General features: G+C 36.3%; 2 protein-coding genes across 3 annotated transcripts; both read left to right on the top strand.

Annotated features, from left to right (window-relative positions):
- The first annotated feature begins 29,062 nt into the window (after positions 1-29,062).
- On the top strand, positions 29,063-31,201 carry LOC142339253 (ATP-binding cassette sub-family F member 2-like). The gene has a single exon (XM_075389125.1). It carries the CDS (start codon positions 29,125-29,127, stop codon positions 31,135-31,137), a length of 2,013 nt encoding a protein of 670 aa, XP_075245240.1. The 5' UTR covers positions 29,063-29,124; the 3' UTR covers positions 31,138-31,201.
- A 140-nt stretch (positions 31,202-31,341) lies between these two features.
- On the top strand, positions 31,342-96,565 carry LOC142339252 (uncharacterized). Of its 2 annotated transcripts, none has more exons than XM_075389123.1 (14): positions 31,342-31,533; positions 39,331-39,492; positions 50,763-51,719; positions 52,232-52,585; positions 53,430-53,554; positions 54,166-54,499; positions 61,485-61,769; positions 69,147-69,559; positions 74,979-75,257; positions 75,538-75,786; positions 77,949-78,147; positions 78,614-78,871; positions 85,214-90,299; positions 94,492-96,565. In XM_075389123.1, exons 1-13 carry the CDS (start codon positions 31,449-31,451, stop codon positions 85,396-85,398), a joined length of 3,885 nt encoding a protein of 1,294 aa, XP_075245238.1. In that variant the 5' UTR covers positions 31,342-31,448; the 3' UTR covers positions 85,399-90,299; positions 94,492-96,565. The 2 variants fall into 2 exon arrangements, with proteins under 2 accessions (XP_075245238.1, XP_075245239.1); XM_075389124.1 differs by lacking the exon at positions 31,342-31,533 and adding an exon at positions 36,730-37,394.
- The last annotated feature ends 47,614 nt before the right edge of the window (positions 96,566-144,179 follow it).

The following is a 144,179-nucleotide window of genomic DNA, read 5'->3' as shown; positions in this document are numbered from 1 at the left end:
CAGTGACGCCGCTAAAGACATCAAGTTCTTTTGAGGTTGTACTATTTATTCGCATTGTTTGTTTCCGAAGTGACAGATAGCTTCGAGGCAGACTTAGGCAGTTTCCTCCAATGCCAAGCGCCGATAGTTTCTCTAAAAGTAGATCGTGAGAGACTTTGTTGAATGCCTTCTGGAAATCGATATAAAAGGTCGTGAGGTAGGAAGACTTTTTGGGAAAAAAATGTCAATTGAAATGGTCTGCAGACATTCTGTCAAATCTATCAGAAGCAAAATTTGATGGATAAAGTTGTTGTAAATTCTTGAATCTGATGACGAAAATTCATCAAGTGTTTTGTACGGATTGCTTTCAGCCATCTAGATAATCAAAAAGGGGAGGCGTAGAACATTTGGTAAGTAAAACCTGTTCTTTTTTTCGGAAAAGATCACTTTTTTCAAAGAAAAGAAATTCTAAGTTTTGTAACATTTTTGTACAATCGGTTTGTAACATTTTCAGACGAAGAAGGAGTAAGACTTAGAGCAGCCAAACCAATGATTGTTTTTGAATATGACAAATCAGTTTTCTTTAAAGAATCTGGTAGGATAAATCTTGAAAAAGAGAGAAATTATTGGTCACTTTTGCACTGTTCAGTAGCATTTAATTCCTCCTGTTACATGATTATGATAGCGTATCAAGATTCCCCAAAATTATGAGAGAGTTCAAAAACTGGAATTTTAAAAAGAAAAAAGTTATTCTCAAGAAAAGAGTTATTCTCAAAAAAATCAAAAAACAATAAATTTTTTTTCTCAATTTCCAAACCTAACAGCAACAATCAACAATTGAAATCAGCCAATAAAAAACATTGTAAAAGTGTTTTAACAGGTCTATCTACAATTTGTTTTCGCTAACACAATTGTAAAAAATCGTGGACCTTATTCGTAAACTTTAAAGCTATTTTTTAAAAGAGTCTTATGAATCTTTGAAATCGCAGAACAAAATTTATTTTTAGTCGGGTTTGAATTTAAAATTACATAACGCTCGCTCTGATTACAATTGTAGTAACTTAATTGAAGGTTTCGATTTTGATTTAAGTTACCTCAACAAGTCGTAAACTTAAATTCAATTATCATAAAAATCACATCAACTGGCCGCAACTAGTAGATTGAAACTTTTATTAGCATCAATGACATCCAAAAAACTCCCATGAAATAACAGAGGAAAATGCATGCTTTTTTTCAATGAAAACAATTTTTAATATACGTATTTATTTTCAATTCAAAAGACCTATTGGGGAAAAAACGTCAATTGAAATGGTCTGCAGACATTCTGGCAAATCTATCAGAAGCAGGATTTGATGGATAAAGTTGTTGTAAATTCTGGAATCTGATGACGAAAATTCATCAAGTGTTTTGAACGGATTGCTTTGAGCCAACTATATAATCAAAAAGGGGAGGCGTAGAACATTTGGTAAGTAAAACCTGTTCTTTTTTTTCGGAAACGATCACTTTTTTCAAACAAAAGAAATTCAAAGTTTTGTTGAATAAGGTCATTTGCACAATGATCCAATAAACACAGAAAAATTTTTTAATGTTTTTTTGTCAAGATACATGCAATCCAAGCCAAACCGATTGAATTTTTTCTCTCTCAGTTAATGCCGTTTGTGATCACAGTTCTTTTTCAATATTCTGTTACGCTATTTGGAAACTGTGATTAAAGTTCTGTTACATTATTTGAAATTTTGTTACATAAATAATTTCCTCATATTTCAGGATTAGGATAGTGGGGCAATGACTTTCTAATATTATGGGAGAGACTTCAGAAATTAGAAAAAAAAGGATTTTTCTTCAAAAATCCAAATCAAAACAATTTGTTCATTTCTCAATTTACAAAACTAACAGCAAAAAAGAACAAATGAAATTAATAATAGGAAAGGAAATATTGGAACTTGGAAAATTGGAGCAACGTCGCAGCTGACAGAGTTGCATATACACGAAAAAATTCACCGTGAAAATCACAAAGCAAAAATCTGTTTTAAAAATTTTCAAAGAAGAAAGGAGTAAGACTTAGAGCAGAAAAACCAATATTTTTTTGAATATGAAAAGATCAAATTTTTAAAAATCTGGTAGGATTAATTTTGAGAACGATAGTAATTAATGATCAATTTTGCAGTGATAAATAGCATTGAGTTCCTCTTATTTCATGATCATGATGGCGTCAAATACTCTGCAATATTATGAGAGTTCAAAAACTGGATTTTTAAAAACCGAAATTAGATTTTTTTCAAAAACAATATTTTTTTCACAATTTACAAACCTAGCAGCAACAACCAACAAAATAAACAATCATTGAAAAAAAAAATTGGAACTTAAAAAAATTGGAGCAACACCGCAACTGACAGAGCTGCACATCCACGGGAGATTTTACCGTGAAAACAACCAATCTCAAATCTGTTCGAAAAATTAAATTTTCATAAAAGAAAGGAGTAAGTGTTAACGCAGACAAACCAATGATTGTTTTTAAATATGAAAAGGCTATTTTTTTTAATCTGTTTGAATCTATCTTAAAAATGAAAACGAATAATGGTCATTTTAGCAGCTTAAGTAGCATTCAGTTCCTCTTATTTCATGATCATGATGGCGGACCATGATTCCGCAAAATCCTTAATTGCACTGAAACGTCTTTTTTTTAATCAAAAACGGAGGCGTCGAAATTTTGGTACATAAAACCTGTTCTATAATTTTCAGACATGATCACTTTTTTGCACAGAAGAAATTTGAAGTTTTCTTGATAAAAATCATTTTGACAATAAACCAATAAACACAGAAAAAAAATTCTTGTTAATTTACATACAGTCCAAGCCAAAGTGATCAAGTTTTTCTCTCAGTTAATGCTGTTTGTGATCAAAGTTCTCTTTACATTATTTGGAGGATTCAATAGAAAAAATTTTGGGTATTCTAAAATCAGTACTTTTCTACTTTGGTGCTTTTTGTTTATCAAACGTACAGAATAATTTTTGTGTGAATAAAATTTTTTAACGTACAAAATAGTTTTTGTGCGAATAAAATTTTGTTGCTATTTTAAAATCATTATACTTTACAACTGTGGCATTACCAGACCGCCAAATTGTGTAAATTTAAACAAGAAGATCCTGTGAAAATTCTCTGCTTTCATGGAGTTTTTTAGCTCATTTTAAACAATGCGAAGAATACACGATCATTTTGGTAAAAAAAAATTGTAATGACGTGAAGAGAAAGGTTTAAAAAGTTGTAATGACGTGAACAGAAGGGTTTAAAATTTTTTTTACCAAGAATTTCCGTTACAATTTTGTGAACAGATTCATCGAAATAAGTGATTTTGAAGTAATTATCAGATCACGTCAACCAGAATTAATATTATTTCTTGACGATAAACACAAAATAACTCTATCCATTTTGATAACTCTTGAATATCATAGCCGGTAGTGTCTTTTTTCACTGCCTCAGCAGAAACAGATTTCTTCTATTTTGCAATCCTTTTGCCCAGTTTCTGTGAAGTGGAGCACAGACAGTCCCATTTTTAACAAAATGAGAGCGATTAATTTTTTTTAAGAAGCGCCATCAAAGAAGATACCTTGCCTTGACTTAGCCACCGACTGTGCCATGACCAGACCGCCAATTTTGTAAACTTTATTTTCCAGAGGGTCACTGTTTTGATACAGCTGAATAAACATCAAGGAATTCTATGCTCTCTTGGACTTTTTTCTCAATTTGAACGGTGTGAAAATTATTCATTTTTATCTGTCTTATCTCAGCACTAATGTGTTAAGCATTCACTTTTTTTCTGCGGAGAAATTATTTGTAGAGCGTGGAACAAAAATATTCTAAAAGCATACGGTTTTGACGCTGTCTTTCTGCAATAATTTTGTGAACAGACTCATTCAACAAAATGATTATGAAGTTACTCTCAGATCACGTCAACCATTAACAAAGATTCCCAAAAACCACAGCGCTTAGTTTTCTTGGAGGCAGAGCACAGACTATTGCACATTTTTAAAACTTAGCGAGATTGACAACCCTCTCAAAACAAACGCCTATCCCCGAATTAACCAATGATGAAGGCATACAGTTTTTAAAAACAAAGGCACAAAAATAAAATTTTTACTTTTTTTTACATAATGTAACAGAAATAAATAGCTATTTCCTGAGAATATCATCAAGCAGAAATTTAAGCAAATTTTTTTTACTTCCATTTGAACAAGGATGATGGATTCAACTGTACTAAAATCTGGAAATTGAAATCAAAAGCTCTTCATTGAATTTTTTTTCAACGAACTTGCATTAAATTATTCATAACAAATATTAAATATTTCATATTGGTTATGCTCTAAACAATGACACGACAGTCGAACCCTTGCAAGTGCAGTGTATGCAAACGGAACATCAAAGACAATGATAAATCGGCAATATCGTGCGAGAAGTGTGAGCTTTGGTTCCATGGTCCATGTGTATCTCTATCAGTTGACGATGTGGACTGTCTTGGGGCAAGGAAAAACTGCAAATGGATTTGTGATACCTGTGATAAAGATCAGCTCTTCCCATACGAAGCTAGGTTGACAAACACCTTAGATGAGAATAAAATTGCTGAAAAAATTGCTGTTGCTTTGTCTGCTCAAATCAGTACTGAAAAACCAAAAATTATTGAGCTAGCTTTGCCTAATCATATCAAGGACAATTTCGAAAAAGTTTTCAGCAAAACTTTGCCATCTTTTCGTGATGCTGTTGTAACGAATACAAAAAAAACGGCTAATGAGCCAATGCAGTTCTGCCTGAAAATGCAAATTCTTATAACAAACTTATAGAGTCTGACATAAAGCTTCTTGAAGAGGTTATCAGTTTTATAAAAATTCAGAAGGAAATATTGTACAAGCAAGACGCCTTGGAAAGTTCAAGAACCCTGCCAACAAGGAAAGACGCCTTTATAGACCAATTATGATTACAACAAACAGTCCAAATTTCAAGGAAAATTGTATTTGCACGCAGCCATTATCTAAAAGATTTTCGCATTTCAGTGTATATCAAAAAGATTTTGACATAATGCGATCGAGAATTGGAAAAGAAAATTCTGTCAAAGAGATTTCAGATGATCAGTGAAGGCAAAATTAAAAAGATGTTCGAATCAGAAATTTACATCTTTTTTTTTCAGGGTACCCTGGTGAACTTGAATGAATCGGTAAATTGACTAACAACGAATGCTAATTGTCTCCTTGTAAATTGCCAATCTATCAATTGTCTTGAAAAACGTTTAAAATTGCTGAAAGTAGAGCAGGTGGAAAAAATTTTCTCACTATTCCTTACAGAAATTTGGCTCGAGAACCAGATCACAGATTCTGAAATGTTTCCTGGTGGGTCAAACACTGTTATTTCACGCTCTGACAGAAAAAAAAGGTGGACATGGCGGAGTTTTAATAGCAGCATCATATGCTATATCGCATCTAGTATTTGATTTATCAGAAGACAGTTACCCCTTTTCGACTGCGTGTGCATTTGTCCAAATAGAAAAAGCTGTGTTCTTTATTGTTGTGTACAGACCGCCATCGTCTTCAAAATTCTTCTTTGGCAATCATATTTTGATGGAGTCAATATCATTTTATATCAACAATTTTAATACATTCTGCCTCAACCGTGGTTTGAATTCGAATTTAGAGCTCTATTTTGTAGGTGATTTTAACATGCCCAAGGTAGCTTTGGCATGTCTGTCCTCGTCTAGTTCTTCAGAAATGTTTTATTGGATTTTTTCACGGGCTTAGGTCTAAATCAAAAAATTAATGAGGCTACGCACATCCGTGGTAACTGCCTAGATCTCACTTCCCTGGAGTCAATTCCATTCCATCTCCCAAGGGAGCCTTTCTCAGATCACTTTCCCATAATTTTCCAAGTTCCACTCATCAATAATTACAGAAGTATACGAAGTTCTAGTTACTCGAAATCATCTTTCAGTTTTCAAGCATTTAAAAAAGAGCTTTTTTCGCTGTACGAACTTCTAATTTTCCAAATTAAAGCCCCTGATTTCTTTTCAATATGGTACTATGAGCTGAAAAAATTGTTCTTCGTTTCGATAGCTAGGAAACGCCGAAATCGGGTGTCAGTTTCATTTTTTTACTCTTCGCAAACCATGCATTTATTAAATAAAAGCAAGACGATCAAGAGAAGGCTGGAAAAAGTTTGGATACTATGAGACTCATTGAAAATGGGGAAAATCATAAAGAGCTTTCAGAGTCAATGGAACTTGACACGAGTCTTCTTATTGAGAAATGTAATTTGACGAGCAGGAATGACTGTTTCAAGCTACTCAGGACTCTCAAAGAGACTAGCGTTTTTCCGCCTGTGATGAATTAGAACGGTTTCACTTTTTCAACTGACGATAAAAAGGCAAATGCATTCATTGATTTTTTCAGCTCTGTCTATAGTTGTAAAAATCACGAGAATGTTCCAACAGCTTTGGATTCGAGTATTAAATTACAAGATGTTACGTTCGGAGTTTTGGAAATTGAAAACATAATGAGCAAATGTGATGACAGTTCTTCCATGGGTTCAGATCAAGTACCATTTCTCTTACTTCGTTATGGCTGTCAAATTTTAGCCCCAGCAGTTATGGCATTAATTCAAGTTATTCAAAGGTCCTCGTATTGGCCTAAAGAATGGAAAACGTCATATATCACACCACTACGCAAAAATGGTTCAACATGTGACGTTAAAAACCAATGTCCGATCAGCTTGCTTCCAAAGATTTCTATTGTTTTTGAAAAAATGTTGTTTAATTTTTTGTATCCACTAGTTAGGCCACTAATCACAAACGCTCAGCACGGTTTTATAAAGAGACGCAGCACAACTACTCAACTTATCTCATATTTTGATGTTCTTTACAACAATCTTGACAAAAATTTCCCTTGTGCTAGCGTCTATTTTGATATCAGAAAGGCTTTTGATTCCCGTCCGTATCATAGATTACTAACAAAATTGGCAGCATTTGGGTTTGACGAAGCTCTTCTTCAACTTTTTTTCAGATTATCTCAAAAATCGACACCAAAATGTCCGTATAGGATCTTGTTAATCTCTGCCCTACGTTGTAACCTGTGGTGTCCCTCAAGGAAGTGTCCTTGGACTACTTCTGTTTATCTTGTACATGAACGATCTTGTTGACTATGTGCAAAACTCCCAAGTTTACTTGTATGCCGACAACCTAAAGCTGCTATGCGTTGATTGTTTCGACGGTCTGCAATGTCACATCAATGGTACTTATGAATGGTCAATCAAAAATCAACTGGAATTTCATCCAGAAAAGTGTAAAAGCGATGAACTTTAAATGCAGCCAGTCTCCCTTATTTCAAGGAGAAGAGGAAATTGTTTTCACTAGAGAGATTATGGATTTGAGAATGCTAGTTACTGAAGATCTCTGTTGGACAACACATGTTGAGACGAAACTTGCAAAATGTAATAAAATTTTTAATTTTCTGAAACGAAGAATAACGTTTCAAGTTTCGATTCTCCGCAAGAACGTTTTGCAAAACGATGATTTTATCTGTCTTACTTTACTGCTCCCAAGCTTGGTGTGTTATAACTGGTATTTTGAAAGCGTTAGAAAAGTTTCAGCGCAAAGTGTTGCGCTCGGTTATTAGGTCTAAGATTCACAACTGCTCCCGAGGATCGGTCAAAACATTTTTTGAACAACCTTTGAACAAAAAGTTCAAAACTGACAATTGTTTTCTTAGTCGAACTATCCACGCCGCCAAATACTTAATTTCTATCAAGGTCATTGACTTTACGTCGTCTTTCGATATTTATTGTAAGAATTTAGATAATTTTCTCATATACAAAACACTTTCTTTTAACTACTATCGGCCATGTACATATTTTCTTAAATGTCGCTTTGTGGACTGCAGATCTTAAATTTGCTACTTTGCTTTGTTAATTTGTACTGTCATGTCTTTTTTTACTATGTATTCCTCTTGTTGGAATTTAAGTCTTTTACTACTACTACTACTGCAGCCAACTTGAATTTGGGTAGGGCGTCCCCGGATTCTAAAAATCGTCTGCAGCCGGCGAATTTTGATTATTACGTTCAAATATATACATGTGTTGATGAATTCAATGTCAAATTAGCTAATGGCGGAAATGGCCCTAAAAACCCATCAATACTTGAGGAGTTATTGTTACTTGAAATTTAATTTCATTTTTTGTTCAAAGCTGTTTTTTTTGGTCTTCCACTATATAAAACCCTGTTTTTATTACATAGGGAGTCAGAAATTGAACTCTAGTTTTCGGAACAATTTTTTTTATCCCTCTAGGTGCAATATTTGTTCAGATATTGATCTATAGGAGTAGGAATTTTTTCGCGGCCAAACAGTAAGGGAACATTAAAACGTAATTTCTCCACGAAAAATAACTTTTTTCAAAATTTTCTTTTTGTTTCTGTCCTGTATGACTAAGATGTCGACTTTTTGTTCTTATGAAGTTGCTTCAAATGATTCTCAGAAACGACTCAAAATTAGGTTCATTATTTCGGGTTGACCTCATCGAGTGCGCGATGAAGTCACAAGAATCAAAGAAAGGCAAAAGTTGAAAAATGATCGAACAAACCTGAAATTTGGTATGTGGGCATATTTTAGTACTACAACAACGATCCCAAAATCAGAAGTTCCAACATTGCCTAGAAAGCGAGAAAAATCGTGTCAAAAAATTAGCTCCGAAATATGGGTACCGGCTAAAATCTATCTCTTGGCCGCTTTGGCATAATTTTTTACTCAATGTTTTTTTCCTGATATTGTTTAATGTTCGGGGTCTCCAAAGACATTGTCTACGGGGGAACCAAAACGGCCATATTTTAGAACAAATATAAATCTTTTTTGCGGGCTTTGAAAACATTGAAAGAAAACAAGATTGTTGTGAAAAAAGGCAAAAACGCGGCCATTCCAAAATGTTGCATCCCAGTTTATTAAAAATTATCAAAATGAACTCTCAATACAATAAAGAACAGATCTCAATATTTTTTGTTTGCATATTTGTTCAAAAAAAACCGATTTAGTGTCTAGAACAATTCCAAATAGTAAGTTTTTGCTCATTTTTCAAGTGCGTATGGTTGGTTGTGTTTCACTTTCTACGCAATCTTCACACTTGTTAAAAGTTTCTATGGTTGTTTTCTAGACTTTTCTCTTGATAACTTTCGCATAAAAATTCATTTTACGAGTCATTTAGGTCTTCCGAAATTCTCTTGTCGAAAACTTGAAAATGGGTAAGAAAAAATATATCCAACTCAAATGAAGTGTCATCAGAGTTGCAATCAAGTATGAATCGTTTAAAAACGTCCAAATGGTAGAAAAATTAATAGGAACCAAGGGAGTTTGAACAGCTGGTTGCCACCGCGTAAAAAAATTCACAATTACGATTTTTATAGTCAATAATTTGAGGTAAAATTTAGAGTGCGTTGAAAAAATAGAACCGAACCGACCGAAAGTCGGCTTAATTTTTCATCCTAAAACATGTTTGTCCACCAGTTTCAAAGTTTTTTTTCAACAGTTAGGTAATTTTTTGACTAAAGATTAAGTTTAAATTACCAAAGTTTTGCCAACAGTGCGTTTCTGTGCTTTTTTTTGCAACTCTAATAAGGGCGGACTATTCGAACGCTAACATGGCCAGAAAAGCCTATGTTCCAAAATGTTGCCAAATAAACTACAATCATAAAATATTTTAATTCTGGAACATCGTTCAAGTATTAGAAGATAATTGGCCACAAAAAAAGCGATTGACAACAATGAAACGGTTAATTTAAAAAAAATCTAATGGAAGCATATTGTCAAAGAAAGAAAAAGTGTCTTTTTCCAATATATGTTTGGCTCCTATAACAACTGTTTGGTGTGTTTTTGATTTTAATTAGTCTACTTTTGGAAGTCATGCAGTAATAACTTCTTAATTTTAACATAAAAGGTGAAAAAAACTTAACACTTTCGCAAACTTTTATTTTTAAGCCAAAAAAAGCCACCATATTCTCGTTAAAGACAAAACTTAAAGTTTTGAAACGAGCATGGCTCCCATTAGCACCGAAAAGAAGTCTCTGCAAAAGATCTGATATACTGGGAAACAAAAATTATAGGTGTTCAGTGCAGAGTTTTCAGATGACAAGGAAACTTGAATATGGGTAAGAAAAAATTTATCCAACTCAAATGAGATGTCATCAGAGTTGCAATCAAGTATGAATCGTTTAAAAACGTCCAAATGGTAGAAAAATTAACAGGAACCAAAGGAATTTGAACAGCTGGTTGCCACCGCGTAAAAAAATTCTCAATTACGATTTTTATAGTGAATAATTTGAGGTAAAATTTAGAGTGCGTTAAAAATATAGAACGGAACCGTCCGAAAGTCGGCTTAATTTTTCACCCTAAAACATGTTTTCCCACCAGTTTCAAAGTTATTTTTCAACAGTTAGGTAATTTTTTGACTATAGATTAAGTTTAAATTACCAAAGTTTTGAAAACAGTGCGTTTCTGTGCTTTTTTTTTGCAACTCTAATAAGGGCGGACTATTCGAACGCTAACATGGCCAGATAAGCCTATGCTCCAAAATGTTGCCAAATAAACTACAATCATAAAATATTTTACTTCTGGAACATCGTTCAAGTATTAGAGGATAATTGGCCACAAAAAAAAGCGATTGACAACAATGAAACGGTTAATTTAAAAAAAAATCTAATGGAAGCATATTGTCAAAGAAAGAAAAAGTGTCTTTTTCCAATAATTGTTTGGCTCCTATAACAACTGTTTGGTGTGTTTTTGATTTTAATTAGTCTACTTTTGGAAGTCATGCAGTAATAACATCTTAATTTTAACATAAAAGGTGAAAAAAAACTTAACACTTTCGCAAACTTTTATTTTTGAGCCAAAAAAATGCCACCATTTTCTCGTTAAAGACAAAACTTAAAGTCTTGAAACGAGCATGGCTCCCATTAGCACCGGAAAGAAGTCTCTGCAAAAGAAGTGATATACTGGGAAACAAAAATTATAGGTGTTCAGTGCAGAGTTTTCAGATGACAAGGAAACTTGAATATGGGTAAGAAAAAATTTATCCAAATCAAATGAGATGTCATCAGAGTTGCAATCAAGTATGAATCGTTTAAAAACGTCCAAATGGTAGAAAAATTAACAGGAACCAAGGGAGTTTGAACAGCTGGTTGCCACCGCGTAAAAAATTCTCAATTACGATTTTTATAGTCAATAATTTGAGGTAAAATTTAGAGTGCGTTAAAAATATAGAACGGAACCGTCCGAAAGTCGGCTTAATTTTTCACCCTAAAACATGTTTTTCCACCAGTTTCAAAGTTTTTTTCAACAGTTAGGTAATTGTTTGACTATAGATTAAGTTTAAATTACCAAAGTTTTGAAAACAGTGCGTTTCTGTGCTTTTTTTGCAACTCTAATAAGGGCGGACTATTCGAACGCTAACATGGCCAGAAAAGCCTATGTTCCAAAATGTTGCCAAATAAACTACAATCATAAAATATTTTACTTCTGGAACATCCTTCAAGTATTAGAGGATAATTGGCCACAAAAAAAATGCGATTGACAACAATGAAACGGTTAATTTAAAAAAAATCTAATGGAAGCATATTGTCAAAGAAAGAAAAAGTGTCTTTTTCCAATATATGTTTGGCTCCTATAACAACTGTTTGGTGTGTTTTTGATTTTAATTAGTCTACTTTTGGAAGTCATGCAGTAATAACATCTTAATTTTAACATAAAATGTAAAAAAAACTTAACACTTTCGCAAACTTTTATTTTTAAGCCAAAAAAAGCCACCATATTCTCGTTAAAGACAAAACTTAAAGTCTTGAAACGAGCGTGGCTCCCATTAGCACCGAAAAGAAGTCTCTGCAAAAGATCTGATATACTGGGAAACAAAAATTATAGGTGTTCAGTACAGAGTTTTCAGATGACAAGGAAACTTGAATATGGGTAGAGAAAAATTTCTCGAACTCATATGAAATCTATACTACGTGTCAGCAGAGTTCTGATGAAGTATGACGCCTCTGAACAAATTCAATTAACAGGAAAATCACAGAAATTGGACAGAGAGTTTTGTGCACGTCAAAAATTGCGCATTTTCATGTTTCGTAGATATATATTTGGATAAAAAAAAGAATTTTGACCCAAGAAAGGAGTTTTAAGACGTAGACCTGTCTTAAGATTTTTGAACCTTCGAAACCTATATTGCCTAATACAGTCTGTATGTTAATACAATATCGTCTGCAGAACAGGGTCTCTCAATTGGAGTTCATTTGTAATGAGGATTAAAGTTACTAAGTAAAAAAAATGTATGAAACAAATTTTTTTCTCAATCTTTCCAATCTCAAATTTAACTTTGAAAGATACCTCTGCTTTTCCTAGTCTGTATAGAAAAAGAACTTCGTTGGTTACACAGCGGCTTTATCCGTTAACGATTTGGACCACCAAAAGTAAAAAAAAACAACTTCTTGATGTCAAAAGACTAAATTTAACTTAAGGAAATCAAACAAATTTCCAGTTTTTGACACCACACTAAGTGCAAGACTGGCAAAAGTCAGGTCGAAAATGACGATCATAAACGCGCATTGTCTGTGGGGCCAAAAAAAATAGGGGGGGGGCACTTCGAGCCTGAAGCTTAGGCTCAGGCTCGAAGTGCCCCCCTCACCCCCCCCCAACCCAAGAAAAGAGTTTTAAGACGTAGACTCGTCTTAAGATTTTTGAACCTTCGAAACTTATATTGCCTAATACAGTCTGTATATTAATACAATATTGTCTGCAAAACGGGGTCTCTCAATTGGAGTTCATTTTTAATGTCGATTACAGTTTCTAAGTAAAAAAAATGTATGAAACAATTTTTTTTCTCAATTTTTTCCATTCTCAAATTTAACTTTGATAGATACGTCTGCATTTCCTAGTGTGTATACAAAAGGGACATCGTTGGTCACACAGCGGCTCCATCCGTTAACAATTTGGACCACCGAAAGTAAAAAACACAACTTCTTAGTGTCAAGAAGCTAAAATTAACTTAAGGAAATCAAACAAACTTCCAGTTTTTGACACAACACCAAGTACAAGACTGGCAAAAATCAGGTCAAAAATGACGATCATAAACGCGCATTGTCTGTGGGGCCAAAACAAATTGGGGGGGCACTTCGAGCCTGAAGCTTAGGCTCAGGCTCGAAGTGCCCCCCCCCCCCTCACCCCCCCCCCAACCCAAGAAAAGAGTTTTAAGACGCAGGCTTGTCTTAAGATTTTTGAACCTTCGAAACTTATTTTGCCTAATACAGTCTGTATATTAATACAATATTGTCTGCAGAACGGGGTTTCTCAATTGGAGTTCATTTGTAATGAGGATTACAGTTTCTAAGTAAAAAAAATGTATGAAACAATTTTTTTTCTCAATTTTTTCCATTCTCAAATTTAACTTTGATAGATACGTCTGCATTTCCTAGTGTGCATACAAAAGGGACTTCCTTGGTCACACAGTGGCTCCATCCGTTAACAATTTGGACCGCCGAAAGCAAAAAAAACAACTTCTTAGTGTCAAGAAGCTAAATTTAACTTAAGGAAATCAAACAAACTTCCAGTTTTTGACACAACACCAAGTGCAAGACTGGCAAAAATCAGGTCAAAAATGACGATCATAAACGCGCATTGTCTGTGGGGCCAAAAAAAAATTGGGGGGGGGCACTTCGAGCCTGAAGCTTAGGCTCAGGCTCGAAGTGCCCCCCCCCCCCCTCACCCCCCCCAACCCAAGAAAAGAGTTTTAAGACGTAGGCTTGTCTTAAGATTTTTGAAACTTCGAAACTTATTTTGCCTAATACAGTCTGTATATTAATACAATATTGTCTGCAGAACGAGTTTTCTCAATTGGAGTTCATTTGTAATGAGGATTACAGTTTCTGAGTAAAAAAAAATGTATGAAACAATTTTTTTTCTCAATTTTTTCCATTCTCAAATTTAACTTTGATAGATACGTCTGCATTTCCTAGTGTGCATACAAAAGGGACTTCCTTGGTCACACAGTGGCTCCATCCGTTAACAATTTGGACCGCCAAAAGCAAAAAAAACAACTTCTTAGTGTCAAGAAGCTAAATTTAACTTAAGGAAATCAAACAAACTTCCAGTTTTTGACACAACACCAAGTACAAGACTGGCAAAAGTCAGGTCAAAAATGACGATCATAAACGCGCATTGTCTGTGGGGCCAAAAAAAATAGGGGGGCACTTCGAGCCTGAAGCTTAGGCTCAGGCTCGAAGTGCCCCCCTCACCCCCCCCCCCCAACCCAAGAAAAGAGTTTTAAGACGTAGACTTGTCATAAGATTTTTGAACCTTCGAAACTTATATTGCCTAATATAGTCTGTATATTAATACAATATTGTCTGCAGAACGGAATTTCTCAATTGGAGTTCATTTGTAATGAGGACTTTACTATAGATAAAAATTAGAACAATGGAAACCCCTTTTATCATCCCAATTCAGTAAACTGCAAATTAAATCCCAATTTTGTTTAAAACAGTGTAAATACGAGGAACAAACAGATGGAAGGTTGCCCATGGGAGTGTTGATTCAGAGGCGAATGCAGACAATTTGACGATTCAGATCTGGATTCAGAGAGCTCAATTTCTCGCAAACTACTGAACAAAAATATGAATCTGTCTTGAAACCACAATGAGAAAAGATGTAGTCCAAAATAAAATTGCAAACTGATAACGCGCCAAAAACTGAGAAATTTTGTCCTCTACGCCAAAGGAGCAGATTTTCGTTACTTGTCAACTGTTTGCAAAAATTCGATATCAAAACGCAAGAAAACATCCATAAAAGTATATATAGCCATAAAGATGAATAAACAACAAGTAAAACGAGCTACAGAACGGTAAATAAAACCGTTTTTCCAGACGGATAAAAAGTTTAAAGAACGAAAAAATGGATTTTTTGCAGAAAAAAGTGTCTGGAATTCAGCACTTCTTGGCTAAGTTCTCTGATTACAACAGGCTAAATTAAGAAACTGTATCCAACACAGTTTTCAATGTTAAAAAATCTTATGAATGAGTTTTAAAAACCTGGGTAACAGCTAAAAAAGTAAACCTAAGAACGAAGGGCTCAAATCATGACTTTACTAGCGATTATTCAACCACAGTTTTAAATTAATGCAACAAGGTTTTGTACTAGATTCGTTGTCTAATAATTTAAACTTTATGCATTCTTTTATCACTGTTGGGTGCGGTTAAAACCTCATTGGAAAATTTTTAGACCAGTTTTCATCTCGATCAATTCTCTTATAGCAAAAAAAGTGCAAAATTTTCCAAAATAGTATTTGCTGTCTTACAATTTCACACCAATAAAATCTTGCAGGATGTCAACTGGTTTTGATGCAGTTCAATTTAGAAACCCTTACCCCGCCTATTGGAGCTACCAGTATGCGAAAAATTTAGTTCTTATTGAGATCCTGCAGCTAATTTCTGATCCGTTACACTTAATGATTCAACAGGTTTTTATCAATTCTCTTGATTATTAAAGCGTGTGTTCATTTTTTTTATTCCTGCAAGCAATTTTTGCTCTGTCACTGCCGTTTTGAGGTTTTTGGTAATAAAATGGGGTACATGGCACTCTTTGACCATATTCAAGTTTTTGTTTTTCTAGTCAGTTGAATTCAAATGAAAATGGGTGTCCGGCCAAACTTTAATTTGGTCCTCAAATTGGAACTTGAATATGGTCAAGTTCAACTCTAATCTGGGTACGGGTTCACAGCTTGAATTTGGTCACTTGAATATGGGTAAAGGGAAAAACGGGGCCAAACTTGAATATAGGTGAATTTTGGTCCATATTCAAGTTTGGCTACTACTACTACTACTACTACTACTACTACTACTACTACTACTACTACTACTACTACTACTACTAAGACAGTGGTTGCTCTGATAAGAATCTGGTAGCCAGGTGAAAGATTTTAAGATAAAATAACTTTACAAATCAAAATTTAAAAAACGATCCAATTTTGGCACTTTATCAAAATCAAATGTTTGAAAATTACCAACACGGTCATCTAGAACAATTGTAACTAATTTTGAATATGTTTGGACTGTAGTTAATAAACAAAATTTTTTTAAAATGTATCGATGCTCTTTTGGAATTAGACAACCTGGAAAGAGTGGCATTGTTAAATCGTGTATGCACTCGAGACGGTCCTTCTTTTCACAACACAAACTAAATCTGAAAGCATTTCAGAAAATATTGTCTCTGCTTGCCTAAAATTTTCATACACTTTTGAAGTCATTTTTGAATGACTTGATTGGTATTTGCTTTTATCTGATTGAATCAGCCGCTATTTGATTGCGCTATTAAAACGGATAACTTTTATTGAATCTGATTTGAATTCACAAGGAATATTATTAAATTAAGTAACAGATGGCTCAGCTGTATAAAAATTTAATGCCATGAATGAGTTGAGAGGTTCGAACCCTTATTTGGAGTTTCTTTTTGTCTGAATTCCAGTGATTGCGGTAAGAAAAAATTCACAGCTAAAAACCACAAGTCTTATAAAAATTCACCGCTAAAAACCGCAAATCCTAGAAAAATTCAACGCTTTCACCACATTCATTGCAAAAAGACGCGGCCGCTCTGTTGTGAATATTTTTTTCACCGCTTTTCACAGCAATTCTTACTTTATTGCTTTATCCGCTTTATTTTTTCGACCCCGGAAACAAATTTTACCACTTCCTGCAAGCGTAAAGGTTTTAAAGCCTTATTCAACGAAGTAATCATTTTAATTTTTGCGTGAAAATTGCCAACACGGTTATCTAGAACAATTGTAACTAATATTGACTACATTTTGACTGTACCTAAAGTACAAAATTGTTTTTAAAAAATATCGATGCTTTTTTGGAAACAACATTGATAGAGTGGCATTGTCGAATCATGTATGCACAAGAATCGACAAGGTCTATGTTTTCACAACACAAACTAAATCTAAATGCATTTCAGAAAACATTCTCTCTGCTTGCCTCAAATTTTCTTACACTTTGAACGACATGACTGGCATATATTTTTATCTGATCGAACTGATCGCTATTTGATTGCGCATTAAAGCATATTTAGTTAAAAACAAATAACCGAATCACGGAACAAAATAATTCTGAATCAATTTGGCCAGGATTTGAAATTAGCAATGCTTTATCGTCAAAACAGTTTTACAATTCATAATTTTTTTGTCGCAGTGAATTTTTGTCGCGGTGATTTTTTTTGTCGCAGTTTGTCGCAGATTTTTTTTTGTCGCAGTGAATATCAGAAACGAATTTAAGCAACTTTGTTTCCTCACAAAATTGTTCAAACTTGATCAATCAAAAGCACGCAGAAAGAATAACTCAGCAGAAAGTGATCTGAAACTGTTGAAAAAGAAGCAAGAGAAAATTGTCGATGTCAGTTTTTAACCATTTGTTAGCAAGAATGATGAATGGGCTTTTATGAGGCAAAATTTATACCGACCCATTTGAGAAAACAAATTATTTCAGTCATATTTCTATTCTTGCTAAATGGTAGGGGTGCTCGCCCTTTCAAAAATATGATAAAACAGTATTTCGGTTTTCAACGTGTTATCATCTTTTTAAATAGAAAGAAGGAAATTGATTTTATTCGAATTTGATTTTAATTTAGATAATGCTTGTTCCGATAAACATCTCTGTTACCTTAAATGAAGATTTCATATTGAGTCACAAAAAAAATATTTTTTGATTTCATTTTGGTTTTTTATGGTCATCAAAATGTTGATTCAAAGGTACCAACCCGGTTGTTCAGAGCGTGTTTAAAGGCTTTATAAAGCATCCTTCACATAGTCAGCAATTAAGTGTCATTGCCTTGCCCTACGGTTATTTCAGCTGAACCCGTGTCGAGGTCTCAATGATAACAATTGCTAAAAAATGAACGATTTGCGGTGAATGCGGTAAAAAGATGTTTGATTTTCGATTTTTAGCGTTGAATGCGGTTAATACGTTGAAAAAAAAGAATTCAACGCAAAGAATCGCAAATCTTACAAAAATTCACCGCTAAAAATTACTGCAAATTTTTCTGCGGCGAACTTTTATAATTTCGCGGATTTTAGCGGTGAAATTTTTATTTTCACCACTTCCTGTTGGTAGCAGTGATTTTTTTTCACCGCTTAAGCAAATCTTACAAAAATTCAACGCATTTGTTTTCAATAGCGTTTAGTGAATCTGATTTAAATTCACAAGGAATATTATTGAAGAAAGTGACAGATCGGGCAGTGATATAAGAATTTGTTGACATGAAGGAGGTGAGAGGTTCGAACCCGTGTAATTGAATTTCTTTTTGTAAGATATCCGGTGATTAAGGTAAGAAAACATTCACAGCTTAAAATCGTCAACTCTACCCGAGGATTTCAACTGGAGAAACCATGATCACATTTCTAGGAAATTAAAAATGAAATATCTTTAAAATTACAGCAATTAGCAGCAATTTTTTACTGCATGAATAAGAATTAGGACTTTTTGTTTCGTGATGATTTTTTCCATTTTCCGGCGAGTGGAACAGAACCGGTCTCCAACAAGGGAAAATTAGGGAAATTGAAGCATACATCGAGCAAATACATCCACGAAACTCCTGGCAGTGAATTAACAAATGAAAATGCATGCAATTTTTCAAAAATACAATAACTATTTTGGGAACTCTTTATTGTGTCGGATCATAACTTTGGTACTTTATTGGTACTTTATATTTATCAAGCTGTTGGGTCAAATTTACCGACATGGTTTCTGTAAAAGAAAACCGGAATTAAAAATGATATTAATTGAGGATATACTTAATGTACAACAAGAAGGCTCAGTAATGTGCGATTGCACATAAAGTTCTGACCACGCTCATCCACAATTTTGGCATAATTGTCTACCAAATCAAGAACAGATAGAAAAACCCAAATTTTCAAGTATTTTTCGAAAAAAATTGGTGTATGAACAAAAAGATAGACTCCAAAGCAAATAACTCAACAGAGTAAAAAATCAGGTATTAGATGGATGAGATATGACAATATCAAGAAAGCGAGTCAAAAACAAACAACAACAGCAAACAAAAACTACATCAAAAACTTTGTCCGTTTTAAAAAAACAAAACTTTATAACAAAGTCAAAACAGCGTTAGATGAAAGTGAAACTAAACGACTTAATTTTTATTTTACTAGAAAGAATATCAAACCTGTCCATAGTAAAGCTTGATAACAATTAGACAATAGAGAACACATAGAGTAAAGTTAAGCTTATTTAAAAAGTGTGTAAACTTCAAAATGAGGAAAACCATTAGAAATAAACTAAAATATCCCATAGGTTTTAGAATTGCCAATAATTTTATAGACGGGATCTCATAGTAGGACTTGTCGGTATTCATTTTTTTAAGCGTTTACAAAAAGAACAATAAATTGACAAAAAAAGTAAGAATTGCCAGAAAACAAATTCAAAGTTGTAAAGCCGCGTTTTAGCCCTCAAAATTTGTTTGATAGTGCCCTCTTTGCAAACCGATAAAACATTATGTGAACTCTTATTAATGAGACTTGGCAACAAACAGGCAAAAAAGAAAAAAGGGCAAAAATAAGAAATAATTTGAATTTTTTTCGAAAAAAAAGTATTTCAATGTCATGAAACCCAATGGTTACAAAGTGAAAAACTGAATAAGTTCGTATTATTCTTCTCTTTGCTGTTTCTTTTGCAGCTGGTTATATCATTTTTTTGTGGTTTCATTTGCGGCTGGTTAATTGTATGCTTGACAATATTCCCTACCCAATTCCTAGGATATTCATTACGTTCCCAAATTTCATTATTTTTTGTCAATGCTTCATGGAACGCTTTCCAATTGCTGGTAGCTCGGAACAGGCGGTGTATTGCTCCCTGTATTATGTTGAAGGGTTGCACATCTACCATAGTTCAGAACTGTTCCTGTATCTGATGGATTTTGACACCATGTGCAAAAAATTGTCTCCTCCAGTTGTACGTTAATTGACATGTCTAGAAACGGCAAACTCTTTTTTGTCATCCGTTTCTTCGAAAGTAAATTGAAGATTTGGATAGAGTATTTTGACCGCATCTAACAGACCTTTTGTATCGCCTCTAACTGTTCTCAAAAAATTGTATGCAAGTCTTATCATTTTCACGGCAGAATGAGCACATCCAAAACTGATTTTCCATGCTATCATGTTCTGTGTTACTGATTTGCTGACATTTCGCGTGGAACCATCTATTGCAAATTTCACACTCAACAACCTTGGAGCGTTCTGTCACACGCTGTTCGCAATTGCGACAAATGCTAAATTATGTGCTGGTTTTACATTTAGGTGTCTGTTATTTCCTATGTGGCTCCCACGATTTCATCCAAAGGTTAGCCAAAATCACTGCCAAGGACGCACCCAATGCCAATCCGTCTTTCTGACAGAAGCAACTTTCATCGCATTTGAAATGGACGTTTGTGACGGCTAATTCGATCAGACGTTTCATTGTTGTTTTAGGTATGTCTGGTTTAATGTCCCTAGCATAAAACGATCGCAGGGCAATGTTAATGGCTTTCTTCACGTGAACGTTGATGTATAAACTTTTTATATCTAATAATAGAATTTGTTCGTCTTTTGAAGTTCTATTTGCTCCAGAGTCTTTCGTGCGTCATTGGTGTTAGTTTCTATGTTTGCATCTTCAATCTTTTGAAAAGTGTTAGGTACTTGTTAAGTTTATGGTAACAACTTCCCGGGATGGAGAGAACATGTCTAAGAAGCGTGTCTTTTTTGTGTACTTTAGCTAATCCATACAACATTGCCGGTTGTGCTCCAGTGGAATTTAAAGCTTCATAAACGTTAACCGGTATCTTCCCTTTTTTCCTCACATTCTAAAATTTCCTTGCTTAGTTCTTTTTCAGTTTTCATTACTATATTTTCGCAACTCTTTTCATTTTTTTGTGAACTGTTCCCAATCTAATACTTTGTCCAGTTTTTCTGCGTACGTGCTCTTTTTCATAACACAAAACCATACATCCTTATCAACTGGAACAGCAATCAGGGCGCTGTCACGCAGACTTTATTGCACTTTTGCTAATGATCTATCTAAAGGTGTTTCTTTATGTTTTTTGAGTACCATTTTGCTGCCGCTTCAATTTTGAACAGTTTTTTACCTGGTACATTTGCAGATTCCACGCAGATTCCTTATCAAACTGTCTATGTCCGCCAAGAGATGCAACTGTTTAAACTTGTCCCTTATTGGATGCTTTGGACCAAAAACGAGCAAGTCCTTGACAAATCCCGTCAAAATGATATTATCTAGAATCACTACGATCTTCTCATTAGATGATCTTAGTGGCTTGTCTTGTTTTTCTTAAAGTTTGGCATGCTTTCCCTGCAGTCTTTGTTCAGAACTAACTACATGCACAAAATGTTTTTGCCCTGGTCACCTTTTTCTAAAGTCTGGTTCACTATTTTTGGAGACCATTCCTCTGGATACTGATTTTTGGTCCACCAAGTGTTGTTCTTTTCCAGAGCTTGATGGAAGGCCAACCAATTAGAGGTTGACTTAAAAACCCTGTGAACCGTCCCTTGAATTACAATTTTCTTATTCTGAAGTGGAGCACAGCTGCGAAAATTCATTAAGGTTCCAAAGTCAGTCGGTTTTTGAAACCAATGACAAGTGATATTGCTTCTGCTGCTCACGTTTATGCTAATGTCAAGAAAAACAAAACCCCCTCCCATGTTAACTTTTTCTAAGGTAAATTGCAGGTTGTTGTTTAATGAATTTGCAAATTTTTAGTACTTGTCTGGGTCACCACGAACCGTGCAGATAAAATCATTCACATACCTATAAACAATTTTATTCTCCCCCTACGAATATTCATTTTATCCTTAAACAATTTGTGAAACAGTTTTAACACGACGATGAATGTAAATTTTAAAAACATTTGTTTAAAATATCTGAAGCAATTTTAATTTGACAAATTGGTTTTTTTTAATATACTAACTACATGGTTGCGAACTGTCTCAAACTGTTTATGTCCGCCAATAAATGCAACTGTTTAAACTTGTCCCTTATTGGATGCTTTGGACCAAAAAAGAGCAAGACTTTGACGAATCCCGTCACAATGATATTATCTAGAATCACTACAATCTTCTCATTAGATGATCTTAGTGGCTTGTCTTGCTTTTCTTAAAGTTTGGCATGCTTTCCCTGCAGTCTTTGTTCAGAACTAACCACATGCACAAAATGTTTTTGCCCTAGTCACCTTTTTCTAAAGTCTGGTTCACTATTTTTGGAGACCATTCCTCTGGATACTGATTTTTGGTCCACCAAGTTTTGTTCTTTTCCAGAGCTTGATGGAAGGCCAACCAATTAGAGGTTGACTTAAAAACCCTGTGAACCGTCCCTTGAATTACAATTTTTTTATTCTGAAGCGGAGCACAGCTGCCAAAATTCATTAAGGTTCCAAAGTCAGTCGGTTTTTGAAACCAATGACAAGTGATATTGTTTCTGCTGCTCACGTTTATGCTAGTGTCAAGAAAAACAAAACCCCCTCCCATGTTAACTTTTTCTAAGGTAAATTGCAGGTTGTTGTTTAATGAATTTGCAAATTTTTAGTACTTGTCTGGGTCACCACGAACCGTGCAGATAAAATCATTCACATACCTATAAACAATTTTATTCTCCCCCTACGAATATTCATTCTATCCTTAAACAATTTGTGAAACAGTTTTAACACGACGATGAACATAAATTTTGAAAACATTTGTTTAAAATATCTGAAGCAATTTTAATTTGAAAAATTGGTTTTTTTTAATATACTAACTACATGGTTGCGAACTGTCTCAAACTGTTTATGTCCGCCAATAAATGCAACTGTTTAAACTTGTCCCTTATTGGATGCTTTGGACCAAAAACGAGCAAGACTTTGACGAATCCCGTCAAAATGATATTATCTAGAATTACTACAATCTTCTCATTAGATGATCTTAGTGGCTCGTCTTGCCTTTCCTAAAGTTTGGTATGTTTTCCCTGCAGTCTTTGTTCAGAACTAACTATATGCACAAAATGTTTTTGCCCTATGTATCGGTATCTAATCAAAATTATGATTTGAACTAAAATTTTAGCGTTAGTTCCCGGCCTCTATAGTCATAGCGTGTTTTTAGTGCCGGCTTCAGCTTGCTGATGTATATAGTTTCGATAGTCATTAGCTTTTTTACTGTCCAACAGGCGTCCAGAATTTTCCATTTGATCCACCTGTGAATCCTTCTTTTGTTGTTCTGTTATCCTTGTGTGTCATGCCGTCTTGTTTGCCCAGTATAGATGGATCCACATTCATTACATTTTATCTCATTTAACACGTGGGATTTCAGGTCTCTATCGAAAGATGATTTCAGTGTGGGGAGGCATGACCTTAATTTCCGCGTTATAAAAACCAATTTTCTTCAATTTTCTTCAATTTGCTTGCAAAGTTTTGAGTAATGTAGAAAAATTGTTGGCTTATCATGAGATCTAGTCTTGCTATTAAGATGCCCTTTTGGTGTTTTTCTCAATTGGTCTTTACAGCAAATTATGACTTTTTCGGAAGTCTGGTTCACTATTTTTGAAGACCATTCCTCTGGATACTGATTTTTGGTCCAGCAAGTTTTGTTCATTTCCAGAGCTTGATGGAAGGCCAATCAAATAGAGGTTGCCTTAAAAACCCTGTGAACCGTCCCTTGAATTACAATTTTCTTTTGCTGAAGGGGAGCACAGCTGCGAAAATTCATTAAGGTTCCAAAGTCAGTCGGTTTTTGAAACCAATGACAAGTGATATTGCTTCTGCTGCTCACATTTATGTTAATGTCATGAAGAACAAAACCCCTTCCATTTTAACTTTTTCTAAGGTAAATTGCAGGTTGTTGTTTAATGAATTTGCAAATTTTTAGTACTTGTCTGGGTCACCACGAACCGTGCAGATAAAATCATTCACATACCTATAAACAATTTTTTTCCTCATACGAATATTCATTTTATCCTTAAACAATTTGTGAAACAGTTTTAACACGACGATGAACGTAAATTTTGAAAACGTTTGTTTAAAATTCTGAAGCAATTTTAATTTGACAAATTGGTTTTTTTTATATACTAACTACATGGTTGCGAACTGTCTCAAACTGTCTATGTCCGCCAACAAATGCAACTGTTTAAACTTGTCCCTTATTGGATGCTTTGGACCAAAAACGAGCAAGACCTTGACGAATCCCGTCAAAATGATATTATCTAGAATCACTACAATCTTCTCATTAGATGATCTTAGTGGCTTGTCTTGCTTTTCCTAAAGTTTGGCATGCTTTCCCTGCAGTCTTTGTTCAGAACCAACTACATGCACAGAATGTTTTTGCCCTGGTTACCTTTTTCTAAAGTCTGGTTCACTATTTTTGGATACAGATTTTTGGTCCACCAAATTTTGTTCTTTTCCAGAGCTTGATGGAAGGCCAACCAATTAGAGGTTGACTTAAAACCCTGTGAACCGTCCCTTGAATTACAATTTTCTTATGCAGAAGCAGTGCACAGCTGCGAAAATTCATTAATATTCCAAAGTCAGTCGGTTTTTGAAACCAATGACAAGTGATATTGCTTTTGCTGCTCACATTTATGTAAATGTCAAGAAAAACAAAACCCCCATCCATTTTCATTTTTTCTAAGGTAAATTACAGGTTGTTGTTTAAGGAATTTGCAAATTTTTAGTACTCGTCTGGGTCACCACGAACAGTGCAGATAAAGTCATTCACATACCTATAAACAATTTCATCTCCTCATACCGTTCCACTGTCTGTTGATTGCTGCATTAAGTACAAATCCAAACAACATCCTGCATGTTGGCTTATTCACCATTCGTTATCTTTTGCATTTTGCATGGAACCAGTTTTTGCATGATTCATATTCTACTCCCTCTTCTCGGAAAATCACTCTTCGGTTACAGTTTTGCACTTCCCGTTTTGGTCAGATCTGGAGATACCTTCACTGAGCTCTGGTTTTTCCACTGGTGCCTCTTATCACCGATTTTATCCACTTGTTTGCTAGTATTACAGCCAAGGATGCACCCATAGCCAGACCATCTGTTTGTACATACCAGATCCTTTTACGTTTGAAAAGAACATTTGTCACTGCAAGCTTTAACAAAATTTCATAGCAGACATTGGGATATCTGGAGCCAGGTTGCTTGAATAGAGTTCTCTTAGAGCAATTTCTATAGCCTCTCCAATGGAACGTTGGTGTAGAAACCTTTGTCGTCAAGAGATACTATCTGCGCGTCATCTTCAAGAGTGAGAGTCTCTAAGGCCTTTCTAGCATCTTGCGTGTTGGTTTCAATGTTTGCGCCTTCTATTTCTAATTTCTAAAGTAATGGTGTCAGAAACCTGTTCATATTTTCTTCACGCTAAAATATTAGTTCAAATCATAATTTTGACCAGATAAGTATAGGGCAAAAAACATTTCGTGCATGACAATACGAAATTTGCAACACCTCCACAAGATGGACACTTAGGTTTTGGGCAAATTCGGAATACCGCAAGAAAAACAAAAACATGGCCAAAATCGAAAAATCCGGAATAGGAATAATTTTAATGAAATGGGTAACAGTTGTAAAATTGAGGTGTAAATAGGCTAAATATTGTATATAGGAGAATTTTTTTGAGTTAACTTTTTAGAATAGTTCCTAGAAATGTTTTAATTGTGATCTCAGACAAATGTAAATACATAATCATTTTATCATTAAAGATTTTGTGAAACAGTTTTAACCTGACGATAAACGTAAATTTCGAAAACGTTTGTTTTAAATATCAGAAGCAATTTTTATTTGACAAATTGGTTTTTTTACATATACTAACTACATGGTTGCGAACTCGGTTGCGCAAAACAAATACTACGGAGGACAATTTTTGCCCTGGTCACCTTTTTTTAAAGTCTGGTTCACTATTTTTGGAGACTATTCCTCTGGATACTGATTTTTGGTCCAGCAAGTTTTGTTCTTTTTCCGGAGCTTGATGGAAGGCCAATCAAATAGAGGTTGCCTTAAAAACCCTGTGAACCGTCCCTAGAATTACAATTTTCTTTTGCTGAAGTGGAGCACAGCTGCGAAAATTCATTAAGGTTCCAAAGTCAGTCGGTTTTTGAAACCAATGACAAGTGATATTGCTTCTGCTGCTCACATTTATGTTAATGTCATGAAGAACAAAACCCCCTTCCATTTTAACTTTTTCTAAGGTAACTTAGAGGTTGTTGTTTAATGAAATTGCAAATTTTTAGTACTTGTCTGGGTCACCACGAACCGTGCAGATAGAATCATTCACATACCTATAAACAATTTTATCTCCCCATACGAATATTCCTTTTATCTTTAAACAATTTGTGAAACAGTTTTAACACGGCGATGGACGTAAGTTTTGAAAACGTTTGTTTAAAATTCTGAAGCAATTTTAATTTGACAAATTGGTTTTTTTTATATACTAACTACATGGTTGCAAACTGTCTCAAACTGTCTATGTCCGCCAACAAATGCAACTGTTTAAACTTGTCCCTTATTGGATGCTTTGGACCAAAAACGAGCAAGACCCTGACGAATCCCGTCAGAATGATATTATCTAGAATCACTACAATCTTCTCATTAGATGATCTTAGTGGCTTGTCTTGCCTTTCCTAAAGTTTGGCATGCTTTCCCTGCAGTCTTTGTTCAGAACTAACTACATGACTACATGCACAAAAAGTTTTTGACCTGGTCAACTTTTTCTAAAGTCTGGTTCACTTTTTTTGAGACCATTCCTCTGGATACTGATTTTTGGTCCAGCAAGTTTTGTTCCTTTCCAGAGCTTGATGGAAGGCCAACCAATTAGCGGTTGCCTTAAAAACCCTGTGAACCGTCCCTTGAATTACAATTTTCTTTTCGGTTTTTGAAACCAATGACAAGTGATATTGCTTTTGCTGCTCACAATTATGTTAATGTCAAGAAAAACAAAACCCTCTTCCATTTTAACTTTTTCCAAGGTAAATTGCAGGTTGTTGTTTAATGAATTTGCAAATTTTTAGCACTCATCCGGGTCACCACGAACCGTGCAGATAAAATCATTCACATACCTATAAACAATTTCATCTCCTCAAACCGTTCCACTGTCTGTTGATTGCTGCAATAAGTACAAATCCAAACAACATCCTGCATGTTGGCTTATTCACCATTCGTTATCTTTTGCATTTTGCATGAAACCAGTTTTTGCATGATTCACATTCTACTCCCTTTTCTCGGAAAATCACTCTTCGGTTACAGTTTTGCACTTCCCGTTTTGGTCAGATCTGGAGATACCTTCACTGAGCTCTGGTTTTTGCACTGGTGCCTCTTATCACCGATTTTATCCACTTGTTTGCTAGTATTACAGCCAATGATGCACCCATAGCCAGACCATCTGTTTGTAAATACCAGATCCTTTTACGTTTAAAAAGAACATTTGTCACTGTAAGCTTTAACAAACTTTCATAGCAGACATTGGGATATCTGGAGCCAGGTTGCTTGAATAGAGTTCTCTTAGAGCAATTTCTATAGCCTCTCCAAATTGAACGTTGGTGTACAAACCTTTGTCGTCAAGAGATACTTTCTGCGCGTCATCTTCAAGAGTGAGAGACTCTAAGGCCTTTCTAGCATCTTGCGTGTTGGTTTCAGTGTTTGCGCCTTGTAATTTCTAGAGTAATGGTGTCAGAAACCTGTTTATATTTTCTTCACGCTAAAATTTTAGTTCAAATCATAATTTTGACCCGATAAAAATAGGGCAAAAAACATTTCGTGCATGACAAAACGAAATTTGCAAAACCTCCACAAGATGGATACTTAGGTTTTGGGCAAATTCGGAATACCGCAAGAAAAAAAACATGGCCAAAATCGAAAAATCCGGAATAGGAATAATTGTAATGAAATGGGTAACAGTTGTAAAATTGAGGTGTAAATAGGCTAAATATTGTATATAGGAGAAATTTTTTGATTTAACTTTTTAGAATAGTTCCTAGAAGTGTTTTAATTGTGATCTCAGACAAATGTAAATACATAATCATTTTATCATTAAAGAATATGTGAAACAGTTTTAACCCGACGATAAACGTAAATTTCGAAAAGGTTTGTTTTAAATATCAGAAGCAATTTTTATTTGACAAATTTGTTTTTTTTACATATACTAACTACATGGTTGCGAACTCGGTTGCGCAAAACAAATACTACGGAGGACAATAGGTGGTTATCTAAATTCTTAAGGAGAACTTTTCGACTAGCAGCTCGCTTTTGGTCACATTTATGATGCGTGTCAGATGCTGTGAAATTTCCGACCTTAGCAATTTTAGTTGAAAACTATGCACCGCTTGATCAGAAAAAACATCTGTTTCGGAACACGAAATTTTAAAAAATCCGGTATTATATCTGTGCTATATCTGTGGGCAAGTTTTAAGAAAATTTATTCAGCATCTGCTACTTTCATATTTGCAAACATTGTTTTCGTAGTCCAAATATGGTTTCCAACAGTCTCTTTTTGCAGAATTTTTCTCAACCAACATCTTGGCAATTTAAGCATAGCTGAAGGTTTGTGAAAGACCTCCCGTGAGCAAATGAGCAAACACCAAGAGATGCTATCACTTACCATTGAGCATTCGCTTTTTCCGTGCCTCCCGTTGATTTTTGGACAGTTTCCTTTTTCCCTGTTCTTTTCTATGACGAGATATAAATCTGTGACGAGATTTGGCAGGAATAACTGCAATGGGTAACATCAATTAATAACCAGAAGTTTGATGTATAATTTTGATTATTTCAATAAATATTCGTGATTATTCTGAAGGCATGTTGTTGTTGTTGTGACTTTTCGGCATCAAGCCGAGGGGATTGCTCCCATAGAAGTTTTGGTCTTGATTCCACTATTTTCTGTAATCGGAGCAATCACAGAAAATGGTCCATCTAAACTTAACTTTCGGTTATATTATGTATTTACGTGTTTGGAAAAAAAGAATAATTGCAATTGATTTGCAGCGCTAATGGATTCTTAATCTTTAAGGGAAATGTTCTATTTAAGGTTTTTGTTGTCTTGACTGACTTAATTGAAATTTTGGCTGAAGCAACTATGCCCTCAGAGTCGGCCAAGAAGCGAAAGCAACAAAAAGCTGCCGCCGCTAAAGTGAAACAACAAAGTGGAAATAAAGCAAGTAACACAACAGCTGCTACTAGTATTCCTGAAGATGTACCAGAAACTGTTAATGGATATGAAAATGGTACCGAAATTGATATAAATGGTCAAGATGGAGATGAAGTTCCTAAAGTGGAGCAACAAGGAGATGAAGGGTATTCAACTGCAAGTACTAAAGGTGACCAAGACAGTGAACTGAGTTCGAATCTATCAGAGCGGCTGAAGCTCGATGCTGACGCTGTAAAAGATTCGGGACGGTCAGTAACGGGTGTCTTGAGCTCTCATCCTGAAAACAGAGATTTGAAAATGATCCAGTTTTCTATCATTTTTCAAGGCGTTGAAATTTTAAACGACGCAAAGTTGGAATTAAACACCGGTAACAGGTATGGATTTGTTGGCTTGAACGGAAGCGGCAAGTCTACTGTTATGAATGTTATCGGCTGTCGAGAAATTCCGATACCTGGCCACATGGACATTTTTCATTTAACGGCTGAGATGGAGGCTTCGGACAAAACACCTCTTGAATGTGTTCTTGAAGTTGACGACGAAAGAGTTCGTTTAGAAGAGGAAGCGGCCCATGTGCAAGAACTGCTTGCATTGGACTCAGGAGATGACACGCTTGTGACTAGAATGAGTGATATCTATGAAAGATTGGAAGAACTTGACGCTGCGAGTGCGGAGACGAATGCTGCGAGAATCTTACACGGTTTGGGTTTCAATAAAACAATGATGCAGAAAAGGCTAAAAGACTTCTCAGGTGGTTGGAGAATGAGAGTTGCGCTAGCGAGAGCTTTATTTATTAAGCCTCATATTCTTTTGCTTGATGAACCAACAAATCACCTGGACTTGGAAGCTTGCGTCTGGCTGGAAGAAGAACTCAGAAATTACAAGAGAATTCTTGTCCTTGTTTCACATTCTCAAGACTTTCTGAACGGCGTCTGCACAAATATGATTCTTTTGAGAAACAGAAAACTGCTGTATTACGGAGGAAATTATGACACCTATATGCAAACGCGGTTTGAGTTAGAGCAAAATCAGATGAAGCGATTTAAGTGGGAACAAAATCAGATTGCTCATATGAAGAATTACGTTGCCAGATTTGGCCATGGTTCGGCTAAATTAGCCAGACAAGCTCAAAGTAAGGAGAAAGTGTTGAACAAAATGGTTGCTGGTGGTCTGACAGAAAGAATTGTCCTGGATAAGACGATATCATTCTATTTCAAACCTGTTACCAAGCTACCACCCCCTGTGCTTCAAGTGCAAAGTGTTTCTTTTCAGTACAAGGAAGGTCTCCCTTGGATCTACAGAAATTTAGATTTCGGCCTGGATCTAGAGTCGAGAGTTGCGCTTGTTGGGCCCAACGGTGCTGGAAAAAGTACCTTGATCAAGATCCTAGCTGGTGAGTGTATTCCTAGTGAAGGTCAAGTTCGAAGGCATTCTCATTTGAAGATCGGACGATACAACCAACATCTGGTAGATATTCTGGATATGGACATGAGTCCCTTGGATTTCTTGCTCAAAATGTTCCCGGAAGTCAAAGAACGCGATGACATGAGAAAGATGGTGGGTCGTTATGGAATTACAGGTAAACACCAGATATGTCCAATTAAACAGCTCTCAGACGGTCAAAGGTGTCGGGTGGCGTTTGCATACCTGGCGATGCAAGCACCGCAAATGTTGATGTTGGACGAGCCCACAAATCACTTGGACATCGAAACGATTGATGCGTTGGCCGAAGCCATTAATGACTTCGAGGGAGGCATGGTTTTGGTCAGTCACGATTTCAGATTGATTTCACAAGTGGCCGAAGAAATTTGGGTCTGTGAGAACCAGAAAGTCACCAAGTGGGACGGGGATATTCTCTCTTATAAAGAAGCTCTGAAATCGCAAATTTTGGCTGAAAACAAGCGAATGGCTTTGGGAAACAAAAGTGCTGACAAAACAAAATAAGTGCAAAATTTGTTCCACTGATAATTGATGGCTATTAGTGCTAAATTAAATATGATTTTCCCCATTTTTTTTAATGTCAACCAATGGAATGTCTTGGTTTTAACTACAATGCTTGAACTATAGAAAAAATTATAGCAGAAAAATTCTGAGAATTTAGAACTCGTTTTATATTAGCGGAAACGTGCAATTGTGTTTTTCAGATGTGGTGATGTTTGTCGTCTATTAGGCAGTTGCAGCGATCACTTTGTTTACGACCTGAATATCATCACTTAACTGAAATTGTGTAAATTGTTGACATAACTCGCGTGACAATGAGTGGAGGAGTGTCAGCATGGGGACAGCCACCAGACGGTGGATCAGGCTCTTCTGGCGGTGGCGTCTGGAATAATTCTCATGGTTAGTCAGTCGTCAGTCTGTTATTAATAGCCGCGAAGCGATAGCGGCTATTATTGGGAACATCGTGGTTTTTTTTTTACAATTCAAAGAATTTGAATTGTATTGGGGCGCTGTCTTTTTTTTAAGATCTGTTCACACATTTTCAAGATTTTTGAAGTCAAATTGGAGTAGTGATTTTGGTCACGCCGAAACAGGAAGTGGTGCGAAAAAGCGAGTGGTTTTGTGGCGTGAAATTTTTTCGCTCTAATTTTAAAGTAGAGTGAGAATACGTTGTTTGAACAAAAATTCGCTTTCTCGGTAGTGGTCTTTTGTTCACATGCGGCAATTTCACTTTGATTTTTTACTGTTTTTTTTTCGATTTTTGGATCGGATTTTTTTCTAATTAGTTTTCCCAATCCATTCATTGTTCATTCTAGTCCTATTTTTTTGTTTGAACCAAATTTCCATTTCTCGCTTAATGGTTTTTTGTTCACATGCGGCATTTTTGCATTGATTTTCTGTTTTTTTTTATTTTTTTATCTGATTTCTTTAGAAATGGTTTTCCCAATTCACTCATAGTCCGTTCTAGGTCTAGTTTTTTGTTTACTCAATGTAAATTCTTTGAATTGTACGTCAGTACTTGTCCTGTTATGTTTTCTTAATTCGTCGTCTCCATCGATGATTATTACGGACCTGACTTCTTGGAATTGACTTTTTCATTGACTTCAGCGACTTCTGCTGCTTTGCAGTTAAATTTTGTGTACCTGACGTCATTTCTGCTTTTAGGTTAATTGCGTGACTTACCTCACTCAAAAAATGACTTCTGAACTCACACAGATCAATAGTATGCATCTAAGTAGTGCCAAACTTATATGTCCTAATTCTTAGTAAAAGCCTTGAGGTTTTTGTTTCTAATATCATTTTTTAAAAAGCTCTTTTAGGGCTTTTTCCTTATAGACCGCATGTGTCATAAAATTGACTGTCCGAATCTAACCCAAAAAGTCTATAAAAGGAGGGTTAGTCGATCTGTCTATCTTTTATTTTTAGTTATTTCAATTTATGGAAGGCCACAAGCGTCCATAGCGGCTTTTTCCGGCAAGCTGCCGTCTATTTTATTAATTATTTCAGAAGCTTCTAACCACACGATCTCAAATCTGAAGTTGAAAATAAACCATTCCTGAAATTATCATGCAAAGTAAACATTGCTATCGGCTGCGAAGAAGTCGCGAGGCTATTGTAGATGTTTGGGCACTCAAATTTTTTGTGCAGAATAATAACTCTGATTACATTAACATAAGCATCTGACCCTCAAAATAATGGAATAACTATCAATAAGAGCTTCTGGTATTGATTGCGAGTTTTGTTTTCATCTTATATTTCTTTTGATTAAAAAAAGAAATATTATAAGATTTCTATGATTTAATTTAAACCTACGCTAACTCACCTCTTTTTAATAGCCGCGAAGCGATAGCGGCTATTATTGTGGACATAGTGGTTTTTTTTAATTCGTCGTCTCCATCGATGATTCTTACGACCTGACTTCTTGGAATTGACTTCAGCGACTTCTATTCCTTTGCAATTAAAATTTGTGTACGTGACGTCATTTCTGCTTTTAGGTCAATTGCGTAACTTACCTCACTCGAAAAAATGACTTCTGAACTTACTTATGAAACTTTAAATTTTATGAATATTTTAATTAAAAATCAATAGTGTGCATCTAAGTAGTTGCAAACTTATATGCCCTAATTCTTGAATATTAGTCTTGAGTTTTTGATTTCGAATATCAATTTTGAAAAAGCTCTCCTTATAGACCTATGTGTCATAAAATTGACAGTCCGAATCTAACCTAAAAAGTCTAGTGGTCTATTAAAGGACTCCTGGTCGATCTGTCTATCTTATTTCTTTAGTGGTTTCAACTCATGGAAGGCCACAAGCGTCTATCGCGGCTATTTTCCGGCAATCTGCCGGCTATGTTGTTTAATTTGGATTTTGATTTGATTAAAGTTTCGTGGAGTTGATCAAATAGTTTGACACGAGAACAACAGAAAATATAATGTGAGAAAGAAGAAAAAGTTTTTCCCGTTTTATTCTGTTGGTTGTTACCGATGCTTCAGGTGACTTTAAAATTTAAATTGTTTGCTCATCTTCGATTGACCAACAATTTCAACCGACAAAGAATGTAGAAAATTTCGCTGTTTGAAGAAAAATTAAATGGAGCATGGAGCAATGTTTTCTTTCACTTGCGGTTTTTGAAGCCGTTTTTTGTTAAGCATGCTTTTACGTAGAAGCCTTCAATTGTCTCTTGTTATAAAATTTTGATTTTTTTGATAACGTGTATAATTGAAATTGCTTGTACACAGTTTAAAGGTTTTTCTGGTGTTTTTCAGATTTGGAGGCTACTTGAGTGCTTGTTGTCTAATTGTATTGTTTAATTCCATAAGTCTGTTTTTCATAAGCACCTCAACATTCCGAAGCACTATTTTTTTAAAAAAGAAGTACGCCTAGTTATATTAATATAAACTTTCTTCTTTCTCACAATAAAAGAAGTTCGCGATATTATAATATCTCTGCACTTTTATGGTTAACTACAAACGAAACACTTTCCTCTTTTTGGCCGTATGTGTATTATATAAAGAACTACGTGGACTTGATTTATTTTGCTGTTCAAAACTTTTGACAAAGTTATCTAATTGTGTCATTCATGATCGATCATCTATCCGTCTTCTCCGGAATTTTATGACTGTATTTCCTGTTAAAAAGATTTCAAGCATTGGCGTCATGTTCACTTCAGATCAACTAATAATGCTTTATGCAGTTTTTAAACTGAGTTTGAATACGCAAAATTTTCCTTCCAGTTTGTTTTTTATTCAATTCTTGGTCACACCTAACGTACGTCACATGTCAATATATCTTTTGCTTACTTTGATTGGAGGTTTTATGTCAGAAGAGGATATAGCGTTTCTATTGAAGGGTACACTATGGCAGCTTTAAAATCAGTTCATAAGTTAGCAAAGTTCAGTGAAGAGATGTTTAAGTCATTTCACGAAAAAAACTTATCTTTTTGGTTGATTTTCTCCCTGTTTCTAGGCAATAGGTCTATGAACCAATCGTCGCTTGTTCTGATAATCTGTTGGCTATGTTTGTTGTTGTTAGTGTAGGTTTTAGGCAAGCTGATGGACTCTTTTCCGGACTTCAGATCAAAGCCTTCTCTATTTATTATTATTATTTTTGGTTTAAGCACCATTTAAAATCTCAGCATTGCAGGAAAATTAAAAAAGGGAAATTTTGAGTTTTCGACTGTAGAGGGTATAAAATTCAACTCAGAAGAGCTTATTTCACTCAACAGTGACGGCTTGCGAGAACGAGGAACTTCTTCCAAGATTAGAGAGAAATTCGGGAACAAGTAAATTGTAATTATATTGAGACCTCGTTACCATCGTGTTTCGTTTCATTAGTTCCGATAAATATAGTGGGAGCTTGCCAGGCTGATGTACAAAGCGATGCGCATACAATTTCTTTAGTGGCTACATTTTCAAGCAATTTGCCGGCTGCTTGTCGAAAAAAAACTACTGTTGAATGAACTTCCATTTAAGTGTCACAGTTCTTTTCTTAGGGGCAACTTGTTCCAAAAAAATACAATCGTTCTCATAAAATAGGGATAACCAGTCATTTCAAGTTTCATGCGCTTTAGTAAGTCGTTGAGTTGGAACATGGGTAGATGTATGATGTTGAGAAGTCCCAGCTGATTTACTTTTAAATACTCAAAACTTAATCTCCAAAGATCCGTTTCATATCTTTACAGAATACGATTTGCGTCAACAAATGATATCTTTTTTTGTGTGTATGCATTGCTCTTTTCAACAACTGTTTATGGATGAGTTGATAACTAATTTGGAACTATCAGTGTAAAATATAAGAGAGATCAACAGATGCCGAGGAATTAAAGTCATCATTTAAAGTCTGATACTACTAGTGTTGTTAGTTTTAAATTCAATTGAATACAACAGTTAATGCAATATATTGGATTAATTAGTAAACATGTGCTGTTCAATTTTATATCTGAGCTAAGATTGTTTTCTGTCAAAACTTAAGAGTTTAATAACATAACTTTGAATTTTCAATTCAGACCAACCTTTAACTTAAATTGTCTGAATTGTTTATTGTCTCTTAAAAATCGCTTATTTGGTTTACCTGTACTCATCTGAATGGTGCAGAGAAACAGTTTGGTTATCAATGTCATCTTGAAATCAAGCTAAATTATTAATGTGTGAATATCTTTGATCTTGTTGTTTTTATTTATCGAATTAATTAAAATATTTAATATCTAATTGCTCGGATTGAAGTTGGTCTGTCTATAACTGCAAAAGCGTTTATAACTTAACTTTTGTTTGGTAAAGTCATCTTTTAATCTAAAGAATTTTTGATCAGTTTTGAATAGCTTTTTTTAACTTTTTCAAAAAAAAAATTAATGTCTTCGCGTAACTTTTGTTACATTCAAAGGAAAAGTAGTCTAGTTGAGTCAGAATGAAATAAATACTCCCAAAAGGAAAATTTCTTTCAAACGCACATGTATTGGTGATCTTGGAAAATATTTTAATTGAGTGGAATTTTCATGTCTGTTAACTGAAAGGTAATAAATAGTGCGTTTCATCTTTGTTGATGTTGATTTATGGCAAATTTGCTGATAAACATCTCAATGTAAACAACTTCTGTCGACATAAAACACTTTGTTTCCTCTACTTGTTTGATTCTGTTTGCTATGATGGTTAGTTAGCTACAATGACTCCTCTGTCGCCGATTTATAACTAAGTTATTACTCAAAACAATGCAACTCAAAAGCAACCCGTTTGATTCTTAATGTATATCGAAATCGATTGTCTTATTAGGTCGAGCGTAATATATGCAATGTTGGTCATTTATCAAAGTACGTTTCTTAGGCCACAAATTCGGATTGCAAGAGCTCTGACTTGGTTTCGTTCTACTCCATCGCTTGCCTCTTGATGATAATAACTTGCTCTAGTTACATTCGAGATGAAACTGGAATTGTAATAACTAACTGAAGTTGACTAGCTAAATTTATGAGCCATTGAGAGTATTTCTCTCGCTTGCTTGCCTTGCTGCGTTCAGCGCTGTTCGGTAGAGTTAATCAAAGTATTGATTTTAATCATCTTTATAAACTTTGTAATTCTATTTTGGTACTTTAAGCTCCTCAGAAGCGAATTATGTTTGCTGTTATTAATCAGTGAGGCTTCGTTATGTGTTCAAACTAGTTAGTTAGTTAGTTGGTCCACTAACTAGTGGTCGGTTGGTTATGGTTTAAGAATTGCACACACCAATTCAGAAAGTTGAAAATCCTACTCTGGTAGAAAGATTGAGATAAAATTGATTGGAGGATTTCTCTTATGTATACTCTTGTCTTTGATTGATCTCGCTCTTGACAATGTGTTTGCATTAGTGGCGTCTGTATTCTTGAGACTTTGATTATCCTACGCAAAGCAGAATAAGTCCGAAAATTATAACTGATACATAACTGCCATTATCGATCAGATTGAGGCAACATTCACGGAACCAATTTGCTCATATTTTGCCTATTTTGTTTTTTTATGCGTAGCGTTTTGGTACCTTAGGGTAAAATTATTAAATGTTAATTTTCTTTATAGCTATATCTGTAAAATAATGTCAAAGTTCGCTTAGTGACAGTTTCGAAAACGCCAAAAACTTTTTTGAAGATGTTAATTCACTTATTTATTTGAGGCAATTTGATTTTACTTAATTATTATTTATTCTTTCTTTGCTTTATTCTTCCTAGTTACTTCCTAATTTATGTACAATGTTTAATACAGCATCTCAACACAATTCTTCGGCTTTCACTCCTTTTGCAGGTCAGGTAGAGTCGTCAAAGTTCCAATATTGGCGTCAAAATTGATAACTTTAAATAGTTCTTTTGACGAGAAACAATTTCTGCTAAATTGTAGTCAATAAAATATGTCTCAAAAGTAATATTGTCGATTTCGATTATGTCTCAAATTAAAGCTGATTAAGTTTTTCGATATAGCTATGGTTCTGTTTTTGTATACAGTTGTTCCGATATTCTTCATGTCACGAGTCCGATTTGAGAACAGAAAAGCCTTCCAGTTGTTGAGAACTAGGGCCAGGCAAATATTTCCTCAACACTTTAGCTTCAACTCCTGACTGATCACAGGAACACAGCAGAGGGTATCCGTCGATGAAATGGTCGAATTGGGTTGCTCTGATCCTGGCAGTGTTAAAACTTCATTCGAGCGAAACTTAAAACTTAATCTTTTAATTTGTACTATCTATATAGAAATTCATACAGGAACTCGAGCCATTAGGTTCACTTGATATTGCGTCTGATTCGGCTGATTGGAATACATCATGAAATTTAAATTACAGCCATTCAATAAAATGTCTTAATACAATGTTTGTGGGCCAATTGATCTAGTTTTAGATTCTTTCTGAAATTATATTTTTGTGTAAATAAAGAAGCTTTGAACAGCATTTCAGATTAAAAGATATCTCCATTTTTCATCCATCCATTTTCGTCTTTATTCAATTGGTTTATGGTAGTTGTTTTTATTTGTGAAAGTGATATAAGTCTCATAAAGAAGTATGCACTGTTAGGCAGAATTACAACTGATCCATATTTTGTGTCAAAATGCAATACCATAAACACCATTGAGCTCTTGAACTCCATGCTCTTCGTGCTTGATAATTATTGCATCATTAAATCTGCAGAATAACGTTAACCTCCGTTTGAATTATCATTTTTGCTATATATATAATGACCTCCTCACTCTGAAATTGACGAGATAAGGTCAAGTGAGTGCGTGTCACTCTAATTGAAGGGTATTTGAGGGCAGCTAATAGAAGAAGCAATAAGTTGAACAGATTTTTCATCAAAATATAACATCTCATAAATAAAGTGATGGCAGGACCGATGTTACAAAATACCTAAAATTGGGTATTTTGACATTGCGTAAATAGTCATGTAACCAAAATAAGTCCTGAAGTGGCCGGACTAAATGTCATTTATAGGACACGACCGTATTGCTCCCGGTATAGATGCAGAAAGATTTTTTTCCGCAGGAGACCAATTGTGGGTATGAGTTGCGAATATTTTTCCCAGAAATACTGCGTTTAAGAACAATTGATCTTGATGCTGTGATTCTGTATTAATCTCAGCGACACTTCGGCGCTCAATTGCTTTTGTGTTTGCATATTTTCATCAAATTAATTATTTAAAGATAGTTAGTAGTAGTGTGCCTGCAAATCCACAAATGGCTGCATCTGCGCCATGCTAACATCCCAGGATCTAATTCACACTGTTCGCAAAATAATGTCTAATAAACCGATGTTGGATTAAACGGTGTTCGATTAAAACCGAAATCCAGTAGAGACAACCCACCGAAGGCTGGTTTTGTAGCTACAACAAGGGCGATTTGGAAAATTGCGAAAAACGCGCGGATTTGTTTTTCCAATTTTGATGGCAAATTTTGAACATTTTTTGTTATGATTCTATTGAACAATAAATTACAAGTATGATTTAGCTGAAGTGAAGATTAGTTTGCTCTCTATTGAAATGCCACTATCACCTTTTTTGAAATTTTTATAAATTTCCCTTAAGTTCACAAAATTGTATTTTGAAACTTAGTTTTTAGCATGAAAAGTTGAAATATGCAAACGAAGACTTCAAAGTGTTTCTTTTAATTAGCTACTAAATATTTGAAATACGATTCCAGTCGTTGGAGTTTTCGTAGTTATGAGAATTGAACCGAACAAATAATCAGATATTTTCAGGTGGTTCAGGCGGCGGTCGGAGCATCTGGGGCAACAGCGGCTCAGGTTCGGGCGGTGGAGGGAGTGGTGGGGGCGGAGGACACCACCAGAGCCAGCAGTCAAGTCATCACGGACCACAGTGGGGGCCGCCGAACAACTCGTCTAACATGGGCAGAGGAGGCAGTGAGTAGTTTAGCTGCTGCATTTAAAGGGAAGAAATTCCTTTATTAATAGCTGCGATAGCTGAGCTGAGCTATTATTGGCTATCTTTGTTCTTACTTCTCGAAAAGGAGTTATGGTGATCTTCGATTTTAAGCTATATGCAAAATGTTATAATTTCCATTGATTGCATTGATTTGTTTTTAATAGCCGCACAGCGATAGCTGGGGCTATTATTGACCTTCTCTTGGTTTTTTACAATTCAAAGAATTTGAATTGTATTGGGGCGCTGTCTTTTTTTAAAGATCTGTTCACACATTTTCATGATTTTTGAAGTCAAATTGGAGTAGTGATTTTGGTCACGCCGAAACAGGAAGTGGAGCGAAAAAGCGAGTGGTTTTGCGGCGTGAACTTTTTTCGCTCTAAATTTAAAGAAGAGTGAGAAAAAGGTGTTTGAACAAAAATTCGCTTTCTCGCTAGTGGTTTTTTGTTTAATGCGGCAATTTCACTTTGATTTTTACAGTTTTTTCGATAGTCCGTTTAGTCAATGAAAATTCTTTGATTTCTCGTCATGATTTTTGTTACAACCATATGACGTCACAGCCACTTTTTGTTCATTCGTTCATGCAATTTCAACTGAATTGCATGTGTGACGTCATTTTTCGCTCTTAGTGGAGCGAGTTTTTTTGTTCATGCGCGTGATTAAATTTTTGGTCACACTTGACTTACCTCACTCTCAAAAATGACTTCCTCACTTTGAAATTGACTTTTATTTACTTTAATTCAAAGAGATAAGGTCAAATGGGTGTGTGTCACTCTAAATGAAGGTTATTTGAGATCAGCTAATAGAGGCAGCAATAACTTATACAGATTTCTAATCAAAATATAACAGATCAGCCCTCAATGAAAAGACGAATTTTTTTGGTCTGTCTTTTTTACTGTTTTTTTAGACTGCCGATCTACGAATCTATTGCGGCTATTTTCTGGCAATCTGCCAGCTATGTTAATAGTTTTAATGATTTGTTGCATAGTAGAGGCCGGAAAGTTTTAGTGATTTATTCTCTTTAAAATGAATTTTGGTCGTTTTTCTTGCTCGGTTGCTTGTTTTGTATCTTATTCATTCTTTATCTATATACACTGATGATTAAATGCTCTCGAGCGAAGTTTGAAGAAATTTTTGTAAACATGTGTTTTTTATGCAAAATTTTTGCTTGACCGTTTTGTTCTAGAACAGTCTTTCAATCTCACTTTTTGAGTGACCTTTTCACGTTTGACTTCTTCATTTTTACGTGATCTTGGCTCTTATTCAAAAATTATGTCTGTTGCTGAAAGAAAGACGATTGTAAGATAAGTTATCATGAGACGCGGAATTCAAAATGAACAGAGTCAGTTTTAAAAAAATTGAAATCAGAAACGGATTAAACCCATGAAGCCCAATTTTATATGTCCCTTACTTAACTTTGTTCTTATTAATTGCGCTCAAACGAAGTTTGTAGCAATTGTATTAGTCCTGTCGGTGTTTTTATGCGGCTTTTCGCTGGACCAATTTTTCGTCTGACGCATTTTACTTTTTGTCCTCAAAAACTTAGTAAACAGGTAGCGCCCAGTGGGCATTAAGTGTTCTTAGAGCCTTTCAGCTCACTAGTCTTCAAGTACGCGATTCACAGAATCTGTTTTGGAGACTTATACTTTTGGTGCGAAGGGCGGTTCCTAGAGATTGTCCCCCTCACTGTTGCCACCCCAGCAGCCCCCCCCCCGCTGCGCTCACTTACGCCGCTTCAATTAAGCTAAAGATAATCTCACTGAACCGCGCCTGGCTATTGACAAAGCCAACCGCTCGCTGGTCGTTTGAGAGCAATTCGCCCGGCGTTAGTCGGTTTCTTAGTCTTTGTTGCCATCTCCAATAGTTTTTGTATTAATACTAGCCCCTGTATCATCTCACCAAGAAACAGTATATTCAACTACAAAATGACATTCAAATAGTTCGCACTTTAAATGTTTTTGTGCAAAAATCAATTTCTGCATTATTTTCTTTTCTTTCAACATTTTTGAATGAAAATGTTCCTCGGAATGTATTCTTCTATTCCTCGTTTTTTTTCTGTGATTTTGTTTCAAGGTATTTTGTTTCATTCAAATTGTTGTTGGTTTGTTTTATGATAGTTTTTTTGTTTTTGGTGAGTAGGATTCTGAGTCCGAAGTCGAGTTTAACTTGGAATCGTATCCGGAGTCATCTGGCAACTTTGTTGAGTATCTGAAACAAGAAATGCCGCTCGTGAAAAATTTATGTCAAATGGCTGAGCAAAGTTTGAGAGCATAGAAAACATATTTTTTGTTCATTTAGCATTTTTGAGAGAGCGAGAAAAATAAGTGCAAAGAAGCTTTAACTTAACGGAAAACACAAAAATTTTGTTCACTTGCGGCATTTTGCATTTCCAAAGCAGCTTTAGGTTTGGACAGTTAGAAGCCGGCAGAATTTCTATTATCTTGTTTGTAAGAAAATTTTAATTGCACATCATTTTGTAATTTTTAGATATTTTTGATTTTTGTTTCTCTCCCTTACCTAAAACCTAACTTAAAACCAAAGACTGAGTGGTTTTGAATCTGTTTACTGTTTTATATTTTTGGTGTTTTTAAATCCAGTTCAGATCCTTTACTGTACCATTGATTTCGTAGACAAGAATCAATGGTAATTGTTCGGGACGTTTGGTGCCGAATGTTGAGATAGAAGTTTGGAGATCTGTACTTGGCTCATCAGTTCGAGCCAGAAACATTTTTTTTGCGCTGCTAATGTTTTGATTCAACGATCAGGATGAAACAAATACAAAGCGTCAAAGGCAAAATTTTGAGCAATATTTAGTGCAAAGTGGATATAGTTTGAATTGAAAACTGAAAGGTTTCCACGAAAAATTTGTTTTTGTAGAGTTCTTTAGGACCAATGTATTGTCAAGATTTTTTCAAAACAAAAAATTAAATTCAATTATTTGGATTTCCTTCCAATTTTTCTATTTCCTGAACAGATTGCACCAGAATGCTTTTTACATACAGGCAGTGATTGTTATGATGGTGAAGACAGTTAGTGTTGTCGGTTTCAAGTTGTTTCTGGACTTCTTCTGGCTATTTTAAATCGGAGTAAAGTCAATGAAACAGGATGTAAAGTCGATGCTGCAAGTGAGAACAAGTGTTCAGGGCAATCCGGTGAACAAAAGTAAGAAAAAATGAGAATTTCAGTGGTTGTTATTCCTGCATTATTCTGAGTGCGAGCGAGCAAGCGAGAAATTCGAAAGCAGGCCTGAAAAATGTTTTGTCAATCGAGTAGAATTTGCTCACAAGCGGTATTTTCTTAGCATGCTTTAGTTTTAGCTCCAAATTTATCCGCCCCATTCGTTGTGTGCGTTGTGTGCACGTATATTAACCAGCAAAGGTACCTCTAGGAATGTTTTAGTACATTTGCATAATATATTAAGACTTTTAGATTCGGAGCTGTTATTGTCATATAGCCTTTTTAGACGCTTTTTAGCGGTCCTGGAGCTTTACAGTAACAGTTTTACAGTAACAGGGTTTTGTTTTGGTTGGAGTTAGAGCTTCTGGTAGCTTTGGTGAACTTTGATTTGATTGCTCTCAAAATTCAATTTTTCATGTTGAAGACAATTGATTGCCTTTTAACCTTTTTCTAAACTTTCTGCCTTTTTTCTCGTTCACATGCGTATTCAGAGGTATTTTATTTGTATTGATACTAAAAGGAGATAATCCAATGTTTGGTGGACCTGTTCATACTGAAATAAATAACTTTGTCTTTTTTCGAGCTTGTGAGTGTTCATCTTGTGAAGATTTTGCTTCAATTTATTTTGATCTTTTTTTTCGTATTAATTCGTAAAATGAAATAAATGGTTTATATAAGTAGGTAATTTCCTGGAGCCCAAGGCAACTTTTGATTCGAGTCGATGGTTCCGAAGTTTACTGGTTGTGCATATTCGACTGGCTTGTGTGCCTGGAGTCATTTTTGTACTTGTGGAGCGATCTTGTGTTCATTCGCCTGTACAGTCCTTTGGTCAAACATGACGTACATTACACGGAAAATAATGTTTTATTTAATTAATGTTTAATTAATTATTTTGTATTTTAATTATTGGAGTTGAGTTCAATAGAGGATATCAAAATCTGATAGACGCTTATTTATCTGATAGAACGTTATTTGAGGGCAACTCTACAGCACATAATTCTAAATCAATTGAAGACATCATTACAAGTAGTAGAAAAACTGAGGATATTACTGGCCTTCATCTGGTTTTTTAATTGCTCTCGAATGAGAAGCAATTATTGTAAACGCGCGTGTCGATTTTTCGTTTGACCGTCTTTGCGCTTTCCTTCTAGAATAATCTTTGACTTCTCAAGTGACTTTTTCACGCACTTCTTCTTGATTGATGAGAGATTTCAATTGCTCTCACTCCGAAATAAAGTTTGTTGTTCAAACAAAAGGGATTGCAATGGTTACGATTGCAAGGCAATGATTGCCGAGTGGTTAATGCCTCTGTTGCGCCTGTCCTTCGAGAGCAATTTTTCCTACTGTAGTCGGTTGATGTTTTTATTTTGTCTTTAATTTTTTTATGACCATATGACGTCGCAATTTTTCCAAACCTGCTTCATGCAATTTTGACTGAGTTGCGTGCGTGACATTTTGCACTCATTGTTGCTTCATTTTTTTTTCACAATTTGGCATAAGCAAGTATTAACACTTCTAGCAACATTATGGCACATTTGGTTTTTCAAAATGGAAATGCTCCATCCGCTATTTCTTTCTGAACTTCAAAAATTTCAGTTGTTCATTTTAATTTGTCTTGGTAAGCAGAATTTCATTTTTTCTTGACTATAGACGAAGAAGACAAATCGCGCTTTGCTGCGCTAAGCACAGCAAGTGTTCTATCCCAAATGTTTGCTTCAATAAAGTACAGAAACAGTGTCAAAAGTGGCGTATATATATATTTTTAAAATGCTCATAGATTGGCCTAAAATAGCTCCGGCTAATTCGTAGACATGTTTTAAACATTTACCAGTGATAAAAGGATAAAGTTTTCAACTGAAAGATTTTTTGTTGTTCGAATTACTTGTTCTTACTTGTTCTCTTCAAATAGACGTTTCAGTAAATTTTCAATCAAATCAGGCTAAAGAAATTTTGAGACTCAGGAAAATCACTTCTGACAAAAATCTATTCGCGTTACAAAAATCTTATAATTAAAGAATTTCCGGCTAAGTCAGAAGCGTGCAGAAGTTGCCGCGCAGAAAAATTACCGCTAATGTTACTTTCTCTAATAATTTACTGTACTGAAAACGTGCAGCAGCAGTAATTCTCTGTGCTAGTTTTTCCCACTTCTAATTTAAATTTTCCGATTTTTAATGTCTTCACTGAAATGCCTAAGTTCCTCCGCTCTGAGGTCTTCTTGAAACATTAATGTGTGCCTTGAGTTAAGCGAAAAACGTGAACAATGTTTATTTGAATTAAAAAAGCACCTAATTAATCGATTTGAGTAGATGACGGCGGCTCGTAAAAAAAATTTTGACTTCGCAAGCACAGCAGAACATCTCCGGAAATTCAATTGAATTGATTTTCAAATTAAAATCTGACAACTAAAACAACGAATCAATCACCGTTGGTGCAGACAAATGTACAAGATCAAACCAAAAATACCGAAGCCCTTGTGGCAAAAAGAAACCGTTGAAGTTTAACTTGGTGAAGTTGTAAATTGGAAAAATTCCAAACTTCAATGAATTTTAATGTAATTTGGTCGGTATGAGTGGCATCAAGAACGAAAATTGCTGTTTGAACAGAGGAAAAAATATAAAATGCTCAGAAACATTGCTTTCTCTTGAAATGGCCGGCAGAAAACAAGGACAGATCTGAGAAGTTTGAGTAAAAACAAACTAAGTTTTGTCATAGATTCTTGTTTCTGGCGTTAGCAATTAAGAACTAGAACCCGTGAACAGCCAAAGAATAGAAAATAAAGGTGACACGAGCTTTTTGTGAAACACTAGAGGTCAAAAGCAAAATATGGGCAAAAAATTCATGAAATTTACTATTTTTTTTAGTGTTTCTTTATTGTTAATATCATTTTCGATGACAACCATAGACAAAAACTAGACCTGTATTTGCCTACTAAAAGACTTTGAAAATCCACTGGCAGTAAAAAAATCTTGAAAACTGAAAGTTTTTCAGATACCTTTTAATTATTTCACTTTAGCAGATTAGAGAAAGTTACACTTTAAAACGATTAGACGTTTCTCGCTTTTACTACTTCGGTCTGACAAAAATCATCGCTCATTTTTAAGTTCTCATTGACATCGGAAATTGAAATTGTGCACATATCTTAAGAAAGACAGCACCAAGAAATTTCAAATTGTATGAACTGTTGAAAACTAAATGGAGGCTAATTAACGCTACGCTCCGTAAATCTAGTGCAGCATTTAACGAAATTAAGCAGTCATGTGTATGTCATCGTATCTCTGTGTGTATGTCGCTCTCTCTCACACACACACAAATACATGCGCAAGCACCCCCCCCCCCCCCACACACACACACACACACACACACACACAATCACATACACACACTCGAGTGCATACACTCAACGCTAAGACATGCGAGCTCATATACACTCACATTTGTGGACGTACATTTACACGCACAGAAACGCATTTTAAATTATTGATTTGTTGTGAAATAAATTTAATTCTGCGTGAAGTGTGCCCAATTTTACACGAAAAATCAGAAGAAAAATGAAACCCTGTTTATCTTCAAATCCGAATTCACCAGACCAAATCAGGTTTTTTAAAAACTGCGCAAAAAATCGGCCACAAGAGACTTCAAAAAAGGGTATCACTGGCATAAAATTCAACCCCAATTGTGATTGGAACAATAATAGCATAAACGCAGCCAGATTGAGAACTAAAGAAGCCTGTTAATCAAGTTCAAATTCGGTGAATCAGTTTTGTATTTTTGTTTCCTACAATGCATATCATGATTACATAGGTTTTGAATAACAATCATACCTTTATTATAGATGCGAAGCTGTAAGCTGAGCGGAGCTATATTGCGCTGATCTTGGTTTTTTTTTACTACTCGAAGAGCAGTATTGGTTTTCTATCGGTCCTTTTTTTAAAATTTTTACAGGAAATACTTTTGTTCCATGCATCATTTTGACCTAAAAGCGAAAGAGAGAAAAATTGCCAGGAACAGATTGTTACTCGCGCGACAAAAATCTATTCGTGCGAGAAGAATCTTAATAAAAATACTTTATAATAATGAATTTCCGGTCAAGTCAGAAGCGTGCAAAATTACCGCAAAGAAAGCTAATGTTTAGATCAATTTCTGTAATGATAATTTACTGTACATATTTCTGAATTTTAAAGTTAATTTTTTTCATTAATTCTTTTAATTGCTCTCAAACGAAGTTTGTAGCAATTATATTAGTCCTGTTGGTCTTTGTTATGCGATTTTTCACTTGACGGATTTTTCGTCTGATCCATTTGACTTTTCATCTTCAAAATGGGATAAATAGGTAGCGACCAGAGGACATTAAGTTCTCATAGAGTCCTTTAGCTCTCTAGTATCAAAGTATGCGATTCATAGAAAATGTTTTGGAGACTCATAGTTATGGGTGTGGAGGGTGGTTGTTAGAGGTTGACTCTCACAATCCCCACCGCTGCGCTGACTTCACACCCATTCAATTAAGTTATAGCTAGCCTCAGTAAATCGTAGCTAGCTACTCATAAAGCCATCCGCTAGAAGGTCGTTTGAGAGTAATTGAGTTCGACGTTTGTGGGTTATGTTTGGATGTTTGAGGGGAATTTTTTGAAAATCAGTGTATATGGCAACGTTCGTTTGGTAATTCGTGCTTTGAAGAAATTTTTGAACCTGGGGTCTTCTTTGTTTTAATGAAATTGTACTTAAACTATACAGTCAGTCCTTCTGTGCACAGCCATTGGTTTATTTTTACGTTATTAAAAACTGGTGTAATTTTTGATGTTTGATCTGTTTGTTGAATAATTGTTTCTCAAATACAATTTAAAATTTTTTTTAAATTTAGTTTTTTCAGATTTTTTTTAAGTTTTCAAATCTTGGTAATCTTTTTTTCACTTTTTATTTAGACAGAAGGGTGGCTGTGTAATATTGTGGGCAGTGATTGCTAAATATTTTTTTCTGACCGATAATTTTTTGAAATGTATTTGAAACAGGATGTAAAGGACAATACCGCATGTGAAAAGTAAGTGTTTAGGTTAGACGGCTGTGCGAATTGAAGAGTTTTCTGTTCATATCATTTTTAGACAGTGAGAGAGAGAGAGAGAGAAAGAGAGAGTAAGAAAAGTAGGCGTGGAAAAATTTTTTGCAACGCGAGGGATTTTTTGATGCATTTTCAATGCATTTAGCTCCAATTTTTTCTGATGAGCGAGCGATAATAAGAAGCGTTTCTCACAATTATCTAAACTAGTTTTGTGAATGTAAGAATTCTCGACGATCTTAACTATTACACATTCAGACTCAGTTTCCAGCTATTTATTTATACCTTTTCACAAGTTTTGACACTTCTAGCAATTTTTTGTTCTTCAGTTTTGATAGCTTTTTTGGAGTTATGATTGAAATTAGTTTTTCTATGAGCTTGTGTGGTTTTTTCATTTTGATTGACAATAATTCAATGTTTCTGAAGAAGATTGGCTGAATTCGTGCAATTTTTTGTCGATTTTTGTGTTTTTAATGGTTTTCGCCTTTTTCTTCTGATCTTACGCCTCTCGCTGTAATTTGTGTCGCTCACTTCGTACTTACTATTTATTCGATAGTTAATGCTACGTTGAGGTGAAACTTCACTAGACTGGCTGGGAAGAATTTTGAAATCTAATTATGGCACTTCTCGCTTAAATAAATTTAAACTATTTTATAATTTTTTATGCTTTTTGCTCTGTTCATATTATAATTGTTGTTTAATTGCTCTTGAACGAAGTTCAAGAATTCTCGACGATCTTAACTATTACACATTCAGACTCAGTTTCCAGCTATTTATTTATACCTTTTTACAAGTTTTGACACTTCTAGCATTTTTGTGTCCTTCATTTTTGATAGCTTTTTTGGAGTTATATGATTGAAATTAGTTTTTCTATGAGCTTGTGTGGTTTTTTCATTTTGATTGACAATAATTCAAAATGTTTCTGAAGAAGATTGGCTGAATTCGTGCAAATTTTTGTCGATTTTTGTGTTTTTAATGGTTTTCGCCATTTTCTTCTGATCTTACGCCTCTCGCTGTAATTTGTGTCGCTCACTTCGTACTTACTATTTATTCGATAGTTAATGCTACGTTGAGGTGAAACTTCACTAGACTGGCTGGGAAGAATTTTGAAATCTAATTATGGCACTTCTCGCTTAAATAAATTTAAACCATTTTATAATTTTTTAAGCTTTTTGCTCTGTTCATATTATAATTGTTGTTTAATTGCTCTTGAACGAATTTCAAGAATTCTCGACGATCTTAACTATTACACATTCAGACTCAGTTTCCATTTATTTATTTATACCTTTTTACAAGTTTTGACACTTCTAGCAATTTTGTTTCCTTCATTTTTGATAGCTTTTTTGGAGTTATATGATTGAAATTAGTTTTTCTATGAGCTTGTGTGGTTTTTTCATTTTGATTGACAATAATTCAAAATGTTTCTGAAGAAGATTGGCTGAATTCGTGCAAATTTTTGTCGATTTTTGTGTTTTTAATGGTTTTCGCCATTTTCTTCTGATCTTACGCCTCTCGCTGTAATTTGTGTCGCTCACCTCGTACTTACTATTTATTCGATAGTTAATGCTACGTTGAGGTGAAACTTCACTAGACTGGCTGGGAAGAATTTTGAAATCTAATTATGGCACTTCTCGCTTAAATAAATTTAAACCATTTTATAATTTTTTAAGCTTTTTGCTCTGTTCATATTATAATTGTTGTTTAATTGCTCTTGAACGAAGTTCATAGCAATTATTGTAAACTTCTGTGTCTTTTTTATGCCAATTTTTTGCTTGACAATTTTGCACTTTTCTTCTAGAACATTCTTTGACTTCTCAAGTGACTTTACGCTTTCTTTCATCATTTTTGAGTGATCTCTATTGCTAAACAAGTGACTTATAGCGACGTGGTTAGTGCGGTTGCCTGTGGATCGGGAGGTCAGTGGTTCGAATCCCGTTAGGGGCAAGGTTTTTCGCGCCTAGAAAGAAAAATTGATTTAGGCTAAAGACTGAATTAAATTGCCTCGCCTGTCGTTCAAGAGCAATTCTTCCGACATTTGTCGGTTTATGTTTATTATTTTGACGTCGACTATTGGGTCAGCGACTAAAGTACAAGTATATGTAATTAATATTTTTGCAGATTAAAGGTTCAGAGATTGTATTTAGCATTTTAAGAAATTTTTTAGAGAATCTTTCTTTTCGGTTTTGTCCGTCCTTTCCTGGAGTTTCTCTTTATGAACCCATTTTGTGAGATTTTCTGCCAATTGTTTATTGTTACGAACTATCTCTATTATGGGAGTTCTGCCAACAGTTTTTTTGGAGTGGCAACAAATAAAAATCAAATTGTTTGTCAGTTTTTGTCAGTTAGTTTTCTCATGTTTTTCCTGTTTTTTCAAAATGCTAAGTACAATTATGTAGAATGTGCATTGTATTACCGACGATGGTCCACTTTCTACTTCGAGACGGTTCCGGAATTCTTCCGGCTTGATTTTCGTCGTCTGACGGTCTTCTCCGTTTTACATTGGTTCACACAAAGCAAAGCTGAAAAGGTCAAATTTTCTGAACGACTAACGGTTGGATTCGTCTCACTGAACGGAATTTGTGCGCTTGACGTCATTTCTCACTATCTTTAGCCAACGTTTTTAGCTCATTTTCGTGATTAGATTTTGATCATACGTGGCTTACCTTACTCAATAAAATGACTTGCTTTTTAAAACTTAAGATTAATTTGAATTAGTTTAAGGTCAAAAGATCGCATATGTGTAATAAAGGTCCTGAAAAAGCTTCTGCCAAATGAATTTTAACAATCTTTATTAATTTAATGTCTGAATGTTTTTACATAGCTTTTTGATCAGCGGCGTCGATAACTTTTTTAAACTTGTATCTGTTTCTATCTCTATTATACGGCACGCAAGTCTATCCTTTCGCAGCTATTCCGGCAATCTGCCGGCTATGTTCTGAAAATGTTTATTGCGTAATTTTTGACATTGTCATAACTGAGAAGGCCCCAAAAGCTACTTGCTATTTATGTCTTCTGTGAATTTAGATAATGGTAGGCAAATGGGTGGATGGGATCGCTCCATGAACTCGGGAAGTGGCAACCAATCCAACAGATTCAACCCAGTGCCCGGATCAGCACCCAGGCCAATTGGAGCTGCGTGGGGCTCCGAAAGTGGTGGACCACCGAGTCAAGGTGGCAATGGTGGAGGGTACTCGCAATCAGGAGGAGGCAATTCCTCATCGCAATCCAAGGTCAACCCAAGCAATATCTGGAACATTCCCGGAATGGGCGGAGAGTCAAACTCCAGTGAGACTCCTAGCTCTGGCAACGTTCGACCAATGCCATCACAGACACCTGTCTCAACCATCAGTCAAGGACAGTCGGGTTCTGCAACAGGAAACTCAGACTCCCAGGGTGATTCGTTCACAAACATCGGGATCTGGGAACCGACTGAGACCAAAGACAAAGATCCGGATTCCGATCCAAAGGGAACAAGACTGTGGGCTGTGTTCTTGCAATCTCGAGGTCACCCCGAGGACAAAAATATGGGTGGAAAGCTCAAGATCCCTTCCTTCCAAAGTGTAGAGGAAATGAGCGACAGTGAGAAACGAATGCTATTGGAGCGATTGATAAATTGCCACGAAGGATGGGGCAAAATGACTGTTAATCAGGAAACTCTTTGGGATGAAACTATGAACGTATTCAACAGATCTGAAAGTATCTCGTCTGACAAAACCCACTCTGACAATCCGGAATCGCCTACTTTAAATGACCCCAGTAGCTTCCCTGTGATGTCAAAGTCCGTTAATAACTCGGCAGTGTCACTGGTGTCACCCACCTCGAAAGCTGGCGACGGTTGGGGATCTCCTCAAAGTAATGAAATGCGCAGTGTGATGGGTGGAGGTATGAACAGAAACAACAGCGGACAGCTGGCGGCTGATGATGGAGGAACTTCGGCTTGGGGTAAACAGTCTGCAGGACCTGCCTGGAACTCGCCCCAAGGTATTTGCTCTGTTCCATTTTCTGCGGCTGAAAAATTTAAAATGAATAGTTTATTTTCCTAACCAAGTTTGTATTGATACTTATTCTTTGTCGAAATGATCAATCTTATTAATGGAAAGAGAGTCTGTAGTGACATTCGATGTTCTGTAATGGTACGTTGATTTATTAGTTGACGTTAGTTGGTTGTTTTATTTACATTTGCACAATATATTGCAAGAGTAGTGCAGTTGAAATTGAAATAATTAATAGAGGGTAAGAGGTTGTATTGAGGGGGTGTGTCACTGGACGTGAATGAACCAGTTTTAAGTTTTTTTAAAAAAAATAAGACAACAAATTTCAGTTAGAAAAATGGTCTGATCTGTTGATCTTATGTATAGAATTATTATAGTTTCGAATTATAGTGTAAATCGTCGATCACATTCCCCGATTGATTCGCTTCGTCCTACGTTTGTGCAGCTCCTTGAGTTTGTGCAACTCAAATTGAATTAGAATGGCATCTTTGGGCTTTTCAGGTTATGAGTCCTCGTTGACACAACCCATGCATTCTAACTCGGCTCCTGGCTCTGCACTGTTGGCTCCTCATTTGCAGTCCGGCAATGGCCAAAACCAGTTGCAGCCAAATGCGCCCGTGTCTGTGAGCGTAGGGGGCGGTAGTCAGCAGCAGCAGTCACAACCCTCAGTTGGTGGGTTAGGAGGAGGGAATCCGATGCCCTCCCCCAACGCATGGGAAAAGCCATTGAACTCGCCTTCCTCGGTGATCGGAGCTGCTCCCGGCTCCAACCCCTCGAACGACAAAGTCGCAAATGGTGCTAATAACGCAACAAACGTATCGAACAATGCAAACGGAAATGGCAATGGTCAAATGGGTAAGTTTTCTATTCGATAGTTTAAAGGTTGTACCTCTAATTTGCAATGTTCGTGTTTCAAATTCTGACTGTCATATCGAACCGATACGAGGATCTTGACAAATGCCAGGATCTCTCGGTGATTCCATCAGATTCCATCTCTCGGTGATTCCAGCCCGTGCTAGTTTTAAAATACCAGATCTCTGCAATGCCGGATTATTCACTGCCATGTTTTTAATAGCCGCACAGCGATAGCCGAGGCTATTATTGGCCTTCTCTTGGTTTTTTTTTATTTCGTCGTCATGATTTTTGTTACGACCATATGACGTCACAGCCATTTTTTGTTCATTCGTTCATGCAATTTCAACTCAATTGCATGTGTGACGTCATTTTTCGCTCTTAGTGGAGCGAGTTTTTTTGTTCATGCGCGTGATTAAATTTTTGGTCACACTTGACTTACCTCACTCTCAAAAATGACTTCCTCACTTTGAAATTGACTTTTATTTAGTTTAATTCAAAGAGATAAGGTCAAATGGGTGTGTATCACTCTAAATGAAGGTTATTTGAGATTAGCTAATAGAGGCAGCAATAACTTATACAGATTTTTAATCAAAATATAACAGATCAGCCTTCAATGAAAAGACGAATTTTTTTGGTCTGTCTTTTCTACTGTTTTTTTAGACTGCCGATCTACGAATCTATTGCGGCTATTTTCTGGCAATCTGCCAGCTATGTTCGTATATACTGTTCCAGATTTTCTCGGTGACTTAATCGGAGTCACTTAAACTTGCATCAAATCAAATATCTAATGTTAATGATTGGTCAGAAATGAGACAACGTGATGAGTAGTATGTGATTATTGTAGGTGGTGTTGGTGGATCTGGAGCATGGCCCCTGGACACTGCAGCAGCTGCTGGAGAGATTGCGGCTGCCATCACCACTGCCCCCCTCCCCACTCTCCCCAGTTCATCCAGTGCTGTTTGGAGTAAAGTGTGTAGTACATTTATGATAGAGAACTCTAAATGATACCTCTTGAGCTTTAAGCTTAACTCAACTCTAACTAATAACTGATAATTTAACGGAATTTTATCTCATTTAAAAGTTTTCAGTTGAGAAATGCTACAATTTAAGAATGCAGGAAGCTTAAGAAATTAAGTGATAATAATATTTGGAATAATAATGCTCAAAATCAAATGAACTTTTCACTGGGATAATTTTTGATGGCATTTTATTAAGTCCACTTATCTTTTCTCACTCTAATGAAGAATCCATTAAGACCATAGAGGCTCAAAGATCCCCCCACACACACACATCATGAACAAAATAGTTTTCATGAGTCGGTGTGACACAAAATAAAACGTGTTCTTGCGCTAATTATAGTTTATGGACTAAGAAGAAGTGAGATATAACCATTACAATTTATAGATTACCATTATAAAGTATGAACACTCAATTATAGATCTTATTTTTTTCTTCACTTACCAAATGATGGACCGAGGAGCTTTTTGAGAAGGTGGATTTTAGTCACCGCAAAGTGGACTTGAGTATGAGTTTCATAATTGCATCCTTTTGCTTTTGCTTTCAATTTTTGTTGACTTTAGTCTGCAGACAACGGAGGTAGCGGAGACTCCTGGGGTGATTCCTCAGTCTCTCGAGGACTCTCCTCGGACATGTGGAACCTCGACAACTCAGACAAAGGATCTCTCATATCAGAGAGCGCAATCAGAGGACCACCTGCCCCAGGCGCAGGCTCAGCAGGAGGCAATGTTGTCACCTCTCAGCAACAACAACAGCAGCAACAGCCTAGTCATCATAGTTCCAGGGTACCATCGCCAAGTCCATTGGACGCTGTCAATGATGAGCTCTTCAAAGTCAACAGTGCCATGCAGAACAGTTCCATGTCCAAACTGCCTACGACTCTCAGTGGAAGCCAAGGTTATTAGCATACGATTTGGCTGTCTTTCAGCGACAAATTCTGCTAAATGATTTCCTATATGGTTCCGAAAGCCTACAGTACAGTTTTAAAGGCTCTCTGTAGTAAAAATTTGGGGACTTTGCTGACGGAATATTTTGTTGACCACATTTTAGACCTCTTTATTAATAGCAGCACAGCGATAGCTCGGGCTATCATTGGCCTTCTCTTGGTTTTTAATAGCCGCCCTCATCTTCTCAGCCGGCTATTATAGCGCTCCTATTTTTTTTACAATTCAAAGAATTTGAATTGTATTGGGGCGCTGTCTTTTTTTTATAGCTGCGAAGCTGTAAGCTGAGCGTAGCTATATTGCGGTGCTCTTGGTTTTTTTTTGTTTCGTCGTCTGACGCTTCATTTTCGTTTTACATTTGTTCTAGAACATTCTGTCTCGTCACTGCTTAAATGGCTTTTTCGCGCTTGATTTCACGCTTTCTGCGTGACCTAAATTGCGGTTATTCAGAAACAGAATCTGTTCCTAAAACAAAGTTGATTGTAAGAAAACAGATTGTATGGTCCGACAGCCGAGTGGTTAAGGCGACTGGCTGTTAATCCGGTTCGCCGGTTCGAGACGCGACAGGGAGAATTTTTTGCACCCAAAAACAACCTCTTTTGAAATAATCTTGTAAGTTTTATAGGCGGCGGCGATAACTATTATCAACTCACTTCTGTATCTTTTTCCATCTGTATTTTACGGCACGCAAGTCTATTTCGCAGCTATTCCGGCAATCTGCCGGCTATGTTTTTAAGATCTGTTCACACATTTTCATGATTTTTGAAGTCAAATTGGAGTAGTGATTTTGGTCACGCCGAAACAGGAAGTGGAGCGAAAACGCGAGTGGTTTTGCGGCGTGAAATTTTTTCGCTCTAAATTTAAAGTAGAGTGAGAAAACGGGGTTTGAACAAAAATTCGCTTTCTCGCTAGTGGCTTTTTGTTCACATGCGGCAATTTCACTTTGATTTTTAGTGTTTTTTCAATTTTTTGGATCGGACTTTCTAAATGGTTTTCCCAATCCATTCATAGTCCGTTCTTGGTCTAGTTTTCTGTTTAGTCAATGAAAGTTCTTTGAATTGTACGTCAGGACTTGTCCTGCTATGTTTTTTTACTTCGTCGAACAAAAAAATGTTTCGCTTTACCTCATTTTGCCGCCTTTTCAACATTTTGCGTGAAATCTTTTTGACTTCTCTAGGCTAGTTTCTCTCTTCTCTTATTCTGCTAAAAGTGAATTTGAACATCAGTTGCTCAGCAAAGCAATTCAAAATGAACAGAGTTAGTACAAAAATGGATGTCAGAAATAGAAACGGGATAAACCCATAAAGCCCAATTTTAGATGCCCGCTATTTGAACGTCGTTCCTATAAGTATTAGTTACCTCTCTCTAATGCTTATTGTTATTGATAGTAGCCCCTGTAGCCTCTCTCTACGAAACAGAAGTATGTTCAACTACGAAATGCCATCAAAATAAATCGGACTTAAAAAAATGTTTTTGTACAGAATTTTTTTTTTCAATATCTTCTGTTATTTCAATCCCAATCATGCTTACTGGAATCAACGGCGGCTATTTTCCGGCAATCTTCCGGGTATGTTTTACAATTCAAAGAATTTGAATTGTATTGGGGCGCTGTCTTTTTTTTACGACTCGATGAGGAGTATTGGTTTTCTTAAGGTTTTTTTTACCGGAAGTACTATTCGTTCAGGCGCTGTTTTGACCAAGAAGCAAAAGTGAGATAAATTGCCCTGTGAACTAGTTTTTTCTGCGTGAGTGAAGTTTTTTGATCATGCGCTGCTTTTAGTGAATGACTTTTTGACTTTGAAAATTAGTTTTTGACTGAATGGCACATATAGATAACCGTTTTTTGCGTCTAAGTGGCCGTTTTTTTGCTTTTAATTTGGTTTTTTGCAGCAATGATTTTTATTCGATGCTATATTGAAGTCTAAGCCTCGGAAATTGGTAACACAGTGTTTCACAGAGCCTGAAAATGCATTTCAAGTTCAAAATTGGCACATATTTCTTTTTGCCTTTTTCTTTCTATTAATTTCTTCATTTTTGGATCTTTTTGCCGTCTTTTTGTCAAACATGAGTTAATAGGGTAACTTCACTTCAACAATTCATATACTCAATGCCTCTTTCTACCTCGATTTAATTTTGTTTCATAAAATTATACATATGCTAATCCGATTTTGGTAGTTTTTTTCCAATTTTTGTCCGTTTTGTCTGGTTTTTGGTTTTAATTACTAGAAAATCTTTTTGTGCAACATGAGGGACTTTAATTCCTTTTCAATAAAAATTCAATCATTTTCTAGCTTTAAGTTTTTGAAAAACAGTTAAAATTTTTTTATAAATGTTTTAAAATTTTTATCATTTTTATCATTCTTTAAAATTTTTATCATTTTTTTGCAAAATGTTTCAATCTTTCGTTTGCTTGAATTCTGCTTTTTTTCTGTTCAGAAAGATGGATCTTTGTCTCGGATGACTTGTTCTCTTTTCTATGTCTCGTATGCTGAACAATGAAATGTATTCGTTTTTCTTGATTTTGTTATTCGATTTTAACTTTCAAAAATCAAGAATTAGTCTTTACTGCGGTGTTCGTTACTTTGTCCGTTTTCTTCACATTCTCTTTTGTATCCTTCTAGCTCTGTCCTGGTACCTATACTTATATTGGTTTTTCAGTTGTTAAAAATTGAATGATTTCAGCTTTTTCTTAATTTTACTTGTTTTTTAGCTTGCACTTGATTTCACTCAACATGAGGCAGTTCTCAGAGTGTGATAGAAAGCGTTCTCCAAAATTTCAAATTATTACTATTTATTTTATTTTTCTTACGGCTTGGGTATTGCTTTAAAACGATTTTTTTCCTTTGAATATTATTCTGTTACTTATGTCTTTTCTATGATTAATTTATTTTTGAATTAGTATGAAAGCATGTTGTCTAGCATATATACAACAAAGAAGAAGTATTTGTTGTTTTTGTCTGAAATTCGTTGATTAGAAATCTAATTGCAGGGGTTTTCTGATTCTTAATTTTTGAGCATTTTTGTTAAATTTATCTTAGTTTATAGGAATTATATCTGCCGTTTGCTGAGTTATATTTGAGTAGAATCATGAATTTTTTGAATGCAATTGATAGCCCTGTCAGCTTTTTCAGCCTGTCAGTATTTTGACCATCCTAATTATTTCGGACTTTTTTAACGTTACCAAACGTTTTCAATACTATAAAATTTTGCTGCTTTTTGTTTCTCTTGGTGACAGTGGTTTAAATTTCAACAATTATTAGATCAGACCTGGGGAGGTAATGAGTTATTGGTTTAATACAAACAGTAATGATTTCAGCTGCAATTAAGCTTTTTATGAATTTTTGAAGATTCGAGTCGCTTCCGGATTTCTTCCGGCTATTATCTGTTCACACATTTTCATGATTTTTGAAGTCAAATTGTAGTATGTTTAGTCACGCCGAAACAGGAAATGGAGCGAAAAAGCAAGTGGTTTGGCGGCGTGAAATTTTTTTGCTCTAGTTTCAAAGTAGAATGAGAAAACGGTGTTGGAACAAAAATTCGCTTTCTCGCTGCTTGTTTTTTGTTCACATGCGGCCATTTCACTTTGATTTTTACAGTTTTTTTTTCAATTTTTGCAATCGGATTTTTTTCTAATTGGTTTTTTTTTCAATTTATTCATAGTTCATTTTAGGCCTATTTTTTGTCTGAACCAAGTTTTGATTTCTCGCTAGTGGTGTCTTGTACTTGAGGCATTTTTATAATGATTTTCTGTTTTTTTGTTTCTTGTCCGATTTTTTTTGGAAATGGTTTTTCCAATTCTCTCAGTCCGTTCTACGTCCAGTTTTTTGCTTAATCAATAATAATTCTTGATTTTTACGTCAGGACTTCCCCTCCAATTTTTTTATTTCGTCAAGATTTTTCTTACGACCATATGACGTCACCACCACTTCAAATCTGATTTTTGTTCATTCGTTCAATTTCAACTGAAGTGCGTGGGTTTTTTGAGAGACTGCAGATCTACGAAGCTATTGCGGCTATATTCTGGCAATCTGCCAGCTATATTTTTGACCTCGCAAACTATGACTTGTTCAACGTGCTCTTTGAATGGGCCGATTTTGTTATCGATTTTTTAGAGCAACCTGTTGATTTAATTATTGTCTCCGAATGACTAACCTTCTTGTATGTAGCCTATATCTAGACAAGGAGGCTCGGTAATTTGCGATCACGCATAAGGTTCCGACCTCGCTTATCCACAATTTTGGCATACCAAATGAGGAACAGGTAGAAAAACCCAAAAGTTCAAGTAAAAAAAATTGGTATGAACGAAAAGATAGCCTCCAAAGCCAATAACTCAGTCGAGTAAAAAATGATGCATAAGATTGATGAGATATGCTGATAGTAAGAAAGCGAGTCAAGACGAACAGCAAAATAAAAAAACAACAACAAACGTGATTTACATCAAAAACTTTGTCAGTTTTAAAAAACAAAACTTAATAACAAATTCAAAATAGCGTCAGATAAAACTGAAATTAAACAAAATAACTTGTAATGCACCAGAAAAAATATGGGACGAGTCGATTATAAAGCTTGGTAACAATTAGACAATAGAGAACAAAAACAAAAGTTGAACAACTCGCTTTTTTTAAAAAAAACTAATTTCAAAGTAATGAAATCCATTAGAAATCATATAAGATATCCTTTTGGTTTACAATTATCAATGCTTCTATAGAAGAGAATTAAGAACTGTTGTTGAATTCATTCTTTATGCGGTTAAAAAAGAGTAGATAGACAACAAACAAAAAACCAATTAAAACTTACCAGAAAACACTTTCGAAGACGTAAAGCCATACTGGGGCCCTCAAAATATGTTTGAGTGCACCTAATTTAAACACCGATAATGTATTATGCGACCTCTCTTCAATGAAACCAGGTAACAAGCATTCAAAAAAAGGCAAAATTAAATAGAACTCGTTTTTCGAAAAAAAATTATTTCCAATGACATGAAAGCCATAAATTACAAAATGAAATTATGAAATAATTATTTAAGTTCGTTTATTCTTCTCAGGGAAGCCTTTAAGACCTGCAATTATCCAGAATATGTCCTACGTCTATGAAAATAACGTCAAATATGACAAAAAATCAGAAACTTAATTATTTTTTTTGTGAAAAACTGTTTCGAAGGCAGTAAATTCATAACGAATTCTTTTAAAACATTAGATTTTGTGACACAAATCCCTTTTAACACCTTCCCTCAGCAACAATAATGTCATTTTTTGCCGGTAATTAATGAGACTAGGCAACAAACAGACAATAAAAGGAACAAAAATGCGAAGTTTTTTGTTTTGGAAAACAATTTTCAAAGTCATGAAAGCCATCAGCTATCTTCTAATATCAGAATATCGGCTCATATTTTCTTCTATGAAAAGCCAATAAAACCGGGCCCTTTTTCAGGATATTTCATAGGACTAAAAAGGCAGAGTGAAAACGACAGTAAAAGACAAATTTAAAAAAAGTCAAATAAATTCTTCAAGAAAGTAGTGTCGAAGCCGTAAAGAACCATAATCTATAACTTTAAGAATTTAAATTTTAATGTTTTCAATTGTGACTTTTTTAACGCCAATAATTTGCTATATGGACTGTCAATTACGTGATAATGTGAAAAATCTAGAAAACATGAAAAATGGGCAAATATCTATAAATAAAAAATTGTGTGAAATCCAGTAGTATCAAAGCAGGAAAACCAAGGCGTAAAACCGCAATAAAATGGAATTTGAATTCAGGAGAAAGTAGAAGCTTTCATTGCTGACACTAAACTACAAGTTGACCAAATTAAAAGAATATTGGAGGCAAATTTCATTGAGCCATTTTTTATAGGTCAAAATTTTGAAGTCAACGACCATAATTTTTCAAACAAATGGATAGATTAACTGGAGCTGACAAGAAAGCCTTTTGGACCGATCACTTGTGAGCTTTGATTTAATTGTTCTGTTTTTTAATCAATATAAAAAAGATCGAAGTTTTTTAATAAAAAAGACCGACTGATTATCTGATTACAATCAGAATTTCTTTTGAATTGTAGCAGTCCATGATTGGTCTAAAACTAGTCCTGTTAATGCTGTTCGTCCATTATAAACACTAAATTTTTCTAATGTCCTAGATATAGGTATTTTGTTAGTTGAAAAATCAAAATAAATGCTGCGATTTTGATATTCAACGATTAAAGTTTGCAAAAAACGGCAAAGTTTTAATTACAGAGCACTCGCACCGGAAATTGAAGCAAAAATAGTCCCCTTTTTAAGTCTGAAAATATTATGTTAGTGACCTTTGGGTGTACACAAATTTAATCAAAGTAAACGAAAGAAACTTGTTTCGTGCTGTTTTTGATGAAAAAGTCTGAATTTTGTGAAATATTTTTGACAAAAAATTTTAAAATAGTGGACAACATTTTTTGTCTCTAAAAATAAAATCATTAACACTTTCTTGAAAAATTTTAACAAATTTTAGCAAAATTGGTGAAATTTTATTCAAAAATTCCGAAAAATGTGAATAAAAATCAACGGAATTCACTCTATTTTCTCAAAAGTTTAAACCTCGATAACTCCCTGTTAAAAACGAAAATAAAAAAAAATCTTTTTAATTCCATATTCTACGCTGGACAAGCTTTCTATTGATACCAGTCTCAACTCTCTACGATGAATAATATCGATAGGCCAAAATTGTCTGAACAAAGAAAACCCATTTGAGTATATAGTTCCCCCCCCCCCCCCCCCCCCCTCAAGAGGGGTCGGAACAATAACCTGAAAAAATGTATTAGAGACCAAACACTCGAAAAGCATGTCGCCTCGTTAATACTGGTCAAATTTTGACTGCCACGAAACCCCCAAGTTGTTCATCTACCTTTAATTGTAATTAACTACAGGTAATATTTTAAGTGCTAATTTTAAGTGTTGCCTTTTCAGGTGCTCAGATGATGGGTGGATCTAGCTCATTGTCTCAACAGTCAGGAGCTGGTCAGTCTATGTCACACCAGCGACCCACTAACCTGGGTCCCAATCTGGGGGGCTTCCCACCGGCCGACAGTCCGGGACCCAATCTGGACTTCGTGTCTGCTGGAATCCTGGACCAAGACACCAACGTTGGTAGTCAGCTCTCTTCAAGTCTGTTCCCCAACAGTGGTGCAACTAACCCCGCAGCTGCCGGAAAATATTCACAGCAACAACAGCAGCACTATCTTGGATCACAAGGTACTAGCCACTTGTTAACAAAATAAGAGAGAGAGAGCTCACATATATCTAAAATTTAGCTCACTGAAATTTATTTAAACTTGAGATGAGGTTTTTCAACTGCATGTTGGCGCTTCATTAATTTCTCTCAAAGAAGTTTGTGGCTGTTGTGTTAGTCCTGCTGGGCTCTAATGTAATTTTTCGTTTGTGCATTAAGTCTATGAGTTGCTTGCTTAGAACTTTACTGGTCTAAATATACAAACCATCGAAGCTCCAAATAAATAAAATAAAAGAGTGACGGGGACAGTTTTTTTAGTGGTTACTACACTCTTTTCCCTACATCATTCCACGCCTAACCCGGTACGCTGGACCCCTTGAACATCCCATTCCACAGTTAAGCTTAAGCTGGACTCCATAAGCCCCAGCTAATTACTGACGCAGCCTACTGCTTGCCAGTCGTTTGAGAGCAATTCGCGTGAGAAGTTCAACTGCATTTGCCGTAACTTACTAGTCTGAAACCTATCAGTCATGATTTTTTGTTCACCTTTTGTAAATTGTATTCACGTAGAGGATTATGCATGATTACCTATTGTGAATTTACTGACTACAAAATAACATCAGTGTCATCTTCTCACAGCGGAGATTGGCTAGAAATTTTGTTCGTTCTTGGCCCTGCTAAATTTCAGAATTTTGCTTTTTGGAAAAAATTTTTGGGCAAATTTTAGCGTTAATTCATGTCGATTTGTCTAAAACTTTGTCCAATATTGACCAAATTTAGTGCTTTTTTCAATGTTTTAAAAACAGTGACTCATTTATCGATAGAATACCAGACCAAGCAATACGTTGCCCTCTTAAAGTCGCCTGTGACTAAAATTCATTGCCTCATTTGCACAAAAAAAAGCAAATTTTGGCACCGTTTCATGTCAATTCAACCTAAATTTCTATCCTTTTTCAAAATTAGTTCTTTTTTATAGCTGCGAAGCTGTAAGCTGAGCGTAGCTATATTGCGGTGCTCTTGGTTTTTTTTTGTTTCGTCGTCTGACGCTCTTTTTTCGTTTTACATTTGTTCACACAGCAAAGCTGAAAAGTCAAATTTTCTGAATGACTTCTTCCTCTCACTAACGGCATTTGCGCGCGTGACGTCATTTCTCACTCGCTTAAGCGAAAGTTTTTAGGTTATTTGCGTGATTAGAATTTGATCATACGTGACTTACCTCACTCAATAAAATGACTTTTGCACTTTAAAACTTAAGTTTAATTTGAATTTGTTTAAGGTCAAAGGAACCCATATGTGCAGTAAAGGTTCCTAATAAGAGGCTTCTGTGGAATGAATTTTAACAAGCTTTATTAATTTATCGCTGAATGTTTTTTAGCCTCGTTTTTCGAGCGGCGTCTATTTTTTTTCAATTTAGATCTGTATCTGTTTCTATCGCTATTATATGGCACGCAGGTCTATTCTTTCGCAGCTATTCCGGCAATCTGCCGGCTATGTTTCGATCATTTCAAATATCTAGTGGCATTTTGGAGGGTATTTCAGAGCAATAGTTATATTTCCTTTTCTCTGCTGTCACTGTCTAGAGTGCAAAAACTATACAAATATTCGTTTTGAGAGAAAAAATGACAAATTGTCAACAACCGTTTTCTCAGTTTCCTCAATCTACTGTACCAATCTTTTTGTTTTAATACTTATCTGAGATCTTGAGAAAGAAACAGAACAAAGTCATTTGAAAATGTCATATTGGCCTAATTAATAGCCACCATCAGCCTTTCAGAGGCTATTATTTAGGCGCTCTCCTTTTTCTAATTCCTTGTTTTACCTTTCGATCATGTTTTTGGTTTAACATAAGTCAGGACTTTCGCTTTTGACCTCTGACTTAACTCAATCGTGGTTTCAATCTACTTTAAAAGTCTTTCACTCATGGAATTACGCAACGTACAGAATACGGTCAAGGTCATAGGCGCAAAATTAAGAAAAAAAAGGATAGACAGATAACGCCTGTTCATTTAGTCATATTGCATTAATTTATCAAAGTTCATTAGAGCGATTGCTAGCTAGCATTAGTATTAGGGTTATTAGCCTTCAGTTTAGAAGCTGAATTAACTGTGGATTTAGAGTCTTACAAACTACACAACAAATTGGGTCACTTTCAACACTTGAAACAAATTATTTCAATTTTTATCTCTTCATTTTCATAATCTGTATATCAATCCGGATTTGCGTCAAGTGTGCCAACGGCGGCTATTTCCCGACAATTTTCTGGTTGTTTTTTTTAACGAATTTTTGAGTAATGTTGCAAAAATTAAGAAGATGTCTCATCGATTTTTCAAATGAACTTAGAAAAGATATGAGCTTCAGACATAACTTTATCAAAATGCAAAAAATGAACAGTATCCATAAAGTACTGCTTGTGTTTTTTGTAGTGCATTCCCAACCATGCAATTTGAAAAGAACTCAGGTATAAAGAACAACTTTTTGGAACATATCAGTTGATCAGGTTTTCTTAACATTAAATTTGTTTTCCCAAATCCGGATCTCGTGCAGCCAGTGTAAAAGAGTACCAAAATGAGTTGTTGTAACCAGCATCATCTACTCTGTTGGCTATTATCAAGCTCGTAATTACAAAACTCAATCTTTTGATCTTCAATATTCATATTGGGTAGGTATTGATTCGTATTGAGTAGGTTATTTTGTTCTCTTGAACTATTGTAAAATGTAATGTTTTTATAGCTGCGAAGCTGTTAACTGAGCGGAGCTTTATTGTGGTGCTCTTGGTTTTTGTTACAATTCAAAGAATTTGAATTGTATTGGGGCGATGTCTTTTTTTAAGATCTGTTCACTTATTTTCGTGATTTTTGAAGTCAAATTGGAGTAGTGATTTTTGTCACTCCGAAACAGGAAGTGGAGCGAAAAAGCGAGTGGCTTTGCGGCGTGAAATTTTTTCGCTCTAATTTGAAAAAGTAAGAAAACAGTCTTTGAACAAAAATTCGCTTTCGGTAGTGGTTTTTGTACACATACGGCAACTTGACTTTGATTTTTTTTACTGTTTTTTTTTCGATTTTTGGATTGGATTTTTTTCTAAACGGTTTTTCCAATCCACTAATAGTGCGTATTAGGTCTAGTTTTTTGTTTAGTCAATAAAAATTCTTTGAATTGTACGTCAGGACTTGTCCTGCTATGTTTTTTGTTTCGTCGTCTGACGCTCTTTTTTCGTTTTACATTTGTTCACACCTCAAAGCTGAGAAGTCATTTTCTGAATGACTTCTTCCTCTCACTAACTGCTTTTGCGCGCATGACGTCCTTTCTCACTCTATCTCTCTCTCTCTCTCTCTCTCTCTCTAGCAAACGTTTTTTTTTTTTGCGTGATTAGATTTTGATCATAAGTGACTTACCTCACTCAATAAAATGACTTTTGCACTTTAAAATTCAAGTATATTTTGAATTAGTTTAAGGTCAAAGGAACTCATATGTGTAATAAGGGTCCCTAATGAAAAGGCTTTTGTGCAATGAATTTTATCAAGCTTTATTAATTTATCGTTTAATTTTATTACATAGCTTTTTGAGCGGCGTCGATAACTTTTTCAACTTATATCTGTATCTGTTTCTATCTCTATCATACGGCACGCAAGTCTATTTTTCGCAGCTATTCCGGCAATCTGCCGGCTATGTTAAAAGCTACTTTTTAGAATTTGCTATTCTCCCTCATTTCATGTCCCAATATGTACTGTCATTCCTTCTATTAATCGAATAAATGTGTGCTTTACTAGGCTGCTCAGTTTGATCAGCTTCCCAACATGTTTTTCCCCAATGATCTTGACACCACCAAAAATCGTGTTTTTATTAGATTTTCCGCTTTTTCTATTTATTAATGTTCACATGCTTCATTAAAAATCAGAAGCTTCTGTAATCTAATCAATTTCCGTCAGAAATCTAGAGATGAGTGTCCTTCAGTTCGTTGTTGTTTTTTCTTCGAGACTTGTTTTGCTATGTTCATTTCTTTCACAAATCTTTGCTTGAAATCATTTTCACTTCAAAGGGCTAGTTTCATTTTTGATTATGTTTAATTTGCTTTCGAAGAGACGTTGTTCAGCAATCAATTGTTAGCCCTTGGCAACTTCGTTGTCAGGCTAAAAATTTAGTCACTACCGAAGTAGGTAAGACGACGATAATGCTTGAGCTTCGTCTTCAGTGTACAGTAATGATGCTTGTTTGAAACAACATTTCAGCTCTCCAAATATGTTGCAAAAACTCTATACTGAATAATGCGTAATGCGAGAAATTTGCATTTGATATTTCATTTCTTCTGATGTTTCATGGAAAACTTTTTTTTCAAATTTTGTTTCCGACCATATGTTCTGCCCCTGAAAATCAGATTTAAAGACTTTAAAATTTGAATAGGGTGATTGAAAATACAACGAAGAGTTCTCGTCGCGTGTTACTTTGAATCACAACTTGAATATTCAACAACTTGGGTTAACAACTTAAATACTTTTCACTGCTTTTTATGTTTGCTGATACTTAGTTCTGTTGAACATTTTTATGTATTGTTGTTTTATTAAACTGACGACACTCATTTTCAAAAATCGATTTTTGTTATTTTGTTTTCATTTTCTAAAATTGGACTTTCATATGTCAAAGGCATGTAGTCGTTGCTTCCTTATGTTCGATCAATAAAAGAATCTTCTGGTTCTCTGGAGTTTTCTGGCTATAAAACGAAGTTTTTGTTTTTCTGGTTTTTGTCTCAATTTTTTGTTTTTGATTGAGAACCAAATTTTCTTGTATTTAAATCAGCCGGATATTCACACATTGGATTTTGTCAATTCTGTGACTTTTAATTAGTGACTTGTCATGCTGTGGTTTTCTTTCTGAATGGGATATTTCGGTGTACCTACTTTTCCGCTTTTTGAACAGTTTGCATGAAGTCAATCTGATATCGATATGCGTATCTCATTTATTCGTTCTGTTTTAGAATCGCATTTAAATGGACGATGCTCAGCAAAGCAATTGGCAGAAGTGCTAATTTTTTTCTTGAAATTATAACCACTGTTGTTTATAGTAATAGATAAAAGTCTTTTTGCTGTAATTTATAGTAATGCTGCATTCGTAAAACAAAATCTCATAGCTATTAATGGACTGAACTGAGAACACTTCACTGAATACCGCGGTCAGGAAAACTTGTTTCTAGTGTGTCTGCTTCTAAAGTTTAGGGTTGGGTTTCGATTTAAAGTTTTATTACCTATCTGGAATTTCTACAGCCATTGATTTGTTTTTTTTACCACAGTTAATTTCCTGCGAAGAGCTCACGATATCAAATTCAGTTAATTGTTAATTGGGAGGCAATCAAAATGACCACATTTTTTAAATGTGTTAAAAGTCTGAAAGTTATAAACAAAGATCGGATGAGCTGATGAGAAAAAACAGTGAATGAGACACAGAATTGGGACAACTGGTTTATGGTAGTATGATAGCAACCGCATTTTGTTTCTAATTTTGTTTCTAATGTAACAAATTATGACGAGACCTATCGCGACATATTTTCACTCCCCGTACGCGAAGGTGGACTCAACATCATTCGCCCTGAAGATAGAATTTTCGAATACGAACGTTCAAAAACCATTTCAGAGCCGCTATCCCTCGGGGACGTATCAAATATCGAGTCCGAACAATTAAAAAGAGTTGAGATCAGAAAAGATAAATCAGTGAAAATGATTGAGAAAAAATCCAGCATTAAAAACTGTTTGAATGCAAACAAAATGTATGCAATTGATCTAGCCTCTGAAAAATGAGCTTCATGTTGGCTTAATGCCATGCCATTGAAAAAGTATAACTTCAATCTGTCCAAGTCTGAATTCGAGATGGTATTGCTCTTCGGTATGGTTGGGAGCCCCCCAAACTTGCGTCCAACTGTGTTTGTGGCGAGCCGTTCACAGTTGCCCATGCCCTTCATTGTCCCAGAGGCGGGTATACCCACTAAAGACATAACGACATCCGTGACTCTTTCGCCAATCTGCTTGAGGAAATTTGTTTTGATGTTGAAATCGAGCCTAATCTTCTGCCATTGCAAGGTGAGTCCTTTGCAAATAAAAGTACCAGCACTGAAGATGACGCACGATTGGATATTAAAGCCAATGGCCTCTGGGACAGCAGATTCACAAAAACGTTTTTCGATGTAAAAATCTTCATCCCCTTTGCCAAAAGCTGCCCGAAAAATATCGAAGACGCGTATAGCTACCATGAAAATATCAAAAAATTGAAATACGAGCCTCGAGTTATAAATGTTGAGAAGGGCACTTTCAGTCCGTTGATTTTTTTTGCACAGGAGGAGCAGGACCTTCAGCAACTCGGGTGATAAAGCAAGTTGCCAGCAAACTGAGCATAAAGAACGACGACTCCTACGCCAACATCATCACGTTTATCCGAACGAAAATCAGCTTTGCGCTACTCCGGAGCTCCGTGCTCTGCCTGCGCGGTTCCCGCTCGCTCCAACGACCGCAGCCGGTCGAGGCTTCCATGGGGGCGGTTGTCGAGGAAGGGAGGCTTTTAAGTTGATACTCCTTTATTTGATTTTCTTTTAGATTTGTTTTACGTTCTGATAATTTTTATCTCACTTTAAGTTAATTGCTGGTTTGTAGCAAACCCTTCGCTGTACCCAACCTTCTCTCATCTCCTTTTTAAATTCGTTCTTTTTCTTAACTGGTACCGATTGAACTAATTTTTGCCACCAGTTTTGTAAATACTGTTCTCGACCTTTCTGTAACTGTTCTGATTAAACCTCACATACATTTTGTCTATATGCTATTGTAGTTTGTTCCCTTCTAATTTAAATTTTCTAACTTTCTAATTTTGTTAGATTTCGCAATTAAATAATTATTTTTTGATGGAGGGCTGCCCGGGGATTTTTGTTTTCTCTGAAAACTCATCATTTTCTTCTCATCCTTTTTTTGAAACTTGAATTATAAAACAGTTGCCATTTTTTTTTGCAGAAGCATGCTAAAAATTTATTGACAAGGCAAACATTTCTACAATATCACTTCAGATAGTGCGATATGATGCCTTGTATGCCTGCAAATATGGTTGTCGGAACATTCTGTGCCACGCGCAGAATCATGCGAGCCTCTTTTTTTTAATCTTTCCGTTAATTAAGATATGCTATGAGCACTTTTATGTCTTAGTTAACGAAAGAAACGTGATAGTTGAAAAGGAAACAGTCCTTGCATCTCAACTCTAATAACGGTGAGAGTGCGTCGCATGTGATGATAGATTTGAGCTGCTGAGAAATATCTCTTAAACAAAAATTAGTTAGAGATATCTAACCGGAGAATGTTATAATGTTTCCTGAGAGTATAATTAATTTCTGAATCCTTGTTATTGTTGTTCAGCAGTTTGTTTTGACATTCTAGGCAACAGGGGTGCAGCGCCTTGTTCCAATATGATGATGAATGCAGGAGCGACTGGAGCGAACTCATCATCCGGTAACATCTCAATGATGATGCAGCAACACCAGAAAGCCAATGCTCTCAAACAGCAACAACAAATGCACCATTTAGAACTGGCCTACAAAGCAGGACTCCTTCCAAGGAGCACAGACATGCGTATCTTCACTTACGGAATCGAAACCACTCAAACTGCCCAGTATCGTGATTATTTGCAGAAGTATGCACAGACTAAGTTTGCCCTACAGAAATTGAGAGCCCAATTCCCGTATAAGAACAACCAGGTTCAGCAGAACCCGAGGAATCACTCGATGATTGCGGCCTTCAATGAGCATATTCAGAGCATGAAGAGCTACGATAACAACCTGAACACTCTTGAGGTAAGGAGTTCAGCTGTAATAGCTAAGATAGCGATAGCGGAGCTATTATTGACCTTCTCTTGGTTTTTTTTAACTACTGATTTTTTTTACGATACAATAAAGAATTTGTTACTATTGTATTGGGCCCTGTCGTTTTTGAACTGGTTTTTGAACTGTTCGCACATTTTTAATTGTGCTCAAATGATGTTTGAAGCAATTATTGTAAACCTATCTTTTTGCGTGACTATTTTTATAGCTGCGAAGCTGTAAGCTGAGCGAAGCTATATTGCGGTGCTCTTGGTTTTTTTTACGATTCGAAGAGGAGTATTGGTTTTCTCTCGGTCTTTTTTTTTTACAGGAAGTAGATTTGGTCACGCGGCATTTTGACCTAAAAGCGAAAGTGAGAAAAGCTGTCTTGGTGAACAGATTTTCGCTAAGCGAGAGAAGTTTTTTGATCATGCGTTTTTTGATCGCTGCGTTTAGTTAATGACTTTTTGACTTTGAAAAGTAGTTTTCGACTGAATGGCACATATAGATAACCGTATTTAGCCGTTTTTCCGTCTAAGTGGCCCAATTTTTTGCTTTTAATTTGGTTTCTTGTAGAAATAAATTTCATTCGATAATATTTTGAAAAGTCAACCTCGGAAATTGATGCCGCAGTGTTTTGCACAGCCTCAAAATGCGTTTCAAATTGAAAATTGGCACATATTTCTTGATTCTTAGTTAATTTTTGGCTTTTTTTCTATTAATTTCTTCATTTTTGGATCTTTTAACCGTCTTTTTGTCAAAAATCAGTTAATATGGAAACTTCTCTTTGATAATTCAGATACTCAACGCCTCTTTCTAGCTCGATGTAATTTTGTTTTATAAAATTATACATATGCTAATCCGATTTTGGTAGTTTTTTTCCGATTTTGTCAGTTTATTTGTTTGTATTCTGGTTGTAGTTGCTAGAGATAGTCTTTTTGTGCAACATGAGGGACACTAATTTCGTTTCAATAAAAATTCAATAATTTTTTGGCATTAAGTTTTTGAAAAACAGTTAAAAATTTTCATAAATGCAGTCTTAAAAGTTTTTGACAATTTTTTGCAAAATGTTTCAATGTTTCGTATTTATGAATTCTGATTTTTCCTATTTTTTGTTCTCTTCAGGAAGATAGACCTTTGTATCGGATGACTAGTTATCTTTTCTATGTCTTGAATGCTGAACAATGAAATGTATTCGTTTTTCTTGAATTTTTTAAATTGAATTTTAATTTTCAAAAATCATGTCTTTTTGTTTCAGTGTTCCTTACATTGTACCTACTAGCATATGTACAACAAGGAACAAGTGTGTGTTGTTTTTTTCTTAATTGCAGTGATTAGAAGTGTAATTATAGGTGTTTACTGATTCTTAAATTTGAGCTTTCTTTTTTGAAAAGATTTAACTTAGTTTCCAAGATTATTGTCTGCCGTCTGCTTTCGCGATATTTTTCAGATTAGAATCATGATTTATTTGAGGGCAATTGATAACCATGTCAAGTTTTTCAGACTGTCAGTTTTTTTCACAACTTTAAATATTTCGGATTTTTTAACGTTACCAAACGTTTTCAATAATATATAATTTTGCTGCATTTTGTTTCTCTTTGTGACAGTGGTTTAAGTTTCACCAATTTTTAAAGCAGACCTGGAGAGGTAGTGAGTTAGTGGTTTAATACAAAAAGTAGTGGCCTCCGCTGCAATTACGGTTTTGTTCGTGAAGTTTTGACGCTTCGAGTCGCTTCCGGAATTCTTCCGGCTATTTTTTTGTTTCGTCGTCGGACGCTCTTTTTTCGTTTTACATTTGTTCACACAGCAAAGCTGAAAAAGTCAAATTTTCTGAATGACTTCTTCGTCTCACTAACGGCATTTGAGCGCGTGACGTCATTTCAAACTCGCTTTAGCAAAAGTTTTTAGGTTATTTGCGTGATTTGATTTTGATCATACGTGACTTACCTCACTCAATAAAATGACTTTTGCACTCTAAAACTTAACTTTAATTTGAATTTGTTTAAGGTCAAGAGAACTCATTTGTGCAGTAAAGGTCCGTAATAAGAGGCTTCTGCGGAATGAATTTTAAGCTTTATTAATTTATCGCTGAAATTTTTTACCTAGTTTTTTTGAGCGGCGTCGATTTTTTTTAATTTAGATCTGTATCCGTTTCTATCTCTATTATATGGCACGCAGGTCTATTCTTTCGCAGCTATTCCGGCAATCTGCTGGCTTTGTTGTTTTAGATTCTTTCAGTTTCATTTCTTGAGCGACTTTTTCACGCTTGACCCTTTATTTTTGCTTAACCTAAATTACTCGTATTCAGAAATAAATTCTGTTGCTAAAACAGCAGCGATTGTAGGATAAGCTATCGCAAGGCACTGATAGCTTTGAATCCTGTTTTCTTTTTTCGAGTTTGTGTATCTGTTTTCCATGAATGGGTTTACTAAATTCATTCGTATTTAATTTAATCAAATAAAATCTGGCTAATTTGTACTTCAGGACCTGTCATGCTATGTTTAATTGCTCTCGAATGAGAAGCAATTATTGTAAACGTGTGTATCTTGTTTATGCCAATTGTTTGCTTGACCGTTTTGCAATTTTCTTTCAGAATAATCTTTGACTTCTCTCGTGACTTTTTTACGCTCTGTATTTTTGGTTTCAATTGATCTCACTCCGAAATAAATTTTGTTGCTCAAACAAAACCGATTGTTCGAGAGTAGATGACGAGGCATTGATATCTGAGTGGTTAATACTTCCGGCGAGCCATCCGAGAGAAATTTTTCCGACGTCAGTCGGTTTATAATTCTGTTTCGTCGTTTGACCCTCTTTTTCGTTTTACATGCATGCACACAGAAAAGCTGAAAACGTAGAATTTTTTAATGGTTTTTTGCTCACATATGGCGTTTGCGCAAAACAGCACCTAGAAAGTGTTATTAGGTTTTTGTGTGACTAGGGTTTTATCGTAAGTGACTTACTCTTCTACAAAATTACTTTTGCGCTTTGAAACTTTGAGTCAGACACATATGTATAATAAAGGTCTCTAGTGAAAAAGCTCCTGCAGAATGAAATTGAACCTGCTTATCAACTCATTGCTTCATCGTTGTGTATTCGGCGTAAAAAGCTTTTCAACTCATTTCTTAGTCTGTTTAATAGCCGCCCTCATCGTCTCAGCCGGCTATTATAGCGCTCCTATTTTTTTTTTTACTTCGTCGAATAAAAAAATGTTTCGCTTTACCTCATTTTGCCGCCTTTTCAACATTTTGCGTGAAATCTTTTTGACTTCTCTAGGCCAGTTTCTCTCTTCTCTCATTCTGCTAAAAGTGATTTTGAACATCAGTTGCTCAGCAAAGCAATTCAAAATGAACAGAGTCAGTATAAAAAATTGAAGTCAGAAGTAGAAACGGGATAAACCCATAAAGCCCAATTTTAGATGCCCGCTAATTGAACGTCGTTCCTATAAGTCTTAGTTACCATCTCTAATGCTCATTGGTATTGATAGTAGCCCCTGTAGCCTCTCTCTAAAACAGAAGTATGTTCAACCACGAAATGCCATCAAAATAAATCGGACTTAAAAAAATGTTTTTGCACAAAAATCTTTTTTTTTTCATTATCTGCTGTTATTTCAATCCCAATAATGCTTATTGGAATCAACGGCGGCTATTTTCCGGCAATCTGCCGGGTATGTTTGTTTTTTACGGCACTGTTTGATTTTTTTGCTGCTATTCCGGCTATTTATATGAATTTTGAAGTTTTGGTGGAGGAGTGATATTGAGAAAACATATGCAGGAGGTGCAGCAAAAAGTGAGTGCTTATGCTGCTTGAATTTGTTTGCTTTTCAAATTTTACAAAAATTCACTTTTTTGTTTCTGTTTACTCTGTTTATTTAACTTTGATGTTCACCTATTTCTCGAGTGTCTCTTCGTGGTTTTTCAATGCGGTTTCAAAGGCATTTGAGGTTTAGAGTTTTTGGGTTTTTCACTGAAAACTCCTGAGTTGTGATTCACAAACTCCCCTGCTGTTTTTTTAACAATTAATTGCTCTCAAACGTAGTTTGTAGCATTATATTAGTCATATGGTCTTTAAGTGCAATATTATGCTTGACTGATTTTTCATCTGACCCATTTGACTTTTCGTCCCCAAAGATAGGAAAATTAGGTAGCGCCTGAAGGGCATTGAGTTTTCTTAGAGCCTTTTGGCTTGCTGGACTCCTTAGTACGTGGTTCACCGAAACCGTTTTGGAAACATAATTTCGTGGTGTGAAGGGTGGTTCTTAGAGTTTGACCCCCAATATCATCAGCTCAGCGAATTTTTTTGATATATTCCCGTGAATTTCTTATCACTCTTGATTTACCCTATTCTCAAAATGACTTCTCGTTTCTCTCAAATTGACTTTTTGTTTCTCTCAAATTGACTTCTGCTTATTTTGACAGGCTGATTTTAAGGGTAGATAGGGATATTGTAATTGAATTTTTCTAGTCTACTGTACGGTCAATAAGTCCAAATCAATTATAGATACAACAACATTTTGTTTAAAAAGCTTTAAGAGTTTTTTTAGGTCTCGTTCTTTCTAATTACTCTCATCCAAAGTTTTTTTTAGCAATTAGTCCTTTTTTAATGCAATTTTTCGTACTACCAACTTTTCGTCTAATTGATTTTTTTGGTCTGACCATTTGACAAAAATAGGATAAACAGTTAAAAAGCGCGAGGTGCATTGGGTTCTCATAGAGCCTCACGACTTACTTGTCTCTAAGTATGCGATTCACCGAAACAGTTTAAAAGACAAAATCTTGTTGTGAATGGCGGTTCGTAGAGTTAGATCTCCTTTTATGAACACCCATGCTAATGTCCCCACCCCCTCAATTAAGCTAAATCTAGCCTCACTAAAGCCGCAGATAACTACTGACGAAGCCAACTGCTCGCCAGTCGTTTGAGATTAACACGCCTGACTTTAGTCGGTTATTTTCATTGGGACTATAGATCTACAGAGCTATGTCGCCAGCTGTGTTTATAAAGTTTAACTGGTAGCAGTATGGTGTGTAAATGATCACTGTAAGTATCGTTTTCCTCTAAGAATTTTAGTATAAGTTGCCTAGCTGCTTGTTTTATCAGACAAAGATCAATTATGAAGGCAAAAACTAGAAACTGCAGCAGTATTTTAGCTTATTTTGAACAGAAGAATCATTTAAAATGGTTGAATTGTTCGATATCGTATTGTTTTCCGCCCATTGCTGGAAAGTCGAAACCCAAACTTTATTTACCCAATATAATTTGACGTATGATTCAAACTCTCCGTTTGATCCAATGCAGTGATTTTGACAAATAGTCCAAATCTGGCCATCTAAATTCTGGTCTCACGATTGTATCAATAAATGAGGGCGCGTAGATATTTTTAGATTTTGTATCGTGTCAGTGATTAATCTGATTTTAGCAAATCTGCAACAAATTGTTCATCGATGTTCAATCGCAAACTGCAGCAATGCAAATGCACTCGCCACAGCAGCCTACGCAGCAGAGTTCAAGCCACCTGGGTGCGGCAGACATTATGGGAACTTCAGGCATGGGTGGATTATTCGGTGGATCTGGACTTCAGGGTAACAGCGCAAGTGGCGCGAGTTCTAATGGAAGTCGTCTTGGCCAGTGGATGACACCAGGAAGTGGAGGATCTAACCCAGGAAGTGCTGGACTGGATGATAATGTGTTCGATCTGGTAAGTTGTCTGAAATTAGGTATCGCTTAGTAGGTGCCCGTCTACAAGTTGTGTAGCTGGGAGTTATACAAATCTATTTCCATCATCGCAGTTTTGTATAGAACCCTTATTGCAAATTGAATGGCCTTATTTAGCTCTTTCCTATGAATGAAAATTGCGCTTGTGAGGGGCGTCTTTACTTTTCGTCTGTTCCAATAGAATTAACATGATCGGTCAAGTTTTGGTTAGATAGCAGATCTAGGCTAATAATCGGTAATTTTTAAAATTGTATGGTTTTCAGGGTGCTCAAGGTCCTTTCAATGGTGGAATGTCGTTCGGAGGTGGAAATGGAGGAGGAAAGTCCGTAGTGGGCGAGAAAGGATCTAAAATGATGTCGGGTGGAGGTGGCAGCAGCAGTGCCTTCCCTGAATTTGTGCCTGGACAGATATGGCAAGGCGGCAAGGATTATGCCAACGACCCTGAAGCCACGCCAGCTTCTGTGCACCCCTGGCAGAGTGCAGTGAACGAACGTGACGTCATGAATCTTCAGGTAAAGGATAGATTTGTTAATGAGAGTTTTATCCTTTAGCAATGATGCTTCGTGCTCATTCGTGTGTGCAATACGAGTTATAGCCTCGGAGGGATAGCGGTGCAAAGATTTGGTTCGATAGGCTATTTTTTGCGTATGAGAACTGGTCTCCAACATATAAACATGGTTTATAAACATAAACATGTAGCCATAGAAACATTATAAATATTCGCGTTAGCTGAGCTGAGCTACTGATAACCTTCTCTTGTTTTTACGTTGCGAAAAATTGATAATATACTGCTTCTTACCACTAAAAGAAGAGCTGTGGTTATTTACTTGATATTAGTAGGCCTGTTGTGGTAAAATGAAATGACGCAAATGAAAAGCAGATAGTGTTCTTGTTTTTCAATACCTTAATAGCGGACTTCGGCTATGGAAACGGATATTATATTGACCATCAAAAAGTTAGCTAGCACCATACAAATTGAATGAAGTAAAATTGAATGTTTAAATTTTACTGAGCTAGTGTTCATAAACTATCTACCGGTGTGATTTTGACAAAACGCACGTTACCTAGCGCTCTCAGCCCCCACCGTGCCCCCGCGCTCATATCCTTCTCCCCAATCGAGCTCACGTCATGCCGCTTCAATTATGTTTAAATTATGTCGATTATGCCACGCCGCTTGAATTGTTTAAAATATGTCGATTATGCTTAAATTTCCTTAGAGCTAATACTAATTGGTATTAGATTTAAGCCTAGAGACCTCCAGTTCAACAGCTGAAATCAGTATTTTGTAATCTAACTAATAATGTGCAACAAATTAGGGCACTTTTTACTAATAGTTATGGTTCTGCTGGGTTTGTTTTTTATGGAGTGTTAATCCCTTGGTCTCCTTGATTGCTCTGGTCAGTTTTAATAGTTGTGATTAGTACCTGCCGTAAGCCACTCAACGGCTATTTCTTAGGCGCTCTCCTTTCAGTTCGCTTTACTTTTAGGTCACTTTTTTCGTTTTACATCAGTCACGGCATTCACTTTTTAACTGATGAGTAACCTAACCTCACTCGCTGTTTCAAATCAATGGATTTTAAATTCTTTCACTCGTTGAGTTTCGCTATATAGTGAATACGGTCCTGTTCGAAACAGAAAACAAAAAGGGATAAATCGATAAAGCCTGGTCATAAAGTCGTAGTGCATTAGGTTATCAAAGTTCATTAGATCCATTGCTAGCTGTTATTAGTATTAAGCTTAATAGAGTGTGGAAGCTTTACTAAGTATAATTGAACCTAACAAACTACACACCAAAATAGAACTTTTTAGCGGAACAAAGCCGGCTATTTTCCGTCAATTCAATGGCAATATTTTTCTAAAGCATTTCGTCTTCTACTCTAGTGCCTCTTTGCAGGGAATTTGTCTCTGTTGCGTTTTTCATTCTGTTCATTTTATAGCTGTGATCTAAGCACAGTCAGAATTCAGTTGGCTCGGTTTTGCCAACACACTTTCTAAATTGTGCCTTAGATGCCGTCACATGCAGGCACCTTCCTATCCCTTCCAACCAACCCTCCAAAACTCCGTCCCCCATCCACCTACTTTTTTTCAACTCCAAAAAAGATATTTCAAAGAGATTTACGTGAAGTTTGTTGTATTAGTGTCGCAAAGTGTGAGACTTTTCCTTGTTCGCAAACAAAGGTAGCAATTATGGTCATTTCGTTTGAGCATTTGATTTTTCGTTCGCAAAAACATGATAAACAGGTGATGCCCGGAAGGCATAAAGTCGCTGAGTAACGATTGGAGCTTTATTAGTCTCCCTAACTTCACCAACCTAAGATGCCGGAAACGTAAAATCGTGCGAGGGGCAGCTTTGGGGTTTCGAACCTCGCTCAATTCACTCATCTGCCCCCAACCCCGCACGCTCGACCCGACCACCTTGAGAACCCCATCCCGCTACTATTGAAGCCAACCGGTGGCCAGTTATTCGAGTGTAATTTGCTCGATATTAGTAGTTTGTGTTAGAAATTTCAATCCATGCATTTTTGTTTTAATTTTGTTCGAACGAAAATAAACCTTCTACTAAAAAACTTGGCTTTTGCTTGTCCTCTCGTAACTGAAAGGCTATCGGTACCGCAGCTCTAGTGATTTGCTGATATTTTTTAATGTTTTTTTTAAAAAAAATTATATAATGTAGGAAAATCTGAGCCGCAGTCTGGCTTTGGGTGGAACTGGAAACGGATCCGGTGGAGGCGCTGGTGGAATGGGCGGCTTTATGGGAATGAAGTCTCCAGCTTCTAACTGGAATAGTGGTGCTTCATCAGGAGCTGCCTTCGATATGGGGGGATCCTCAGACATGTGGAGACAACAGTCCACCCGAATGAGCACTGGATCAGGTATTGATAACCTCTGCTATCCATTTGACGCCTAACACAATTAAGAAAATGTTGTCACAGAATTGTGTAATCAAACAAAGTTCTCAAAACGCGGTTTCGTGCTGATCATTAATTTCTTACCCTAATAAAAGATGGGACGAGTCATCACTTAAAAAAATTGCCAGTATACAGGTAAAAGCATGGAGGATAAGAAATGCACTATTTAAAGCCAGAATAAATGGTTGAAGGGAAACGCGTTTTTAGGTAATCGTATTTTCAGAACATTCTGAATACGAAATTAGTAACAAATATCGATAGCCCTTGTCAAACGCGTCAATTATTACAAGACGTATCTTAATGTAGAATTATAGAAATACCTACCACTGATTTTGCGCAATCAGAAAATAATTCACAATCTTTGCTTTCGTGTGACAACTAAAGAGCAAAATTCTTGGAAAGTATTCATCAATTAAGTTAATTTCTCCAGGAGCCTCAAACAAGCCCTGGAACTCTGGACCCTACGGAGCCCCCGGTCTGGGAGCGCAAGCTTCAATCGGAGGCGGACCATCTGGCAATAGTGCCAAGTGGCAGCACAGTCTTCGCAACCAGTCGATGTCATCCACTGGAGCCGGAGGATACGGCGGTAGCTTTGGACCTCCTTCAACTATGTCACCTCAAAGACCAAATATGGGTGGTGCCTCTCAGTTTGGAGGACATGGCTACAGGGGATCAGCTAACCAGAACAGTAAGTTCTAATAAAACCCGGATCAATTGCTCTAAAGGGTATTTCGGGCCGTTGCTGAAAGTGTTGGTAGTTGCTTTTAATTCCAATTATTGAATTTTTATTACAGCTGCGAAGCTGTAAGCTGAGCGTCGCTATATAGCGGTGTTCCTGTTTTTTTAATAGCCGCACAGCGATAGCTGGGGCTATTATTGGCCTTCTCTTGGTTTTTTTTACAATTCAAAGAATTTGAATTGTATTGGGGCGCTGTCTTTTTCTTTTAAGATCTGTTCACACATTTTCATGTGAAGTCCAAATTGGAGTAGTGATTTTGGTCACGCCGAAACAGGAAGTGGAGCAAAAAAGCGAGTGGTTTTGCGGCGTGAAATTTTTTCGCTCTAAATTTAAAGTAGAGTGAGAAAACCGTGTTTGAACAAAAATTCGCTTTCTCGCTAGTGGGTTTTTGTTCACATGCGGCAATTTCACTTTGACTTTTACAGTTTTTCCAATTTTTTGGATAGGTTTTCTTCTAAATGGTTTTTCCAATCCATTCATAGTCCGTTCTTGGTCTAATTTTCTGTTTAGTCAATGAAAGTTCTTTGAGTTGTATGTCAGGACTTATCCTGCTATGTTTTTTTTATTTCGTCGTCATGATTTTTGTTACGACCATATGACGTCACGGCCACTTTTTGTTCATTCGTTCATGCAATTTCAACTGAATTGCATGTGTGACGTCATTTTTCGCTCTTAGTGGAGCTAGTTTTTTGTTCATGCGCGTGATTTGTAATTCGCCGTCTCCTTCGATGATTCTTGCGACCTGACTTCTTGGAATTGGCTTTTCAATTTCAGTGATTTATACTGCTTTGCAGTTAAAATTTGTGTGCGTGATGTCATTTGGTCTACTTTTGGTCAATTGCGTGACCTACCTCTGAAAAAAATGACTGCTGAACTCGCTTAATGAACTTTCAATTTTTAATTGCTCTCAAACGAAGTTTGTAGCAATTATATTAGTCCTGTCGGTATTTTTTTTAATGCGATTTTTCACTTGACCGATTTTTCGTCTGCCGCTTTTGACTTTTCGTCCTCAAAAACGGGATAAACAGGTAGCGCCCAGAGGGCATTAAGTGCTCTTACAGCCTTTCAGCTCACTAGTTTTCAAGTATGAGAATCACAGAAACTGTTTTGGAGACTTATACTTATGGTGTGAAGGGCGGTTCTTAGAGATTGACCCCCCCACACTGTTTCCACCGCATCAGCCCCCCCCCCCCGCTGCGCTCATTTACGCACCTTCAATTAAGCTAAAGGCAGCGTCACTAAACCGTGCCTAGCTACTGACAAAGCCAACCGCTCGCCGGTCGTTTGAGAGCAATTCGCCCGACAATAGGCGGTTATGTTTTGAACTTTTACTAGTTAAAGGTCAATTTTGTGCATCTAAGTAGTGCCAAACGTATATGCCCTAATTCTTGAGTATCAGAGTCTTGAGTTTTTGGTTTCAAATATTAATTTTGAAAAATCTCTATTAGGGTGTTTTCCTTAGATCGTATGTGTCTCATAAAAACAGCAGCCTAGCAATCTAACAAAAAATTCTAGTGGTCTATTAAAGGACTGGTGGTCAATCGGTCTATTTTACTTCTTTAGTTGTTTCAATTCGTTGAAGGCCACAAGCGTCTAACGCGGCTATTTTCCGGCAATCTGACGGCTATGTTATTGAATTTAGAAACGGTTATTGTGGAAAATAAATTTTTGTTATTGCTTAAATATACATAAGATAAATGTCCAGCTGTTTGTGTGACGTTATTTTGGTAATAGGTTACTCTTTTTAATAGCCGCACAGCGATAGCTGGGGCTATTATTGGCCTTCTCTTGGTTTTTTTTATTTCGTCATGATTTTTGTTACGACCATATGACGTCACAGCCACTTTTGTTCATTCGTTCATGCAATTTCAACTGAATTACATGTGTGACGTCATTTTTCGCTCTTAGTGGAGCGAGTTTTTTTTGTTCATGTGCGTGATTAAGTTTTTGGTCACACTTGACGTACCTCACTCTCAAAAATGACTTCCTCACTTTGAAATTGACTTTTTTTACTTTAATTCAAAGAGATAAGGTCAAATGGGTGTGTGTCACTCTAATTGAAGGTTATTTGAGATCAGATAATAGAGGCAGCAATAACTTATACAGATTTTTAATCAAAATATAACAGATCAGCCTTCAATGAAAAGACGAATTTTTTTGGTCTGTCTTTTTTACTGTTTTTTTTAGACTGCCGATCTACGAATATATTGCGGCTATTTTTGAATGATCTTGAAATGAGATGCCCGCTCGTATCAAGTTGGAACCCAAATCTATGGAAAGCATGAACAACGCCTCTAGTACCATTCCAATTTTCTCAGGAGACAATTTTAGTGGGTTCTATTTGCATTCTTTGGGAATTGTAAAGAGTACTATTGACCGAGGGAGATTTTAGCTACCAATTGTGTAGAGCTTTGTTGGTAAAAAGGTTTTCTATCGCCGCCGTCAGCCTCTCAGTGCCTATTATTTAGGCGCTCTCTTTTAATTCGCTTTACATTTTGATCACTTTTTTTGTTTGACATAATTCACGATTTTCACGTTTGACTTCTAACTTAATTCTTTCACGCAATAATTTACGAAATGTGGTGAATACTGTCAAGGTCAAAAGAGAAAAATCAAAAGTGTCGGTATAAACTGATAAAGCCCGGTCATGAAGTCATTGAGAATTAGGTTATCAAAGACTGTTTAGACTGTTTGCTAGCTGACATTGGTATTAAGCTTATTAGCTTTCAGTTTAGAAGCTGAATTAAGTATAGTTTTAGAATTAACTGCAACTGCACGCCAAATTAGATTTTTTTGGCACTGGAAAAAAACTGAGAAAAAATTTGGTCAGTTTCTATCTCTTTTTTCTTTTTAAGTTTCAATCCCGATATGCATCAAGCGCGTCAACGGCGGCTTTTTTCCGGGAATTTGCCAGCTATGTTTTTGAGAACATGACTAAAAACGAAATTGTCTAATTATTTTTTTGAGCTAACTTTTTTTAAGTTCTTGCAGCTTTTTTTCTTCGGATATAGATAGTTGTGTGGGTTTATTGCGACTTTCCCATTGTTGCTTGAGCGTTTTTTTATCTCAGATTCAAAGGAAGATTTCTTTCTTTGTGCATTTCTTTTTTATATGGATATATTTGACTTCTTGTATTTTATTAATAGCCGCCCTAATATCAGTCAGCTATTATGTCGCTCCCCTTTTTTTATTTCGTCGAACAAAAATTTCTCTTGCTTTACCCTAGTTCATAGCTTGTTCAAGATTTTGCATGAAATCTTTTTAACTTCTCTCAGCTAGTTTCTTTTTTCGTTCATTCTACTCAAAGTGCTTTTAAACAGCAGGTGCTCAGCAAGGCAATCTCATGAGAACAGACTCAATACTATAAAAGGAAATGTAACGTCTTCGGTAGTGATACTAGCCTCTGCATCCTCATTACGAAACAGGAGTATGATAACTACAAAATCCAATAAAAATAGTTGCACTTTGAAAATTTGTTTGTACAGCAATCAATTTTTATCATCGTTTTTCTTTTCCTTCAATCTCAATCGGTGTTATGCGGTTCATTGGTTGCTATCATTGGTGGTATTTTGGTGCTAAATATTTACTTAATCAACTTTAAATTGCTTTTTTTGTTTTATTGAGTAGTTTGAGTATTCAAAATTTTTGTGGAGGCGACTTTTCGGGTCGTTTCCGGAATAAGCAGAGAGAAGAGAGCTAAATAGCAGAGAGAAAAGAAAAGGTTTTCTGTTCATGTCGCTTTTTGAGAGGGAGAGAGAGAGAGCGAAAAATGAAGGTGAAAAAATTTGTTGAGTGAGCAAAATTAGGTGCTGCCTTTTCGAAGCATGTTTTTAAAAATTTAACTGCTAACTTTTTCAGTCAAAGCCATTTCTTTCATTTATCTAACTTAATAGTAGTGCGTTTGGAAGCATTTTTGACCATCTGAAGCAAATATTAGACTTTTAGGTTTAATTTTAAATTAATTTTTCTAGCTTTTGGGTAGTTTTGTGATCTATAGTAGTTGTTCTGGTAGTTTTGGTTATCTTTCTTTTTGGTTGATATTAATTTTGTTTTGGTAAAAAAGGAGTGATTTTTACCAATTTTTTGGGTTTTTTTGGCCCATTTCTGATTTTTTCTGCTTCTCGCTGCAGTTTTTGTCGGTCGATTCTTGATTAAGAGCTTTTCTTTAGATAAAATAGCACTATGAAGTGACACTTGAAAGCTATACATAGCACTTCTCGCTGAAATAAATTAAACAAATTTGATTTTTAAGATTTTTTTCTTTTCATTTTTTAATTATTCTTTTATTTTTCTCTGCCAGCTACTATGTGGGTGATTGAGCCAGTAGAAGATGTAATTATCTTAATTATCTTTTTTGCCGAGTTCTGGTTGGGAAGAAACTTGAACGCCAGACAAAGCACTGATTTTTAAATTTTTTTTAGGTTCTTTGCACTTTTTACTGGTTGTTCAATATTTCTGCCAAGTTTTGGGTGGATGATTCATCTACCAGGAATTGAATTCGGGTTTTTATCTGATTAAAGGTTGGGAAAATGGTTTTTTTTATTGTTCATTTTGTCCTTCACTTTTGCTCGGTTTTTCTCTGGTAGATTATCTGTCAATTAATATCAGATTTTTGCAAATGGCCTGTTTTACAAAGTTTCTTGCTCTTTTGCCAAGACCGATTTTTTTGGAGCAGCAACTTAAGTAATTTTTGTCAGATGCCATATCAGTTCTTGTCAGTTACGTTTACTGGTTTTGTTGCAGAATGGTTAGTACCTTTATGAGGGAGGTGCATTCGGTCTGCGAATTTGGTCGATTTTAACTTCGATTCTTCTCTGGAATTCTGGGGTCTACGTTTTTAAGACCTTTTTGCACATTTTTGCAATCTTTGAAGTCGAATTAGAGTTGTGATCACGCCAATGCAGGAAACTGAGTAAGCAAGCGAGTGGTTTTTGGCGTGATTATTTTCAATCCTATTCTTAACTCGAGTGAGAAAAACGTATTTGAACACATTCGGTTTCTGAGATCTAATTAATGTTTACATGCGGCAGTTTGACTTTTGATATTTTTTCGCGTTTTTTTTCGTCGGAATTTTTTCTAGCAATTGGTTTTCAAAGTAGTTTTCAAGTCATTACAGGGGGTTATTTTTGGTTTCCTTAACAAAATTTATGTGAGTTGTTTTAGGACTTGCCCTGTTATGTTTTTTGTTTTTTTTTGTCTGACGCTCTTTTTTGTTTTACATTTGTTCACACTGCAGAGCTGAAAGTTAAATTTTCTGATTTACTTTTCCCTGACTAACGGCATTTGCGCGCGTGATGTCGTTTCTCACTCTTGTAAGTTTTTCAGCTCATTTACGTGATTAGATTTTGATCATACGTGACTTGCCTCACTTACTAAAATGACTTCAAAACTTTAATTTAAATTAAATCAGCTACAGGTCAAGGGAACTGATGTGTAATAAAGGCCCCTAATAGAAATGCTTCTGTGGAATAAATTTCAACAAGCTTTATTATTTTGCTTATTGTTTGTCACATAGCTTTTTGAGCAGCTTCGTTAATATTTTCAACTTAAGCTATATCTGTTTCTATGTGTATTATACGGCATGCAAGTCTTTTTCGCAGCTATTCCAGCTAATCTGCCGGCTATGTTTTCAATATCTAACTGTATTAAAAGTTATTACGAGGTAAAATGAAGCGTGTGCCAAAAACAATATCAAAAAAGGGTAAAGACAGTGTTGAACTTATGGTGTTGGGTGCCTGTGTTCTATAGAAGTTCGCTTTTCTTTCACTATGGTGCGTTTTTACTTCATATTTGACTTTTCAAAAATGCAGAGCACTGCAATTTTGAATATTGCAGATTTATTTTCCCACTGTTCTTTAGTTCCCTTGAGACTCCTGAATGGGAAATGATGTACGGTATGTGCTGCACTTAAATACTTTGAAGTCCATTTTTAATTAGTTTAAGGTCAAGTAAACTCATATGTAATAAAGGTCCGCATAAAAAGGGTCTCTGGAGTGAAATTTAACAAGCCATATCAATTTCTCTTTAAAAGTCTTTAAACGGCGCAGATTTTTTTTTAATTCATTTTTCATTTTTGTAGGTTTTTATCTGTATTTTACGGCACGAAAGTCTCGTAACTATGTTATTCTTTCGGTTATGTCATCTCCATTTCTTTTCGGTATTTACGGCAAGCGTGTCGTTGATTACGAGAATTCTGGTGCGGTAACGGCGTTCGACGATCATTTACGACCTATTGTTGTTTTTCGAGAATTGCTTAATGATGTTTTTTTCAACGGCTGAAATTATTTTTAGTGATGGGATCCTCGTGGAACTACCCTGGCAACAATCTGATGGGGGGTGGGGCGTCATCGGGAGGAGGTGCTTTTGACCCCACTGCAGCTCTTGGCATGATGTCATTCGGTGGATCACTTGGGGGAGGACAATCCGGTGATCTATCCTCAGCTGACCAGGGCAACGGTGGAGCTGGTGGCATGTAGAGAGCCTCATCAGTGAAAAGAGCAACGGATGATAAATGCTCAAAAATGCGGCGTTTAGAACTTTCGGCCTTTTTGACTACCTTGGTGTGCATTGACTAGTTTCGCATCGTTTATTTGAAAGTTACCGACTTTATTCGATTGTCAAAAACGTATTTCCGAGTTATTACTTTGCTTTTAGATTTTACGAAAATGATCAGTTATTGCTTTATCGTATTGATTCGGGATAGTCTTCGCTCTATCGACAAAAAACCAGTGAAAGAAATTCAATATTTCTGACTTTGAATTCATAATTAATGCCTCAATAACCAAAGAGACGAGAAAATAATAGAAGCGTGGGAAAATATCTGAAATGATAAATTGCAATACTTCTTTAACTTTGTCATCTGTGTTCAAATCATCACGTAGATTGATCAGAATGTTTCCTTTCGGTAATATTTGGCTGCTAGCTGCCTTCAAAGCCAGTAATGCTCCTTCTTACATTTATTAGAGTGCATAAACTAATGAATCCACGGTACCCTCTCGCAAATAGCAGCAGCGGTCTTTGCCAAACCAGCCAACATCGATTAGTTGCCTCTTAAACACCACGACATCTGCTATTGTTTTTTATCAATCAAAGAAAACATTTTTTTTGTTTGTTCACACATTGCTTGCATGTTTGATGACCAAAAAGACTATTTTAGCTCTGGACAATTTACTTTTGATACTGTTATTCTGCAACCAGCTTACTTATCGTCGTCTCTCCTCTTCTCAGATGTAGTTGTTTGTTTGTCTGTTTGTTTATTATATCAGTTCTAGACTTATCATTATTAAACATTACATTTAATTCTTCAATGGTGCTCTAACACTAGTTCCTATCCACTACTGCTTGCTCTCGGGTCCCATGACACGGCTGCTGACGCGACACGACACGACACCTCCTAAGTCCATAACATCTCAGCAACTCAACTGAGTTACCTTCAAATTTTTGCAGTAGTTCTCGAACATCTTCAATTCTTAGCGATGGATTCTCGGCAACCTTCAATTGGCAGCGGTGCAATCTTGAAGATTATACAATTCTGCGATAGGTTCTGGATTGGTTTCAAAATAGCCCCGATATGGGTTAGGCCATCCTATAAGTAGGAACCCAGCCCTACTGTATTGAGAATTATAACTCAAACCTTGGTCAAATGCGGATGTTAGGAATTCTTCAGTGTTGTTGTTAAGGGACGTGCTGTGACCCGAACTATTCAGCTATTTCTCTCAATTCAAAGCCAATCCAAAATCGATCTTCGCCTTTTAAATGGACACTTTACTTTTTTACCGATTGTTATGGACTACAAAGTGCTCATAAGACATCTAACAACAGCAGCAGCAAAAATCAATCCCATCTCTTGCTCCTGTTCTTTTCTAATTTAAACGTGTCTCCTAAGCAGCAGAAGACAAAGTGCAATTTGATACAATGTGTCTTCCTCAAAAGGTAGAATTTGTGGTCTCCGAATCAAATCAACAATTCGTCTTCAAATCAGCTTTCGCTATCTCCAAGTAATAACTAACCGACCTCGTTATTACGTCGAATGTCGAGAATCAGTTTCAGAGGTCAACTCTCAATCAATGTTTCACAAGAGCAGCCGAGCTGCCTTTTAGTTTCTCGGCTCCTATTTGCAAGAAGCTGTTTTAGTGTCACGTTCGTTACAACTCGTGCGCAGATTTTGTTGGTCTATTTCGCATAATTTGGAACCCAAATTTTATCACAAATCACTTATAATGTTGCCCACAGTTTTCAGTCATCGTATTTACTTTAGCAGTTTTTAATTTAATTACTGCAATTCTATATATAGTTTATTTTCTAGAAAAAAAATTGAAAAAAAAACAAAAAAAGTATAAAAAATTGAAAACTTTCCGTTTTAGCTATTATAGATGTTCCAATTGCTAAGAAACCTGCGTTTATTTTTTGTAGTTCTGCTCTCCATATAGTTATCTCGTGTCTTAATAAACAAACAAAGTTTTTAATATCACTTTTATATCCATTTGGTAAACTCGACTGTGGTTACCTAATTGCAATATCTTATTGTTAAATTGAGATTTATCGTTGTTAGAGGTCAGTTAATTGTTAGTCAGTAGTCGCTTATCACTACTCAATCTGTGGTCGGCCTGTAACTTATATTTGATACCTTTAATTTTTGAGCTCTGACTTCCTACAATATTTCACAATCTTTCCGTATTGTCGTGAAGTTGTCAGAATTTAATGTTGTGGGTACGGAGTTTGTTGTATTGTGTACGTTGCGAATTTACCTGAAAGGAAAAAGAGCGAACCTTTGAAAGGTTTTCATGTTACAAATTTCTCTGGAATTATGGAATGATCAAAATTGTTAACAATTGTCGATTGGAAACTGTCATGTGCGTTATATCCAAATTTTTTTTGGAGAATAAGAGGTTTTTCATAGTCGGACTTGGTTCGATTCTTCCTTTTAAGCTGTGCTGCATTGTTATGAAACCAACAAAATCTTGCGAATGTCGCCTGCTACTTTTCTAAATCAATCAGATACAAAAACCCATCATAAATTTATTTGCTTATTACTTCAAAATCGCTTTCTTTACTCCAAATTTGCTCTTCGCTTTTACGTTGCCATTTCGCTGCCTTTAATTCGACACAGAAATTTGTGAAGTAGTTGTCTTTTAAAACAGAAAAGGCACAAACTCCCTCTTTCTGTGTTCATTTCTTCTTCCCTAAACCAAACACTTATTTTCCCAATGCGGCCAAAACATCTTCAAATCCTGCATTCAATTGTGGGTGGTTTGAAGTAAAATCTGAACAATTTCAATGTTTAATGTTTATCAACCTAGAAAAATAGAAGTTCGACCACAAATCAGTGCCCAAATTGATACCCCACCCGGATCTCTCAACCCTTTCTTCTGAGAGAGGGAGATATGTCGGGGTTTGAATAAATTTAGCCCTCAATTACTCCAAACTGCTTACCATACATTGCTCCAACTATAGTTGCCCAAATAAAAATTGGCCTTCAATTACGAATAATCGAGAAACTGCTCCGATTCTAAACGAAGTTTCGTCTTTGAGTACTTATTGCCTAGAACTTGTTACCCCGAAATCAACAGTGCTTAATACGATCCAGTTATCTTTAAAGGCTTTCGATGAATCGTCATGCTGACTATTAACCAGTCGTCGAAGAAATGAAACAAAGCAGAGGAGCTGTTCAAATAATCTACTCAAATCTTGCCTTGAAATCGAAGCTGGTCTATCACAACTATCAAAAATTCTGATAAACAAACGCATTTCATAATGCCTTACGCTCTCACTCTTAATCATCAAACTTGGTCCAAAACGACTGATTTCTGATAATTTAGATGGCAATTATCTTTTTTGGCCGGAATGTCCTGACATGCACTTGTTCAATACTACGGACAAACATTGGGTGAAGAAACACGCGTCTTTTTTCAGCAATGAAAACTTTTCAAATGTTGATTTTTAGAACAGATTTACATTCCTAATATTTATATTGTTGCATTTTGACACAACATATTATTGCCATGCATATGCAGAATATAGAAACTTACTATTTACATACACGCATCGATACGTCACCTGAATGATATCGTTCGTTGTTCTTATCTGTGACTTAATCTCTTGTAATTCCAATTTGAACCAACTTTAATGAATTTTTGCAATATTTCTCCTTACCTGCCACTCGACAATGTTTACTTGTTGTTGCTTATTATCTCTTCTCTCTCTCTCTTCTCCGAAAGCTTATCCTTATCGTAAACAATCTTCCCTCTGATTCAAATCTTACTTCTTCCAAATTATTCAAAGTTTTTTACAAAAAAAAGTTGGAAAAAGCAATAAAAAGTTTAAAATCAATAAAACAATGCTAGATAAAGTACAAACAACCAAACAGTCTCTTCTTGCAATCGTTTCTGTGCATCATAATCATCATCCTCTTTTACTCATCAGATCAAAGTTTAATTAATTAATTAACTAATTAATTAGTCAAAATTCACCACAAACTAATTTATTCTTTTTCGACAAAACTTAACCACTATCGCTTACGCTCTTGACTATGTAACCGAATCTCTAATTAATTAACACTACCTAAGCCTTTAGTTGAGCTATCTATTTCAGTGGGAAAAATTCTTGGGTTGTTTTGTTAAAATTATTACTATACCATAACCAGTTATAATCTTTTCTATTTCCGCAAAAGCTGCTAACTTTTATTATCCTATTGCTCATCCATTGACTGTGACCCCAGTTAAGGTGCATTTATCACTTGGACGATTTTTTCGAAGGAAAATTTTTCCATCGGCATTTTTGTTGAACAGTTCTTATTGTATTTCGGATAACCAGATTCCATTTACGCATCTAAAAACCAACCGCCTTTTCATAGTGTCATAAAACTATTGGCTGCTATTTTGTGATCTGCCCCGCAATCAAAGCAAATTTGAATTTATTACACATGGATTCCTTAAATTTGCGCGTTTCAAAGGTTCTGAAACCTTACTGTCCCATTATTTCGCATCCCCGTACAATATTTACTATATTCCCCGTACATTTATCGTCCAACTTTTGTCTGGAGCAAAAAGACGAAAGGACAACTCAAGAAGAATTGCCATTGGCTACCAGGATTAATCGGATTGGTACTTTCAGGGCCTTTTACCCTCTTATCTTTATTCTTTGTGCTCATCTGCTAAATGGTCATTCGAACTTATCATCATTAATCAACTGTTGTCTTCAACGCTTACTGGAATTGACTCCGAATGCTACAATTATCACACAGAGCTGCCTTCCGACACCTTCCATCCTGCAAACCAGAACCAACAACCACCAAATAAGCGGTTCTGGATCACTCGTCAACGTCACCTACAACAATTGACTTAACAACGGGACGTGTGAACAAAAATGAATGCATCCAGTAGGTCACAAGAGTTCAAAGACATTAGTCAAGTTTGCGTCAAAAATTGCTTCGAGTATTGTAATTTCTACCACCCTTTGGTCGGGGGGGGGGGTAAGATAAGGGAGAGAGGTAGTTTTTGAGTTCAGTCGATTTTTTTTCGCGTAGAAAATTCTGGGCATATTTGGGGGTAATTGAATTTTTTACATCAAGCTTTTCCAATTTTTTTAATTGCTCTCAAACGAAGTTTGTCGCAATTATATTAGTCCTGTTGGTCTTTTTTAATGCGATTTTTCGCTTGACCGATTTTTCGTCTGGCCCATTTGACTTTTCGTCCTTAAAAACGGGATAAACAGGTAGCAGGCATTAAGTTTTATTAGAGGCCCTTAGCCGCGTTTAGTAGTCCTTCAAGTGCTTAGTGTGGTGAGGCTAGTGAGAAGGTTGTAGTTTAAGGTTGAAAGGTCAGTTGTAGGAGTTTTTGAGCCCAAAATGTTGCAATTTTTCGTATTTTTTCTTCTTTTTTCAATTTTTTTGTTGGACTAGTCTAAAATTGAGGCTGGTTTAAGTTGATAAAGGTCTTCTGCAAGTCATAAGTACTTTTTAATAGCCGCCCTCATCTTCTCAGCCGGCTATTATAGCGCTCCTATTTTTTTTTTTACTTCGTCGAATAAAAAAATGTTTCGCTTTACCTCATTTTGCCGCCTTTTCAACATTTTGCGTGAAATCTTTTTGACTTCTCTAGGCTAGTTTCTCTCTTCTCTCATTCTGCTAAAAGTGAATTTGAACATCAGTTGCTCAGCAAAGCAATTCAAAATGAACAGAGTCAGTATAAAAATTGAAGTCAGAGAAACGGGATAAACCCATAAAGCCCAATTTTAGATGCCCGCTATTTGAACGTCGTTCCTATAAGTCTTAGTTACCACCTCTAATGCTTATTGGTGTTGATAGTAGCCCCTGTAGCCTCTCTCTAAGAAACAGAAGTATGTTCAACTACGAAATGCCATCAAAATAAATCGGACTTAAAAAATATTTTTGTACAAAAATCTTTTTTTTTTCAATATATTCTGTTATTTCAATCCCAATCATGCTTATTGGAATCAACGGCGGCTATTTTCCGGCAATCTGCCGGGTATGTTAATGACCTTTTAAAGTGCTACATGTTTTTGTAATCCAATAAAAACACGCAAATTGATACTAATTTTCACAAGTTTTTTCGAACTTTTTGAAAATTTTAGTCATTTTTCAAGTTTTTCAGCCCTAGGTGTCGCCGAATCTCCTCTAGGGTTTGATAATAGATACTTTTGATAATAGATTTTTGATAATAGGGTTTGATAATAGATTTTTTTGAAATTTTTTGTCATTATTCCAGATCCAGTTTTTCCAGACCCAGGGGCCAGAAATCCTCCCTAAGGGTTTAACAATAAGCTACTAGAGATTTTTTTGGCCATGTTGTAGTTTTAAACTTTTTTATATCGCAAATTTTAACAATTTTTTTCATAAAACTTGCTATGTTGTCTGCTATTTTCTTGTAATTTTTTAAAGGTTTCTGCAGCCTGAAGAGCCAAGGAATCTGCTCTAGGTTTGTATAATAAGTTACTGCATAGTTTCTTGATGTAATGGATTTTTTCAAAGATTTGATTTCACGAATTTAAGCAATGTTTTAAAAATGATATTTTTTATTTTTTAAAATTATTTTTCAGGCACCAGGGACCTACTCTAAGGTTTGACAATAAGCTGCTTCACAGTTTCTAGAGTTAATAGAATGGTTATCAATTTTTATATTACTCCAGTTTGAGTAAGCTTTGATTAAAGTTTAAATTTTTCAAATTTTCGAAAAATTGTTATGTTCCAAGTTTATGGATCTTGAGCCTATGAAACTATTTAAGGCTTGAAAAAGGGATTCTGGATAGTATCTTGAGACAATGAAATTTTTCCAAAGATATTATTATCACGAATTTTTGCAAGATTTTAAAATTTGTAATTGTTTTTAAAGTTTTTGAATATTTTTGGCCTTTTCAGTCTTGCAGATGGTTTATATGACAGAACTCCAGAAACGAAAAAATGGTTTTTAATTTTTTTCATCGCGAAATGTGGAAAATTTTCTTTTGAATTGTGCACTTACAGTTTTTCTATATGATTTAATTACTAACAGGGCTTGAAGACTAGAGGTTACAGAGTCGAATCTCATCATGGAAAATATCCCTAGATCTCTCTCTCTCTCCCTCTCTCTGACGGATCGGGTTTCTTTCCTTCTTTCTCGTTCACGTTTTATCTCTCGCACACTGTCTCTTTTGTTGATGCCGCACTTCAGCTGCTGTTATGTGGCGTGATAACATCTATTACCATCATCACACACCCCTTCAGTTAAGCTGAAGCTAGCCTCACGACACTAACTAGCTACTGACAAAGCCAACCGCTCGCCGGTTGTTTGAGAGCGATTCGTCCGACGTTAGTCCAATACGTTATACAAAGCTGGCGTGGCTCAAAGCTATATGGAATGTCGGTTATGAATCAAAAGATCTGCCATTTCTTAACCAATGCGTCATCTTGGTCCTTGTTTGGCGTCATTATCGCAGTAAGTAATAGTAGTGCTATTAGTAATTTTTTTGCTGGACCGATTTTTCGTCTGATCCTTTTGACTTTTCGTCCTTGAAAACAAGATAAGCATGTAACCCCGTGCATAATAGCAGTTCTCGAAGGTTGTAAGTTTTGGCTTGTAGATGGAAGATTTAATTTATTACCTGAAAACTGCTTCCATTCTACACCCCTTTTTGTATATATTCTCGGAACTGCTCCCCGCCTGTTTGTATGCTAGCTTTGCAAAGAAAATGAAAAAAACCGATTAGTTCATGCCTTAGAAACCCTTGCTCCAGATTGAAAGCCCGATAAGGTTTTGCGTGGTTTTGATTCATACTACAAGTGTCCACTGTTGAACCGTCCTCATATTCTCTCCAAATGTCTGGCATCAAAAAGATGCAGCCATAGATGGCATCGCAAGAACAACCAAGGCTGTTGAGGCCTGGATTATGGGATACAAACTTTGTTCAGCGGCTCGCCCACTGGAGGATGGGAACTTTTGGCTAATTCGCAAAACGACGCTGCCGTTCAAAAGTTGAATTTTCGGAATGCCTCATCCGAACAAAAACACCCGAAGAAAATGTATCAGGATTTGAAAGGAAAGGTCCAGAATTTGATGGAGATTTACAGGGATGAAACTGATATTCATTTTGTCAGGATTATTGACAGCTTGTTTTAGTTGTGCATGTAAATATTTGTTTAATTATTCGTTTTCATGTTAATTTAGTTATGAAATCCATCTTAATGTCTTGAGTTGGCGCCTTCCTTGCGTCCGCACGGAGTTACGTCGAACTCTCATATCGTTACTCATTAGGAAATTTGATCCCGGCAGTTAACTCCATGATGTGATCCCTAATTCGGAACAGTTTTGCAACATGTTTAGCAAAAATATCAGTCTGGATTTCTTTCGAAACTCACGGTTAAATTTTGTTTTGATTCACTCCTTTGTTCGTGCTCTGAAATGAGGTTTTAATACTTAGCTCACACCCTTTCATTTGGAAAGTACCAGTTCTTCCGTGTTCTAGAATGAGACAGTTTTTGAATTTTTCAATTCAAATCAAAGTGCAACAAATCAAAGGTCAGACTGGGCAAGTGTTTTTTTCGCTCAAAGGCATTAAGCTAAAACAATCTGTCGCATCATGGTTCTTCGATTTCAAATAAACGCAAGCTGTTTAATGCAACGCTCTTACTCTTAAAGGCCAGTAGTTTTGTTCAAGTGTCTTCAATTTTGGCTTTGCTAATTGTTCATTTAGACTCCGAAATAGATAACGGATTTCGGTGTTAAACCGATTTAGGGGTGATAAAATTGCGAGGCTAAATGACTGAGGGGCAAATATATACGGAGTTAAATTATTGTGGGTTAAATAAATCGGGGTGAAATTAAATTGAACCCTGCGCGATAGCTAGCTAATTTCCACTAGTTTGATATCCGTTCGAACGGCGTCGAACTTTAATCACTTCTTATTTGTTAATTTCTTCGGTATTAGCTGTTCAATATGGTTTTTTACTCGGAAAATTTACAGCAAGCGACATTATATAAAATGTGATGGTCAAGCGATTCCTAATATACAATTAAGCTTTGCTAGGTTGGTTTTAGTGCATCGGCTCCTAATGTCATCGCATGCTTTGGTTTCAGGCTGTGTTTGTGTGGTGAGAAGTCCACATTACGAAGACCATCAATGTTGATTTGATGATGGTATGAGTGCTATGGTCTTCTCTCAATGGTTTTGTAGCCGATGACGTTGACATCCACCTTGACGACAGATTCCGACTTCTCCAGTGCCACAATTCAACTCAAACAAACCGCAAAACACCACAAACTTATCAAGTCTTCTTTCAAATAAATTTGAAAACTACTCCGAACTTTGAAGCTCATTACTCGATTGATCACCTTTGGAAAAAAACAGCTGAAAACTTGAATGTTAATTTTTCTAAAAACCTAATTAGTAATTTCTAATTTTGAAAATAACGCAGGGCGCAAATGCTTATTTTTAATTCAATGTGACTTGCAAATTGGCTTTCGGTGTAAATGTTGAGCATTTGAGCCATTGCATTCCGTCAGTTAATTTCAGACTGTCATTACTCAACTTTTCTCAGTTTTATTATCGCAATTACTGCTTTTTTTCTATTTCTGAAGCAGATAACTTTTAAGAGAATTAAACTTGTTGCTGATGTTAATACAATTACAGTAAAGGATCGACTTTCATAATTACTTAATGTTAGTGTTGTAGAATAATGTCGAATATTATTTAGTTATTGTTACCTCAATAGTTGCGAGCTTGGACCATTTTTATTGGCTGTTAATGTTGTTCTGATTGGTGCTTTTAGTCATTCTCTCTACCTTCACACTACTCTAGCTCTCTAACACCCTCTCTGACCCCGTCTCACTAACTGACCTACCTAACCCACAAAAATCGGGTTAGCGTTTCAACCTGAGTGAAAGTTCAGTTACACATTGATTGAATTTGCCCCCGTTCCCGATTACCTCTTTTTGGCTATTATTAGGCTGTACGAACACTTGAGTGCCGATGCGCGCTCATTTTAGAGTTCTCATACTTATTCGTACCGATATGTTGCTCACTGGGGGGATCCAATCAATTAGCATCTATTCCTCCTTTCATAGATATGCAAAATTCCATCTGAAACTTCATAATTTTAACATAAAAATCACAATCTACAAATGTTAACTCGTTACCATCGCTTAGTCTTTAGGATATTTGGTTAAGATCGACTCTTAAGCGATCTAGTGAATCATTTTCTGAGGCACCGGTCTAACAAGATGGAACCTATCAATATCTCCTCACTTTGCCAAAATTTCCACCTTGAAAATCAGTTGGGAACGTTTCGCCACCCGTGGAAATCCCTTTCTAACAGGAGACGAGACCCGAATTATAAACTATTTTTTCTAGAATATGCAGGATTGTTCTATAGCAGATGGTAACTGGAAAACTGAAAAGCTTGATTCCTTTGCAGACTGTTGTAATTTGTGGTTTGTGAGTATATCCATGTTTTCCCTTCTACTGCTAATAAAAATAAGACAACTATATTGCTACTGCTATCGTAGTGTTGGCAATGTATTCACCTGCAATTAAACCGATTTGCCGTACAGAACCAGTGCTTTCTCGTTTTTGCGCTTATTCAATTACAATTCAATATAATCAATCAATCTGATAAGATGATTACCACTCAAAAGCTGCAATTTATTAATAACAAAAGTGGCGTTGTTTGTTTTTGTTTGCTGTCTTGCATTAATCTACTATACCCAAGTGCTAAAGCTACAATACATTCACCTATTACGTGCAAAAGCTGAAAATATTTAAAAACTTACATGTATTATGCTAACTTCACAACAAATTTTGAACAAATATTCGGTCGGCGGTCAAATTGATTCGACTTTTTGACTTTGTTTGATCCAAAAAATTTGCAAGTTGTGAAGCTGCAAATGCCACAATTCCACGAAAATTTCTCGAAATTGCATCAAAGATATCCATCTAACGAAAAGAATACCCACTTTAACTTAATAATTGATCAATATGTACTATTTTTGGAAGTAATATTTTGAGTTGTGATGCAATTTTGTCGCCTGAATAATTTGAAAGCATTTTCAAAGTAAAGATTTCACTGTTAAGCTGATCGCAATTATTAGTTCTAGATGTTAAATAGTAACCGCATTATTTCATTTCATGGGTTAATTCAATAATTATTTTCTACTGTTCTTTTCGCAAGCAGCAGTTGGGAGTTTTATAGTTTAAAAAGTTCTAGTTTTTCAAGAAGGCGTATGCTTTCTTGTAATATTGTCGTCATTTGAATGACTATTTTCAAAAAACGATGAGCGTTTGGAAAAAGTTAGGAATAAAATTTGCTAGTTTGCAAGCTTTTGACTTGACACTTAATTAGGGCAGCCAAGTTTATTTGAAAAAAGGCTCTTGATGGCTTGCCTCACAGGTGAACAGACCAACGCAGGAGCGCCATACACTATGTTTAGAGTGGTAAAGTTATGACGAGGTAAAACAGCGTTGAAATTTTAACATATAACAGGAGCCTCGATGATGCGCGTTCCCACAATGTTCTGATCCCTCTCATCCGCGTTTTCGACTTAATGGTATACCAATTCAGGAAGAGGAAAACTTTCAAACATTCACATATTGTTCAACAAACGACTAAATGATTTTAAAAATGCCGCATTAGAGGGTTGATGAAACCCTCAAATAACGAGGCGAAGAAACAAGATACTTTAAAGTCAGATAAGAACAATTAGTAATTACACTCGATGTCAATGTGTAGAAGAAATCATAATAACAATTAAGATGACATCAGATAACAACTAAACGAAGCAAATAGACCTGTACATTATCAAAAAAACTCAGACCTGTCCGCCATAGGATTTCATTCTGGAACTCCTGGATTTAAGAGGACTACAAGAAACACTAAACATGACAAGAACTCAACAATTGACAGTTTATTTTACGAAACAACAAGTTTGAAGCCATCAAGGCTAGGAGATTTCAAAAACCATTAAAAACTGAATTATCAACTGGAATTTGTTTATTTCTTCACTTTGATTTCATTTGATTATCAATGAGTTCTTTTTGTAAAAGATATATGCAAAAAATGTGAACTATTGACACGTTTTGAAAACCATTAAAATTTCTTAGAAACTCATAAATTGTCTAAGCCAAAAAGAAATTAGTCAATAGATATAACCAACAAAAAACACAACAGATGTTTCAACGAAAACTTGATGATAACTTTTGATAATGAGAAGAAATTAGATTATGTCAAAAGCAAGAACAGAAACGGAGAAGATTCAAAAATCCTATTGATGATTTTAAATATTTCATTTGAAAGCCATTACAACCCTTAGCTATAATTTGAAAACATTGAATTAGTTCATTCATACATCCTTAAGAAGCTATCAAAATCTTTCATAACTTAGCATATTCTAAAAGGCTACAACAAACACAGGTAGAGATTTAAAGTTTCCTGTAATTTTTAGAGAGAAATATTTCGGAACCGTCAAAACCCGAAGAAATTCTCTAAAATCATTAAATCGAATCAATTGCGCATCAATTAGACGTCAGTTGGACCTGTATTTAATTCGCGAAACTGTCAACGCAACAAAATTAAACCTAAAAAATGAGCCAACTTGCAAAAATCAAAACTTTTTCAAAGAGATTCGTCATGATTCGGAATCGCAATGATTTCTTTGATTATCAGTGTCCACGAAGAAAACAAAAATCTAGCCCTGTTAAAACTGAGCGCTGAACTAAATAGCTGGTTCTTCCAACAATTTGTCAATTAGAAAGTTTGAGAAACGAAACATCTCGAAGCAATATATTAAAAATAATGCTTTTTCTGTACGAATCGATTTAAACTTGCAAAAACGGCAATACTTTAAAACAATAAGGAATTTTGGCTGCATAAACCAAAACCGTCCACTTTGAGTTTTGAAAGATTGTGATAGCAGTGCTCAGGTTTTTACCAGAATTGGTGAGCTACAAATTAATAATTGGTACCATTTTTGATGAGAAAGTCTAATATCCAAAAAATTTAATAAAATTTCAGCAAAAAAACTCGAATCAAACCATTCAGCAACTCTTCCTTATCTAGAGGTTAAAACCAGACTCACTTTTGTATATAATTTTTAAGAATCTAGCAAAAAAAACAACCATTTTACTGAAATTACGGAAAATTTGAAAAAAGAACGGAATTTCGTCTACTATTCACAAAATATAAAGCTCCTTGTAAGAACTGAAAATAAAAAATTTTATTAAATCCATATTCTAAGCTGGACTGGCTTTCTAATGATATGTCGATCGGCAAAAATTGACTTAACGAAAAAAACTCAGTTGAGTAAATGGTTCCTCCTTCCCACTAAAATAAGGGTTGGAACAAAAATCAATTGATAAATTTGATTTCAAGCTTTCAGTTTTCATTTGCGTCATTAAGCTAATCAACTAGATCAAGTTGGGTCAGTTAATTGCTTGCAGTTCTTAGTTTGTAAGCCGATCACTGCAACTTGTTCAGCAAAACTTGTCTATTTTTGTTCAAGCTAAATTTTCTTTGCCACTGGCTACTCTTGATGATTTAATTTCTGTGAAAACTTGTTCAACATTGCAAAATAAAGGTAGTCAATTGAAGTTTTTTGTTGTAAAGTTATGTAAGAGTTCGGATTCTGATTTTTCATTCATTTAAATTTAAAAAAACTGAAATTAATTCGAAGTAAATAGAAAAATTGCGTTAATTTGAGCTCCACAAAACTGATAGTCAAATGAGCTTTTCTTGTTCAATCAAAGCAAACTGTTTGATAAACTGAAGACCGATTTTAAAAATTTCTGTACTACAGAAAGCACAGGGTTCAAGCAGATAACCCCTTGTCACCATAACATCAAAATTATATCCAGCCCTTGTACAAAAACCCCACTCATGCCAAGCCACTAAGATTTATGTTCTAAAACTCTAAAAACAGAAAAATAAAAAATCTTTTTAATTTCATATTTTAAACTGGACGGGATTGCTTATGATACCACTCACAACCCTGTACAGAGAATATATCGATTGACAAAAACTGATACAACAAAAAAAAACCCATTTGAGATTATAGTTCCTCCTCCTTCCAAAAATGGGCTTGGAACAACAAGGTAAAAATTCATTTTACTGTACTACTGGTACTACATCTTATATTGTCTTGATTATTTTAGTAATTAAAAGAACCTTTGCATGTTTTTTCATTGCAATACAACAAAAATAGACGTAAGTGGAAATATAAAATTCTTGACTGGAAACTAATGTCTCTTCCTTTTCAATATTAAAAATTCAATCCGTTCCAACTCAAATCAAAAAATTTTGTTTGAATCTCAATCTGAAGAAAATTACCCTAATCAATCCAATGTTTGAAAAAGTTTTTCAAATGTTTAGTTTAATGCGTTAATAATTCAAGCAGATAACCCCTTGTCACCATAACATCAAAATTATATCCAGCCCTTGTACAAAAACCCCACTCATGCCAAGCCACTAAGATTTATGTTCTAAAACTCTAAAAACAGAAAAATAAAAAATCTTTTTAATTTCATATTCTAAACTGGACGGGATTGCTTATGATACCACTCACAACCCTGTACAGAGAATATATCGATTGACAAAAACTGATACAACAAAAAAAACCCATTTGAGATTATAGTTCCTCCTCCTTCCAAAAATGGGCTTGGAACAACAAGGTAAAAATTCATTTTACTGTACTACTGGTACTACATCTTATATTGTCTTGATTATTTTAGTAATTAAAAGAACCTTTGCATGTTTTTTCATTGCAATACAACAAAAATAGACGTAAGTGGAAATATAAAATTCTTGACTGGAAACTAATGTCTCTTCCTTTTCAATATTAAAAATTCAATCCGTTCCAACTCAAATCAAAAAATTTTGTTTGAATCTCAATCTGAAGAAAATTACCCTAATCAATCCAATGTTTGAAAAAGTTTTTCAAATGTTTAGTTTAATGCGTTAATAATTCAAGCAGATAAACCCTTGTCACCATAACATCACAATTATACCCAGCCCTTGTACAAAAACCCCACTCATGCCGAGCCACTACGATTTATGTTCTAAAACTCTAAAAACAGAAAACTAAAAAATCTTTTTAATTCCATATTCTACGCTGGACTGGATTGCTTATGATACCACTCAGAACCCTGTACAGAGAATATATCGATCGGCAAAAACTGATAGAACAAAAAAACCCATTTGAGAATATAGTTCCTCCTCCTTCCAAAAATGGGCTCGGAACAACAAGGTAAAAATCCATTTTACACTACTACTGGTACTACATCTTATATTGTCTTGATTAATTTTAGTAATTAAAAGAACCTTTGCATGTTTTTTCATTGCAATACAACAAAAATAGACGTAACTGGAAATATAAAATTCTTGACCAGAAATTACTGTCTCTTCCTTTTCAATATTAAAAATTCAATCCGTTCCAACTCAAATCAAAAAATTTTGTTTGAATCTCAATCTGAAGAAAATTACCCTAATCAATCCAATGTTTGAAAAAGTTTTTCAAATGTTTAGTTTAATGCGTTAACTATTTTTCAAAACCAATCACAAGGAAGAAAGATTGAGCTATCTTCACTGAGATTAAGCTACAGAACGAGAGAAACATGATAAAAAAAGCATAATTCAGAATTTTACTGACGTTTTTTATAAAACAATTGTATGCAAACTCATAAGAGCCATAAGATATCAACTGAAAACACTGTATTGCTTTATTTGTGCCAATTGAAGAAGCCAATTGGGTTTTTGACTCGTCAGACTTAGCAATGAGACTGCACAAAGAACAAAAAGTTAAGGCAAATTCCAACAATTCAATTTGAGATCAAAAAACACCGTCGAAGCCTTAAAAAGTATGAACTCATTATCAAAATTAATGTTATTTTCGATGGAAACCAATTCGATGTAAGCGGGACTTGCGGTAACTGAACTTTAATTTGAAATCATTTCCGTCAGTTATTAACATAAAAAGTATGAAAATTTCAAAAATTGTGTTAAAAACACTTTGTGCCCCAATGTAATCGCAACATTTTTTTTATTATCAGAGTCCTCGAAGAAAACCAATCTAGCCCTGTTAAAGGAGAACACTGTTTTAAATATCTAGTTGTTCCAGATATTGGCCAAATAGACAGTTTGACAAATGAAACGTCTCGATTTATCAAACAACAATGCTTTTTTAAACAAGTCGAATTAAATTAGCAAAAAAACGGGCAATTTAACTTTAAGTCAAGAAGAAAATTTTGGAAGCCGAAACCAAAAAACTCTTCTGTTTTGAGTTTTTACAGATTGCATTAGCAACTCTCCACTCTCGGGTCTTTAATTCTGGCAAAATTAAACAAAGTGGGCTCAATATAATTATGTCTGGCACCATTTTTGAAGAGAGACTTTAATTCAAAAAATTCAGTAAAATTTCAGTGCAGAAAACACGAATGAAACCACTCAGCAGCTCTCTTTTATCTGAAGGGTTAAAAACCACAAACACAATTTGTGTACATTTTTAAAATTTCTTGCAAAATAAACAACAATTTGTGCTGAAATTACGAAAAATGTGAAACAAAACAATGGAATTTTGTCTACTATTCACAAAACTTAAAAACACGTGTTATACCCCTGGAAATCTTATGTTCAATTTATTTATTTGGTGCAGTAAAATTTTTATGATGTAATTACTTAGTTCATTTCAATTTGCCCTTCATTTCATATTTTTATTATTGTTCCAACTTCCTGTCTTGAGTTGCTCTTTATTCATTTACCATTTGTTTCCCGCCTCGTGATCAGAAATGTCTGATCACAAGTTTATGCTTTGTTGATAGGCACTTGAGTTATAACTTCATTTACTTAATTCAAATTCAGTTGTCTCTATCTCTCTCTCTCTCTCTCTCTCTCTCTCTCTCTTTGTATCTCGCACTGCAATTAAGCGAAAGTAATTTAAGGTCTGATTTCGCCCCGCGAATCGCACTTTTGAAAGAAGTAAGCAAACGCGCACTGCAAGTGATTGTCGAATTCTAATAGTGCATGACATTGCGCAGCCTGCAAACAAACGTACACCAATCGGGATAGACTGTTTTTGGGACAAGCCGGCACCCGACCCTCCTCTTTGATGGGAAAATGGAGAGTGCAGTATAAATTGTCACTGCTCGCAAAGGGAAATATAAACCTCGACACTTAACTTGGACCAAAATCCGAGATGGTGGATCTTCCGTTGGAACCCATATATGAAGAAACAATAATGGGTTCATCGGCACAATCAGAAAGTGAAAAAAACGCCGGAAACGCTCAGCAAAAAATGAATTGGCAAAACAAATGACAACGACTAATCAAAATTGGCATAACGTGTGGAGACAAGCCATGGCCACTTGCGGTTCGAAAAACAGTCCCACTTCTCTACTTGGGAGTTGGGGTGGACGGACGTCGGATTCTGAACTGTAAAAGCCCGCATATAATGCTCGATACATTGTCAATTGCAGAATTTTGGAAGATTGTGGAAGCCGCATTCTTTCGCCCTCGAAATATCACGTTCGATCGCCACGTCTTTCTAATAACAATACAGCTTCGTGTTGAAACTGTCAAACATTTCTATGGCAAGATAAAAGAATTAGCTGAAAACTGCGACTTCGAAAATAAAGAGGAAACCCTGATACGTGATGTAATCATTACCAACTTGATTGATCCGGTGATCCAAAAAGAACTCCTCAAACTGACAGTAGAGTCGCGTCAAGCATTAGAATTGACCATAAAAATGGAACTCGGGATGCGAAATCAGCATCAATTTCAACAGCATAACAAGACACTCATCCCCGCCAGAGTGAATGCAATTCAGTTTACGAATAAACCCCGATCATCGAATTGGTCATTCTGGACTCCTCTATATTAATCAAATTGTGGTGGGAACTGGCTACCCTATCATCGCGATAAATGCATCGCGAAGGGCAAAACTTTTACCAACTGCGGGTTAATGAACCACTTCGCTAAAGTCTGCAGAAAACAAAAGAACGCGGAGCCTCAAAACTCTAAGAAGAGAACCGTGAATATAGTGGATGATGAGTCGCACCCGGAAGATTCAGTAAATTTTTTTTCGGTCAACCAAACTCTACGAATCCGACTACACCAGTGGAGGAGATAATACGGTTGCACTAATCGAGAACGACATAGCAAAGATAGAGCCCCTTAATATGCTCATCAAAATCGGCAACATTTCAACTACACTTTTTGTGGACTCCGGGGACGCAGGCAGTATTCTGAATCGATCATTCCCGTCTCAAATAGTGAAAAGCAATCCACATGCTATTTGGATTCATGAGAAGGTCAGTCCACAACTTAGAACATCTTGAATCAACCAATTCACATTGAAGGAATAATACAGACCCCCATTACAAACAACGAGTGGACATCAAACTCGGCCACTTTCACCTTCGTTGCGGACGGTCTCAAATCGCTAATCGGTAGAGATCTGTTCGACCAGCTGGGCCTAGCTGTATCACATTGTTTTTCATTTCAGGGTAACCAAGTCAACAACCTTCCTTCATCATCAGAATTCAAAGAACATGTCGAAACTTTCCTAATCTGAACCCAAATCTATGTGGCTAAATCTAAGTTTCACAAAGATTTTCAAACGAGACACCAAAAGGGTAGACGCATACCTATTAATCTTCAAGATAAATTAATAAGAAACTCACAAAATTATTAGACAAAAAACACATAATAAAGCTCTCTAGTTGCCCTGACAAGTATTTCATATCTCCCATTGTAGTCACTGTAAAGAAAATTCAAATAATTGAACTTGCACTTGATTCCAAATTATTATAAAAAGCTATCCATAAAAACAAATATCAAAAGCCTAATATTGATACGCTAATCGAATCTATATCTCAACAAATCAAAGCTCCCGCACCGCATAACACAACATATTTTTAGATTAAATTTAGATCCTAACACAGCGAATCATTGTAATTTCAATATAAAAAGCGGAGACATGACAGGCACGTACAGATTCCAAACAAGATTTTATAGCCTGACAGATATGCTGGCAGAATTTCAAGAAGCTATGGTTTATACTCTCATTGGTTTAAAATTACTTATTGTTTTCTCGACGATATTCTGATTGTAAGTAAAAGATCGGAGGAAGAATATAAACAGTACGTTTTGAATTGTCTTAAACGTTTAGATGACAAAAATCTTAGGATCAACCTTCCAAAATGTCATTTCTCTCAACTTGAAATAGATTGGCTTGGTTACCATATTTCACAATCAGGTATCTTGCCTATCGAGACCAAGAACTCCGCTGTTTTGACTTTTGAGGCTCCAAAGGTCCTAAAGAAACTCAGTTCTTTTCTGGGTTCAGTACATTACATCAGTAAATTTGTACCAAACTTAGCTCGAACAAGCCACCCACACTCCGTCCTTTGTTAAGAAAGTCATCAAAATTTATCTAGACTGAGGTGCATGAAATATTTTTCATTGAAATAAAGAACCGCATTGTGAATGCCACGGCAAATAGCCATTATAAACCGCAACTCGAGACGTGCGTAAAATGTGAAGCCTCCCGTTCCGGTCTTGGGGCAGCCCTTGAACAATTAACAATTGATTGGTGGAAACCAATTGGGTTTACAACCCGATTTTTAACATCACTTGAAGAGCGATATAGTGTCAATGAGCTGGAACTTCTTGGGGTAGGTTGGTCTATTGAATATTTTACAAATTATCTTGAAAGCAAACATTTTACAGTTATCACAGATCACAGAGCTCTCCTTTCTATATTGAAAGAAAATCGATCCAATGAAGCATACAACAGCCGTTTAACTCGCTGGGTCGACAGACTACTCCCATTCCAATTCGATATTGAACACTTGCCTTGCGGCAAAATGGGATTAGTAGAATAGATTTCCCGACATCCAAATCAAAAAGCCAGAAAAGTTTCTGCATATGATGAGAAATTTTTTGTCTCAAAATTAAAACTTATCTCTCCATCAGTTAATTCACTTAAATTAAAACCTACTGATTCTGCCATTCATTTCATACAAATTATTACAAGCACATGATCCCGCACAACAAAACACACCTAAATTTTTGGGCTACACATAATGCGATAAATTTAATTAGCACACACGCTACCCGCGTACATAAGCATGATTCTCACTAAACAATCGCGCCGCGAAATCAAATCGCAGGTACTAGTGGTAATTTTAACAATTTAAAGTGTGCATATCCCGCGTCGCTAATACCGATAAACACTTCACGCGGTAAGCAAAATACAACTGATTGTAAACAATCCTTCCAAAATTGGAATGACTTATGAAATTATGAAACCCAATCCATCAGGTCTAAATCCCCGCCAATTAGGAGACATTCCACAAATATTTTAAAAGTCACCACACAGAGATAGAATCAGTGTTTTTTGCCTCAAATCGTCTTGGAACTCAGTTGCCCAATCTATATTCAGATAATTCTCTTCAAATCAAAAATACCTTTAAGACATTAACCACTTCACGCGGTAAGCAAAATACAACTGATTGTAAACAATCCTTCCAAAATCGGAATGAATTATCTCTCGCAACGCGGAAACCCAATCCATCAGGTCTAATTCCCCGCCAATTAGGAGACATTCCACAAATATTTTAAAAGTCACCACACAGAGATAGAATCAGTGTTTTTTGCCTCAAATCGTCTTGGAACTCAGTTGCCCAATTTATATTCAAATAATTCTCTTCAAATCATAAATACCTTTAATACATTAACCATATTGAAAAAAATTCATACAACATGCCATCTAAAAAGCGCATCACTAGAGTTCGTTTCACTAACGTCTTTCGCACGGCGGACCAGCCATCTACGCCTCCAAAAACATCTCGCGCCGCAAAACAACGCTCTAATTACCCAAGTAATACCCGCGCCGCAAGTTCTACCAGAATTTCAACAACGACATCCCCAGCTCCATCTTCTAACATCAGTACCCCCTTAACACCTACACCACAGATCCCAACATTCAATCATCTTGTAATTAAAATATTCAGTAGAACCCCAAGTGCATCCCTAACCAGCAAAGACGCTGTCTTAAAAGAAGTACGTGACCGTATACTCATGAACAACGAAAGTCGCCTAAAAGAACCCAACCCATACATACATTCTTATTGGAGAGACCTCCATGTCTGTTCCGGCTGCTTGTAGGTTGATGAAAAAGTGGCTATACCAAACCTTCTCCGAGAAGCGTTAATCGATAACATACACGCAAGCCACCCAGGTACCTGGGGAGTGATTTGCATGGACAGGCACTGCTGGTGGCCATAAAAGAATTGCAAGCTCTTAGTTAAAGCGACGGAGTGGAAACCGTGTACAGCAATCGGTAAGAATCTTAAGTCCGTAATTCCTGCTAAACATTTTTGACCCCATGTACCGTGTGTTGAACCAGGTCAAGAAATTCATATTGATTTTGGAGGTCCAATTTTCGATGAAAAGGGTAACGAGCTATATATCTTAGCCGCTATTGATCGTTTTTCTATATACCCCACTGCATGTATTTATGAAAAAGCTAATGGACTGAACGCTTTAAAGTTTTTGGACATGTACATTGAAAATAACGGAATTCCCCGATCTATTCGCCTGGATCAAGCGAAATGTTTGGTTGGCGATCAAGTAAAGAATTTCTGCAATAAAAATAATTGAAATTATTGAAGCTCCAATAAACAATCATAGTGCTATTAGCGTGGTAGAATGACTCATTCAAACAGTTAGAAATAGACTTGCATGTATCAAAGTAGAAAAATCGGCTAATAACGCATTTCATGTAAAGTATGCATGAATGATTATCATTCACCAATTGCGGATATGTAAGTAGAAAACAAAAAAAGATCTCGCCCTTCGAAGCACACTTCGGTCGAAAAGCTAATACCCCGCTGAGCGTAATTTCCACTAAGCCTAAGTTAACTAATCTCACATATGAAAATTTTGTTAACCAATATTTAGATGAAGACACAGTCAGACCAGCGGACTTTCTACCGGAGGAGGAGTGGATAAATGGCTACAGAAGCCACATCGAGGCAGAATCTGGAATGACTCGGGCTACGCGGGAAGTTCATGAAAGAGAAAGAGAGAGCACGGGCGGCTAGTCTCGCTTCCTCCGATCGCAAATATTTTTATTACTATCAATAAAAAAATTGCTAATGTCACAATTTTTGTTTGTCGCAACAGGGGGTATGTGATACCCGTGGATATCTTATGTTCATTTTAATTTTTAGGTGCGATAAAGTTTATATGATGAATTCATTTAGTCCATTTTAATTTGCCCTTCGTTTTATATTTTCATTATTGGTCAAACCTCCCGTCAAGAGTTGCTCTTTATTAATTTACGTTTTGTTTGCTGCCTCGTGATCAGACATGTCTGATCACACGTTCATGCTTTTTGGATAAGCACTTGAGTTATAACATCATTTCTCTTATTCAATGTCAGTTTTCTCTCTCTCTCTCTCTTTGTATCCCGCACCGCAAGTGAGCGAAAGTAATTTAAGTTCGGATTTTGTTCCGCGAATCGCACTTTGGAAAGAAGTAAGCTAACGCACACTGCAAGTGACTGTCGAATTCTAATAGTGTATGACAGCCCGGTAACTCCTTGTAAAAACCAAAAATAAGAAAAAATTTTTAAAATCCATTTTCTAAACTGGACGGCCCTGCTAAGGATACCATTTACAACTCTGTACGATGATTTTATTTGTCGGCGAAAATTGATTGACCAAAGAAAACCCATGTGAGAATATAATTCTTCCATCCAACTAATGTGGGGTTGGAACAACAAAGTAGAAATTTTATTTTACCCTACTACTAGTACAACATCTTATAATATCTAAATTAATTGCCCTAATTAAAAAAATCTTTGCTTGTCTTTTCATTTCAATTTAGCAATAATTGAAGTAAGTGGAAATATAAAATTGTTGACCGGAACTTATTGTTTTTTTTCGCTTAGTTTATTTTAAAATCCGAATCTGTTCAAACTAAATTGGAAAATCAAATTCCCTTAAATCTCGCTCAGGAGAAAATTACCCTTATCAATTCAGTATTGGAAAAAATTGTTCGAATGTTTTGTTTAATGCGTTACATGTTTTTCAGAACCAATGTTCTACATGTATATTGCACACTGTTGTTTCGCCTGTTAAACCTTAGGCAACAAAATCTATTGGGACAAGTGTGCGTTTGAAAATCTGATAAGAACACTGTATTATTGTGTATATAAAGATGTTCGTTCCACAAAACGTATGGATTTCCAAAACTTTGCAGGGAAGCAAAGAAACTTCGAAGACATTGCTGTTTGAAATAAAAACTGAAATCTTCACTTTTCATAACCAAAAGTACTAAAAAGGTGTACGAGTAAAATTTGTTCTGAAAGTTGTGAAAGGAATTGCGCAGTCTGTTTTTCTGTTGACCGTCTTTTAAAATGATTCGATAACTGTAGGGCACAAAATAAATCCTAAAATTTTTTATTTGTAGTTTTGAACAAAAGTTTCTTTCGACAGGATTCTGTTTCAACGTTTCAGTAGGATGAAAAAGATTTATTTATTTTTGAATCTAAGTAAATAGGTAGAAATGAAGTATTTGGAGAACGAACAAACAGTTTAAAGCTTAACTCACCCAAAAATCTGACGATTAAGGAACAAAAAGAACTGTTCACAATTTAAACTCCAGGTTTTCCTGGCAGAGAAAATAAAAACTTCTCATTAAGGACCAATTCAGTTTTGCAATAGAATGAAAGTGATACCTGCCTAATTCGTATCTCTAACGAAAAGATGTGTGAAGCAATGTGAAGCCTCCCGTTCCGGTCTCGGGGCAGCCCTTGAGCAATTAACAGTTGATGAGTGAAAACCAACTGAGTTTACATCCCAATTTTTAAATTCACGTGAAGAGCGATATAGCGTCAATGAACTCGAACTTATTGGGGTAGGTTGGTCTATTGGATATTTCAAAAACTATCTTTATGGCAAACATTTTTCAGTTACTACAGATCACAGCGCTCTCTTTTCTATATTGAAAGAAAATCGATCCAACTAAGCATACAACAGCCGTTTAACTCGCTGGGTCGACAGACTACTCCCATTCCAATTCGATATTGAACACTTGCCTTGCGGCAGAAATGGGATTAGTAGAATAGATTTCCCGACATCCAAATCAAAAAGCCAGAAAAGTTTCTGCATATGATGAGAAATTTTTTGTCTCAAAATTAAAACTTATCTCTCCATCAGTTAATTCACTTAAATTAAAACGTACTGATTCTGCAATTCATTTCATACAAATTAATACAAGCACATGATCCCGCACATCAAATTGCACGTAAATTTGAGGCTACAAATAATGCGATAAATTTAATTAGCACACACACTACTTGCGTAGATATGCATGATTCTCACTGATCACTCGCGCCGCGAAATCAAATCTCAAATACTATTTGTAATTTTAAAAATTTAAAATATGCCTATCCCGTGTCGCAAACACCAATTAACACTTCACTCGCTATGCAAAATACACCTCATTATAAACAATCACTCAAAAATCGGAATGAATTATCTCTCGCAACGCGTGAAACACAAGCCATCAAATCTATTTCACCGCCAATGAGGAGACATTCCACAAATATTTTAAAAGTCACCACACAGAGATAGAATCAGTGTTTTGTGCCTCAAATCATCTTGGAAATCAGTTGCCCAATTTATATTCAAATAACACTCTTCAATTCAAAAATACCTTTTGGACTTTATCTATATTGAAAAAAATTCATACAACATGCTTTCTAAAAAGCGCATCACTAGAGTTCGTTTCACTAACGTCTTTCGCACGGCGAATCAGCCATCCACACCTCCAACTACATCTCGCGCCGCAAATCAAAACTCTAATTCCCCACGTGATACTCGCGCCGCAAGTTCTACCAGAATTTCAACACCAACATCCCAACCCCAACTTCCTACGTCGGTACCCCCCCCAAACACCTACCCCACAGATCCCAACATTCAATCATCTTGTAAATAAAATATTCAGTAAAACCCCAAGTGCATCCCTAACCAGCAAAGACGCTGTCTTAAAAGAGGTACGTGACCGTATACTCACGAACAACGAAATCCGCCTAAAAGAACCCAACCCATACATACATTCTTATTGGAGAGACCTCCATGTCTGTTCCGCTGCTTGTGTGTTGATGAAAAGGTGGCTATGCCAAACCTTCTTCGAGAAGCGTTAATCGATAACATACACGCAAGCCACCCAGGTACCTGGGGAGTGATTTGCATGGTCAGGCACTGCTGGTGGCCATAAAACAATTGCAAGCTCTTAGTTAAAGCGACGGAGTGGAAACCGTGTACAGCAATCGGTAAGAATCTTAAGTCCGTAATTCCTGCTAAACATTTTTGACCCCATGTACCGTGTGTTGAACCAGGTCAAGAAATTCATATTGATTTCGGAGGTCCAATTTTCGATGAAAAGGGTAACGAGCTATATATCTTAGCCGCTATTGATCGTTTTTCTATATACCCCACTGCATGTATTTATGACAAAGCTAATGGACTGAACTCTTTAAAATTTTTGAAAATGTACATTGAAAATAACGGAATACCCGATCTATTCGTCTGGATCAAGCGAAATGTTTGGTAGGCGATCAAGTAAAAATTTCTGCAATAAAAATAATTGAAATTATTGAAGCTCCAATAAACGATCATAGTGCTATTAGCGTGGTAGAATTACTCATTCAAACAGTTAGAAGTAGACTTGCATGTATCAAAGTAGAAAAATTGGCTAAGAACGCATTTCATGTAAAGTATGCATTAAAGATTATCATTCACCAATTGCGGATATGTAAGTAGAAAACAAAAAAGATCTCGCCCTTCGAAGCGCACTTTGGCCGAAAAGCTAATAACCCGCGGAGCGTAATTTCCACTAAGCCTAAGTTAACTAATCTCACATATGAAAATTTTGTTAACCACTATTTAGATGAAGACACAGTCAGACCAGAGGACTTTCTACCGGAGGAGAAGTGGATAATTGACTACAGAAGCAACATCGAGGCAGAATCTGGAATGACTCGGGCTACGCGGGAAACTCATGAAAGAGAAAGAATGAGCACGGACGGCCAAGCTCGCTTCCTTCGATCCGGTGCATACCGGCCAATTCCACTGAAAGAACGAACTGTTCAGCTCAAGTGGGCCCGGAATATACACGACAAGAGGCGCTCAAAGAAAAACTTAGAGGGCTTATACGAGGTTCTTGTTCCAGGCTCAAACATATTGAAAGTTAGCCCTACAACATCAACAAAGACCCTGGAAAACCTATCGTAACGGTATGAAACAGTGACATAGCAAAGTTTGGAAATTTTTAAGAAAGTCAGACCCAATTGAAAGTCTATGCGGACCGACGGGGACCACAAACCGGAGTAAATTCGATGGAGGAGTACATACAAACCATATTAAACATTTGACCCGGAAAATCAAGGGTGATAAAAAGATGAAAAACCGCAGGAGTGAACCGGGCAGTGGAGTTTCATCCTCAAGATCGAACATTCCACGCGCAAAGCGAGGGCGCAAACCAAATGTACCAAACTTTCTCGCCCTCCAAGATCAACGACAGGAAGAGAATGCCGCTTCAAAGAGACGACTCTTGTTCCCCAGCCTGCATCATCGTCCGCTCCATTAACTTCAACTACAAAGGCTAAAAGATCCTCCGTTAGAAACCGCCGTAGCCCTTCATACTACGGCTTCGATAATTCATCTTCGGATTCAACAATTGCTGCTCCACCTAAACGCCCACACCGAGCGGGCGACGTTGAGAACTTTAAAATCCCACCTGCGTCGGTTGTCGAAACTGTACAAAAAATTTCCGTCCAACAGCCTAAAGAAACCAACATTTCTCCAATTATCGGAGAAGTCTCGCCACCTACCCCGCAAGTTCTCTCAATTCTCGAACCAGATACTCCGACATTTGTGAGATCAATGACGGTTTTTGAAGCAGAAAATCAAGAAATGTCAGAGTAAATTCAATACGCAACCAAAACTGCATAAACTATAAAGTTATAACTTAGTGTTATTCTATTTTTAGCTATGACGACCAGTGCAAATATTGTTATTATTATTCAATTAGAAAAATTGCTAATGTCACAATTTTTTTTGTCGCAACAGGGGGTATGTGATATCCGTGGATATCTTATGTTCATTTTAAATTTTAGGTGCGATAAAGTTTATATGATGTATTCATTTAGTCCATTTCAATTTGCCCTTCGTTTTATATTTTCATTATTGATCAAACCTCCCGTCAAGAGTTGCTCTTTGTTAATTTACCTTTTGTTTGCTGCCTCGTGATCAGACATGTCTGATCACACGTTCATGCTTTTTGGATAAGCACTTGAGTTATAACATCATTTCTCTTATTCAATGTCAGTTTTCTCTCTCTCTTTGTATCCCGCACCGCAAGTGAGCGAAAGTAATTTTAGTTCGGATTTTGCTCCACAAATTGCACTTTTGAAAGAAGCAAGCTAACGCACACTGCAATTGACTGTCGAATTCTAATAGTGTATGACAGCCCGGTAACTCAAAACAACAAAATAAAAGAAAAAATTCAATCCATTTTCTAAACTGGACGGCCCTGCTAATGATACCTGTTGTGTGCACAAAGTCTCGTTGTGCAGATTGTTGAATTGCCAGGCTTAAGGCTGTAAAAGGCTAGCGCGATAAAATCACTTTCTCTTTCTTGTTTAAGATTTCTCTTGACACCATGTGCGCTTCTCACTTGCGCTCCGTTTGGAGCATTCGAATGAAGACTGGTACAACCAGTAAATGAAGTAACAAAGCGTGCAACGTATATACAACTACGAACATTTATAATATAGTAACATAGCTAGTCTTTTGTACGAGTTCATATTAATACTTGTAGGACTTGGTTGCAGTGTGAGTAGGTGTCTCACCACATTCTCCCCCTCTTGGAGGATCCAGATGTGTAGTTAATAATTGGAGTTCTCGTTAGTGTCCTTGGTTGTGATGTTCTGGGTGTTTATGTCCCATTCGGGGTCTGGTACGTTGGGGGTCCAGTCCATGGAGTCTGAGTGCTGTGTGTTTCGAGTGGGGGCAGAGTTGACGGATGCGGTGTGGAATGAGTCTTGTGAGTCTGAGGATAGTATGACTATGTCTTGTCCGAAAGTGGTGCAGTTCGGGTTGATGTTTAGGGCGACTTGTGGGGGACTGTCCTCGGAGGTATCGACGAGGTCGATTACTGTAGTGTTCTTGTCTTTTGGGTCTTGTGTGGAGTCTTCCGTTGTGGATAATGGGGATAATGAGATATTGGCTATGGCTTTTTCTACATTCAGCTTCTTGACTGTGGGTTCCGCTTTAGACTTTCGAATGTTTCGCAATGGGGTTGATTTCGCGATTGTTGACACGGTGCTCCGTTTGGGGGTAAGCATGAAGTCGGCTGCCGATGACGACGTGGCTATTATGAATGGTTTTGTGTGCCCTGGGGATCGTTCCTTGAACACGCGGGTCGTGGGTTTTTTGCTGAGTTCGTTGAAGTTGACTTGGTTTTGGCTTAGTTGGAAGGCGTAGCTTTGTTTCAGTGCTGCGAGTTTAGCTTTTGTCAATTTTGTGTTGGCCGTTCGCCTGGCTGCTGATACAGTTGCCTTCTTCCGTATGCATGGTTGTTTACCCTTTTGTGCTTTCCCTGGGGATTTCTTGTTGAACTTTTTCTTTCCTCCTGTTGTTCTTGTGAGTATCGGGGATACATTGAATGATGGGCCTGGCATTGAGTGCGGTGGATGTGCATCGTCGATGGGTGTAGACGTTTCAAGTTGTTGTGTCTTTGTTGTTGAACTCGTTTCTTCAGTGTTGACCTTTCGCTTGTGGGGTTGTACAATGTTGGGAAGTGCGGATTGCCTTGTGTTCTTTGAGTTTTCACCCATCTGGGATGTCTTCAACAGCTGTGCTTTTTCCGCTAAACAAAATTTTTCTATTTTACGTTTGTTTCGGTTATATTCTCCAATTGTTTTGCAAGCTACGAAATTTATGAGGCGTAGTTTTGGTTCTTGTGGGGCGGGGCGTGTTTCTGAAGATATTGCTATGTCATTGTTACGTATCACGGTATTTTTGCAATTGTGAGTGTCTATGGTAATGGTGTGAGGGGTGTAATCGACTATTGTGCCGTCTGGTATTATGGACCAGAGAGGTTTTAGCATGCCTCGTGGTTCTGGGTTTTTTCTTCTTATAGTTTTTCGTGCTAGGTTTCGACGTGTTTGGTCAATAATTGTGGTCTTATCTCCTATTTGGAATTTAAATTTAGACGGAATTATTGTACCCTTTTGGGGAGGCAACAGTGGTGCGTTGTCTGACTCCGAGGTGTCCGACGATTGGGATGCTTCCGATTGGGCTTCCTGGGAGTTCTGCTCGTCCTGTCGATACTGTATGTCCAGATTAATTTCCGAGTTGGTGTCCCTGTCCCAGACCGCGGCCGGCGTCAGGCTTGGGTTCTGGAGTAGTCGTTTGTCTAAGTAAAATGATTTTATGTTGTTGTATGATAGCTTTTTTGTGTTGGGTTTTGTAAGGATGTTAGATAGTTCCGTATTTTTCGGTCTGCCAAAGTGTGCCTGGAAAGGGGCAATTTTAGTGATTCTGTTTGGTATAAGCCTAATGGATTCAATTATTTCTGTTATTTTTTCTGCTATGGTTGTTTTATCCCATATGGGGTCAATGTTCATTGTTGCTAGTCTTCGTTTTAATGTTTGTATCAAACGTTCTACCATTCTTGAAGCGCGGTGGTCGTGCGTAGGGGAAAATATTAGTTTTGTGTTTTTATCTTTGCAGTATATTTCGAATGCTCTCGATTTGAATGCTAGCGCTTGGTCGCAACGGATGCTGCGAGGGATTCCGTGGAACTTACAGTATTGGTTTAGAAATTCTATTGCCGTTTGTGTGTCACAACTTGTGTGGACTAGTGCGGATGGGTAACGTGAAAATCGGTCTACCGCGGCCAGTATATAATGTTCATTATTATTGTTTTTTTTTGTCTATGATGGGTCCGGCAAAGTCTAATTGTAGCTCTTCGTTGGGTTCGCTTAACTAAGGTAGTGTTCCTAATTTTGATTTACTGATTATGGGTTTTAGGTTCTTACCTTGGTCTAAGCATTGCTTGCAATTTTCTGCCCTGAGGGCTATTGTCCTGTGTATCTGGGGGAACCAGATCAAATTCGCTAATCTGATCATTCCCACTTGGCCCGGGTGGGTTCTGTGTACAGCGTTTATGACCAGGTTTTGTAGTTGGTGTGGAATAACTAGCTTGCCGTCGTACAACAGGCATCCCGATCTGGCTACGGCTAAGTCATTTCTTAGGTTGTAATAATATCTGGAGACTTGCTTTAGTTGGTCCCAATTGTGGTTCTTTACCAACCGAATAATGTTTTGTAGGTTCTTATCATTGAGGGTAGCCTCGGCTAGGAATTCCTCGCCGAATACACGGGAGAGGTTTAGTCGATAATTCGGGGCCGTTTCGTTCTCAAACTCGAATAGAGGAGCATGTTTATTTCCATCTATTGGCTTTCGGCCTTGTCCTAAGTTTGAAGTTGGGGGTGTGTTGTCCGTTTGGGTTGCCACTGAGATTGGGGTGTTTTTAGTTGGGGAGTTTTCAAGTAAGTTGTGCGACATGGTTGTTGTAATTTTTCTTCTGGCTCGTTTTGTGATTTGTCTGTCGAATGTATTTAAATTCGGTCTATTTCTAGTAACTACGTTTATTTTTGGACAGTATTGTAAGTATTAATTGTTGGGAATAAAGGGTAATGGGGGTTTCTGTTCGTCTGGGATCTTAGAAGAATTTGTGTTGGAATAAATTGTGATGTTTTTTGGATCTTGAATGTTTTTGTTTATAGAATTTTGAAGTTTTGAATTGAGATTTGATTTAGAGTTAACAAGCGAGAAAGAGCGTGACTGTTTATGGCAAGAGGAATGGCAAAAAGCTTTCGCTGTATTTTGATTGCGCTGAGCGATGTTGTTTGCGTCATGTGATTTGTGTTAATCCGAATGGAGCGATCTGATTGGTTGAAATGTTGTGTTTACGTTCTTCGTTCAGAAGTGTGAAAGTAAATTCTCTGATTCTGTTTATTACGAAGAGTTCGTCCTCTGGGCTTATTGGGGGGTTTTTGGTGTGGGTTTCTGCTTAGGTAATCAGTGAAGCCCATGTCTTTCCCCGGTATATGTTGGATTGAAAAGGTGTATGGGAGTAATTTGTCTACCCAGCGAATCAATCGACTTTGTCGTGATTTGTTTGCCCGATTGGGTTTGAGTGCGGAAAGTAGGGCTGTGTGGTCTGTTATTAGTTCGAATTTTGAACCTAGTAAGTAATATTTGAAATGGTTTGCTGCCCATACTACTGATAGTAGTTCTAATTCGTTTGTACTATATTTCATTTCTGCTTCGTTTAAGAAGCGGCTGGCGTAGGCTATGGGGAACCATCCCTCTGGGTATTGTTGTTCTAATACCGCTCCAAGTCCCGTGTGGCTTGCGTCACATTTCAGACGTGTTTTACGATGTTTGTCGAAATGTTTTTTTCTGTAATTTTTGAGATTTCTGCCTTTATTTTATCTAAGGCTGTTGTATGTGTTTCTTCCCAACGTATTTTGTTGTTTGTTATGTTTTCTTTTTTTTTAGGAGGGGTCTTATGGGGTTGAGTAGATTGGCTAAGTTGGGAATAAATTTAATGAGTTGGTGTATTGAGCCCATAAGGGAACGAAGTTGTTTTAGTGTTTTAGGCGGTTTCAGGTTCATTATGGAGTCTGTCTTTTTTACTGTAGGGGAGATTCCCGATTGGGTAATTTTATAGCCTAACCATGTTATTGAAGATTTGGAGAATTCGCATTATTCTAATTTGATGGCTAGATTTTCTTTGTCAAGTCTGGATAGGACCTTATATATGTCTTGTTCGTGGTCAAGGGTGGAGCCTTTTGTTATGATTAGTATGTCGTCTAAAAAGTTGAATTTGTTGTCGATGTTTTCGAGTGTTTTGTCCAGTGTTTTTTGGAATGTGGCAGGCATATCACTTAGACCGTAGAATCCATTTATGAACTGATATGTGCCAGTTGATTTGCCCCCGAGGATGTTGAAGTTACAATGTTTTCTAATTTCGGGATGTAGTGGGATTTGGCTGTATGCATATTTTAGATCGACTTTCGAGAATAGGAAATTGCCTTGTTTGTTCTTATTGTCTGAGATATATTTGGCGACTGAGTCCATTAGATTGTCGATGGATTGCATTTGATATTTATTTTTGTCGATTGCATCATTCAGTAGTTTTGAGTCGAGTGCTAGTTTGATGGATTGGTCATGTTTCACTGTTATTACTACGGGGCTTATAAAGACCCGATCGGAGCACTTTTCTAGTTTTATTATTTGGTTTGTGTTAAGTAAGTGTTGTATCTCCTTATCTACTTTTTCCGTTAAGTGGAGTGGGACCCTTCGGCCTTTGTGTTGGTACGGTGAAATGTCTTGTTTTAGCGTTGATTTGGCAATGTGGTTTTTGGATTTTCCCAAACGGGAGCATAGGTGTGGGAATTTCTTTATGATTTTTATTTCTAGTCTATCGTCCAAATTGATGTTGTTAATGTTTGTACCTTTATTTTGCGAGAGGGCGAATCCAAGTTTCCCCAATATGTCTCTTCCCATCAAGTTCACAGTGTTTGCGTTGACCACCAGGATTTCGTTGTTTGTTGCTTCTCGAAGTCCCGATCGGAGGTTCATCTGTATTATTCCAGTTATAGGGATCTCTATGTTGTTGAAGCATCTGTACTGGGTCTGGCTGTTGGTTGGTTCCTTCCATTTGGCTGTTTTGCACATTTGAATTATCCTATCTGCTTCCGCTTTACAGATGAAGCTTCGAGGGCTACCTGTGTCCGCGAGCCAGTTTGTCTCGAAGGTGTCTGTGGATGCTTTGATCCAGATTTCATCTGAGTTGTTTGGGGATAGTTTTTGTGGGTGTGCGTTGACGAAGTTCTTTGGATGTACGAGGTTTACGGTATTCCAGCTGTCGAATACTTCCTGGATGTAAAACGTGTTTTCGAGATCTAATGTTTCGTCTGTTGTTTCCGTTCGGGTATCCTGGAGTTGTTGTTCTTCTTCTTGTTGTTCCCGTGTGGGTCTAATGTTCCTGACTCGTCTAGTTTGTGGGAATGTTTGCTGGGGTGGGGTTGTTTGCGGCTTTATTTGTTGTGTTTGCCACATCATTTTTGCTGATTTGCATACCCTACTGTAGTGTCCTATTTTTTTGCATAGGTTGCACTGGACTCTTTTTGCGGGGCACACTTGCAAGTGCTCGGTTGAGAACTGTAGTCCGCAGCGTCGGCAGGGATTTGGATTGGTTGTGGGTCTTTGGGTCTAGGGGTTCCGTGTGGGTGGTCGTGGTCTGGAGGTAACTGCGTTGTTCCTTGGGGTAAATGTAATGTTGGATATTTGTTCCGATGCGTGTGGGGGGTATCGACTGAGTTGAGAGTTTATTGCTTTTTGATTTTCTTGGCCTCTTTCGCGGTTGAGTGCGAATTGGAGGACTTGCTGCGCTGTTCGGGTTTTCATCAGGAGTTCTCTTTGAATGTCGGGGTTGGTCATAAAAGCTATAAATATGTCCTTGATAAGGTCCTCTTCAGCAGATCCTAGGCGGCACTTTGCGCCTCGGGCTTTTAGTCGACAATGAAAGCTTTCGAGCTTTTCGTTGGGTTTCTGTTTGCAAGTAAAAAGGAGGAAACGGTCGTATGTTATGTTGCGGGCTTGTGTGAAAGAGAGGAAGAGTTCATGTGCCAGTTCGAAGACTGTTATTCGTTCGATGTTTGAGTGGGGGAATCGTTGTTGATATATCCGTTGGGCTTCTGTTCCTAGGCTTAAGTATATTAGGCTGCGCACTTTCAGGTCAGCTTCGTCCCACGGTATTCCATCGACTGTTGGGCCTCTGAATGCGATCTGTTTGCAATCGTTGTCCCAATCCACCTTTCGCTTGTTGTTTCGGAGGTCTCTTTCTCTGTGTTGTGCCTGTTTGTCGTTTTCAGTTGGGGGTTCATATGTTGGTTCTATGGGGTAAGTCAAGTCTTCTGTGTCTGGTTTGTGTTTCAGTAGTGAGTCCACGTTTATGGAGTTTTTGGCCATTATTGCCAATTTTAGTGTAGCTGCCCATATGGGCCATTCCACTGGGGGTTCGATTCCGGTTTCCCAGAAGAATGGGATACCCAATGGGGATCGTGCTATTGTTACAGCAGCTGCTGACTGCGCCATGTTGTGTGCACAAAGTCTCGTTGTGCAGATTGTTGAATTGCTAGGCTTAAGGCTGTAAAAGGCTAGCGCGATAAGAATTAACTTTCTCTTTCTTGTTTAAGATTTCTCTTGACACCATGTGCGCTTCTCACTTGCGCTCCGTTTGGAGCATTCGAATGAAGACTGGTACAACCAGTAAATGAAGTAACAAAGCGTGCAACGTATTTACAACTACGAACATTTATAATATAGTAACATAGCTAGTCTTTTGTACGAGTTCATATTAATACTTGTAGGACTTGGTTGCAGTGTGAGTAGGTGTCTCACCACAATACCAATTACAACTCTGTACAATGATTTTATCTGTCGGCAAAAATTGATTGACCAAAAAACCCATTTGAGAATATAATTCCTCCTTCCAACTAAAGTGGGATTGGAACAACAAAGTAGAAGTTTTATTTTACCCTATTACAAGTACAACATCTTATAATATCTAAATTAATTGCCCTAATTAAAAAAATCTTTGCTTGTCTTTTCATTTCAATTTAGCAATAATTGAAGTAAGTGGAAATATAAAACTGTTGACCGGACCTTATTGTTTTTTTTCGCTTAGTTAATTTTAAAATCCGAATCTGTTCAAACTATAATGGAAAATCAAATTCCCTTAAATCTCGCTCAGGAGAAAATTACCCTTATCAAATCAGTATTGGAAAAAATTGTTCAAATGTTTTGTTTAATGCGTTACAGGTTTTTTCAAAACCAATGTTCTACATGTTTATTGCGCAGTGTTGTTTCGCTTGTTACACCTTAGGCATCAAAATCTATTGGGAAAAGTGCGCGTTTGAAAATCTGAAAATCTGATAAGAACACTTTATTATTGTGTATAAAAAATTGTTTGTTCCACAAAACATATTGATTTCCAAAACTTTGCAGGCGAGCAAAGAAATTTCATAGACATTGCTGTTTGAACTGAAAACTGAAAGCTTTACTTTTTTAAACCAAAAGTACTAAAAAGGTGTATGAGTAATATTTGTTCTGAAAGTTCTGAAAGGAACTGCGCAGTCTGTTTTTCTGTTGACCGACTCTTAAATTGATTCAATAACTGTAGGGCACGAAATTAAATCCGAAAATTTTTATTTGTAGTTTTGAACAAAAGTTTCTTTCGACAGGATTCTGTTTCAACGTTTCAGTAGGATGAAAAAGAGTTACTTATTTTTGAATCTAAGTAAATAGGTAGAAACAAATTATTTGGAGAACAAACAAACAGCTTATAGCTTAACTCACCCTAAAATTTGACGATTAAGGAACATGAAGAATTGTTCACAATTCAAACTCCAGAGTTTCCTCGCAAAGAAATTAAAACTTCTCATTTAGGACCAAGTCAGTTTTGCAATAGAACGAAAGTGATACCTACCCAATTCGTATCTCTCGCGAAAAGATATAATTCCAAACAAATTGCTTTAAAGAACCTCGGCAGAATAAAGTTTGTTGTAGTGCAACATTAGATTAATCTTTTACTTGAAACGTTTTGTAAGGTTTTGTGCACAACAAAATTAAGCTCAAGTGCATGTGATATTGATATATCCTTTGAAAATATGAAGTTTTAGTTCCCAGCATGTGGTTATTTGTTGAATTCAAATTTTAGTTCAGTTTGAAATTGTAATATTCAGGTCTCCTTGAAGGGGTTCAACTAAAATGTCTAATTGTTTCAAAAAAAATTATCAACAAGGTTTGTTTAATCATTCACATTGTATGTTGATTGACATACAATTGAGTTTGTTGTATATGTCAATCCTCTCTTCGTTTTCGAATCTGGTTTGCGACATCTCGATTTTTTTTTCACCAGCAAAACGAGTTTGATGTCGTGCCGTAAGAAAAACCCATTGTCTGTTTGAACTTCAACGACTCGAACAATTTTGTCATTTCCATCAAACACCTTCGTTATTCGCTCAAGTGGTCATGTTATTGGTGGTGGGTTGTATTCTTTCAACGTAACTATGTCGTCTATATCCATGTTTGGTTTTCCGCTCAGCTAATTCTACTTTTGCTGTGGTATAGAAATATAATCAGTAGACCATTTCTACCGGAAATCGCTGATGTGGTCCATTTTCTTCGGTCGAAGAAGTGCTGTTTTTTCTTTAACTGTTACAATTGTTGGTTCTGGCAATGCTGTAACTCACCAATTGTCAGCTTCGTTTATCCAATGTTGCGATACATGTCGCTTCATCAACTTGACTCCAATGACGCTCTATTGACTTGACTACTACTTCCCATAGTTCTCCAAAAATTGTGTCCGAGGAGGAATTGTCAACCAAGAATGTTGTATTAGCAACTAAAAATAGAGATAAGTTGCTGAAATTCTTATGTTCATAAAGAACATCTAAAATCAAGTTCTCCCTTCGCTCCAATGAAAGTTGTTGAATTGTCACTATATATTTACTCCGGCATAACCCGACAAGCTGTGAATCGTTTAAAGACAACCTTCTTTTGTTAAAGGCATCACTGGCTCCATAAGAATGGCTTTAGTGCTGAAGAAAATAAAATTTGCTGCAAACATTTTCCTCTTACCACAATGAATCTTTGATATAAAAGAGTCCACAATAGTAGAATCCGCATTGAACGCATTTGAATGGTGGCAGTACTGTTCTTCGTGGCAAGTCTTCCATCTGTGGCTGCAGCAATTTGTCATCATAATGAACGCATGTCTTGCACCTGTGTAGACCTTCTTTAACGACAGAAAAGCCTACAGGAGTCCATATTGTGAGGAGAAGAGTATATAGTGTTAACTGAGTTTCCCCCTAAACGTTTCTATCGTGCTTTTCTCGAATCAACAATCTGTAGTTGGTAAATTATTCGGATTGAGAAAAGGATTTTTTCTGCTGATAGTGTAGGGTGAATTGGCCAGACATTCCCCTATCCGAATAACCTTTTTATTGTCAAAAAAGCAAAAGACTATAAAAGTTGCTATTTCTTGAGAGATTCCTTGTTGCAATCTTCTGTGACTGACTCTCGCATGTGAATTCTGTCTTAATGGTAGTTCGTAAAATCAGTTCAGTGCTACCCTTTATCTGTCCCAACATACCTATTCCCATCTTTTCCATCAGGCTTTGGCTGTGCTATCGAATCGATTTCTTAACTTTTCTCTACCCGGGCCGCTGGCCATACCTTTCCCCTTTTCCTCATCTGACGGCTTTTAATTTTTTCTCAAAATACCTTTACTTGTACCTGAGCTCCTGGCCCTGCCTTTTTCTGCGGCGCTATCAAAACAATTTACATTCGAGCTCATGAATTCCCCAAAATTGCTATAGAAAATACGTGGGTTCTCAGGAAAATGCTATGGGATTTGCAGTTTTGCATGTTTCCCCAGGACTACCCAAACCAATAAATTTGATTGGAATGGTTGAACTGCTAGTTTTTTCACCGCAATAGGCAGTGAAAGTAAAACAAGGGCCCCGGCCCTACCAATACCATTAAAGGTTTGAATTGAACTCACTGCTTTTTCCTCGGCCCTGGAATTGATTGCAATACCCGGGCCCCGGTCCTACCAATACCGTGAATGAGATTTTACAGTTTTATCTTGAACCCTAGTATTGAATGCAAAACTTGGGGTCCCATCCCTATCTATAGCATTAGTGGAATGATTTGGATTGATTGAGAACACAAATTCATCCTCGCCCTCTGCGTTAGGTTCACAACCTGGGCTCCCGGCCCTACCAGTACGATTACCAACTGATGAGTGGATTGACACTGGAACAAAGTTCCGGGATACTGGACTGAAGTCCCCAAGACCCTGGAATGAAGTCCCGGGTCACGTAGACTTCTGAAACTTCCCAAGTTATATTTCTACTGTCGCTTCCCAATTCAATGTGTGCCCCAGTCACTGACAAAGCAACTGATCCAAAGCCCCTAACTTGACCAACAAATTCTCTTGAATTCCTTGATATTTCGTTTTTGTCAACTCCAAGAAAACTTCCCTGCCGGCTGTCTGTGTTTTTGACATGAATACTATCATGTCGATTTTGATCTCTTGTGATGTCAAATCTTTCCTTGTACGAAGCTGTATAAAGCTATTTGCCCTTCTTATATACCATTTTCTTGTAATGAAACTTGAGGTGTATTGGTTGGCGCTGCTGTGATGTGATTTGATTTCTTTTCTAGAGATCGGATTGAAGAAACATTTCTATAATGTTTTCTTTTACTGGCTCCGAGTTGTTTTTCTGTAGCAGTTCAAATTCAAGTCCTGATACACCGTACAAACATCAGGATAGAGGTGAAAAATTCTTGTCTCTCAAAGTTTTGAGGACTATCTGGTTTATCATTATCACAATGGTGTTCTCAAATTTTGATGAAAACCGTGGTCAAGTTCGTAGACTGCTAGTTGGCTTCGATCTCATCGGAAGATACAAACCTAAGTCAGGTCTAAAAGTTTTTCGGCCGTATCAACCATTCCAGTTCATCCCACATTTTATGCTTCCACAAATCAGCGGCTGCAGTCTTTCTTCAGGCACAGTCTGCAGGATTCGTTTCCATAGGAACACATTTTCAATCAAATAGCCAGAACAGTTTCTTGTATTCTGGAGACGCGGTTTAATCAAACATTTTCCACCTCCTTCGATAACCTTGTAGCTGAGCAATTGTACTGGTTGAATCTGACCAGGCGAAAAATTTTTTCTTCAAAAATCGTTCAATATTGATTGTGGCTGACACTGCCTCCAACAGTTTAGCACCAAGCAGATCCAGACAAACTTCAAAGCGCGGGACACAAACTGATTTGATTAAAGCTACTCGCGTGTTAGCTGTTAAGTTTTTGCTTCAATGCAGTATCCAACCTTATGTCGGAGGAAGAAAACAGCAAAATAAGCAGTTGCTGAAGCATCGCAAAAGACGTATATTGTCCAGGTCTTTAAATTGAACGCCAAGCTGCATGTATTGCTGTAGACTTCAATATGAAAGTGGTTGATCCCAGCTAAGTTTGTCCATCAAAATTAAACGGACAAACGATTTGTGTTGGGTGGTTGACGATGAAAGCAAGCCCAATGGATAGAAAAATTGTAAAAATTCTGACAAAATCCGCTTCTTTTGTGTTGCGGTCTCCTTGTCAAATTCAACTGTAAATCCAAATTGATCGGGGGTTTTTTTCTGTTCTACACCGCGTGTCTTTGTTTTTTAATGTTCACTTTTGATTACAACTTTGATTTCCAGTTAGTCTTCAAACTAATCTTCAAACGAATCACCGGAATCCCATTTCCTTATGTCAAAACCTGCAATGCCATGAATTTTGATGAATGCGTTTTGCAATTTCTCGGATGCGTTAAAGTCAGTGGGTGCTGTAAATAAGTCGTCCACGTACATATCAGTGGTCATAGGCAAGCAAAAGGGATCATCTGTTGTTTCCTCAACAGCAAAATGGAGAAATTAGATGAAATGATACGACAAAAAAGCGATACCGTTAGTCACTTGTGTCATTCGGTGCATCTCAATTGTTTCTGAATTTGGGTTTTTCCAAAGAAAACGATGATGATCTTTATCTAATTTTTCCAATTCTACATGACAAAACATCGTTGCAGTATCTGAGGTAGTGCAATATGATGTAAGCGTAATCGAATTAAAAAGCTGAATAAGTCTTTTGTGTTTTCGGTCCAACCATCAGTCTGCCATTCAAAGAAACACACCGTTGTTATCGTTCAAGCTCCGTCAAAACAACTTCTAATGTGGTTGCCGTGCTTGAATCTTTAAAGAAGTAATTATTATAAAGATAATATGAGATCTCTGGGACAAGAATTAGTTCCGACTGTGGTACCTTTGTCATATGACCAGGGATCATGAATTCTTTTTTGAAATCGTTTTTACCTCATATAGAATTCTAATTGTTTTGCAAGTTTGCATATAGGACTTTTAATTTGCCACATTGCTTACCGAAAAGAGTACGCCAACTGCTTTTTGTCGTCTTTGAATGTCAGTTTCACAATAAAAAAGAACTTAAGTGTTCCGGTTTGGTGTTCCCCTTAAATGGTGATCCCGACGTTTCTCCTCGCTGGTCCAAAGATTTGCTGTTGTGAATTCCTCTATTTCCCTGAAATGCTGTAATTTTTTTTATTCTGGTTGAACAAAAAGGTCTGCAAAATATTTGAAGGAATTGTTTCGGTTTGTTCTTTTCCAATACAACCCAACCAAACATTGAAAGCCTAAAAATTATTCTAATGTTTGGTTCCTTCAACCTGTTTTTACCAATCTTGAGATCCTATGGACAGCTTCAATCAATAAATCAGGGCTTGATAATTTGCTGAAGTGTGGGTCTGCCAACTGTAATTCTTTGACTGTTTTTCATTGGTATCAAAGAAACGAGATGGGAAATTGTCTGTCAATTTTGTCAAAACATTCACTTACGTTGATTGATGAAGATCCCTTCTTTGATGTGATGAAAAGATCAAGCTACCCCTTGTGGTCATGGAAATTTGTCCTTCTGAGTCCAAAAAGCCTCATGTGTCTGTGTTTTTTCTTCAATTTTAGGCGTTGTGCACCAGTTTCTGTTAATAATTTGTGCCCTCCGTGCAGAATGCAGTAAAGATCTGAGAAGAACAGTTGCTCCCGGAACAATGAACAAACATAAGTTTTTTGGAGAGATGTTGCGTTGTTTGTTTCTTTGCTGTAAAGTTTTTCCGGATGAAAAAGAGTACAATGTTTTCTACCACATTGCTTGCTTTTGGACTCATGACAAACAAACCTATGCCAGGTCGGAAACAAATGAAGTAGAGTTTTTCCATCTTTATCAATTTGGCCCGTTCTTTCACTGAAAGTTTCTTTTTTTTCCACAATTGAAAAATTTTGTGATTTTGTTCTCACCAACCACATTGCTTCTCCGAGATTGCCAAGTAGTATAGTATAGAGATGACGCAATATAATATTTTGTTGTTGCCTAGTAGTACTGTTTTCAAGTGTTGTTGTTGCTTCCAACACTTGATCCCGTTCCTCCAAGAATAATTGGAGCGCTGCAAATTTTTGACGAGTCTTGCCCTCGGATGATAGCTCCCAATATTTTGTTGTTTCTGCTGGCAGCTGCTCACTGATCAAATAGACCAAAAACCTCCCGACTATTCACTAGTTCCCATAAGTTCTGCTTGTCAATTGTTTAAATCAATTTTCTCAAGTCTTTGGCGTTATTCATTGTCGGAGAACGATAAAAAACAATTGAATGAAGTTATGTTCTAATGATTATTCCAATATTTTTTGTATCTGTTGATAAGGACATCCATAGCAACATCAAAGTTCTGGTCTTCTACTGGTATGGAAACCTAAAGTTTTATTGCGTCCCCTTTCAATAAAGTCTTAAAATAATGTAGTTTCTGGCACTGTGGTCAATAACTGCGATTCTGAACAAATTGTAGAAAGATGTCTACTCCATGTAGTTTGCCGACACTACTGGCAAGTTAAATTTTGGCGATTTGGTGATTGTTGATAACCTTGGACATTCTGAAGGCATTGAGGCCGAAACAGTTGCTGTTCCTCCGCAGAAGAATGTTCCAGGCGTGAAGGAAGTGAATAGTTTAATTGTTTTTTAGGTCAGTGTTCTGAGTCAGTTTGTCGTCGACTTCTTCGGACTCCACAATGTCACTATTAAACGCTTCCAGTTCTGTCAGTCTTTGCTGCAATTGTTCATTCTGGTTGACTAGGTAGCTTTGCTTTCTTGCAAAAACCGTTGAAACTTGATCCAATCTTTTTTCATTATCGTTTCTACTTCATTGTTGAATCTTGTGGCGACGCTTCGGTATGATCCCTGAGACTGCCTTTGCATTTCAATAGTAGATATGTTGACAAAATTCTTTGATCTAATGAAGGTTGTAATGAAACTTCGGTCTCTGTTCTCTTTCTCTTAACATTGTCTTTTTATCTTTTTTGTCTTTGATCTCTTTTGTGTTCTTTGCTGTTAACTAGGAGCAAATTACAGAAACGAAAGGGTTTGATATTGGGGTTTCAACTATGCGCCCTGCAAAATCGGCGGCCACTTCATGCGCAAACTTATCTTACGTACTTTGAGGGAATATCAAAGATAAAAAATGAGTTCACTGTGAGAAATGAGAGAGATAGAGAGATTGTTTTCCCCGCAGTTTCAACATAACACTTTTGAGACACTTGAGTTCGTAGTTCTCCCGCTATAAACCTTTCCGGGTCTCAGGTTTTGGTTTATGAGTCTATTCATTCAAGTTAATCATCCTGTATAACTTTGAGGGGGGGGTTGTCCAGTCTGCGGTCCGCTTTTTAAAGTTCCCCTTTAAGCTTCCATTGTTCGATTATGAAAAATATTTTGAGAGGGTGAATGCTTACGTGGCCTAATGCTTTGACTTTTTTTGCATAACCTAATTATCGGCGGTCCAGATGTTGCGGCGCAACATTAAATTAATCGTTTGCTTGAATTGTTTTGTAATTCTTTATGCTGAATGAACTTAAGCTCAAGAAGGCCAAATAATTTTGATAAAATCATTTGAAATTATGAAGTTTTGGTTTCAAGCACCTGGTTGTTTGTCGTTGCAATCATCATCTTCTTGGGCTGTTGCTGATAGTCAAGATTCGGTTTAGGTTGAAATCGTAACAAAATTGTTTGTCCACAAGTAAATCTGACAATTGAATAACTATCGCATACACAACTATCAAATTTTGGGGATTGTTAAAAGCAAACATCGGCTGGAATTTAGTGACTATAGTGGACAATCTACCCACCGAAAGAAGAGACCGATGATTGAGAGCAGCTAGGTATAGAACTGCAATTGTTTTCTAACTGTTTTTCAATAATTAGAGGCTCTGCTATACATTAAGAATTTGAATTTTGAAAAAATGCTAAACATTGAGAAACATCATTCCGTTGTATCATATTGGCTCTAAGTCTTTCGGTTATGTTTTCGGTAGAGGCTTCTCTTCATCAATATTGTTTCAAAGCGCAATGAGCTTATTTCGTATTTCAAGACTGATTTCTTTTATAGTAACCAAAATTGATAGCATTGCATATTTCCAAAAAAACTAGTTCATTGAAGCCGATAATTGAAATTTAACAATTGAATAATTTCTTGTTTGATTAAAAAATTGCCTGGATTTGAATCGTGTCTGGAAAACAGTGTTTGAGTTTAAAGAGAAAGACATCGGAATATTTCAGGGACACAAAATAAATTTGAACAAGGAGGCTCTGCAATGGGCGTTTGCAGATAATTTGAAAACCCCTCTTATCCAAAATCCTTCAGGACCAAGAAGGACTTACTCAAAACACATAAAACACTTTGGTTGCTAATTTCAACAGCAAGAAATTCGAAATCTGAACAACAATCCTTTTCCGTACCGATCTTCAGATCTTTGAAAAATTGCTTCTTTTCAAACTTTAGGCCACATTCAGTGGTCATATCTCACGCTGTTTTAATTTTAATCAGTTATAAAGTCAACAGACTAAAAATTGCAAAAGAAGTCAATACTTAAAAACGAAATACTTATCTAAACAAAAAACTATGGAACAATTCGAAAATTTACAAAATTTGCGTCAGTAAAAGAATTTGCTGATCAAAGTCAAATGAATTTAATGATAAAACATTGTGAAAGTATCGGAGTTTTTCATGATCTGAAGAATGATAGGACGTAGGTATACATTATTATCTAAATGGCAAAAAAACTGCGACAATTGACTCATCTACATTAAGAAAAGTTCTTTTTCAATCAGCTTCCACGTTTCCTCAATTATTCAATCAAGTCCAAATTTTACATAAAAGCAAGTGCAGTTGTTTAACTGACCTTTTTCAGAAAACGAGTTAGTGACTTATGACACATCTACTTTCAATTCCATATTTTGCCATAAAATCGAGAGCAACTGAAAAAAAAAACAAATTTATGATTAATTTACTCTTCATTAAAAAACTGAAATTCTAAGTTTTCTGAAAAAATAGGATCTGAAACAGGAGAAAAAGCAGCTAAAAGTTTCGGAATTATCTAACTATGTCCTTTAAAAAATTCCAAAATTTTTGCAATTAATTTGAAATTTTCACTTTATCTGGAATATAGTAAACTGCTCGTTCTGTTTCGTTGATACCCGGAGCTACGATTATCAAATGCTTTGTTTAGTCCTTGTTTCTGATAGTACCTCAAAGTGTTGAAATAAAGTGAATGAAAACATAGTGACAATATTTTCCAATTTTTTTGAACAATTAAAAAACGCTGCTTTAACCTGTTTTTTCTAGAGAAAAATGAGATTAATATTCGCTCATAATAGTTTTATGTTTGAAAACATTTTTAGAAAGAAATAATGTGCATGGTTACATGACAATTTACCCAATTCCATTTTACCCAATGCCATTTTACCCTACGCCAATTTACCCAACCTGCCATTTTACCCAATGCCATTTTACTCAATGCCATTTTACCCAATACCAATATACCCAATGCTCTTTGATCTTTTCGTTCAATTATCCGATTACAAATTATCAGTTGCTATTAGAAGGATGATTTAGAATATTTTGTGGACAATATAATCCTATGTTCGGTTGTGATAGTTTCATATCAAGTCCCACGGGCCATTTATTTTATAGTCGGCTAAATAGTCGTTCTGGTTAATTTAGCAATGGGGTAAATTGGGTAAGTTGGCATTGGGTAAAATGGCAGGTTGGGTAAAATGGCATTGAGTATAATGGCATTGGGTATAATGGCATTGGGTAAAATGGAATTGAGTAAATTGTCCTGACACCAATGTGCATAATGTTTACTGCTCATTTTTTTCAGTACAGAAAAGCCATTTTACATCAATCAAAAATTTTCAGAATTATTCTGTCTGTCGAAAAACAATAAACAGGACTGCTTATTTTGGTGCTTCCTTTGTTCCTCTGCTTGAGAGTTCAATTTTTTTTCTTTTTAGATCCGAGGACGGTCTAGAAAAACCAATATTTGTCAGACGTTTTCTAAATTTTTCCGATAACTTTAAAATGAAGGAAAATATTAAAGTAAATTTGAATGGAATCCAATAACAAGAAAAATTTTGAACAGATTCTGAAAAATAACAAAAAGGGGACAATGAAGAGAAAACTTGGCCAAAGACTGTAAAAACAATGACTTCAAGTAAAGAGTCTTCATGACTTAAAATTGTTAAAACTCTACTTCTGCAACGCAGTTGAAATTCGAATACTTTTTATGATGTTTTGAAAAGTTGAGCTAGCATTTTTAAAGAAGTGGACTTGTATTTTAAAAAGAGTAATGGTTATTGAAGCTGACGTTTTTAGGCAGTTTTTGTGAAACTGAAAAAACTGAGAAGCTTGAATTATCATGAAATTAATCCATATTTTTGTTCGAAAATAGTCTTCCCAAACAACTCTAATAATTAGCAGGATCTAAAGTATTAGTCTTTCTGTGAACTATTTATTATTTTAAATTATCATAGCAAAATATAAAATATAATGTTTTGCCAAAAAAGTCTGATTTGGCATAAATTTCATGGAAAACTAGATTTTCAAATAACCCGCCATAATTTAGGGAAAACTGAGAGAAACCAATTGAGCGACCCTCTTTTGTCGTAAAAAGTAAAAACAAAATCACTATGGTACGCAATTTGCAAAATTTAGGGTATTTTACGGGAAAAAAGTATAAACAAAGAGGTGAATATTCACAAAACATTAAGCCTTGCTCAATAGAATGTCTTCTGAATGTCTTGAATGTCTGTGGAATGCTCTGTTCAATCTGATGAAAGGCATGTCATATTGTACATAATCATTGTACATAAAATTAATCATATCCAGGACACCAGCATGCCTCGGGTCATAAATACCGCGAAAATGTGCCATTTACGTTTAAAATATTTCTTTTGTTATATTTCAAAATCTATTTGACGGCAGTCCCCAACATAGTGAAAACGAAAAATCGAGTAGCTTCGTAAAATAAATTCGTTCGAAAAATATTTTGTTAACATGAAGTACATATGTGATCTTCAAAACGTTACTTTTGAAATCTATTTAAAAGCATGTGATTGTGACATTTAAGACAAAAATATTGCTTTAACCCTCTATGTTAATAGACTCAGGAAATTTATACCAGCTCTACTATTTCTGCTTTGACAAATTTGACCAGTTTGACCATAGTTGTGATTCTTCACAGAAATATACAAACATAACCGACTAATGTCGAGCGAATCGATCTGAAACAACCGGCGAGCGGTTGGCTTCGTCATTAGCTAGGCACAGGTTTAGTGAGGCTAGCTCTAGCTTAATTGAAGGGGCGTAAGTGAGCACAGCAGAGAGATGCACAGGGGGCTGATGGGGGTGACAACAGTGGTTGCGGGAGGCAACAATGGGGGGAGTCAATCTCTGAGAACCGCCCTTCGCATCATAAGTATGAGTACAAAACAGATTCTGTGAATAGCTTACTTGACGACCAGTGAGCTGAAAGGCTCTAAGAGCACTTAATGCCCGCTGGGTGCAACCTGTTTATCCCGTTTTTGATGACCAAAGTCAGATACGTCAGACGAAAAATCGGTCAAGCGAAAATTTGCATAAAAAACGACCGACAGGACTAAAAAAATTGCTACAAAATTTGTTTGAGAGCAAATAAACATAGTACCGTTAGGCAGACCTCAAAATAATGAATTGACTGCACACAGAACTTTAGGATTTTCTCTGACTTCAAGTTTCTCAAGAGGAAAGGTGGGTTTAAACTTGCAAATTATGTGAGGTAAAAACCATCTAAAAAGAGCAGGGAAAATTTACTTCTTGTTGAAAAGGTCTGGTTTTACAATGTTTTTACGCAGAATAGTTGACTCAAAATCTGATGAAAGGTTTTTAGGTTGTGAAAATGAGAGGTGATTCAACTTAATTTTTTCTGCCAAAATTTTATCCGGATTTATATATGACTCCGCTAAAAGAAAAAACGTTTAAGCACTTATTAATTGAGCCGACTACGGGTTAGATTTAATAGAGAAGTTTTCAAAAGTCTTTTTAAACTTTTCAACAAATTGCGAAGTTTTGACGTTTGTGGGAAATTTTTAACACAGAAATACAGAAAATTGGAAACTTTTTAAACTTTTGTTGTGTACTGCCAGCCTTCAGAATGAGTACACGTGCCAAACTGGTGCCAAGTTGTAGTTCTACATCTTGCTAAAAAAATAGGGAAAAATCAAAAAAGATAGGGGAAATTTGTGCTTTTTTATCTGTTCTGTGCATATTTTGTATAACCATTAGCAACTTTGAATAAATTCACACTTTGTATAACACTCAGAAGTTCTTTTCATCTGTTCGGTGCATATTTTGTATAACCAGCAGCAATTTTGTATAATTTCAAACGTTGTATAACCAGCAGCAGTAACTTTCAAAGTTGTGAGCGTTTCTAGAGGTTATATCAATTCAAGATAGCGCTATGAGATTTGGAACCGTCAAACAAACTTGAAAATATTGGTTCCGACATAAATTTGATAACGTTTCTGGTTTTTTGTTCCAGGATTTTTTGAAGTTGAAATTTTACGTAGTCATATTAGGTTTTGATGGGAAATATTTGTCCTATTTAGACAGAAACTCGAGTTGTTGTTAGCTTGCTTTCTAAATCCGCAATGTCTCTAAGTCTGAAGAAAAGATGATAGAATTTTAATTATAAAATTAAACTTATCCAAGGATAGAAAGAATTAATCTTCCTAGTTTTATATTTTTGAATGTCTGTTTTCTAGGAAAAAGCAACAATCACTGGGAAAGAAAGCAGACTTTGAATCAATGGCATTTGATTTATTTTATGATCACGATCATGCATAAGAGTATCAGCAGGAATACTATTTTCAAATTAAGATCACCTTTTGCATCTAATTTTAAAAAAGTTTTACGTTTTCAAGTTTGCAAGTTTATATGGTTTCAAACTCCTTGACAAATGACAGTTGATGAGATTTCCAATAGCTGTCATAATTTTTTGTGAACAAACAAACAGAAGTCATTGAGTCATTTGGCTGACTTTGTAGCTTATTTGTTCACACAAAGTACTGCGTCACGTTTCTCAGTTGACTTCATTTTGTTTCTGAGAATTCCAAAAATTCAGTTTTTCAATAAAATTGAACTTACACTGCGTCAAAAAACAGTTACCTTAACCGTAAAACGTAAACAGTAATTGTTACGCTAAATAGTAAACTTAAAAAGTTTACCATAGACAGCCGCGAAATTTGCCGACGTTTATCTGAAAATGTCGGAAACTACGGTTCACGAAATTCCTTTGAACTATTTGGTCAAAATCCAAATTTGGGAATGTCGAAACTTAAAAGCGTCCAATATTCGACCGTACATCAAAGTCAATCTGTTCGAGCAAAACCGGTCAACACCTAAAAAACGATCGGCAGAAAATCCATTTTGGAACGAAGTTTTTGTTCTCCATGCCGAGAAAACGTTGGCAAACTTATTATCAGAAACAATAACGTTTAGTCTAATTCACAGCAAAAACTTTTTGACTCGAGATGATATTTTGGGACGTTTTGAACTGAATTTGAGCGATGTATACAGTAACGAAAAACATGCTATGCAAAAGAAATGGTTACTGCTAACGAACGATTTTCACGAATTTATGGGTTACTTGAAAGTTACCATAGCAATAATTGGACCTAATGAATCTTTTCCGCCTGAAGATTTAACAGATGAATTTGAAACCGATATTTCAGAAAATGTCATTAAGCCTAAAATAGTCACTCTCTATCCCGTACAGCTGTTTGTTAAAATCTACGAAGTTTTAGACGTGCCAGACTTTTCACAGAATGATTCCTTAAACCGGAGTTTTCCCAATACAAACTTATTAGACTTCAGGGAACTGTTTCCCTTTTCCCTAGGCAGAATATCAACATCTAGAATTGAAGTTTTTTTCACCGCATTATTCTGTTAGCGGTGGAATTTTTTAACCGCTAACCGCTACAAAGAGAATGCGGTGAAAAAAATTTACCGCTAATTTTACCGCAAATCTTATAAAAATTCACCGCTTTCACCGCATTCATCGCCAAAAGATGCCGGCGCTTTGCGGTGAATTTTTTTACCGCTATTTAATGCAATTCTTACATTATTTTTCCGACAAAGCCTCGACGCAGGTTTATAAAGCTATATAATAATTGTAATTGCTCACTGGAGCTGGGAATATGACCGCGACCACGGATAGACCTTCATTAAGCTATTTTAATAAAATAATTAAAACTACTGTCTAGCATTTTTCCCGTTTTGGTAGACATCCGATTGGCTAGAGCGGCGTACGATTGACTAGTCGCACTACTCACTAGGATATAGAAACCATTACCAGTGCAAAAAAAAACAAGTTCACGCGTGCTAATGCAAGCAAAAATTTTGTTCAAGGGGAAAGGAAACAGTTCCGATTTCAGACCTTTGATTGAAGTAAATTTTGACGGTGTTAAATCGAAGTTCAAGAAGCTCAAACGATGGAAAAATCAACAGGTAAACGAAGGTTCTATTATAACCGTTACAAACTATCCAGCGATAGCGAAGCGAATTTATATTTCATTATTCGATGTCAGAATTGCGAGTCGGTCCAAAAAATCGCTGGCGCATTGCGCAATCGAGCTAAGTTCGTTCAAAAAAGGCCGAAACTCAGTTGATTTATCAGCACCTATTGAAACAAGTTTCGGGCCTCAATTGGTTAATTTGTACGCTTATACTCATCACAAATCGGATCTAGTCAAGACTGAGCCGTATATTTTCATGGGTCGCGTTGCGGTGGAGATAATACTTAACGTATCATCCGATTTGAAGCAGGAAAAAGATAAGACAAAGACATTTCCAATCGCGCCGTTGTCCAAATCAATAGCAACAGCTGCAACGTTTCGATGCGTGTTTGTACTGCAAGGTTTCAATTTGATTAGTGGAGATGTTTCAGACGAGTATTTGAGGTTGAATTTGTCATGGGCAAACTCGATGGCGTCAACTTTGCCTCTTCACTTGCAGAGAGACCATATAAGGTAAATTTATTTTCAGGCTCAATTAACTGTCACTGAAAAAGTAAATTTCAACTGAAAAATTGTAAAATGCTCCACCTTAAGTAAACTAGAATCATTGACAACAAGAAACGATCAAATCCCATTCATACATGGTAAACGACCAATAAGAGTGTTTTCTGGCACCATTCCGCTACAAATTTCAACGGATATTTTCAATACCATTCCACGTTTCGCGTGTTTTGAGTTTCACACGACTCGATTTAGAGTTTATCGATTTTTAATTGCGCTAATTTGTACCGACAAATGGTAGGCGCACTGGTAAAGCGCGAGATTCTCGTAATCAACACAATAGTCTCGCCTGAAATATGATCATTTTGATTGTTCACTAAAAACTGTTATGAATATCCACGAAGCCCGAGCCAGGCTGTCATTGTTATCATCATGGTTTTTAAATATAACTCGATTCGAACTGTATTGGGGTGGTGTCTTTTTTTAATGATTTGTTGACATTTTGATGAATTTCGTGGTTAAATTGGAGTGGTTATTTTGTTCACACCGGAGCAGGAAGTAGAGCAAAACCACGTTTCTTGTTGCATTTGCCCTTTTTTCAAAAAGATTTATAAATTTAGTTTCAGTTTAGTCGGAGAAAGTTTTGAATTGTAGATCAGGAATTGTCGTGCTTGTCGTGTTTTCAATTGCCCCGAACGAAGTTTGAAGCAATTTTTGTAGACTTGCGAGTCTTTCTTATACACAATTTTTGATTGATTGTCTTTGCAATTCTGTTCTGAAACATTTTTTGACTTGTCAAGTTGATTTGTCACGCTTGTCTTCTTCATTTTTGAGCGATCTCAATTGCTCTAGCTGCAAAGTAAACTTTGTTCCTTCAATTTAAAGTAAGTAAAAGCGATTTTAAGAAACGATGAAATTCAAAAGCGCGTGGTAGCTGAGTGGTAATTGCTTCTGTTGAGAACTTTGGAGTTCGATTGTTCAAATCCATTCCTAGGAGGAGAATTTTTAAACACATTAAAAAATTATCTAGGCTACAGCACCTTTATTAAATTGCCTGACCTGTCAACTGCAAGCAATTTTTCCAGCATTAGTCGGTTTATGCTTTTTACAAGCCGAAGGATTTGAATTGTGTTGGGGGCGTTGATTGTATCTAAAGATCTGGTCAATCGTTGAAGTTTTTAGATGTCAACAAAAATTCAAATGCTAGCAATGACATATGTCACGTCAGAGTTGAATAAGAGCGATAAAAGGAGCAATTTCGTTTTTTAAACGAAAAGTCAGAGTTTAATGGCAAGCTAATTGTTTTGCGCCAAAATTTTAATCTGTATTTATAAAAAAAAGTGGTAAGATTTTGATTCCTTATTTCTGGGTCATCTTAGCATTTGATCTCATTAATTGCTCTCGAACCAATTTTGAAGCAATTATTGTAAAGGTGTTACTCAACGTCTTGTAAACGTGATGCAATTATTGTAAACATATGCGCTGGACTTTTTCTTTTGCTTGTTCAGATTTCTCTGTGTCATTCACAATTTTAGGCAGCTGAACTCAAGTGGAGGCAGTTCACCACTAAAAGTCAAATGGGAAGTGCGCCAAAACTGGTGTCAATTATTTCACTCTAACTTATAATTGATTATAGTGATATATAAAAACCTCGAATAACGTCTCTTGAAGAGCGCTTAGTGATTATAGCCCCCCCCCATTGAAGCAGGCAGCAATAGGCCAGAATTGCAATTAGTCGTTTGAGAGCAATTCGTCCAACGTTAGTCGGTTTTGTTTAATGAAAACGGACATGTGGTCCCTCTATTGGGGCAAAAACATACCTTTATGATTCTTACAGTTAATTGCTCTGGTATTTGTGACTTTACCACAATTTTATGTCCGAAAAAGTTTGTAAATATTTGTGTTATACCCGTAATTTTTTTCCGTCTGCTGTCTTACTGCCTAGTCTCAATGATGGCGGATCTCATTGGTTTTCAATGAAACATAAACAAACAGATTCTTTCTCTACATAACACTTTGTTAGATTTTTATGAGTTCATTGCGATTAATTAATGTTCGTTTTGTTGTCTCATTACTTAGTCCCAAAAAGAACAAAAAGGAAAAGAGTTTTGGCTGCAGTTGTTGTTGTCTTTGGTGTGTTGGCATTTATTTTTGTTTAATGATAATTCAGTTCTGATTGGGTTTTCAATGACGCAAAAAAAAACCTGTCTATGTAATTAGTTTTTGTTATTCTTTTTATGATTTTAAACTTTTTAAACTTTTTGGAAAAAAAAACTTTTGCCCTTATATGATGTTTTATTGCTCTTCTCGTATCCTAGTTTGACTAATGGGATTTGCAAGCACACAAGAACAGCGAAATTTTTAACTTTTCCTAATTATTTTGCAGCCAGTAATTTTGATGATCAGTAATATATTTGGAACACTTGATCCTGTTTTGAAATAATTCTTTCGTTCGTCTGTATTTTTTTTACTTTGTCCCTAAGGGTCTCTAATAATTGTGTTTTGAAGTTTTTCAGCAATTATTTGCTTTATATGTTTAGGGAATACAGTATATAGTTTTGTGTTTTTTTTTAGTTACAAATATATAGTGTTTTAATGAATTTCAAGTGAAAAAACCTTAAAGAAAAATCTGTATTTCTTGCAACTGATTTTTTCTAGGATGTTTCTTTGGTGTCTATTGGTTTATGCGCGTTGCTGGTCATCAATCGCTAGTTTTTATTAAAGGTCTCTTCTTATGTTTTGGGTGTTTCATTTCGTTGCGATATGGTGCGGGAGTTCTCCTGCTATGTTTATTTAATTCTTCGTCTCCCAGTTTTTCATAAGCAAACTTAATCACGCGCAAAGAAACCAAAACACATTTTACATTTTAGTGGGTTTTACAGGGTTTTTACTGAATTCTGCTACTATAGAGCTGATATTGTGTTCGTGACGTCAAAGTTACATTATTTCAAGAGCCTAAAGATGACGCAAAAATTTTTTACCTAAATGATATTAATTTTATGTGTCGATTTTCGGACTTTGGTTTTTCTCCTCAAGTAACCGTTTTTTCGTTTGGAGTATTTAGAAAAAAAATCAGATTTCATTGGATCCATCTAGATATTGCAACCAATTGGAAAGTGATATGAGGAAAAATGGGCGTCAGAAACAGACAACAAAATAAATTCGGTGTTCTTTGTGGAAGAAAATGACCAATTTGTTTTTTTTAAAAACAATTAACGAGAAAACTTCATATCAAAGATTTGCTTTAAATGTCATTGGCCTCAACACTTATAACCATATTTCAAAGAACAGTCTGATTTCTTATGCGGGTGTAGTATTGTGCCTGGCTTCCCTTTTCTTTAACATAGAAAAAACGGGATAGTTCAAAATTTGTCAAATGATTCTACGATATTAACTGGAAAATAAAAATTTTCAAAACAAGTTTTTTTAAAAAGTTGTGCCTTCGAGAGTCATATTTTTGCCAATTTCGAGAAAACAAATATACGCAAAAAGAGGTGAGATAACAAAATTAAGTCATTCCCTGAAATTATAGATTGATGACCAGGTTTGGATTCTGAAATAATGTTTTTTAATAATACTTTTTGAGTTGTTGGTGAATTTTGGAATCTTAATCTTGATGGCATGATGAATTCTAAAAGACTGTGACAGTTGGGTGACAGTGAATCCTGATTACATAATCCAAGAGAACATGTCCGAGCAGTATGGCTGTTCATTGACGTTAATAAATTAATATAGCTAAGAGAAGATAGTTATATAATGAAAATCAGAAGAAAATTATATACTGTGATTCTTTAAGAAAACTGATTGATGTGTATAATTTTGCTTGAATCATTTGAAGTTTTGTTTGTTTCAATTATATTTGGCCATATGATTCTATTTAGTTGCTCTCAAACAAAGTTTGTAGCAATTATATCAGTCCTGTCGCTCTTTATTTTATGCGATTTTTCGCTGGACCAACTTTTCGTCTGACGCATTTGGTTTTCGTCCTCAAAAACGGGATAAACAGGTAGCGCCCAGCGGGTTTTAAGTGATAAACAGGTAGCACCCTTCAGCTCACTAGTCTTCAAGTATGTTATTCATAGAATCTGTTTTGGAGACTTTTATTTATGGTGCGAAGGGCGGTTCTTAGAGATTGACTCCTGCCACTGTTGCCCCCCGCCCCGCTGTTGCCACCCCACCAGCCCTCCGGTGCACCCCCCCCCCCCCCCCGCCGTTGCGCTTACTTACGCGCCTTCAATTAAGCTATAGCTAGACTCACTAAACCGTGCCTAACTACTGGCGAAGCCAACCTTCTGAGAGCATTTCGGCCGACGTTAGTCGGTATGTTTTACTTGTTGCAAAAAAAGAGAACAGTATATGGGAAGCGGAAATAAATCCTAGATCCAAATTTCTTTGCAGAAAAGATTCCAAATATGGACACGTGACATTTGTGGACGGATGGCCAGTGTTATTGTTGGAAGTGGCATTAGAGAATAACAAGGAGTCTCTCGTAGTGTACAACACACTCCGACTTCTCTCAGAAGATACAATCACAAGTCTCAAACAAATCAAAGCAAGTTTGACAAACTCTCCTCAGGTACAGGTATATATGTATGTGTATAACAACCCGGTAGGTATTAAAAAAAAACGAACGTTTGAATTGCGAATGCGGGATTCGAGATTGGGTTGTTTTAGTTTTTTTTTGTTGAAATTAACAACTTCAATTTAATTGATCTTACCTTGTTTTCTGTGCTCTATCTTTTTCTTTGGAAAATCGACAAAGTAAGTTTTCAGAATATTGAATTAAACTGAATAGGTTAATTATAAAAGCTTGTTGAGAAAAAGCTCAACTAACTGGATTGTAAGCAGAAAAGTATCAAGTGTCGTTTGGGCGAAGGAACATGGCCAACGGAACAAATTCTCAATTAGCTCTTGAAACACGCAAAAGCTAAATAAATTGCGTGCCAAATTGTGTTATCAATAATAAATACACTATGGTCCAGTGGCACGAAAGTAAAACAAAGCTTGAGCGGAAAGGCGCTATAAGATTAATAGATTAATAGCTGGAACATTATACTGCCTAAGGAATAATAATGGGGTAGGGCTGTTACATCACCCCGCTTAGGAAGGACATGTCCTCATGTCCCACTATTCTGTCTCCGAACCCGATGAGGACGATGAGCTCGAAGAACGCGAGCGAGGCTTCCTTTTTATTTTCTTGTTTTGTGGATTATGATTTCCCCGAAGTAATTGAGAACGCAGGGAGCGGAATTCGTTTTGGAGACCTCTGAGGTGACGACAGGTCGTTGAACAGGACTCAGAGGCAGACATAGTGTCCGTATTCACCCCTGCATTGCGGACCTTAGAGGATTTTGGCTTTTTAGGTTGTTTTTTCTCCAGCGTAACAACCTTCGCGGAGAGCAGACGATTTGCCGTCCGAGAATCATCTAGCGTTTGATTCAGCTCGGAAATGCGAGCTTTTAGTTTGTCGATCTCATTGGTAGCCTGGTAAAGGTCACGCTCGTGAGCCTCACGAGATCGACGAAGTCGAATAAGTTGATCTCGAAGGTCGCGATTTTCAGCCGAGTTGTCAACAGGGATAGCGACTAGATCCGCAGGATCCAGCAGAGGCCTTCGCCTTGCATTGTAAGGATCCTGAAGGCGAACTTTCCCATTGCGGTAAAATTCAACAACCCGCAACACGGCATGCAAATTTGCTGAATACACCAAACCGTTGAGGCGTAAGGGACCGTTGCGAGGTGGACCCATAGCCTGGCGTGAATTGCTTCCTTCGAGCGGGCTGCTTCTCGAACCCAAAGCTGCTGTTGCAGAAGCAGTCTGAACGACTGGAATGTTTTTGGAAGGCGGACAAAAGATGATTGTCATTTCATCCGAAGAAGCAGATGAGCAGACATCCGTGTGCGGCTGAGGATCCCGATTTTGCGAGAGGTTTTGACGGAACTCAAGCGACTGATCACTTGCCCAGTTGCCAGTTATTCCTGTATCTGCTTGAGAGTCCATACTATCGTCCAGCAACGGAATTGCAGGCGAAGAAGCACCTGAAAGAAGATCTGTGTCCAGAAGAATATCAGGGCCTGGAGAAGCAGGCATAGTGTTGATTGACTCTGAGCTTGTCGACATCTAAAACAAGCAATGTCAATCATTTGTGTACAGAAGTGCATCAGGGCTGCTAGTGATTGATGAACGAAAAGAAAAAAATTTTGAATGAAGCAAAAGACAAAAATCAGAAAGCGGCAGTTTTTTTTTTTTTTTTCTAAGACAGAACACTATAGGCGATAAAGAGTCAACCTGTGCTTAAATTTTTGTTGTGTAGCGGGCAGAATTTAATTGTGCTGACGGATAAATTGAATCAACTATTACAGTGCGATTATCAGGGTTCCCATCAGTTTCATTGACAAGTTGGTCATGATTGACAGGCGCAGATGCGTGTATATTATTTATGTGATTTTGAAGCATCTGCGTAAAAGGCGCAAGGGGGTTAAGAAGCCGAAAAACTGTCCAGAAAGGAACTCCATGAGAAAGGAGCCTAAGCGCAAATACAAGTTTCAATATATAGATAAAGAGCCCTAGAAGCGCTAAAGTTGTTAGCGTAATTACAGTGCACCTCTCGGCGTAGTACCAACCACCACTCGCAACAGATTGCAAATCAATCAAATATTTCCAAGCCGCCAAATTTTCTAGTTCTTCGGAAACGCTTGGATTAAAATGCATTAAACCAGGATGAGAATATTGGCTGCGAGGACCAAGATATACTTCTCGTCCCGAAATTGTTCGGCGCGAGTATTTTAGAACCCGAGCCTTTGCGCTCTGCCTCAAGTTCTGATAAGAAAAGAGACCAGCGGTGTGTAATGAAGGTAAGTTATCACTAAAATCTAGATGGCTGAAAACACTTAGAGATTCGGGCGTACGTGCGACCGAATAATCATCTCCATAGTGCATCCAGATGCCTTCAGACGTGCGGTACATGTAAGGTGCTATGGGATCACAAGCAGTCAAAGTATAGTTTGGATACACAACTTGTGTTATCGGATTCATGAAACGAATTTGCGTATCATTGCCCAAAAGAACAGGAACTTCCTCTGTGCAGTAGGGGAAGTCTGCAATTCGAGCTTCGACTTTAACACATTTGTGGACGTAAAGAACAGCTCCCGCTTTTTCAGCATGTATGCCTAACATGGAACCGGATCCGAGGAAGAGATTAGGATTGTCCAAGTTTGACGCTAAAGAAATGAGTCCATTTAAGATCATCTGACGCGTATTGCAAATTTCATTTTTGATGAAATTTACAATTCGTTGACGCGAAAGATGCGCGTTGACATGCACAAACTCAATTTTTGTCCCATAGACTAAGTTTGGAATTGCATCTGTGTTGTAATCTATTTCCGGAAGTTGCTCCGTTATAGGTTCAATGACAAAGTAAACACCAGAGTAGGTTGTTGGTCGGACCTTATATGAGCAAACACTAACAGTTGTGTTCAGAAGTTCTATATAAAAGACGCGGGAATCATCCCTGGAAGCAGTTTTTCCACTCAAATACATTGAATCAGCAGAAGAGACCTGAACGCCAGGATGCTCCGGAGAGAACTCAAATATTGATTTAATCTCACACTGACCGTAGAAATGCGGTAAATAGGTGATTGAGTCATGCTGAAAGTCAGAACCTGGAAAACTGCAGGACGTGGATCTTTCATTGGGATCTGTCAAGATTAAGGACCATGGAGAGCTGGTTTTGTCCAAAGTTGCGACTACTTTGCCGATGGTTAATTTTGCGTTTATAACACCAGATGCGTGAATTTTCGATCCACCTGGGGTAATCCAATCCACAGGCCAGGTGAAGTAAATTCCAGCTTTCTTGCCACCACGCATGAAAGAGTACGAATAGTCAAATACCTTGAAATTGCCAGGTTTGTATGGTCTACCATCAAACAAAAGATCCGCCTCAGTCATTTTAAAATTTTCATCTGCAAAACCTGGAAGTTTGAAATTGCGACCACTCCAAATTGCTCTGCAAACCCAAGTTTCTAATGCATAGAAAGTAGGCACTAGGCGAGAATACTCTTTTAAATACACAGAATCATCAAATCGGGCAGAATGCGCTAATCCGGTAACAGCGTAAGAAGCTTGAAACATGCAAAAACTCATTTGAATATCAACTTCGGGCGCATGAAGAACCAAACCACCAAAAGTAATGTTTTTGGTGCTTAATTTATCAGGCGTACACTGTTCACTCGGAAGAAGCGAGTAAATTTTTGTTGTGAGAACTTCCTCGATGTCATAGCCTACAAGTGTAGAGAAACTGCAATCTACTAGGCAAGTGAACAACAGCAACACTTGCTGCACAAAGAGCATCTAAACAAATCACTCAACATCACTGTCTGAATCAAAATAAGCTAAACGGAAAAATCCTGGATGCCGTGCATGATCAGCAACAGCTCTACGCGGTCGTTGAGGAACTGTTGTGGAACCTGAACCACTTTGATTTTCTGACAAAAAAAACTGGCGGTGACGGAATGGCGGAACTTGTAGGGTTAGTAGTGTTTTGTAACCTATCAGAGGTAGAAGCCTGTCTTTCAGATAAATCAACCAACACAAGATCATCGTCTTCAGGGACGATGGGTTGAGGACTTG

The sequence above is a fragment of the Convolutriloba macropyga genome, chromosome 5, assembly GCF_964194025.1.
Source record: "Convolutriloba macropyga chromosome 5, txConMacr16.3, whole genome shotgun sequence".
In the NCBI taxonomy this organism is placed as follows: Eukaryota; Metazoa; Xenacoelomorpha; order Acoela; family Convolutidae; genus Convolutriloba; species Convolutriloba macropyga.
The sequence above is the reverse complement of the archived record's forward strand: the minus strand, read 5'-3'. Positions and strand labels throughout refer to the sequence as shown.

Bases quoted from the DNA above. Each gene is read 5' to 3' on its own strand.
- LOC142339253 (XM_075389125.1), top strand. From the start codon at position 29,125: ATGCCCTCAGAGTCGGCCAAGAAGCGAAAGCAACAAAAAGCTGCCGCC.
- LOC142339252 (XM_075389123.1), top strand. From the start codon at position 31,449: ATGAGTGGAGGAGTGTCAGCATGGGGACAGCCACCAGACGGTGGATCA. The intron at 31,534-39,330 runs GTTAGTCAGTCG...AGATATTTTCAG, and splicing joins CGTCTGGAATAATTCTCATG to GTGGTTCAGGCGGCGGTCGG. The intron at 61,770-69,146 runs GTACTAGCCACT...TTGACATTCTAG, and splicing joins GCACTATCTTGGATCACAAG to GCAACAGGGGTGCAGCGCCT.